Source organism: Mesoplodon bidens (assembly GCF_964165515.1).
Source record: "Mesoplodon bidens genome assembly, chromosome: 3".
NCBI lineage: Eukaryota > Metazoa > Chordata > Mammalia > Artiodactyla > Ziphiidae > Mesoplodon > Mesoplodon bidens.
The window spans coordinates 37,468,942-37,610,681 of record NC_138178.1 but is presented as its reverse complement, the minus strand read 5'-3'; the positions used below and the strand labels follow the sequence as shown (position 1 = coordinate 37,610,681).

General features: G+C 49.6%; 3 protein-coding genes and 1 long non-coding RNA gene across 6 annotated transcripts; 3 read left to right on the top strand and 1 right to left on the bottom strand.

Moving 5' to 3' along the window:
- Positions 1 to 6,889: 6,889 nt before the first annotated feature.
- On the top strand, positions 6,890 to 73,167 carry ZNF710 (zinc finger protein 710). The gene is made up of 5 exons (XM_081227026.1): positions 6,890 to 7,286; positions 61,372 to 62,860; positions 65,682 to 65,873; positions 66,363 to 66,537; positions 70,433 to 73,167. The coding sequence occupies exons 2-5, from the start codon at positions 61,400 to 61,402 to the stop codon at positions 70,600 to 70,602; spliced, it is 1,998 nt and encodes a 665-aa protein (XP_081083152.1). The 5' UTR covers positions 6,890 to 7,286; positions 61,372 to 61,399; the 3' UTR covers positions 70,603 to 73,167.
- Positions 73,168 to 74,473: 1,306 nt separating this feature from the next.
- Positions 74,474 to 91,586, bottom strand: IDH2 (isocitrate dehydrogenase (NADP(+)) 2). Of its 3 annotated transcripts, none has more exons than XM_081227028.1 (11): positions 91,530 to 91,586; positions 82,004 to 82,095; positions 80,860 to 81,025; positions 79,104 to 79,264; positions 78,876 to 79,019; positions 77,768 to 77,904; positions 77,429 to 77,580; positions 75,811 to 75,923; positions 75,540 to 75,637; positions 75,351 to 75,443; positions 74,474 to 74,873 (listed from the first exon to the last, which is right to left on the bottom strand). In XM_081227028.1, the coding sequence occupies exons 2-11, from the start codon at positions 82,052 to 82,054 to the stop codon at positions 74,786 to 74,788; spliced, it is 1,203 nt and encodes a 400-aa protein (XP_081083154.1). In that variant the 5' UTR covers positions 82,055 to 82,095; positions 91,530 to 91,586; the 3' UTR covers positions 74,474 to 74,785. The 3 variants fall into 3 exon arrangements, with proteins under 3 accessions (XP_081083154.1, XP_081083153.1, XP_081083155.1); XM_081227027.1 differs by lacking the exon at positions 91,530 to 91,586 and adding an exon at positions 91,382 to 91,514; XM_081227029.1 differs by lacking the exons at positions 80,860 to 81,025; positions 82,004 to 82,095; positions 91,530 to 91,586 and adding an exon at positions 80,095 to 80,193.
- Positions 91,587 to 91,670: 84 nt separating this feature from the next.
- On the top strand, positions 91,671 to 115,693 carry LOC308613473. Its single transcript, XR_014015257.1, has 4 exons — positions 91,671 to 91,794; positions 102,302 to 102,405; positions 103,769 to 103,891; positions 115,413 to 115,693. It is a non-coding gene; the product is annotated as an uncharacterized lncRNA (long non-coding RNA).
- On the top strand, positions 112,433 to 112,989 carry LOC308614335 (molybdopterin synthase sulfur carrier subunit-like; the record flags this gene model as incomplete). Its single annotated transcript, XM_081228651.1, is given in 4 exon segments — positions 112,433 to 112,450; positions 112,671 to 112,697; positions 112,700 to 112,895; positions 112,898 to 112,989. Coding segments are annotated over 4 exon segments (264 nt in total). The 3' UTR covers positions 112,921 to 112,989.
- Positions 115,694 to 141,740: the final 26,047 nt, after the last annotated feature.

Below are 141,740 nucleotides of genomic sequence, written 5' to 3'. Positions count from 1 at the left end.
CTATTTATTTATTTTATTTAGTTTTGGCTGCATTGGATCTTAGTTGAGGCGCATGGGCTCTCTAGCTGTGGCTTGTGGGTTTTCTCTTCTCTAGTTGTGGTGCACAGGCTCCAGGGCACGTTGGCTCTGTAGTTTGCGGCACAAGGGCTCTAGCTGAGGTGTGCAATTTCAGTAGTTGTGGCGTGCGGGTTAGGTTGCTCCACGGCATGTGGGATCTTAGTTCCCTGACCAGGGATGGAACCTGAGTCCCCTGCATTGTAAGGCAGATTCTTTACCACTGGACCCCCAGGGAAGTCCCTTAACTCAAATCTTTGTCCACACTGATGACTCTCCCTCCAATAGATTTCTAGAACTTAAGTTACTCATCAAAAGACATAAACTTTTTTTTTTTTTTTTATTGGCTGCGTTGGGTCTTCGTTGCTATGCACGGGCTTTCTTTAGTTGCAGCGAGCGGGGCTACTCTTCGTTGTGGTCAGCAGGCTTCTCATTGTGGTGGCTTCCCTTGTTGCGGAGCATGGGCTCTAGGAGTGTGGGCTTCAGTAGTTGTGTCATGCAGGCTTCAGTAGTTGTGGCTCGCAAGCTCTAGAGCGCAGGCTCAGTAGCTGTGGCTCCCAGGCTTAGTGGCTCCGCGGCATGTGGGATCTTCCTGGACCAGGGCTCGAACCTGTCTCCTGCATTGGCAGGCGGATTCTTAACCACTGTGCCACCAGGGAAGTCCCATCATTGTGGCTTTTATGTTTTTAATTTTTTTTTAACTGTTTAGTGAAGCTAGCAGTTTCCTGTTTATGGTAGGTGTCCCATGTTCTTTTAGCTTATTTTTATTCCTATATTTATGCAAATAAGGCCAGTTAACTTATTGGTCCAAACCATGATGGGAATAGAGCCATGCAACTATGCACCCTTGGTCATAAGGGGGATCAGAGGAGGTGTACCTTGTCATTATTCCTTGAAAAATAATGCACAAATGTCAGATGTTCACCCCATCTATCCACACAGACTTTTGCTTTCTTTGGGTTTTCCCTGCAATTTAGTCTTCCTAAATTGCTACTACACTTATGAGAATTCTGAGCTGCTGCCCAACACAACTTCTGTGGGACTCCGGTCATTGACTTAGTTCTCGGTGACTCTCCAGTTCTGGGTCCCCCTGCCACAAGCCCATCCTTTCAGAAGCCCTAGGTCCACCTCTGCTCTCTGCAGCCCCATTTAGTTCTGCCGTGGGGTCCTGCATCTTCCATTGGCTGGAATCCAGTGGGGAGGTTTGATACTCAAAATCAAATAATAGACATTGCAAAGTCACTGATGTATATTTTTAATGTTTGTTTGGTTCTGCCAATGAAAGAAACAGATTTTAATAATCATCTGCTAATCTCCCAGCAGTTACTCTGATGAACACGTCAACTGAAACACGGAAGAGCTGTGTTTCATCCCTTTACTCGGCTTACTCGATTCCTCAGATTTTCAGAGATGGATACAAACATTCTGGAAGGTCTGTGACATGAATGCATCCTCCCTCAGGGAAATCATGAGCATGAATAAACCTTAGATGAACAAATTTTCCCTCCCGTTCCAGCTGTGGGGCTGGGGTGGGGGTGGGGAGCAACTGTGGGGCTCCTGAAATGCTCGGGGGATGCCTCCTTTATTGCTTCTGCATCGGAACAGTTGATTTCTTTCTCTCTAGTGTGAATCTGGAGGCTTACTTCCTAGGTTTGAGGAGGTCAGGGGATTTGGCTAAAGGTGGTGGCATCTGACTGTGAGCTTAGGCCCTTGTTAGTACCTCCTAACATTCATTCGCACAGGCTTCACAATTTCCCAAATACAGTATCATGCATTACATGTCATTTATCACCTGCTTTCATTCCTCCCAACAACCCCAGGAGATGGACATTACTGAAGTTACTCAGGTGTCAGAGAAGGAAGTGGGTCACCTACCTAGACTGGTTCTCACAGGGAGGTGATCTGGGAGAGAAAACGGGGAGGTATGAGGAAGGGATACGCTAAAGAAAAGGAGAAAACAGATGCTGAAAGGAACTCCCAACTGGAAACTCTGGCTGCAAATTCTGGCTCAGTCACTCAATAGCTATGACCTTGGAAAACTTTTAAACTTTGCTGTGCCTCAGTCTCCTCAGCTGTAAAATGATGATCAGAATATGACATTGGGAATTCACTGGCAATCCAGTGGTTAAGATTCCGCCCTTCCACTGCAAGGGGCACGGGTTTGATCCCTGGTTGGGGAACTAAAACCCTGCACGCCACGCAGCACGGCCTGGGGGGAAGAATATGATATTTACCTGGCACAAAGGTGACTGTACAGTATGTCTATCATAGTGGGTCCATAAAAGTGAAAAACTGGAAATATCCCACAAGTCCAGCAATTTGTTTAAACAGGTAAGATAAATGCATACCATGGAATAATATCATTTGTTAGGAATGGTAATGTGGATGTTTACAGACAGGGAAAGCTATTTGTGACATATTATGGGGTAAAAGTGGTTGCCATTCAGTAGGAATAGCGTTACGTCATTTTTGTAAATTTTGTTAATATATTTACATGTATAGTCATTCATTTAACAATATTCACTTTGCATAGTTTTATTACTATGTGCATTTTACATGTAGATATGTGGATATAAAACGTCCAAGGACACATACAAAAATATAATGTCTCTACTGGAGTTCTCTTTGTTTTGCTTAGCTGGTTATCCTCACAATGAACTTGTGTCATAAAGAAATAATAGAAGCGTAAAAGGTTTACAACGCAGGAACTGGAACCCTGGTGTCTGTCTGGATCCAGGGGGCATTTAGTTGGTGCCAAGTTCATCTGCAGGTTGCTTGGAGAATGAGGAACCCAAGCAAAGGACTAAGAGGTTTTGAGAGATTTAACTCAGGCTCTGGAAGAGTCCAAAGTCTCTTTCTCCCCCTCCCCGGTGTGAACTTCTGTGTCTACTTCTCTCCACTGAGCAAACACAGCCAGGCGCCTGCTCCAAGGGGCCCTCCAGGATTTTACGAGGCCCACTCTCTTCTGATTCCTATTTATTCTTCAGGCAGGCTACCTCCACTGATCAGGCCAGGCCTTGGTAACCACAGTCTTCACATTCCAGTCCTGTTCCTGAGATGACACACTGGCCATCTTGGCCAGACGTAGGTATTCCCCAATCCCAGCCACTTGTGGGGACACAGGGTATCCTCTGAAGGAATGCTTCCTCCACAGTCCGCTCACTGCATTTCGAGCATGGTGACTCACTCTAGTTTCAACCCAGAACATAAATCTCGTTTCTGGGTTGTAAGGGCACCTCCCTGTCACTCCTTGATCTATAATAACAGTGAATAAAAGCTACCATGTATTGGAGCTTATGTGCCAGACACTGAGCTAGGCATGTCTTAAGCCTTTTAAGCCTTGCAGAAACCCTGTGAGTCAAGTGTTTTCACCCCATTTCACAGATGAGAAAACTTATATTCAGAGAGGTCAACTGGCCCAGGGTTATACAGCAAATAAGCCTGGGCGCTTAAACATAAGACACTGTCTCTGCAGCCCACCGGTCTTCTTACCCCCATCTTATAAGGAAGGAAACTATAATCACCCAAGTTCATGAAGTTAGCAAGTGGGAGAGGCTAAAATCTGAAGAGGCCCCTGATATCCGGCCCCCTCCCTTACTTATTGCCTGACCCACTCCCCACTCTCCCCTCCCCCGCCTTGTGCCCTGACACCAAAGTGTCCCCACTCCCCCACTGTACTCACCACTGCAGCAAATACTTGTGGAGGTTCCCAGAATCTGCAAGAATGTGCTCTCTTCCCTTGGGGCCTTTGGACAGGCTGTGCCTTCCTACGCGTTTACCTGGCACAGGCCTACGCATCTCGATGTAACCTCCTCCAGAAGCCATCCCTGATCACCCTAGTCCAAGCACCCTTTTTTTAGGTGCTTCCTTGGTTCATCCTTAACATGTAACATGTGGCATTGTGGTTGCCTGTCTTCTTGCTTCTTCCCCTGCCAGTCTGCAAAGCCTCAGTGAGAACCGCGTGTACCATTGGTTGTTAGGTCCTTAGCACCCAAGCATAGGAGCGGGCACAGAGTAGACACTCGGTAAGCATTTGTTACGTGAATGCTGGACTATGAGAGCTGTTTTGCTTTATTTGGAGGGTATAGCTTAGGTGCACTAAACAGGACCTAAGATGACAGAAATGTAGCTCCCTGTACACCGCGCTAAGAGGGCAAAGTCGGGGGGATGCTCTGGGGTCATCCAGGGCTCAGTGCACTGACATTAAAATCATGGTGTCCTCCTTGCTAAAGCAAGTACCAGGCTACTGTTTTCTCACTCCCAGTCAGAAACAAATCATGTTCTGAGTGACTGGAGTCATTGCTCACACCAGGAGCTGGTATAGGGTGGGGTGAGGGTCAGTGGCCTTGGGGCTCCAGTCTGTAAAGGCCCAGGCCTGCGGGCTGGGGGGAGGGGTGAAGAGTGGCAGGTCCTGTCCCCGGGAGGCTGCAGTCACTGAGGGGGAGAGACAATGAGGCTCAGCATCTGCTCCTAGCTGGGAGAAGGGACCCTCCAGTGAAAAGCCAGGGAGAGCAGGGAAGTGTGGGAGGAATTGATGAGGAGAAGGGGTGGAGCCAAGGAGACGCAGCCGGGAGGAAGGAAGAGAAGGGGAAGGAAGAGAGGAGGGAGGGGAGAGGATCCAGGCTTTCCTTCCTCTCGATGACCTGGTCCTGAGCTGCAGTCTCCTCTGGCATTGTTTCCTGTGGAAACTCTCAGGGCCCATGAAGACTCACGTTTCTCCCCAGCCCCTGGCAGTAGCCCCAGTCCAAGTGCCGGGCATCCAGCAGGTGCTCAATACTTCCTTGGGCAAAAGAGAAATGTGGCCAACTTTGCTCTGGGAACTTTCCCCCTGTTTTCTCCCCACCTCTCTGGAGAAGCAGAAGGCAGAGCAGGTCTTGGGAACACGCCCAGGCGCCCCATGAATAACTGACCCTTCGGGGAGGCTCTACCGCGCATCCTGTCCGAGGGCTCGGAGTGGAGAAGCGGCTGGAGGTTAGAGGCCGAGGGTCGGGTCGGAAGCCGGGGAGAGGCAAGGCTGTGCCAAGCCCCGAGGCCCTGCAGGAAGGCGCCAGGGGCTTGACCCCCGCGCTGCCAACGGCCACGCCTCGGCGCTCCCCAGCAGTGCGCCCGGGGGCGAAGGCCCGGGCCGTGGGATTGGCGAGCCCACGAGGGGCCGATCCCAGTGGCTCCTCGGAGCCCCTTCCCCATCCGGGCCCTGGCGCTCGCAGTCCGCACCGCTCCCTCGAGTCTGGACGTCCAGGGCTCTGCAAACAGCTGCTTAAAGGCTTCTAACAGTTTAGTGCTCCGCGGGGATGTTTGTTCCACGCCCATCTGCCTACTTTAAAAATACATAAGTGAAGAACACACCCAGCCTTCCACCTCTGCCTGGGGAGGGGTGGGCTCCGCGGCCCCCGCCCGCACTTCAGAAGGAACCCGCACCCAGAACCCGTGTCCCCCACCCCCAGCCCCGCCGACTCTCCTCTCGGGAGGACGCCCCAAGCTTCCCACGGTGGGGGAAGCTGGCCCCCTTTGTGGCGGGCAGGACCGGGCCCCCCATTTCCATGCGAGGTTCTGATGCTCCCCCTCTCTCCCGCTTCAGTTAATCTTTGTTCCCCTTTTCTGCTGAGGAGAAAAAAAGAGAGAGAAAGAAAAGGAGGAAAAAAGGCGTGACTTGATTTTCAAACGAAACTCCCACAGCAAACAAAACCCTTTTAGAGAAATAAGAAAGGAGGAAGAAGGAAGAAAAGAGGGAAGAAAAAAAAGAGAGAGAGAAAACCCTCCAGGCTTTCAATTTGAGTGGGAGAGTTGAACCGAAAGAAAGAGAAAGAAAGGAAGAAAAATCCTCTCTGCGGTAGAAAGAGAAAAGAAAACTTGGGCTGACAAGAGGGGGGTGTTGGGGGGTGGAAGGAAGTGAGAAAACAAAAGAGAGATAAAAGGGCTGCTTTTCTGTCTCTCTTCCTCCGCGAGCTGGGTTAGGAGGAGCTGTTTTGCATCCCTTCACGTCAGCCCTGCCTCATTCCCTTCTTCCAGGGAGGGAGAGAGAGCGAGCGAGCGAGCGAGCGAGCGAGAGAGGGGGGGAGAGAGAGGGAGAGAGAGAGAGAGAGAGAGAGAGAGAGAGAGAGAGAGAAAGAGAGGAGCCGGAGGGAGGGCGGCAGGAGCAGGCGGCGGGCGCGCGTGGAGGCGGGCGGCGGGCGCGCAGCAGCAGCCCGGGCGGTGGGCAGCCAGGAGCCCCCGGCCCCGGCCCGTCACGGGCCCCAGCGTAGGAGCCGCGCCCGGACCCAGGGTGAGTGTCCCGCGCGGGCCCGGGCCCCCGACCCCGCAGCCCCGGGCGGCGCGCCGGCGGGGGCGCGGGGGGCGCGGGGGTGGGTCACTGCGGCCGCGGCCGACCCGCCCCCCGCCTCTCCCCGGGGACGGCCGCGCGCAGGCCCGTGCCGCAAACATGTCGTCTTTTCCTTTCACTTCCACATTCCCTCATGCCGGAGAGCTGGAGGGAGACATGGAGAGCTGGGGAAAGAGGGAGAGATGGCGTCTGGCGGGGGGGGGGGGTGTGTGGAGGGGGAGGGGGAAGGGAAGGAGGGAGCGAGCGAGCGAAAGAGGGCGAGAGCGAGGAGAGCGCGCGAATGAGATAGAGAGAAAGGGAGGGGAGAGAGAGAGAGAAGCAAAAATGAAAGGAAAGCGCGGCGGCGGCGGCGGGGCGGGAGGCCCGGAGGCGGCGGCGGCGGCTCGCGGGCCCGCACGTGGGTGTCCCGGCGCCCAGTACGCTCCCCCCGCCGCCCGCCCGGGACTCAAAGTTTCACCCCCTCGCCGCGCCGCCCCGCCCAGCCGCTGCCCACAAACTTTATTCTCCCGGCGGGTGGGGTTGCTGCGCGTCCCCGCCGTCCTGGGTGGGGGAGGGCTGGGCGCGCCGCCGGGGTGTCGGGGGCGCCCCCGGGGCAGCAGGCCGCCGCACGCCCCGCTCCCCGGGGCGGGGACCTGTTGAAGGCGCTCGCCGGCCGGCTGGGTCTCCACGGCCTGTCCTTAGCCTCCTCAGTCTCAGTTCCCCTTCCTTGTCGCCCACTCTCTCCGTCTCCTCGCGGTCATTTTCCTAATTGGACAGAGCTGTGGGGTGTGATCGCCGGCGTCAGATTAGTGGCCCCGAGGCTGCCAGGTGGGCGCGGGGACTCGGGGACCAACGGGACAGCCCCCGCCAGCGTGCAGAGCCCACAGATCCGGCCCTCGTGCCACCGCCCCCCTAACCGCGGACTTGCTAACTAGTGCGTATCGGGTTTTTTTCCAACTTGCCTTTTAAGATGACTTTTATGGTGGCTGCAACTGCTTCCCTCCAGTCTTAGCAGTAGTTTGGGAAGATTTAAGAGGCCAGGGAGGTGCTTGCGTGGGTTTTAACTAACCCGAAACGATCATTAATGTATCTCTAAGCTCTGCGATGGTTTGGGCAAGGCGTAGCCGCAGCCCGGTGCGTCTTCACAGGGTCACTACGAGGTGCTGGTCCTTCCCGGTCTGAGCGGTCCAATGAGGGACTGTCCTCGTGGCCCACCCTAGAGCAGCGGACCGAGCGCCCTAACTGCTAAGGGCACCCAGAGCGCCTTTATTTCTGTGCAAAATGGAAACTCCCAGCCAGTGTAGACCTGGAGGGGACATGACCAGTTCCGGTGGGCGCCTGGGAAACTCACAAGATTCCTCCATAGGTGTGCGGAGAGGGACTTTGAACCTTGGGGCTCACCCAGGCAACTTTGAAGCTGCTCTTTCAGTCCTGCCTTTGTACACGTGTAAGTAAAAACAGTCAAAGTTCATTTCTGCCAAGTAGAGGGCCTGGAGCCTGCATCCCTGTTTTGCCCTCGCCAGGGGCCTTCAAAGGACCCGCCGGGCCAGGTGGGGGAGGGGAAGTAAACCACCCCTAATTGTCTTTAGACTTTAGAAAATGCATTCTTAGTGTTTGTGATCAAAGCCATGGGCCTGTCTGGTTTTGATTTTTGAGACTTAGTATGGCTGTCCCTTTCTCGTTTGTTTTAAAGCGAATGTTATTTTCTAGAGCTCTCATGGTGGTTTTGTCAGCTGGCCCTCGAACCTTGCGTCGCTCTGTGCCAGGCACCTGCCAGTCTGGGAACAGGACCTCTAATTGGTCACCTGTAGTTCTAGCCGCACTAGTGCTCCAGTAACCTGCAGGACCTGGCTTTCTTGCATGAGGGCAGTGGGGGTAGGGCTGCTTTCTTTAGGGTAGGGGGAGTTGGCCATTTGGGTCACATTTTTCTTTCCTCCAGGCTCACCTGGTTGCCTGTATGCCCATGGAGGCAGGTGCAGTGAGTTGCAGTGGGAGCAGAGGTTCACTCTTCTCCTCAGAGCGGATTCCCAGGTGAGTCCTTGTCCTGTGGTGTGTGGCCAGCGGGCCATTTGTTCTGCACTTGGGTCACTTCCGTTCCAACCAGGCGTTTTCTACCAGGGAGACTTATTTTAGGCTCCCTGTCTAGAGACAAGGAGATGGACAAGGTCTGGAATGGTTTTTTGAGTTGGAGGAAGGGAGACTAATGGGCCCACCGGAGATTTTGCATGCCTTCTATTTTAGGTTTGCCTTGTGGCCCAGGGATATTTCTATCAGAGTTGTGCTTGGAAAGCTCAAGTTTGAAGTTAGAAGGGAGTAAATAAGTAAAGGAGTAGTCGGGTGCATCTCAGGATGCTGTCCACAGGCTCTTCATCGGCTTGCTCACCCCCCGGATCTGAGGGCAGGGGCTCTTTTTTTGAATTAAGGAATCTGAATCTCCTGTGTCTCATGTTAATGGTGGTTGATCCCAGCCCTTAGACTGCAAAGCTGGAAGAGGACCTTAGAGGTTATCTGAAGAAAGTGAGGCATGAGAAAAGCTCCATGCCTGAAATCACACAGTAAGTGACAGAGCCAGCACTCAAACCTGGGCTTTCAGAGTCCATTTCCAGTGCTGTTAACACAAGGCTGCTGCCTGTATTCCTGCTGGGGAACCCAAATCAGGCTTCATCCAAAGAATGTGACTGTGAGAACATGAAAACATGAGCTTATCCTACCCTCATGAGATAAGTAAATGAAGGACCTTATTTTCTAGTTGTGTTACACATACTGTTCTGGAGGATTTGACGGCTGGTGTGACTACTTGGGGAAACCGGGTGTTTCTGGCTGTTATAATGCGTGCTTCTTCAATGTCAACCAGTTTAGCGGGGCAGCAGTTTAGTCATCAGGATGTGCCCAAGTCACACTGAGCATTTTTTGATCTGGAATGTTTTCTTCATGCTTTGTACTTGTGTGTGATTTATTTAGGCTTGGTCAGGGAAAAGAATGGGGACGTAAGGAAGGGCCGGAGACCCGAACTGATCTCTGTTCGTGGGTTAGATCTCTTACTACTTTCAGTTCACGAGGATAGAGGTCTTTCTTTGTTCATTGCTAAGCCCTTGTGCCTAGAACAGGGCCTGGCACATAGCGGGCCCTCGATAAATACTTGTTGAATAAAGGTACTGGACATGAGGAAAAAGATTTCCCTCCCAGCAGGGACCCGCAAATGACACACAGAGGCAGAGACAGGGAGGTGATTGATGGGAACTGCAGAGTTTTGCAGTGAGTCATTGCTTAGAACAAGCTCCAGACAGGTAAGGCAGGAGGGGCTGGGAAGAGTAAATTTTGAATGAGGTGGAGCCACTGGGTGGAGACTTGTGTGAAACAATAGAGAGATCTTGAATTGGACCGGATATGGGGAGGATAATAATAATCGTAGATCTTGGGCCAGGCTTGTGTAAGTGATTTATGTGTATCATCTCCCTTAGTCCTCACAGGTGCTAGTTACTGCATTGTTATTCCCATCTGGCAGATTGGGAAACTGGAGCACAGAGAAATTAGTTACATACAAGGGCACAGAACTAGTGGTGTCTGAACCCAGGCGGACTGACCTCAAACTTGGCCACCCTAGAATGATGATGAGTGCAGGTATCTCTGCCCACTCCAAGGAGCTGGGCATTCAGAGCTTTGGGGTTGCTAGAAAGGATGGCAGCAGAAAAATTGGAAAAGAAATTGTTGGTCTGCAACAGAATGAGGCTGGTCAGGGAGCAGACCCTCTGCTTCTTTTGCCAAGGCCCTCACAGTGTCTGAGGACTGTAAGGGAATATTCACTGGGGACCTAATTATTCCCCAGGCAGAGTGGCTAGTACCAGATTGGGACTGTTTTGCAGTTGATAAAGACTTTTTAAAAAATTTATCCCACTATTCAAATTTATTTATTTATTTATTTATTTATTTATTTATTTATTTATTTATTTTTTGCGGTACGCGGGCCTCTCACTGTAGTGGCCTCTCCCATTGCGGAGCACAGGCTCCGGACGCGCAGGCTCAGTGGCCATGGCCCATGGCTCACGGGCCCAGCCACTCCGCGGCATGTGGGATCTTCCCAGACCGGGGCACGAACCCGATATATCCCCTGCATCGGCAGGCGGACTCTCAACCACTGCGCCACCACGGAAGCCCTCAAATTTATTTTTATTTACCACATATATTTGTTCAGTACATCTTTGATAAAGGTTTAGGAGACTTTTTTTTTTGTAAGGTTGCTTTTCAAGTTACATTTTAGTTGGCATGTATTTGAAACTGGTGGGAACTTTAAAGGCAGAAGTGTCACCCTTGGCCATGAGGCCTCTAGAAGGTGTTTCCCACCAGTGCAAGCCTTCCCTTCCTCCTCCAAGGATGCTGGTCCAGGCTGCTCCAGCCCACAACAGCTGCCCTTTTATCGACAGTATGCTGGTCCGGTCCTTGTGGAGCTTGCAGTCTCCCTGGGAGACAGGCATTAAACTAATAATTAAACAAATACTCTTTAATTACAGTTGTTATAAATGCTTCAAAGGAAAAAGTACAGAGACCATGGGAGCTGATAATCAGGGAGGACGGGGGAAGGGAGGCTTTCCTGAAGAAAGGGCATTTAAACAGCCATGCAAAGGGTGGGTGAAGAGGCTTTAACTAGGTGGGATAGTCCATTAGCCTTGATAGTCCATTAGCCTTGCTACTCTGTATGTGGTCCATGCACCAGCAGCATCAGCATCACCTGAGAGCTTGTTAGAAATGCAGGATCTCGGGCCTACCCCAGACCTGCTGAATCTGCATCTTAACAAGATTCCCGTGCGTGGTAAAGTCTAAGAAATACTGATGGAATCAAAGTACCGAACTGGGAGGTTCACAGCTTTGCTGCGAATGAGTTGGGTGACTCAGGCAAGTCACCCAACTTGGAATGACTTGGAGGAGTAATAACGAGGGAATTAGATCATCCCACAAGTTCCTTCTGGCTTCTCAGATCTTTGGCTTTTGCTGGTGTGTGCTGTCTCCAAGCTTACTGAGGGAAAGGACCTGGGATTACACAGCATCCACCTCTACGGTGCCTTTGGTGGGGGCCAGCATATGCTACTAGTCCATGCTCTGGTCTGACTTCAGTAAGCACTAAAGGGGGGGCCAGACCATCCTTTGGGGAAAGATGAGAATAATTTGCAAAAAGCATGTGGAGCTTTGTGGCACAGAGAGATTGTCTTAAGGTGACCCAGAGATGAGTTGACCTGAAGCGAGAGAAAAATTGGTAAGGGTCAAAGGGCTTTGAGGAAGAAAGGTGTAACATTTCTGCCAAAAGTGGAGCCTAAACTGAGGGCAGGAGGAACCTGCTTGACAGTTCCATGCATATGAACATAATACTTCAGGAATTACCATGGTATTCTGCCCCTGAGATCCTCACATCACTGTAGAGAGAACCAGAGCGCTGGAACCAGGGCTCCTTGACCCTTGCCGCTGTGGATGGGCTTCAGCTACACCTGCAACTGTGCAGAGGGTTACATGTGTGTGCACTTTTCTAGGGAGAGGACCTGTAGCTTTCACCAGCCTCAAAGGGGTCTGTGGCCTCCCAGAACTAGGGGCAAAGGGCTTTCTTGACTAATCTCTCCCAGCTCTTTTATTATGCAGTGCTTACTGCTATGCCAGGCACTTTCCATATATTAGCTCATTTAGGTTGAATACTTTTCCGGAGTTCACACACCTAGTAAGTTTCAGAACCAGGATTGGCACCCAGGCATTCAGGCCCCAGAGTCCCTGTTAGCAAAGCCTACCTTAGTAACAGGGCAGGTGGGGCTAAGGGAGAGCTCTTTTTGGTAGAACAAAAATTGAGACTATAGAGGCCCCCACTTTACAAGTAAGCATCTCCCAATAGTTCGTGTGTAAAACTGAAAGGATTTTCCCAAGGGAAATGTGTTACAAATAGCACAGGGTTGCCAGGCTAGCCCGTGAGAGCCTGTGTTGCTGTTGGGCCCAACTCATGATTGTTTGCAAAAAAAAAAAAAAAAAAATTTAGAAAACAAGACTGCTGTAGTACTGCAAGGTAAATTAAGAATTCTAGAATCAGATAGAAGGTGCTTGAACACAGTCAAATAAGGGGGGGTGAGGTGGTCGCAGGAAATTGGGGTAGATTCTGAAAGGGGGGGATTAAAGGATGTTAGAGGCCAAAGCAGAGCCAAATGTATGTCGAATCAGCAGCTTCAAAAGGTAAGATAGGGCTTCCCTGGTGGCGCAGTGGTTGAGAGTCCGCCTGCCGATACAGGGGCCGTGGGTTCGTGCCCCGGTCCGGGAAGATCCCACATGCCGCGGAGCAGCTGGGCCCGTGAGCCATGGTCGCTGAGCCTGCGCGTCCGGAGCCTGTGCTCCGCAACGGGAGAGGCCACAACAGTGAAAGGCCCGTGTACCGCAAAAAAAAAAAAAGGTAAAATAACTGGCTTTTTTTACCTACTAATTAATGTATGTAGCTCACAGACCTGACCCTTCTGCCACCCCTAGTGCTTTACCCCAAGTACAGAGGCCTTTTGTCATCTCTCTTACTCATTTGAATATTTACCAGTATGTATTATCTTTATAATCTATATATCTGTAAATGGAGTAAAGGGACTATTAAAAGTGGGTTGATCTCTAGAGAGGTTTTGGTTCTGTCTTCTACAACCATCATCAGAAAGGAGTTTCTGATATTAAATACATATGCTCTATCATGTGTATATTTTGGGAATACCGAGAGAACTGTTGGAAATGTGAGGATTTTCAGTGCAGTTGGAAGTTGAGAATAAGGGATCACATTGTGGCCCAACTGCCTTCCTTTTCTTCCTTCCCTGCCCCCCAGGGTATAATAAACAGGGAATCAAAATCAGGTAAGAATGATCACTACAGAAAGCAGGAATGTCCACCCTGCAGATTTACATGGGAGACTAGAACTTCTGTGATGACTCTTGGTTATGTGTGGTTTGTCTTCTGGATCGGGAAGGTTGTCCTGCATGGTTTTGGTAAAAAAAAAAAATTGTACAAACTTTAATGGTTGCTTTATGCACCACGTCAGAATGTCCTCACAAGGACCACACCTGAGCGGGCCTCTCAGTAAGCATTAGGGACCCTTTGGAGGCTGGCGGTGCTGGTTGGTTAACCCCACCCTGTGATGTCCAATCCTGGGGTCCCTAGGCCCACAGTCTCAACCTCCCATCCATTTGCTAGCCACAGGACCACTGTGGACTTGCCATCACCTGGAAGCAGGTCACCTCTGAAATTCTGAATCCTTCCAGGCCCCCCACTGCACAGCCCTACTTGAAGCAACCCCGCCCACCCCTGCCCCAAGCTGGGATACCTCTGCCTGCTCACCTGGGCCTCATGCCCACCATCAACCCTCGTTCCCATGTCCTGCCCAGGCTGCCTCCCTACGACTGAGCACTGGGCATCCTCCTGTGCCCCAGTTCCCCGCTACAGCTACTGACACACCTGTCTCCCTCTCCTTTGGCCCTGCCTCTCCCCTGCACCCCTCCCATTTCACTTCTCTTCACCCTAGGACTTCACAAAGAAGAGGCCACAATTTCCATCCCTACTTCCTCTCTCCCCCTCTCCTCTCCAGCTCTGAAGCAGCAGGTTCACCCCCACCCCACTCCCAGAGGTCCCCAGCCACCTCCTGATCACATCTGGTGGCCTCTACTTACCTGGCTTCTCTGTAGCTGTACTGTCGTGATACTCTTGCCTGTCGTGGGTTCTGGCTCATCACTCTGGGTCCTGCTCCTGCCTCTCTATTCCTGCTTTTTCTGCCACTCCTTCCTCTCCTGGCTATGCTTTGGTGCCTCAGCCACGGTTCTTTGCTACTTGCTTCCCGTCCATGTCTATGGCTTCACCCTGCACAGTGAGGACTCTCTGGCCTGTATCCCTGCCCTCATGTCTCTTGTGAACAACCTAGTGCTGGGATTACATTAGTTATAGTTTTGGGTATATATGGATAGCTTCCTACCATCTTAGTTTGTGTTTTCTGTTTCTTCTTTTTCTGATTCTTTCCTCTCTGTTTTTTTTGTTTTGTTTTTTTTCTCTACTCTTTTTTTCTCTTTACTGCTTTGGAACTTACATACTCTATTTCTGTCCTTTTGGTGCATGCAGACTGCATAAGGTTTAAAGTTAGTTGGTATCCATATCTTTCTTCAAGTAATGCAGTGCAATGAAAGGTTGGTTAACTTTTGATTTTCCACATAGTTACCATTTTGTTTACCCATATTTATCCCTGCATCTCAGGCTTTCCCTCTGGAATCAGAACATCATGTGGTGGAGATGTTTTAATCATAAACTTTCAGTTCCTGTTTGGCTAAAATTTTATTTCATATTTATTGTTAAGAGATTGTTTTACTGGGTATAATACATCAGCTCGACAGTTATTGTCTCTTAGTATTGAAAGATGGTGTTCTCCTATCTTCCAGCTTTCCTTATTGATATTGAGAAGGTAGTAGCCCAGTTACTGGTCTCAGGTAATTTCTTCTCCCTGGTTGTTGTTTTGTTGTTGTGGTGGTGGTGGTGGTGTGTGTTCACGCACATGTGCACGTGTGTGTGTGTTTTGCAGTTTAATGCATTTAGGAGTGGATTTTATTTTATTTGTCTAAGGATTCATTGGACTTCCTGAAACCAAAGATTAGTGACTTTGATCAGTTTTAGAAAATTTTCATCCTTTATCTCTTTGACTTTTATCTCTCTATCATTCTCTCTCTGGTTTCTCCTTGGGAACTCCAATTAGATATATGTTAGATCTTATTCTATCCTTTACATCTCCTTGACATCTTAACTTCTTTTTTGTTTTTTAATTTTTATTGGAGTATAGTTGCTCTATAATGTTAGTTTCTGCTGTACAGCAAAGTGAATCAGTTATACATATACATATATCCACTCTTTTTTAGATTTCCCTCCCATTTAGGTCACCACAGAGCACTGAGTAGAGTTCCCTGTGCTATACAGTAGGTTCTCATTAGTTATCTATTTTATATATGGTAGTGTATATATGTCAGTCCCAATCTCCCAATTCATCCCACACCCCCCTCTCTTAACTTCTTTTTCATTTTCAATCTTTTGGGGTTTTTTTAGTGTTTTCTGGGTAATTTCTTATTTGTCTTCCAGCTCATTAATTCTCTCTTCAGTTACCTCTAATTTTCTGTTCAGCCCTTCCACTGAGGTATTTTTAATATCACTATTAACTCAGAGATTAAAAAAAGAATAATTTTATTTATTTATTTATTTGGCTGCACTGGGTCTTCATTGCTGCCTGCAGGCCTTCTCTAGTTGTGATGAGTAGGGGCTGCTCTTCATTGCCGTGTGCAGGCTTCTAGTTGCGGTGGCTTCTCTTGTTGCAGAGCACAGGCTCTGGGTGCACAGGCTTCAGTAGTTGTGGCACGCAGGCTCAGTAGTTGTGGCTCGTGGGCTCTAGAGCGCAGGCTCAGTAGTTGTGGTGCATGGGCTTAATTGCTCCGCGGCATGTGGGATCTTCCCGGACCAGCGATCAAACCCATGTCCCCTGCATTGGCAGGCAGATTCTTAAGCACTGTGCAACCAGGGAAGTCCAACTCAGAGATTTTAATATACTTTATATGTTTTGATCCATTGTAGTTATTTTCTTTGATGTTCATTCTTTAAGTTTTTAATCTGGATGAGCATCATGTTTCTATTTTATCATTTTTCAAATATGTGTGACTTTTTAAAAATAATCTCTTACTCTTTTAAAAAAAAATTATTTATTTATTTATTTAATTTTTGGCTGCATTGGGTCTTTGTTCCTGCGTGCAGGCTTTCTGTAGTTGCGGCGAGTGGGGACTACTCTTCGTTGCAGTGCGTGGGCTTCTCATTGTGATGGCTTCTCTTGCTGCAGAGCACGGGCTCTAGGCACGTGGGCTTCAGTAGTTGTGCCACGTGGGCTTAGTAGCTGTGGCTCACGGGCTCTAGAGTGCAGGCTCAGTAGTTGTGGCACACGGGCTTAGTTGCTGCATGGCATGTGGGATCTTCCCGGACCAGGGCTTGAACCCGTGTCCCCTGCCTTGGCAGGCGGATTCTTAACCACTGTGCCACCAGGGAAGCCCAGTAATTTCTTACTCTTTACCTGGGTTTTTAACCCCTCATTTCCTTAATCATATTAAACATGCTTTTTTTTTTTGTATCCAGTAATGCTAGTATCTGAAGTATTTACAGGTTTAGTTCTGTTGTTTGATGATTCTGCTCCATCCCACTCATGAGGGCTTATTTCTTTTAGTGATTTTCTATTGTGAGCTTATATTTGTTAGAATTCTATCTGTGAGAATTCTTTAAGGTGTGGGATGAGAGTACATTCTTCCAGGGAGAATATGTGTTGCCTTCTGCCAGACCCCTTAAGACCCTACAGATGGGTCATTTATTTATAATTCTTAGCTTGCAGTTTTGAGGACCAGAGCCCAAACCCACTTGAGGGCTGGCTAATGACCACAGATTCTCAGAGGAGCCTTTTCATTTAAAACTCTGCCCACAGCTAACACTAAGCCAGAGTACTTCCTTCCTGACGATATACCACCAGACCCCCCACTTTGTCCCATTGTTCCCTTATTGCCAAATGCCTTCTCTCCATATTTGGACAAAGTCCTAGTCATGTCAGGCCCAACTGAAAACTATGTATCTTCTGAGCCTTCTCCATGCCATCCCTTGCAAAATTAACCAGTCCTTCTACATTCATTGGCCATTGTCATCTTACCTATTAGTCTGTGGATGTGTGTGTTCAGACCCCACACTGGACTCAGAACTTCTTAAAAGGTCAGAGCTGTGTCATTTATTTCTGGAGCCCCAGTGCCTGTTCACTGTTGGGCAGAGTAGTTGCTTAATAGATATCTATTGATTGAATGGAATTTATGGCAAAATCAATATTTCTGTTCTTCTTGAATAGTAATAAAAAAAATCACAAGCACTAAGCTACCCTGTGATCTTGGACAGGTCCGGTTTACCTCTTTGGATCTGAGTGTCCTTAGCTATAAAATGAAGGGACACTTCTGAAATCTCTACTTGCTCTAAGATACTGAGATTCAACATAATTTTTATGACTGTCAGTCATGATAACATGGATCAACTCTTGGCTCACAAATGGAATGAAGGGATGGGAGGGCCTTGGAGAGAAAGAGCGTGATTCTGAGATAAAGGGGCATGATTTGGAAGAGAAGAAAGAAAAGGGACTCAAAGATAAATTAATATGAAAGGTGACATTTTAGAAAGGTGGCATTTTAAAATTTGTGACTTGAGACCACCTGATGGCTGTCTAAAAAAAGAACACTTTATAACAATAAATTTCAGATGGATTAAAAATGTTAAATATAAAAAATGACCTCAGGGAAAATACTTTTTAACTTTGACTTAAAACCCAGAATCCATAGAAGAAAAGATTAGTATATCTGACCCTACACAAGTAAAAAATTTCTGTGAGGCAAAATCATCATAAACAGTCAAAAGAGTCTCCTACTTCTCAAAACTGGGAAAACATTTTTGCAACATATATCAGAGATGGGGCTAATTTCCTTAATATCTAAAAAGAGAAAATCAATCAGAAAAAGACTATCAACCCAATTTTTAAAATGGGCTATGAACCAGTCACAGAAAAGGAAATACAACTGGTTCTTAACCATATAAGGTGTTCAGCCCCACTAGTAATAAGAGAAGTGTTAACTCTGCTATGGAGAAGTGACAGTGGGAATAGATGCTCTCGTAACTGTTGAAAGAGTGTAAGTTGGTACAACCTGTATAAAGAGAGTTTTGACAATATTTATTTATTTATTTAATCAATTTATTTATTTTATTTATTTATTTTTGGCTTCATTGGGTCTTTGTTGCTGTACACGGACTTTCTATAGTTGCGGTGAGCGGGGGGCTACTGTTCGTTGTGGTGCGCGGGCTTCTCATTGCGGTGGCTTCTCTTGTTGCAGAGCACGGGCTCTAGGCGTGCAGGCTTCAGTAGTTGCGGCACACAGGCTCCATAGTTGTGGCTCGCGGGCTCTAGAGCGCAGGCTCAGTAGTTGGGGCGCACGGGCTTAGTTGCTCCGCAGCATGTGGGATCTTCCCAGACCAGGGCTCAAACCCGTGTCCCCTGCATTGGCAGGTGGATTTTTAACCACTGCGCCACCAGAGAAGCCCGGCAATATTTATTAAAAGTGCACAAGCAACTCCACTTCTGGGAATTCCTCTCACAGATATGAGCATACATGTGAAATGATGCATTTTTCAAGATAGTTCATTGCGTCATTGCTTGTAAAAGCAAAAAAGGGGTGGGGGGAACAACCTTAATGTCCATCACTAGAGAACTGGTAAATAAATTATCCTATAACCATGCAGTGCAACTCTGTGCAGCTGTACGAAAGAATGTAAAAGCTCCCTATGTATCGATGTGGTTGCTGAGATATTTTCTTAAGCAAGAAAGTAAGAGACAGAATGCCTGGCTATGCAGCATTCTGCAAGGATACCTAGGAGACTGGTAATAGTGGTTTCCCGCAGCAGATGCTGACTTTTCACTGTGTTCCTTTTTCTACATTTTGAATTTTGTACTTTGTGCATATACTACCTTACTTATTTATTTATTTTTGGCCATACCGCGTGTCTTGCGGGATCTTAGTTCCCTGACCAGCGATAGAACCCATGCTCCCTGCAGTGGAAGCACAAAGTCCTAATCACTGGACTGCCAGGAAATTCCCTATATTACCTAATTTAAGAAAAAAATTTTTTTAAAGGAGGTTAGGGTGGAAAGAAGGGAGGGTGGGAAGGAGGGAGGAATGGAAGAGGGATCACACCTTTGTTCTGCATTTTCATATAGGGTATTTTAGTTACTCCCCTCAGCAGCCCCTAGGGAGGTTACCATTTTTATTGACCAAGAAACTGAAGCTCGGAAGTCTGCAATGACTTGCCCAAGTTCATGGAGAGAGCCTTGGAACCTGGCACTGAATCCAGTTCTCACTCCAGAATCATTGGGCTCATGTCTGTAGATCAGAATTTTCTTGTTTCCTTCCTTTATTTTTAACCGACTTCTCATAGGTCAAGGACCAATGGCTGTGCACCATGGCCTGGACAACCCCCCCACCCCACCCACTGTGGGAGTGAGTGCAAAGTTCCATCCCGCCTCCTCCAGCTGGCTGGCTGGCTCACAAGTCCTACTGGGCAAAGCTCAGGCAGTAGGTGGTGGAGCCAGCCCAGAACCCAGCCCTCCACATCAGACACAATGAGGAGGATTAGGGATGGGCTTTGCAGTCCTATCTTTGAAGTTCCCAGCTTTTATCAGAGTGTCTGAACCTTAACACTATTTCAAGGGAACTTTTATGACTGTCGTTATGAACTGGCCTCAGGTAGGTACCAGCTGCTGCCAGGTGCCAAGGGAGCACTTCCTGGTACCGTAAGCTGGTGCCTTCACTTTGTTTTACGGTGGGGACGTTTTCAGGGCTGAAAGTACTTAGTACATGGAAGATTCTGGAAGAACAACTTTTTCTATTTTTCTATACACAGGTGCAATCCCTTTAATTAAAGGGAGGAAGAGGTGGTTTTTTGATTTTTGTTTTGTTTTTTGTCTCACAGAAACACCTGTGCTGTTTTCAAAGTAGGGTATTGACTGCTTCCTCTTTGCTGAAGAGAAATTCTCCACGGAGAACAAAGCTAAAGGTGTTGGCCATATATAATGCGAGGCTGTAATTTATAGGATACAGCTTCACCTGGGGGAAGAATTTGATGTCTTTAAGAGACACAGAATCATCCAGCACCAGCTGTCCTCATGTGTGGTGTCATATTTATTTTCCAAGTTGGAGTCATCATTTCTTAAGAGAGAGTCAGGGTCCACTGGGGCTGAGGAATGCTCATGGGGGCGGGAAGTCTTCAGGATCCATGGGCCTGAGCTGGCATGTCCAGCACCCTGTCACTGTGCTACTTGGTATCTTTATGAGGGATGCATGCTAGTGACCCATGCTGTCCGTTTTTGTTAGGCCAGTGGAAGTGGAAGTGCTTTGAACATCACAGAGTGGCACCCACAGCAAGTTTGCACCTGGCTGTTTGCTGAATGCGTGCATGGATAGGAGGCACCCCATAAACGTTTCCCAAATGGATGAATTTTGATATCTGAGGTAGATTTTAAAGCTTTTGATCAGAAAGAGGACTGGATTAATTTAGACATCTCCCATTGCTCCTCAGGTTTTCCTGATGCTTGAATAATTAAGTCCACGTCCTGTGGGATTTTTCCTTCCTTGGGCTCTAGGTCATCTTACGCAAAGGCCACCTTCTGTTAATGCTACACCTGGTACTCTTAACGCCCTCCCAAGCGTTCCACTCCGTTATCTTCTTGTGTTCTAGCTCATTATCTGGAAAAATTTCTGTGTAACATCAGCTAAGTTCTTTTGCTTCAATTACAGAGCTTATCAGAATTTCTCTTCCACACCTCTGTTTGGGGGCTTCTATACCTTGGTTGTAAAAATTCATTCCCTGTTGCCAGGTAGATGAACAAATCTCACTCAGCTTGAATTCACTGTCTAAAGAGATAGCCATTGTCCTTTCCTTGATCAGGGACAAAAGTAACAATTGTTTTTTCACACCTTGGCCCCTCTGCCTGTTCTCATCCCCGCCCTCTACCCCAGCCCCTCCCCCACCACGGCAGTTACTCTAAGGACAGAAATGTTGGGTCCTGACTCTTCTGGGGATTTGGCTCCCTGGTCCTGACTCACCCGTCCTGCACTCACTCAGGCCTTCTGGAGGATTTTAATTTCCCTTCACTGGAAACCACCTCTTAGTCCTTGAAAATATTCTTAGGTGGTTTTAAGTGTCTCTGTCCAGTTTTGTTTTGTTTTGTTCAAATCCAGTTCAGATTTGAATGTCCAACGAATGCACAGTCTCTTGGATCTTGGATCTGTTCCTTTTGTTTTTTAGAAAATAGCTTTTATTGATTTTTTTTCTTGTTACAGAGAGATTTATGATTGTTGCAGAAAATTTAGGAAATAGAAACAAGCAAAAAGAAGAAAATTAAAACCACCTATAATTATTAATATTTCAGTATATGATATACCCTTCCACATATTTAAGCAATCCCCTAAATTTAGGTGTTTTCCTCTTCTCTCTTATAGAGAATGCTGTGGTGAACATCCGTGGGTATTTTTTGATTATATCCTTGGGATATATTTCTAGCAGGGAATCCACTAGGCCAAGGACACATTCTAAATGCTCTGGATATAGATGGTTAAATTGGCCTCCAGAAATGTCGTGTAGTATTTTTTATTCCTTTTAGGTGAATACTAAGTCTTATTCTTTTAAAAGCTGATTATGCGTTTTTAAGACACCGCTTTTCAACTGTTTCACGCATGTTGGTTAAGAGGCACCGGCCTGGGAAAGGCCTGAGAGACCCGGGGCACAGCTGACCTATGTAAGAGAACCTCCCATTCTTGTCCCTTTGTTTGCAGTGGGCCTCTAGCACTGAGGCTGGAGGCCTTTCTTGTCTCCTCTGCAGGCACCTGGGCAGGCCTGTGGCTCCCCAGGGAAACCTCACGGGGCCCATCCTTAGGGTGCCTGGGGCAGTGCTGACTTTGAGGATTCCAGACTCTCTCAAGGAGCTTAGGCTGGTCTTTCTTTGAAGAAGATGCTCATAAAACAAACATCCTGCCCTAACTCCATAGACTGAGGTTGGTTGGTGTTTGTCGGGGTGGCATGGAGATTTCCTGTGCAGGCTTCAGACCCTGTCCCGTGGGTCCTGCCCAGGGGAGTGTCTCTGTCCAGACCTTCAGCCCTTGCAGCCAGATTCCCCAGCCATCACTTTGCGGGGGTGGGGGGCTGGCGGGGGAGGGAGGTTTGACGGAATTACTGAGGAAGTAACATTTGCTTGGGCTAAATTGGGCCTTCCTTTCCAGCTCCTAGCTCCCTCTTCCTCCTTTTCTGCTCTCTTCCTCCTCCATACCAGCACATTCTTTTTTTTTTTATTATTAATGAATTTATTTATATTCTTTTGGCCGTGTTGGGTCTTTGTTGCTGCGCGTGGTCTTTCTCTAGTTGCGGCGAGCGGGGGCTACTATTTGTTGCGGTGTGCAGGCTTCTCATTGCGGTGGCTTCTCTTGCTGCGGAGCACCGGCTCTAGGCGCGCAGGCTTCAGTAGTCGTGGCTTGCGGGCTCTAGAGCGCAGCCTCAGTAGTTGTGGCGCATGGGCTTAGTTGCTCCGTGGCATGTGGGATCTTCCTGGACCAGGGCTCGAACCCGTGTCCCCTGCATTGGCAGGCGGGTACTTAACCACTGTGCCACCAGGGAAGTCCTCCAGCACATTCTTTACGCTGGTTGATGAGGCCTCTGAGGACCTTCCCTACTTCTTAGTTCCTTCTTTCCTCTTAGCTCCTGGTGACACCTAGGCTGCTGCCTACCATCTGGACCTTTCACTTCCTGCTCTTTCCCTGCACCCACTCTGCTCTGGTTCCCATCCCCCCATCGATCCCCTGTCCAGGTGGTGCTGTCCCACTGAAGCTGGTTCCAGCCTGCCCTCCTTTCTCAGGCCTGGTGGGAAGGCCACAGGGGCTCAGGGAGTCCCAAACTCCCTCCCCACCATCCCCCAGAGACAGAGTGTGCCAGCTGCTGCCCGTTGGATTACAGAAAAACAAAAACACAAAACCCAGCCCCTAGAGATGAGGAACATTTCGGTTTCTATGAACTTGATGACTAGTGTGCTGGAAATGGGAGGCATGGGTTGGGAGAGGGAGGCTGGAGTTTCCCCTGGGGTGGGCTTTGTTTAAAATTTAATATGCTCTTTCTTTCTCTCAACAGGCCAGCACGGCTTCTAGCTCCTTTGTCATTTTAGCCCTGTTATCTGTCTGGTGGATGAGATCTCTTATCTGCCGGGTCCTGCCTCTCTTCCCTGAATGGCCCATCCCCATTCCTCAGTCTCTACCCCCTTCCCCCATTTGAGACACAATGTTACAGACCTCATTCTGTAACCTTAGATTCCAATGAAAGTCGTCACCTTGCTTCTTAACTAATTGATTTGGAGAAAACCAGGGTCCACTTTTAATGATGTTGGACCCACCAAAGGCACAAGAAATGGGCAGCTTTGGTGTCCTATGAGAGATGGTGTGGCCCCCACCCTTAGCAGAGTGGGAGAGTTGGGTCCAAGGGTGAGGGTCTTGGCTCTGGGTGGCCTGAGACATAGTCGATTGTTTGCTCCCCTGTGTGCTATAACTTCTGACCTGGCCCTTTCTTGGCCTTAGGAGGCTCCGCAGGACGAAAACTACATTAATCACAGAAACACAGAGCTGCTTTTCTCCCCACAGGCAGGGATGGATCTAAAAGGTCGCCTGCCGTGGAAGTGGGCTCACAGGCAAGGGGAGGACCTTACTGCAAGCCGTGGGACTCAGGATCAGAGGAGCCATGGCCTTCCATCCTGGCTCACCACCTCCTAGCCCTGATGAGCCCCAGCCTCCCCAGACAAGCCTTGATTTCGTGACCTGCGAAATGGGTTCATGTGCCTACTTTTCATAGGTGTGCTCTGTGTTGTGTGATACGTGGTAATCATTGTTACCTGTGGACCACAGGCCTGTGAAGTCTGGGAGAACCCCGCACCATCCTGAAAACTCTTTTCTGTTACAAACCTCCCTCTGTCATTTCTTTATTTCTTCATTCAATCAGCAAACATTTCCCAAGCACCTACTAAACTCTGATATAAAGGGGAATGGCATGGTCTTTGTCCCCAGCAGGCCCTCAGCCAGAAGGGATATGGGATATGCAGACAAGAGCACAGGAAATTCGCTTTTCAGACGTGGTGAAGGTGCAGAGGAGTGCAGGGAAGACTGGTGGAAGTGGTGTTTCGCTGAGTCTCAGCAGACAAGGGAAGCAGGGGCATTCCATTGGGGGACTAGAATACACGAAGGCAGAAAGTACAGGCGCATTCAAAGAGTCAGTGGTGGTTTGGTGTGGATGCGAGGTAGGGTGTAGAGGTGGGATGGTAGAAGATGGAGCTGGAGGGGCCGATCTGGGAATGTGTCCAAAGACGTGAACTTCATCCAGAGGCCTGGGGGAGCCACCAGTGGGTTCTGAGCAAAGAAACAACGTGACAGATCACTCTGGCATAAGCCAGGGCACTCGGGGTTTTTGCTGTTACTCCATGTGGGGAAATCCCCTTGGAAAAATTGATCTGAGGGTTGAGAAATCCCTCAGAGGAATAAGTATAGCACTTTTGCTTGAATTCCTTCTCATTTCACCTAAAATTTCTGCTCTGTACCAGCTGTTTACAGATAATGTATAAAAGTACGTTTTCTGTGCTTGACCGTGTTTCTTAAAACTCACCAAGAAATAACCCCAAGTAAAAATTTTCCACTGAGGTGTATTCTTAACACATAGTTACTGAATTGAAAATGTAAGAAGGTCTTCTGAAATGTTGCATGAGTGCATGAGATCTTCAGGATGGTTTTCCTCAATCCCAGCAAGGGAAGGAGAAAGAGGACCAATGTTTGTTGACCACCTGCTCCGGGCCAGACACTGGGCCAGACTCTTCTAATTCAATGACTCTGTAAGAAACAGCATTCCTGACCCGTTTTAACATTTAAAAAAAAAATTCATTTTTGGCTGCGTTGGGTCTTCGTTGCTGCATGTGGGCTTTCTCTAGTTGCAGCGAGCGGGGGCTACTCTCTGTTGCGGTGCATGTGCTTCTTATTGCGGTGGCTTCTCTCGTTGCGGAGCATGGTCTCTAGGCACGTGGGCTTCAGTAGTTGTGACGCACGGGCTTAGTTGCTCCACGGCATGTGGGATCTTCCTGGACCAGAGATCGAACCCAGGTCCCCTGCTTTGCCAGGCAGATTCTTAACCACTGTGCCACCAGGAAGTCCCCCTGACCCATTTTAGAGGCAGAGAAACTGAGGTTCATGAAGGCAGCCACTTTCCCAAGGCCTTGCACCTATAAGGGATGGTAGCAGGATTTGAACCAGGTATGATTGAATCCAGAGTTCACACTCCATTCACTGAACCTCTCTGCCACCTAACTCCCAAGACACACCAGAAAAGTAAAGCAGGAGATGCAGAGGTGGGTCAGATGAGCCGCTGGAGAGCCTATTGATTTCTAGGCAAAAATTAGAGCTGAAACACTTGCCCACTCCCATTCTCCCCCAGCAAGTTCTGGGGGCTGATGCACTGGTAGCACCCCTCCGCTGAAGAGCATTCTTCCAAAGGGCAATGGCTACATTCTGATTTGGGCGATTCATTCCACTGTGTAGACACTGCATGGAGCAGAGGGCAGGAAGTTGGTACCTGTAAGTGGCAGCAGGATGAAACATAGACATCCTTGAAGGTCACTGCCCAGAACAGCCAGGGTGGTGGGCAGAGCTGCCTGGATATAGGAAGCCACAGGGGTGGGGGGCGAAAGTTTATCGAGAAAGAGACAAGAGATATTCCCAAGGGACAAGCCACTCCTGGGGCGCTCGGCACATGCCAGCATCTTTTTGCCTGTCGCTGCACTTCCTCTGGCCCTTGCCATCTTTGCTTGGCCATCTTAATACATTCCCTGTGGGTCAGGATTCTCTTCCGTGACTTTCTAAGAGTGTCCCCAGACTCCCCGGGGCTCAGTGGAAGCCAGCTGAGGCATCTGTCCTCTAGCAGAGGACTTGGGTGAGCGAGGATGGAGGACAGAGAAACAGAGCAGAAAGACCCCAGTGTGAGATGACTCCTAGTGAAGGTAATAAACGCAGGGCCAGGGCGCCTGTGTGGTACCTTTGCCAGTCGCATGCTTGTGAAATGCTTCTGAAAGGGTGGGTCTCCCAGCCTCTCCCTTAGCTTCCCTCCCTGTTTTCTCCTGCGTCCCAGAGCAGGCTTCTGGACGTCTCTGGAGTTTATGGTCCCACACACGGAGCGCGCAGCTCGTGGGAGCATGGCTGCCCCCTCTCCAGAGCTGCTGGTGTTGGGCTGAGTGTCAGGAGCTGGGGGCACAGCCACCTTGTCCATTTCCAGGGGCCAGAGCTCCTCTGGATTCACACGGGCTCTGCAGTTGACCTTGGGTTGAAAATGCCGTTTTGGAAGCGGGCCTCAGAGCGTGTTGAGGTAGAAAGGAAATAAAAGCCTGCACGCATCAGTTGCAGTAGTTGGATTTCACTCTTTCCCTCTGAGGGAAAACTCCTCCGTGATAGTAATGGGGGGATGGTCATTAGCATGAGGAGCATGGAGGGACGAGGGTGGTGCACCTGGGGGCCCCTGGGGAGTGAATCCCCTCCCGCAGGGGGGACCTCCACAGCCTGAGTGACTGTGGGCTCCTCTCAGGGCCACCGTCTTCAGGTGTGGACACTGTTTGGGGTCCAAATCCAGTTATTCCTCAAGTTCTGCCTGGTGACTTCTTAACTCTCTGGCCAGGGGGAACTTTGCAAAGACAAAGATCAGAGCAAGCATTTCTGTTACCAAACGTTTAAAGAAATCTTATTATGAAAATAGTAAATCTTATGCCTATATAGAAAAGTTGAGAATCCAGAAAATTGTAAAGAAAATAAAAATTGCCCATAATCTCACCCCTTAGAAATTACCAACCCTGTTTAGTACCTTTATATATATCTTCACAGTCTTCTTCCATGCACATAGGTAAATATATTGTATTTTAAACTGGTTACAAACACCCTGAACTTTATATCCTTTTTCATTTGACATAACATTATGGCAAGCAAAAACTTTTCAAAAGCACTTGGGCTTTGCAAGCGAGCATATGCTCTGCAAATATTTCTGTCAGCCACCAGTAACCAACTGTAAGAACTCACGGTCTACCCAAAACAGAAGTTGTGCCAGTCAGAGAGTCCTGTGATCACCATGCAGTAAACCTTGCCAAAATATTATAAATTTAAACATTCTAGAACTAAAGCCTAACCACTTGAAATAAATTAAAACTCTCCTAGATTGCTGTTGGGTCAAGGAAGAGATAAAGAACATAGTGACAAATATTTAGAAAGCATTGAACACCAGAGTGCCCCATAACCAAACCTATGGGAGACATCTGGCACTATTCTCATTGCCTTAAATGTTTTTATTATTAAAAGGGGAGAGAGAGAAAGAGAGTAAATAAACCAAGCATTCAGCCTGAGATCTTAGGGGGAAAAAAATAATAAAAAACAGCCCCTAAGGAAAATGGGAAAGATAAAAAGTAAAGATAAAGGCAGAAATAAATGAATTAGAAAATAGGAATACAGTGAAATTAGCAAGTATATCCAAGAGCTGATTCTGTTTTTAAACAAACAGTAAAGTGGCCTAACCTTTGGCAGATCTATTTGAAAAATAAAAGAGAGAAAAGAAAAAAATAGTAGGAATGAGAAAGGGGACATTGCAATAGGTAGAGAGGTTTTAAAAAATAAAAATATGTGCACACTAGGCTTAAATTTGAAAATCTCATTTAAACGAATGCTTTTCTGAAAATGTATATATGTTGTTAATTGAGAAAAAATTTGCAATCATCATCAACTACTGCCCCCTCTACCTAAGGAAGACACCAGTGCCAAGTGTTTTTGCTAGGTAATTGTTTTAGATTTGATAATACTGATAATGTTAAGCTATTCCATGGCTTAGCAAAAGATGGAGAGCTCTCCAGTTCATTCTTCAAAGCAAAATCAGCCTGATATTAAACATGGCAAAGAGACCATATTAAAGAATGAAAATGCTATGTCGGAAATAGAATTCAATAATATGTTAAACAAATCATCCACCATAACGCAGTGGGGCAAGTGGGGGGGAATTGTCAATATTAGGAAAGCTTAATATAGTAACTGCGTCATGCTAATGGGTTAAAGAAGTAAAATCAGATTGATTCCAACATATGCGGGGGATAATTGATTAAAATCAAACATCCATTTCTAACTAATCAATACACCAAAAAAGGAATAGAAGGCTGCATTCTCAGCTTAAGGATATCAATTTCAAACCAATAGCCAATGTTAATTAACTGAGAAACACTAGAAGCATTCCTGTTGAAACCAGTAACAAAATAAGGAGGGCTGCTATCACCATCACTGTTTAACATGGCTTTTAAAATGCTAGTCACCAGGATAATACTGAAACAGAAATATAAAGGAGTAAACATAACAGTATGTACAATTTACTCTATAACAAATTTTGGGCTGGAGGTTGATTTCCAAAGTTGAGAAATAAAAAAAGTCATCAAAAAATTCAACAGATTTGACTACCTTTAAAAAATTGTAACTGCTATGTAAATTCTACAAAACAATTGAGAGCTGTGGGGAAAAGAGCTTCTCATGAGACACTTGAAGGGTTAATATTTTAATTCTACCAAGAACCTATACATATTAGTTTTAAAAATCAAGATTTAAACTTGAAGACAAAGTGAACAAACTATATTAATAATTAGCAAATAAACACCCAACCCAAAGAAATGCCAGATGGTATGCTCCATGAGGTCAGGGACCAGGTCAACTCACTGCATGACAGATACTGTATTGAAGTAATATTTGTTGACTGTGTTGAATTATTATCTGTTGAACAAATAAATGGATGCAATGCAAATTTTTAAAGCATGATACCATTTTTTACCTTTTAAATTAGCAAGAGGTTTTTCCCCAAGGTTTTATTATGAAAAATTTCAAATATATAGAAAAGTTGAAAGAATAGTACAGTAAATACTCGTACACCCGACTAGATATAACAGAAGTGAACATTTGCCATATTTGCTTCATCTGTACATGTGTATGTTTTTGTCCTGAACCATTTTTAAGTAAATTGCAGAGCACATATCACTTCTCCCCTGAATACTTCAGCTTGCAAATGCTAAGTCTCCCAGAATTTAGCAATCTGTATGGAGGGTTTGGGGAGCTGGCACACCATGCTCTGAGGGTGTCTCTGCAGATTGCCCTAGTCCTTGAGAAGGCACTCAGGAGTCATAGTCATGACCTTGTGATATATGAGAGAAAAGAAGTCACACATCTATTGAGTATCAGGCCCCTTGCTCGGTGTTTTACTGATGGTCTCCTGTTAAATCCTCTCCACAACTGTATGATGGAGGTGTTATGCCCATTTGGGAGGAAATTGAAGTTCAAAGAGGTTAAGTAACGTACTCAAGTTCATGCAGTGGCATTATTCAACCAGGCCCATCTGACACCTTCAAATTACACAGCATTTGCCTCTTCCCTCTATCTTTCTGCATGAATGCATGAAGGCATTTTGTGGGCAGTGTGGACAAATTGGAAGCAACCTGAATGTCCTTCACTGCAAGAATGGGCAGGCGAACGGTGATCTGTGCACTCTTCCGAATGTTCTGTGTTTATGAACATGGATTATTGATTATGAACATGCAACATGGAAACTTGCCAGTGTCATCCAGGGAAAATAAGCAGGACACCAGATTGTACACACCATGATCAAAACCATGTGAAAAGGGCTTCCCTGGTGGCTCAGTGGTCAAGAATCTGCCTGCCAATGCAGGGGACGCGCGTTCGAGCCCTGGTCCGGGAAGATCCCACATGCCGCAGAGTAACAAAGCCTGTGCGCCACAACTACTGAAGCCAGCGCGCCTAGAGCCCATGCTCCACAACAAGAGAAGCCACTGCAATCAGAAGCCTGCGCACCGCAACAGAGGGTAACCCCTGCTTGCCGCGACTAGAGAAAGCCCGCATGCAGCAACAAAGACCCAACGCAGCCAAAAATAAATTAAAAAAAACAAAACAAAACAAAAAAACGCGAAAACCATACGCTTGAAGAGGATGAGGAAGAAATACACAAGAAGCGGTTGAGTTAGGATGAGAAGGAGTATTAATTTTTTTTCACTTCTGTCTTTGTCAAACTCTTTGCAGTGGGTGGTTTTATTAACTTTATAATAGAAATTTTAATCAAAAACAATTTATACCCGCTTTATAGTTTTGTAAGCTCATGGCAAGGGAAGGCTCTGCTCTCTTTATTGCTGTTCTTTTGTGCAGTGCCCAGCGCCATGCCCTGCATATTATGGACATAATAAATGTTCTGGATGAGTGCCCACTGCGAAACCTCTCAGAGGGGCTCAGCCCAGGGACATGTTTGCAGAGAACTTCCGCCAGCCAGCTGGTCTCCCCAAGAACAAGCGCAGGCCAGGTGTGTGTCATGGGGTGGGATATTTGAAGGGTGGTTAGCTCTCCCGGCCCATAACAAAAGTCTCCACCAAGGCTCAGAGACTATTCTGGCTATTCAGCATGTCCAGGGCATTTAGTGCTAATAAGAACCATCTGGAGTAAACAAATTCCAGCTCACATGGAAACAGATTTTATGTCATCTCGGACTTTCAAAATTGATAATGATTATCTGAACAGTTATTATTTATTAAGTGCTTACTAGAGACCAGGCTAAATATGCTTACAAAGCCATTCCCTCATTTAATTTTCACAACAGCCATGAGAATAAGCAGGTATTATCTCCATTTTATGGATGAGGAAGCTGAGGCACAGAGGACAGAGGCATGAGTCCCAGGGCAAGTCTTGGTTTCACCAAGAACTTGACTTTCAGCAAAATCACAAGCCTTCTGGGCTTTAATAACCTGGTCTGTGAACAACAGCTGACACTAGTTGAGAGTGTGCTATGTGCCAGGCCCAGCTAAGTGGAGAATATGAGACCACCTTCAACAAACAAACAAACTGAATTTATTCCGTGGGTCTCTCTATGCCAGGGCTTGATGTAGCACTTGCCTCAGTGGAATAAACCCAGTTGGTTTTGTTTGGGCTTGTTTTACTTTCCCAAGACCAAATCTTTTGGGCCATTGGTCACACCCCTTCACTCCTGGTTCTTACGCAGGAGGGCACCTTCAGTGGCCACACCGTCTGTTATTCCCTGCTGGGGAGCTGGTTAAAATGCAGTTCCCTGTGTCCAGCCCCAAGTCCCCAGGATCTGGGCGGGACCCAAGCATCTGCATGTCGTAATGCCTTCAGGTGGTTCCCAGCTGCCAGTCTTGTTACGGCCAACATGGACCAACTATGAACTGTTGAAGCGGCCTTTATCTTTTGAGATTTAACCTATAAATGCTTCAGCTGGTATAAACCAAAGCCCGTTTTCATCTGTAGGAACCCATTGGAGCTATGACCATAGTTAAGGACTGCAAATTTTGTGCTCTGTTCTGAGCATTTGTGAATTTCTCATTGAGAGAACATTTTCTTCACACCTCAGCTTCATGGAACTCAGCAGGTCACATGTCGTTGAATGTAAATTCCAAGAACACTTAAGGAACTTAAGTGTATTATTTTCCGTTTTTAAGAGAGAGGAGAGGGGCTTCCCTGGTGGCGCAGTGGTTGGGAGTCCGCCTGCCGATGCAGGGGACACGGGTTCGTGCCCCGGTCTGGGAGGATCCCACGTGCCGCGGAGCGGCTGGGCCCGTGAGCCATGGCTGCTGAGCCTGCGCGTCCGGAGCCTGTGCTCTGCAAGGGGAGAGGCCACAGCAGTGAGAGGCCCGCCTACCGCAAAAAAAAAAAAAAAAAAAAAAGAGAGAGGAGAGGCAGGAGAGATGATGGTGGAAAATCAAACACCCCAAAACAGTGGAGATTAAGAACGCATGTTTGAAATATTAAGAAAGGGCAAATTTGAGGCTCTCTTACCCGTGGGTAGAATTTTCATCTAAGAGGAAAGATACACCTCTGAATTAAAAATTTTTGAATTTGGGCTTCCCTGGTGGCGCAGTGGTTGAGAGTCCTCCTGCCGATGCAGGGGACAGGGGTTCGTGCCCTGGTCCGGGAAGATCCCACATGCCGCGGAGCGGCTAGGCCCGTGAGCCATGGCCGCTGAGCCTGCACGTCCGGAGCCTGTGCTCCGCAACAGGAGAGGCCACAACAGTGAGAGGCCCGCGTACCGCAAAAAAAAAATAATAATAATAATAATTTTTTTTTGAATTTATAAACAGTCATAAGTTCTTAGGCTAGCGCCACACAGAAGGATGGGCCATGGACCGATGCTAGCCAGCCATAGTTTAACGTTGCCATGACGACATCCAGGTGGGTGATCAGCAGCTCCATCTTGATCAGGGTGTGGACCAGGCTGGGCATCACTGACTTCACGTGACAGGTCGAGGGACCAGGAGCTGCCTGTTAGTCCTTCCAGGGATTCAAATAAAACCGATCTTCCAAGGCTTCCCTGGTGGCGCAGTGGTTAAGAATCCGCCTGCCAATGCAGGGGACACGGGTTTGATCCCTGGTCCGGGAGGATCCCACATGCCGCGGAACAACTAAGCCCGTGCGCCACAACTACTGAACCTGTGCTCTAGAGCCCACAAGCCATAACTACTGAGCCTATGCGCCACATCTACTGAAGCCCCCTCACTCTAGAGCCCGCGCTCCGCAACAAGAGAAGCCACCACAATGCGAAGCCTGTGCACCGCAACGAAGAGTAGCCCCCGCTCGCTGCAACTAGAGAAAGCCCGCGTGCAGCAACAAAGACTCAGCGCAGCCCAAAATAATAAATAAAAAAATAAGTAAATAAAATAAAACAGATCTTCCAATGCAGAGAGTTTGAGAAGCACTGGCTATGTTAAAAGATGTGCTCTTAAGTTGAAGAAATGGAAAGCAGAAGAAGAGTTGGGGGAGAGGCGGAAGACTTCTCACCCCCACCCTCCAAAGCCCAAGAGGCCAGTTCATGCAGAAGGGAGTCCACTGCCACACCAGCTGACTCCTCTATTTTGAGCCGTTCCTCTCGTGCCATAGGATTCCTGTAAACCCTGGTCATGGAGCCTGGGGGAGAGATTGGTTGGTCCAGGGTGGAGCAAGGTGATTTAAGGGATGGTTGTCGGAGTCCTGCCAAGCCTGGCCTTGGAAACTCGGGCACCACTAGCTGTGACCTTGGTCCTCTCCCTTTGCTCTGCACCTCAGAGTTCAGAAAACGGGGAATGGCATTCCCTCCTGGAAAGGTTTTCGTGCAAGATAGAAATGAGATAACACACACGAGGGGCTCCGCACACCGTCTGCACTTGGGAAAGGGAGGGTGCTCTGTGTTGTTTTGTCTAGGGTATTTGAAAAAGTGGCTGCATTGTGGGTCTCCAGGAAGTTGCCAGCTGCCCTCCCTGTTTCTGAATTCCTGTGTGTGTGTTTTCTGTGCTCGTGGTGGTGGTGGTGGTGGTGGTGGTGGTGGAGTTGTCAGGAAATAACTATCAGTTTCCTGCTGATTAATTCGGTTCCTGGCGGGCCCTCCCTCTCAGGCCTGGCCTCCTGCTTCCTCGGCTTACTCTCCTGGCCCCTTCTGAGAGGCCTGCCTGCCCTTGGCCCGGACACTCTGCAGGCCTGCTGAGCCTGGCTTTGTCCTGGCCGTGGGCGGGGTGCCAGGGTCCAGCTGCCTCTGGTTTTGCCTGCAGGTGTGTTTCCTTTGCACACCTGGCACCTGCGGGGACTTAAGCCCCTTCCAAGTTACCCTCCAGATTGGGCTTGAGAGGTTTTGATGATGTGAACTACAAGCCCTTGGAAATGACGCTGCTATAGGGTCCTCTGCCGCTTCAGGAGAGGAGGCCTGATGGCAGGGGCCTCGGGAAGAACCCCAGGCTGGGGCAGCAGACCCCAAGGTTTCCCTGCTGGTGCGAGGGGAGCCTGCAGGGACTCTGCCTTTGGTCTTCAGAAAGGAGGTGCTGGCAGGGAGAGAGGCCAGTATAGTGTTGGGATTTGGGGGTGCCTGGCCTGCATCTTGGCCCTTGAGTGAAGGAGCAGCAGAGAAGGGGAGCACTAGTAGGGGAGGGACCTGGGCTTGGCCGTGGTGTTGAGCTGGGTCTGCCTCAGCACTTCACTTGGAGACCTGGTGGCCCACTGGTGACAGTGGTCTTTCGAATAATGTGGGAGCCACAGCACAAGGCATAGTCGTAGTCCCAAACACTGCAGCTGGCATCCCCCATGGTGGAGGATCCGGAGGCGAGGAGGTCCTGATGCCTCCTCAGCCGCCAGCCAACTGGAAGGCGGGTCTCCCGGGACTGGGCGGGTTTTTTCAGGCTGGCTCTCAGCCTCAGCAGGGCCATGCTTTCTGCACGCAGCGCCGAGATCAGGACCCCTTGGTGCCTGGTGTGTGGCAGACCCTCACAATCTCTTTTTTTAAAAAAATATTTATTTATTTATTTGGCTGTGCCGGGTCTTAGTGGTGGCACGCGGGATCTTCGTTGCAGCACGCATGCAGGATCTAGTTCCCTGACCAGGGATCGAACCCGGGCTCCCTGCATTGGGAGCGTGGAGTCTTAACTGCTGGACCACCAGGGAAGTCCCCCTCTCAGCCTCTTGAACGCTTACACTTAAAGCACACGCACAGGCACAGCTCCGCGCACATTTCATTGGAGTCAGGCTCTTCAGCTGGGGTGGGGAGCCCTGTGCTTACTATTACCTGGTGGCTGAGTCAACAACGCCGGGTGAGTATTTGGTTAGCAAACAGGGAGAGCAGCCAGAGCCGGCCCCCGGCCTTCCTGCTTCTGCCTTTGTAGCAAAACGTCCTTTGGAAAGGTCAGCCAGGACTGGCTACATAATTTGCGCGGGGCCTGTTGCAAAATGGAAATGAGGGCCCCTTGTTTGAGAATTAGTACGAATCCCTGGACGGCCACAGCAGAGCATGAGGCCTGGGGCCCCATGGGACGGCACCCCGAGGTCAGCGTTGCCCAGCCTTGTGAACTTCTGTGTGAGGCTTCTCTTGGGTAGAGGAGGGACTTTACATCCAAACCAGCTGCGAGTTCTGAGACACGCTGTCCCCACTCTGCCCCATGGGCAGCTCTTCTCAAGGGTTGGAGTGACTCCCACTTCAACTTCTCTTTTCTGTTCCTCCTGCCCCTGCTTCCCCCTTTCTCTGTAACCTGAGAAAGCTCTGAGACCCTCCCTCCTTCTTCTTTCTCGCCTCCCCTCCATCCTTGCTGCCCTCCCCCCTCCCTCCACCTCTATTTCTCTCTTCCTCCTTCCATTGCTTTTATCTGGGGGAAAACCCTTCCCGTGTTTGCTGTATAACATTTTCCACCCATTCATTTGGTGCCGTTTGAGTTCAGTGTCCCTTTGAAGGGCAAAGGGAGGGTGCTCCTTGGATTTCCGAAGCCTCTCTCTGGAGTGGTCCAAGCAAGCACCTTCCCCCACCGAGGGACGAGGGACGTCCCTTCAGTGGCCTCTGGTTCTGTCCAGATGGTCTTTGCCCACTGGGAGCCTGGGATGAATTCTCACTGTTAGCATGTGTCACTCACTGCCTCCACTCCACAGTCAGCTGTCAGCACTACTGGCCACAGTGGAAAGAAAGCCTGCTCCATTCTTCCCTGTGACACGCGTGAGCCCTGGGGACAGACCTGGCATGGCTCCCAAGGCAGCAGCTTCCATGCTTCCATGCAGGCCTGGAGCCTGGGGGGCAGGGTGCTACAAGGGGTTAAGTAGATAAGCCCAGTGGGACACTGTCCTGGCCTTCCCTCACCCTCTCCACACAGTAACCAGAAGGATTTTCAAAACAGCCATCGGATCATGATATATCCTCTCCTAAAAGCCCCTCTGGTTCCCCCATGCCTGTGAAAGGCACCAGATCCTATGTGTGGCCTTCACGGCCTTGCCCTCTGGAGAGGCAGGCAGCCTGGGGTTCTAAAGGGACACTTGAGCCACAAGTGTCTTGAAGAATGCAAGAGGTCTTGGAAGGTGGGGAGAAGGAGAGGGACGGCAGGCTTCCAAAGGTGGGCATCAGGAACAGCTGGGGGTGGGGAGGGGCAGCGGGACTGAATTAAAAGTCTGGCTCAGTTCTGAGGACCTGGTCCCCTGGGAGATGGACTCCACCCTGGTCACATTTAGATCATCAGAGGGGCTTTTAAAAATTACCAAAGTCTCTGGAGGTGGACCATCCTGGGTGTTTGCATTTGCTCCCCCAGGGCCACAAGTCCAGGAATCCCTTATGAACACTTTGGGAAGGTGGCAGGAGGCAGTTGCCAGACTTGCCCAGCACGGGAATGCTCTAGGGTTTTTCTCCGTTGATGGGAAGGCTGTCTTGCTCACCCAGCTCTGAGCCCTGATCAGGATGAACTAAGGGAGCACTAAGCAGAGGACCCCTAGAGAGTCAGCTGGAAGGGACCTTCTTCAGAAGGGGAAACTGAGGCCTGATCACCAGTGAGTACCGCCCCTGGGCAGCAGAGCCAGGAGTTTCAGGCCACCACCTGGCTAGGTGAGGGCTAACTAGAACGTTACAGTCAGAATGATCTCCAACAGGTGTGCTGTGGTTCTAACTGATAGAGCATCTTTGGCATTCATAATCCCCACAGTCTGCATCCTTGTCTTCTGCCCGCAAAGAACTCGGGATCTGGGGAGTGATGGGCCCAGGCATAAAGTACTACAATCTGGATGTTGTGTTTCCAGACCTGTAGGGAGATAGGTTTGAGGGAGAAGGTCCCCCCCTTCCTCCAGGGGAAGACTCGATGAGGAAGCAGAGAAGCAAGTGAGGACCTGACAGTGTCTACCCTCCTTGACCCACAGGCCTGGCTTGCCTGCCAACATGCTGAGCTGAGTGCTGGAGCCACTAAGCCGTGCCCAGGTATTGATTTCCCCTCAGCCCTCAGGCACCTGGGCGGGGCAGGGCTGTGTACCCCAGTGTACAGTCCCAGTATATTTATTTCCCCATTATATTTTCCTGCATGAACTGTGCAGATTGGGAAGCACTGCAGTGGCTCATCTCTTCATCATTAGCACATCACTTTCTGCATCGGGCAGGTTGGGTAACAAACCAAGATGGGCCCAACAAATGCAGAGAACAGTCACAATTCGCCTGCATGGTCTGTTTCCTCATCACTTTTTATTTTAAAATGTCAAGCCTAACAGAAAAGCTAAGAACCTTCATCTAGGGTCACAATTGTTACCATTTTGCCACGTTTGTTTTATCTTTTATCTCACTCTCTTTCAAATGGTTTTGCTGAATCATATGAAAGTGAGTTATAGGTAGCATGATGGTTCACCCCTGAAAAGATACTTCAGCAGGTATCTTTTAGGAGCGAAAGAAAAATTACCCTTATTCAATAATATCGCCTAGGGCTTCCCTGGTGGCGCAGTGGTTAAGAATCCACCTGCCAATGCAGGGGACACGGGTTCAAGCTCTGGTCTGGAAAGATCCCGTGTGCCGTGGAGCAACCAAGCCCCTGTGCCACAACTACTGAGCCTGTGCTCTAGAGCCCGCGAGCCACAACTACTGAAGCCCACGTGCCCAGAGCCCATGCTCCACAACAAGAGAAGCCACCACAATGAGAAACCCGCGCAACACAAGAGTAGCCCCCGCTCACCACAACTAGAGAAAAGCCCGCATGCAGCTACGAAGACCCAATGCAGCCAAAAATAAATAAATAAAATAAATTAATTAAAAAAATAATAATATCAGGGCATCCCTGGTGGCGCAGTGGTTGAGAGTCCGCCTGCCGATGCAGGGGACACGGGTTCGTGCCCTGGTCCGGGAAGATCCCACATGCCGCGGAGCGGCTGGGCCCGTGAGCCATGGCCGCTGAGCCTGCACGTCCGGAGTCTGTGCTCCGCAGCGGGAGAGGCCACAACAGTGAGAGGCCCGCGTACTGCAAAAAAAAAAATAAAATAAAAATAATAATAATAATAATAATATCACCTAATAAACAGTCCTATGCAAATTTTCCCAGTTGTCCTCCAAAAATGTCTTTTTTAGGTTCTTTTCCTGGTCCAAGAAGGCTCACGTGTTGCATTTGGTTATGCTTTCTTAGCTTCTTTTAATCTAGAACAGTCCCCCTGTTTTGTGTGTGCGTGTGTGACATTGGCTTTGAAGAGTCCAGGCAGGCCTTGTAGAACGGATTCTGGCTTTGTCTGATTGAGTACATTCAAGTATAAGTCTGCATGGTTTTGAAACTCGCCTGATAATTGCTTCGTTGTGTCTAAAAAAAGTCCTAAGGCAGAAGGTACAGTGGAGGGTAACTCCTTTGTCCCCTACCCCTGTGTGAGTCTGGGATGTCCTGTCCAGATACCCAGAAAAAGAGGGGGCTTTAGTAACTTGACATTATATTCATAAAATGCTTCAGTTGACTATAAAGAGCATTTCACTTGATCCACAGCAAGCCTAGCTTGATTGGGCAAAAGGCGTTCTCTTCATTTAGTAGATGGGATTCTGAGAGGTTGAGTTTGTGCCCAGGTGCATGGCTTTGGCAGAACTGGACCAGAGCCCAGCCCTGCTGACCCACCACTGCAGTGGCATCTGGGAGATTGGGCAGAGTTGATGGCTTTGTTGTGTTTGCCCCAGGACTGGGTAAGTTACAAGGTGGTGTCACCGAACCTCAGCCCTGGACCCAACACGTGCATCCCGGAGTGCTAGACTGATACTATTGAATATGCTCAATACCTGTCACCTGTCCTGATGACTCTGAGTCATGGATGTGAGTCTAGTTACTGAACTGTGTTCTGAGGTGTTGCTAACCCCGCCCCAAATGGTCCCTGGCTGCGTTTGGTGAATTTTTTATCCTGCACCCTCGCTGTCAGTTCTTACACCCTGCAGCAGTGGCATGCCTCCCACTGCCCTACTGCTTCTAATTTGCAACTTGCATCTGCTGTGGTCTGGGAAGCCAGATAAACAGGCTTGTGAGAACCGAGTCCAAAGGCTGTGAGTGAGGGGCTCTGTCCCATGGAGGGAAGAGTGACTGTGACACCAAAGGCCCCTCTTGGAGGCATTCGCTTCAGATTTACTTGTAGGCTTTCTGTGCTTTTGGGGATAATACCCTGCATTCTCTATTCTTGGGGGAATTTTAGGTTGAGAGAGAGGAGACCCCTGGACAAGTGGGGTGTTGGCTGTTACATGTTTCAAGTTTAAAAGGTTTGGAAAAGATTATAACATACAGCAGGAGTGGCTGGTGAGAACAAGGAGCACACGTGTGCGAGTGCCAGAGCACGAGGGCCCTTCCGGTGCAGCGGCCACGACGCTGAGTGTAAGCTCGGGCTGGGGTGGGGTGAAGTGAAGGGCCCCCGGGCTCAGGCTGGCGCGCTCGACCACCACCCTCCCTGTATGTAGACCATGCTGCCTTCACCCAACTCGGCTGCATGAATACACCCCCTGAGGATCTGGGCCCTTGCAAGAGAGCACTAGGTAGCCGCACCCTGGTCTCTGGATCTCCTGGTTCCCCAGGGAAGGGTTCCTCGTGCTATGGGTCTCCTTGTTAAAACCACATGCCTGTATTCTGCAGGTTCTTTCCTCAAGATTTTTTCCCTCCATCCTGTTCCCCCTAATTGTGTTATCTTGGGCAGGAGCCCACTGAATTCTGTTCTTTCTCAAAGCAGTTTCTATTCTCATAAGCGTATAAGCACGGTGCCCTTTCTGTTTCTTGGCTGAGTCCTCCAAGGAGTTCAGAGTGATCCCAATTTGACTTAACAGTGACTCCTTTGCCAAGCCTCTTTTGCTTGTTTGCTTGCATTTAATTTTGTCTTTTATCAAAGTAATGCATATGCATCTTTTTTTATGTCAAACAGTACTGAAGGGCTTACACAGATAAAGCAGCAGGCCCCCTGCCCACCTCACTCCCCGCACTCCAGCCCTCCAGACCGGTTCACTGTTCTCAATTCCTTTTAGTTTCTCCTTTCTGTTATTCACCTCTATACTCTGAACAAATGTTTATTCTACTGCTTCTCAATTTACCAATTTTGGATGTTACCGATTGTCTCCATATTACTGCCTTTCCTGCTAATATAATTCTATCATGATTTGGGGGTAAATTCACAATATAAATATTGTTCACTGCTGAGCCTAGCACTGAGCTATTACTTTTTTTTTTTTAATTTATTTTTGGTTGCATTGGGTCTTCATTGCTGTGCGTGGGCTTTCTCTAGCTGTGGTGAACGGGGGCTACTCTGTTGCAGTGCGCAGGCTTCTCATTGCGGTGGCTTCTCTGTTGTGGAGCACGGGCTCTAGGCATGCAGGCTTCAGTAGTTGTGGCACGTGGGCTCAGTAGCTGTGGCACACAGGCTTAGTTGCTCTGTGGCATGTGGGATCTTCCCGGACCAGGGCTCGAACCCATGCCCCCTGCATTGGCAGGCGGACTCCTAACCACTGCGCCACCAGGGAAGTCCCTGAGCTATTACTTTTTTAAAAAGAATTCATTATTGTCCTCACCTGCTTGGTTTTCTCTATCTGATTCTTTCCAGTACACCAAAAGATCGAGAAAACATCTGTCAGATATTTTACCTATTAGTTCATTCATCGGTTCTTTTTTGTTTTCTGGACACTGAGGTACCTCACCAGTGAAATTCTTTCAAGCTTCTTCAAAACAAAGGAAAATTTAGTTCATTTTGATATATTAAAAAGACTCCATGCCGCTTCCTCTGAAAAGGCTTCCCTGACACACCCACCCCCTCCGCTGCCCTGCCTGCCACCTCCCCTAGGCTGCTCCTCCTCTGGGCCCCCATAGCCCCCTGCTGTCACCGTCACACAGACCTTAGTGCACTAAATACAATTGCCCGTTTTCTTGCCTGCCCCCACCACCACCGCTGGGTCCTGTTCACTGCTGTCTTCCTAGGAATGCTGAGGAGCTGGTGGGCACATAGCAGGTGCTCAGTAAATATTTGTGGAATTCGCATTTGTTGGATTGAAGTGCAAGCGTGATGATATGCTCCTGGTGGTTCAGTGACTTTTCTGGCCCTGAGTTCCCTTGCATTTTCTGTGTGCCCCCTTCTCCTGGCTTCCTTTCTTGGGTTTGGAGGCCCTTCTGGGCCTGTTCCAACTTAACAACAGCCTTTCCCAGGTGAAGCTAGCAAAGGCAGGGTTTTCATTCCCGGATCTGTGCTGCACCCCACCCCCATCACCCACTAGGTTGGCCTCAAGCATCTCAGGGCCTCGGATTGGTCCTCGTCAGCTTTATAATCGCAGCCCACGCCGCAGAGCTCCGCACAGACTGATTGCTCAATAGATGAGTGAGGTTGAGGCTCGCTCAATCAATCAATAAGCCAATCAGTCTTCCTCCACTCAGCCTCTCTGCTCCCAGGCATTTCTCATTATCCAGCGTCTGGATGATCAGAAGGAAAAAGAAACCTCTGCATAAAGGTGACCCCATTTCAGGTTTCGTCATGACTCACTGAGTATTGAGAGACAGGAAGAGCAAGAGAAGGGAAGACAAAGAGAGGGGCCAGGGACGCTCACCTGCGATCTCAGAGGGACATTTGGGGAGACATTTGGTCACTAGACTGAGGGTCGTAGGCGGGCAGGGACCATCCTGTGCACTGCTCACCCCAGAGCATAGCACAAGCCCCACACATGGTAGACACCCCGTCATAACCGATGTCTGCCTGCAGAAAAGAGGGAAGGACAGAGTCCAGATCCAGGCCTGTTTCGAAAGAGGGACTTGAGATAGTTCGGTGCACCTACGTGTGTTTTAGTCTTTGGGTCTTGGCCAACTCAGGAGAGCGCTGATCTGTGATGTGACCACAGTGCCCACAGAGGCCCCTCCCTTGTAAGGACACTGATCCAACAGTTGGCAGCCAGTGAAACGGATGAACACACCACCCTCTCACTCTCCTGGAACCACGGCCTGGCCTGAGCAGGCACTGGGCTTCCTTGAAGCAGTCCCAGGAGGGGACACCCCGTCCCAGGGCCGATTCAAAATGTCATTCCCTCCACTGGTATCCAGTGCCTCCTGAGTGGACACGGCCCAGGCTGGCCTCCAGCCAGAACAGCTGCCTTGCTCAGACCCTCCTCCTTTGCCCTCCTACCTGGGCTCTCAAACTCTCAGGCTAGAGCAGGAGAACCAAGAGGGCCAAGCTGCCCACGGAGGCCAGGCTTCACCCACAGTGTCGCGGCCTGGGGCTCTCCCGGCCTTGGCTCACCCGGGACCCAGTGGAAGGAGCCACAGCTGGGCAGCCAGGCCAGTGCAGGGGCGGCTGACCCTGAAATAAAGCTGATGGCTGCCGGCCTGTGCCCCCCACTCCCTGAGAGGGAGCACTTCTCTTGTGGGTGTAGTGAGTTTCGGGGGAAGCCTTTAAAGCAGCCCTTTGATGCTTCTCCAGGGGAACTGCATTTATTTTCTGTACTTTTAGGAATTAACTTGCAGTTCCCAGCCTCTCCCTCCCTCCCTCTCTCCCCAGAAAGGAGAGAAGGAGAAAAGAAAAAAGGGTCTGCATTGTCCCGGTGATTGGCACCTTCTGTGAATGAGGGGTCACTGCGTCTGGCTGCTCCTTTTCAAGCGCTCCCTTCTCCCCTGCATGCTGTATTCACGCTGGAACATTCTTTCTTTCAAAGCTTCTGTCTTTCTCTCCCCCTTTGTATCTCTGCTTTCCTTCCCTTCACTTTTCTGCCTTTCATTCTCAGCGCTCACCAGCTCCCTCGGGGACCGCTCTCTTCTCCTTCTCTTTTTTTGTCTCTTTTCTTCTTCTTCTATTCAGTTGCTTTTGTTTTTTCTTTTTGCCTCTTTTTTTCTCTCTTTTTTTTTTTTTAATTCTTTTTTCCTTTTTCTTTTTGAATGGTGCTTCTGTTTCCAAGGGACGGGATGAGTAGAGAAGTCGGTTTATTTGAGGAAGGGAGAATGTGGATGTTTTCATTTTCCCCCACGCTCTAAATGTGTAAAAAAGAACCACCATGCAGGACACTGGCTTACTCTGGGCTCCTCCTTTGAGAGGGAAGGCTGTTCGGGAAGGGTCTCCATCAGACCAGAGGAAGCTGTTCATCACAGGTCAGGCAGTTCCTGAATCGGTCACCAGGACAGTTGGCTACAGACCTGGTGGCACCGCCTGCAGGATGCAGACACAGCCCTGGGGATGGGCTCCCTTTCTGCCTGGCCCCAGGGCGGGCCTTGATATGATGGTGAGGACCAGAGGTGGATGAAGAGGCCCCCAGACCTCCCTCTTCTGTGGGAGCCTGGCCTTCTGGCCGGGGGAGGGCTCAGGGAGACCGTGGGAACCTGGGGCAGGGCTGAGCACGGGGAGGAAGGCCAGGTTCACACGCGGCATCATGGTTGTCTGGCATGGCCCCGGCCGTGGAGACAGCGGGCCTGCCTTGGCTAGCCCTGGAGTCCTGGAGAGGAGGCTGGAAAACTGGGACAGCAGAAAGGAGAGAGCTGGCAGCAGTGGCTGGCTCCAAGGAGCCGAGTGATCCTTGGGGTTTAGACAGGTGCTGACTGATTGAAGGTCTGACGTCTAGGGAACGTTGCAGGGCCCGGGTAGAGGCGTGGGTCTGGTGGCATCAGCACAGAGGTGAGAGTTGAAACACAGGGGAGAGGCTTTCTCCGAGGGAACCCCTGTAGGACGAGAAAGCAGAGGCCAAGGCCTGAGCCTGGCACCACTGGGATGAAGGAGGCAAAGGAGAGGCAGAGATAGAGGGCAGCGCGACCGGCCGGAGCCGAGGTGGGGAGGCAGCTGTTGCCTGGTCGGGGAGAAGACCCAAATCAGAGCCTCTGTTTGCAGGGCTCACCTGTTACCTTCCAGAGGACAGTTTAGCTTCGGTAGAGGAGACAGAGAGCAGGGGTGGAGGAGGTGATGGAGGACGGAGACCCGTCCCCCGTTCAGGAGGTGGAGAGAAGGCAAGAGATTGGGGAGTGTCAGGGGCTGCACCTAGACATGGAAAGCCACGTGAGAGGAGCAGGGCTGCCTGAGAGGCCGGGGCAGACCTGGAGGAGAGAGGGGCGAGGTCTGGGGGCCTATTTCTTCCCTGTGGAGGGAGGACCTCAGCCTGCAGGTCTGGAAGTCCCTTTGCACCCTTTCAGAACACAAGATAGAGGGCCAAGTCTGCAGCTCTGGGTCTCCGGGACATAGGGACCTCAGTCCAGCTCACAATTGCCCAGGGACCCCAGGACGGGGCCAGGGCACCTGGAGAGACACAGGGATCTCTGGCAAGGAGCCCTGGGGTGTGTGGCCTGGGTGAGGTGGAGCTTGGGCTCCAGGCCCGAGTGTCCTGGCACAAGCTGCCAGGCCTTGAGGTCTGGGTTGAAGGGAACCTCCCAAAGGTAAGCCCTGTATCTCCATCCCACCCGAACAGCTGGCCCATAGTAGGCGCTTCATAAATGTTTGTTTTATGTTTTCTTTTTTTTTTTTTGGCCGCACCACGCGGCATGTGAGATCTTAGTTCCCCGACCAGGGATCAAACTCATGCCCCCTGCATTGGAAGCGCGGAGTCTTAACCACTGGACTGCCAGGGAAGTCCCTCATAAATGTTTGTTGAAGTGTCAATTGAACTTGTCCTTAGCAGTTGTGAAATGGATACAGCACAGTGCACAGCCAAGTGCTGTGTAATTGGAGAGCCCCAAACAAAGGAGGGCCCCATCCCCTACCCGCTCAGGGCACAGGACCCTCCCCAAGCAAAACTGGGGCAGGGTCCCAGCCACATCCATGGAGGAAGGTAGAAGGACAAGTCAGCACCAGGCACAGAGGGTGGCATGAGCAGGGAGGGACAGCAGGACAGGTGGGGACAATGAGCAGGCTCATTGGAGGAAGAACGTCAGGGAGGTGGATCTGAACCCCCCGAAGGGTGGTTTATTCAGGAGACACGGGTGGAGCACCTACTGTGTGCAAGTTCAGTGGATGACATACCCCTCGGGGGAGAACAGCCTGGGGCTCCAAAGGGCTGGGAAGAGGCTGTGTCCTCCCTCTGAGTCTGGGTGACCGAGACAGGTGAGCTGTGGGTGGAGGTAGCAAATCCTGCCTCCACGGATGGTAGGGATTTGTACTCCAGAGAAGGGATGGAGATACCCAGCAAGCAGACACCATCCCTTGCAGCATCTCCCTGGGGGCTACCACTGTCCCCCTGGCCCTGCCAGCCTCTTAAGACACCTTGCTGCCAAACCCAAGCCTGCCAGGGCAGGCCTGGCTGCTCATCAGGTTTTTCCAGTTTGGGCAAGAACATCTCCTTACACCCCATTAAGGCAACCACAGCACCCTGGCCTGGAGATGAAAGGGGAGCCTGGGAAGGCAGCTCTCTCCTGGCAGGAGCAAGAGGGTCTGTATTTGTGAACAGGCTTCGGAGACAGACATGTTTCCTGGGTCCCCCGATTCCAGGGTGGCAGAGGGCCTGATGGTCAATCCCCCCTTTAAGACCTGGCTGCAAGGAGCTGGCTCCTCTAGTAAGTCTCTTTGTGGCCCCAGGCAAGTTACCGAATGCTAATAATAGTAGCAAATAGGCTGTCAGGTTCTGCTATAAGCTCTTTGAATATTTTCATTCGTGAGGCAGGTGCTGGCAGCACCACTCCCCCCTTAGTCAGGAGGAATAGTCACAATGATGGGGGGTAGCAGAGGTGGGATTCAAACTCAGGCCTTCAGATTCCAGAGTCTGGACACTAAACCAGTACTTCTCAACCTGGTTTTAAACTATTATTATTATTTCTTTTTTTTTTTTTTTTTTTTTTGCGGTACGCGGGCCTCTCACTCCTGTGGCCTCTCCCATTGCGGAGCACAGGCTCCGGACGCGCAGGCCCAGCGGCCATGGCCCACGGGCCCAGCTGCTCCACGGCACGTGGGATCTTCCTGGACCGGGGCACGAACCCGTGTCCCCTGCATCGGCAGGCGGACTCTCAACCACTGTGCCACCAGGGAAGCCCTATTATTATTATTTCTAATCCTTGCAGACTCATAACTTATCAACCTTGCCTAGATATCATAGCAACGTCAAGTTGCTGTAAAAGTTTCTGAATGCTGCCGCTTATCCCTGTGGAAGCGGCCACAAGGAGCACACTGCTCTAAAGGCGTTCCTAACCTTTCCGTGTATCAGTTTCCTTATACGTAGAATGAGGGGGGTGGTACCAGTACCAACCACACAGACTATGGTCGCTATTAGATAATGCGCTAAGAGTGCGCACAGGCTGGCACTGTAGCTCGCAGGACTGTCAGCCAGTCCACTAACATCAGGATTTTGCCACCTGTCGAATGGGAATAAGAACACTGCCCACACAGGTGCTGCCCATACGGCTGGCTGCTCAGACCGGGTGGGGAGGACCCAGTGGCATCATGCCTGGAAAGGACTTTGTAAGCCGTTGAGGGCTCTGCCCGTGGAAGTGGGTGTGCTTGTTCCCCTGCGCAGCCTGTGTTTCTGGGTCCCAGAAGAACTTGTTTCATTGTGCACTTTTACACTCAGATCTAGGGGTGTTCAGAGGAGGGAATCCACTGAGCCTCTCGGAGGAGGTCCTGAGTGTTCCTGACCTCCTGGCCGGCGCACATATAAGTGTGCATGGTCTTCACACAAGAAGCTTCCTGGGCATTTTAGTTTCAAGGAATTGAGGCTAGCACAGGAGTCTTATTCTCAGAATCTCCCCTTCACCCTGTGACCTATCGGGGCTCTGTTTGCTAAGGGTGGGTCATCCCAGCTATTAGTGGTGAGACTGAGAAGGTGCCCAGTGATCCCAGAAAGAGACTACATTCTGGTGAGGAGAGTTGGGTTTTGTAATTCTCTTAGAAATTTGGTTTTTTGAGCTACCCCGTTGAGTTGCAAAATTTCACGAAAGAGAAAACATCTGGCATCTGTGATGAAGGCTTCTCCACGTGTCCCAGGAAAGGTCTTCCCACCTCTCCACAGCTCCACTCTGGGTCCTGGGGCCTAAGGGACCCTCACAGCCCCCTCAGGCAACCCAGGGGTTCTTGTGTGGTCCAAAAACTTGAGCTAGAACCTTCCTTCGAGACGGGGTTCAATTCCAGCATCTCTCCCCTTGCACCTGATTTGGTTACTTTTTCTCCCTCAAAATAGCTGCTTTTTCCAAATGTTCATGCACTTATCACTCCTTTGTGGGATTTATGACAGATATTTTTAGTGACAGTAAGAAAATATCAAATATTTCGGGGCCGTAGGTGATTCACATTGTGTGTTTACATATGTTGCAATGGTAAAAGCGAAAAATTACCATTTATCAAATGGCAGCACCTGTGCCAGGTCCTTTCACTCACATCATCTTGGCCATCCTGTGGGAAAGGCAGCTGTCATTCCCATTTTATAGTTGAGGAATCTGAGGCTCTGAGAGATGAAGCAGCTTGCTTAAGGACTTACAGCCAGGAAGTGGCCTAGCTCACTCCAGACCTTCCTGCTGCCCTCAGCCAAGGGGCCCCACCCTGCATTCCACAGCCTGCCCTGAGGACCCTCAACCCCACAGGCTGTCCCCACCACAGGGAGAGTGGTGAGGAAACCTTCCAAGTCCACCGCAAACATCTCTAGCGATGGCCAGACAATTTGCTTATTTTATAATGGTCACCTCCATTTAAATCATTTTGGCCTTTGGGTCACATACCACATGCATTTGAATTTTAGTGGCTGGGGACACATGGCCCAGAGCTCAGCCTTCTGCAGGTGATTTCTTCTCTCTCTCTCTCTCTCTCTCTCCATATATATATTTGGCTTCAGTGTGCCGGGTCTTAGTTGCAGCGTGCAGGCTCTTAGTTGCAGCATGGATCCCTGACCAGGGATCGAACCCCAGACCCCTGCATTGGGAGCGTGGAGTCTTAACCGCTGGACCACCAGGGAAGTCCCAAGGTGAGGTCTTCTAATGGACCTCAGTGTCATCCTTTATGATCCAGATCAAAGAGGAAACCAGTTCCCACTCTGGGCTGAGCTGGCCACCCTGAGCACCTTCTCCTCTGATGTCTGTGGACCCACCCTCCTCCAGGGACCTGCCCTCAAGGCCCTCCCGGGCCCCACTGCCCTCCGGTTCTCCTCCCACCTCTCATCCAGCCTGCGGATGAGATTCCCCCTCCCTGTTAGCTCCTGGTAGTGTACAGACGCCAGCAGGGCCTGTCTGCGGTGCCCCCGTCCTCTTCCCCCTGCCTTCTCTCCGCAGTCTCCCCTGAACCTTTTATCTCATGTCTGCATCATGGGCTGCCCCATGCCCCCACATGCATCCTCCTGGCTGGACTGCAAAGTACTCAAGACCACGGGCATCCACCCATCATGTGGGTCCTGACCCACATCTCACTGTGTGAAAGTGTGGTTCATTAGGTGACTAAGGAAAGAATGGGCTGCACGGTGTTTCTGCTTGCCGCTGATGATAGCTTGCATGGACAGCTGTATGCGTCAGATGTCTGCGTGTGTACACTCAGCCTAAATGTTTCCCCAGCTGTCCCTCCCCTCAGGAGATACATGGAGGCATTACGTGAATGAGAGAGACATTCTTTACTCCTCTCCTGGCATAAATCCGTACTCGACTTGGGTGTGTGGGTGACTGCAAAATAAATGTTGATTACAGCATCAGCTTCAGGAGGCAGACGCTGCCAGGGACGCTGCTGGGATGGAGGCCGGGGATGAATCACGCTGGCTGCTGTGAGAGAGGAGAGGCCAGGCCACACTTCTCAGCTGTTCTCAGCCCACTGCTCTTCTGCATTTTTACCTTCCCTTCATCTCTGTCTGCATCAGATGGGGGAGGGGGCTTCCCAGCCAGGTTCTCCCGTCTCTAGGCTTCCCCATCCCCTCCGCACAACCTTTGTGTACTGCATACCACAGAACGTGCTCGTTGGGCTAACGGGCTCAGCTCTGGGAAGTGGGACCATCATCCCGTGTTACAGATGAGGGGATCGAGGCTCACCCAAACCAGTGTGTAAGGGGGTGGGGCTGGACCCCCGCCGCCCATGCTCTGAGTCTCTGTTGACTCCCAAAGTGCTGGTTTACGTGCAAGAATGTCCCTGACCCCTTAAATTAAAAAAAAAAAAAAAAAAAAAGCAGTTACTCTGTCCTTTTGAGGTACCCCATGCATTTTGTGCTTATTTCTTCTCTGATATCTTGCTGTCCTGTTTCGTGGTTCTTAGTCTTGTCTCTCTAACCAACATGTGAGGTCCCTGAGAGCAGGGATCTTTGTGTCCCGCCAGCAGCCAGCACCAGCCTGGCCCGGGGAGTGGATGATGAATGGAATGATAACAATAGCAACAGCTCCCAGTAATTAAGTCCTTACTATGCACCAGCCTTGTTATCAAACTCGTCGCAGTCGGGCTGACTGTACTATACCAGTTTATATAAGGGACTTGAACATTTGCAGATTTTGGTATCCACCGGGGTCCTGGAACCTATTCCCCATGGATACCTGTATTTCCCTTATTTCCTTTACCTTAAAGAGCACTTAAGTTGACCCAAGAATGAAACCCGAACTCCGCTTACTCCTCTCGTGTATCTGGTGACCTTGGATGAGTCACTCAACTCCTCTATGCCTTGGTTTCCTCCTCTGTAAAGTGGGTTTGTTATCAAGATGTCATGCTTCCTGTACATGATTTCATCAGGCACAAGCCTGGCCAAGAAGGAAGGGCTCAGTATGTGATGGATTCTTTTCATATCACTGTCCCCATCTTACAGCAAGGAAATCAAGTCCCAGGGAGGTTGAGGAACTTGCCCAAGGCTGCCCAGCTCATATGTGGCAGAGATGGGGAGGCCAGCCAGGCCTGCCAGACCGAGAGCCAGGTTCCTTTCCGCTCTGTTTGTTTGTGGAGTGAGGGGCTGTCCTTCCCTGTTCCCCTTCCCCCTCTGTTGCTTCCCATCTCTTCCTCCTCGGACCCTGCTCCCAGAGTTCCTGAGGCGCTAAGCCAGCCTTTTAGGGGAGAAGTAGAGCTGTCGTGTCATTGACACCTCCCTGGGCTCGGCAGGCTTGGGTTCCTGGGCTTTGCTGCGTCCTGGGGCCGGGCCTTGCCAGCCGCCCCTGACGGGGCTGGCCGGGGCTACTCCAGGGGCGCCTTTGGGTCCCAGGACTTAGCGGCCACTGATACTTCCCCCCTGGTCAACAACACATCACAGCTCCAACAGACACTCACACTGCCTGTGGGGCTCCTGAAGGTCCAGGGCCCCTTTCTTCTCCATGTGGTTTTGGTTTCCCAGGGGACTTGATACCATTTTCCACAAGCCCCTGTGTTCTCTCTGTTGCTTTGAGACACTGGGGCCCCAGCCACGATCGGCTTGCTTTGTTTTCTGTGGTAAATCTGTTTCTCTTGTCACTTCTGATCACTCCAGATTAAACACAGAAATGTAGAAGGCAGGGGCTGGGGAGGCTGGGCTCTGGAGTGGCGTGACCCTCCCCTCCGGGGAACACAGGAGGAAGGAAAGAAAAAGGGGAAGAGCATGATTTTAACCTGCTCAGATCCCACCTTTACCTCCTATTGGCTCTGTGACTTGGACAAGTAACAGCTTTTCCAAGCCCCAGTTTGCTCATCTGTAAAATGAAAATTAAAATGCTCATCTCCCTGGGATGGCCTGGATCGTGTGCCTGTTTGGTAGTATAAGTTCAGTTAACGATGGCTAAAAAGAAGTTAGAAAAAACTGACAGCCCTTCCTCCTGCCTTAAACAGTGGAGACAGAGACATGGGTCGGACAGCCCACAAGTGGGTGCTTCCTTTTCTCAGAGGCCGTTTAGGATCACAGCGAAAGAGTGAATTTTGAAGAATGGGTGTGAATCTCACTATCCTGTTTGGAGTGAGGGGAGCTGGGTACCTTGACCATTGCTGTGTGCCTCAGCCTTGGGCCAGGCCCTGTGTCCCATTCATGCATTCACACAAGGCAGGGTGGAGCCTGGAGGAGGTATGGGGCATGGGGCAGTGTACGCATGGACTTTCCCTGAACTGCAGGAATTCCTGCAGAGGGATGCTGGGCCCCCACTTAGCCCTGGATCTAGGTACGGCCTTGTTCTCTCCTGAGGGGGCCTCTGGCACCTCCCCTAGCCTGGCCTCAGAGAAGCAGGGCCAAACCCCTTAGGGTGCCTTCCCCCAGTGAGCCCTCGCCCCCTGGACACCTCCCATCTGTGTTTCCTTCCTCCCTGCAGTAAGTGAGGTCAGTAGGGGGCCTGCATGGTGGCAAGGCAGGGGGTCCATTCTGGGATCTGTCTGAGTCTAGCCCTTGGAGAGAACCCAAGAGAAAGAAGGCTGGGGCTGATGAAATGGGGTTTCTTTTTTTCTCCTTTCTTTCTTTCTTTTTTTTTTTAAGCAAAGAGATAAATAAATGTCGCCCTGAGATGACAAGAGAACATTGAAAGAGATAAAAGGCGAGTAAAAGGGACTAGAGACCAGAAGCAAAGGACAGGGAGGGATTTGGACTATACACTGCGATGAGGGGAGAGATGAAAGAGGAAAGAAAGAGATGGGAATGCAGGACCGAGTGGCAGAGCGGAGGATGGGGTTGCCACGGAAACGGAAGGAGGGAGAGGAAGACAGGATGGAGAGGGCTGAGAGCTCAGTGCCGGCGGGGCCTGAGACAAGGCTCGGGGAGGAGGAAGGGAAGCCATGAGGGGCTCCCAGGTCTGAATCAGGCCCCGGTGTGGAGAAACTGAGATTGGCAAGGGAATAAGACCCAACCCAGAAAACTCATCCTCGCCCAAAGGTGGTAGGGTGGAGAGAGCTGGGCCTGGGCCCCCGGGGCTGACCCAGCTGGGGTCTTCTCTACCCTACCTCTCAGGGACTGCCACTCTTTAAGCCTCAGTTTCCACAACCGTAAAATGGAAATGGTACTCCCAACCCCAGAGGGCTGCCTAGAAGCCTAGAAATTGCACGTGGGCCTGACACAAGTTCAAGCCCAATAAATGCTCCCGTTGTTCCTTCATTTGTGGTTCTTATCTTTGTCCGTGAACTTGTGAGCCCAAGTTTTATTTGTTTTTCCCTGTTACATTAAGCTGGTGATCTTTGGGTCCAGCAGAGTGTACTTGTTTGGAGGATAGATGTGCTTTTTGCTTCTGGAATTGGAGGAAAGACACAGAGCCTTCCAGAAACATGAGACCTGCTGTCCCTACCCCTGGGAACAGGGACTAGTCCTGAAGTTCAGGGAAAGGAAGTACAGACTTGGGGGTTTCCAGCTGGGGCTCGGCAAGGGGCCTCTTTTTTCTTTGCACTTGAATATGGATATTCTCAAAAGGGCAACAATCCATTCTGTACGTTCACTCTGCTAGGAATGCACTGTGAGCACACGGACGAGTTCTCTGCCCTCTTGTAGAGTCTGTGATCTAATGGGGACACCAGACATTGAGCGAGTACTTACACAATCAAATCTGTCATTAAAAATTGTGATAAAGCCCAGGAAGGAAAAGTATTAACCTTATAACTGCTTAGAACTTGGGGGACCAGACTGGTTGGGGAGAGGGGCGTCAGGGAAGGTTCCTGAGCAAGTGATGCCTGATTGAAAGCTGAAGGATGAGGGACAAGGAACAGCATGTGAAAAGGCCTCACGCAGGAAAGTCTGTTATAGAAAATGAGGGAAGCCCATGTGGCTGGAGGGTGATGAGTAAGGGGACAAGCAAAGTGCTGTGAAGTTGCCACATAAGCAAGGGCCAATCAAGCAAGTTCTTACAGGTCTTTGGTAACGTGTCTGGACTTGATGCAGGCCAACAGCCTGGTAGGAGAGCCCAAGTGTGTGGGGTGGCTGCCATGTTTGATGTGGATGGATGGATGCATGGAAATGCACCGGGAATCAAGAGCTCTCAGTTTGGTCCCCATTGTGGGGTGGGAGCCTTGGGGGCCTCAGTTTCCACATCTGTGAAATGACAGCATTGGACAGGAGGGTCCCCAAAGTTCCTTCCAACACTGCTGACGAAGATTCTAAGACCAGCCTCGAGGGTACACAGCCAAAGTGGCCTGGGCAAAGGACCTTCAGTGAGGCCACTGTCCTGCTGTGGGAGAGCCCAGCTTTCCTCCTTTGTGGCAAGTGAGGGGTCAGGCAGAAGGACCCAGGGCCCACGGCTTCTGGGTACCTGGTGACTTCAAATCAGAGGCATCACATCACTCCTTTACCCGCATCCACGGGAAGCGGACATGTGCTCCGTGTGCGGCTCTGCGGGCAGCTCAGCGTTTGCCCCCAGCAGTTAGTGTGGCAGATGCCCTGCTACTTTGGGCTCATTTCTGCAAGGGTCAGGGACCCACTCAGTTTTCCTCAGGACACAGGGGTCAGCGAGGGTTCCCTAGGCCGGCAGCAGGGGCTGGCCCCATCCAGGGACCAGGGCTCTCCAGGAGCCCACAGGCTTGCTTCTCTGGATGCACTTACTCCCTCCTCCTCGGCCCGGCTTGCTTAAGGTCTCTGCCCCCTGGTCCCGACTCCACCTCACGGCATGCCTTCACGTAGTCTTTGGTTGAGAGTGTAAGGCTTGGTGCGTAGCCGCATTTCCAAGAGAGGAACCTGCTTGGCCTACATCCGTCTGGGGCGTGAGGAGGAGCAGGCCAGCGGTCTGGCTGTTGGTCTCAGCTCCTGTATGAACCGCCTGTGGTTGGTGGGGGGGTGTGTAGGGGGTGGGAGTGGGTCTGCTGCATGGGGGCCCTGGGCTGGGCCTGGGACCCCTATGGGGAGAGGGAGGAGAGGGCCCTTCAGGTGTAGGTGTCACAACTTCAGGGGGAGGGCACTCTTCCTTCTCCTTCAAGGCTAGGTCACGTGAGAGTGCTTGTCAGCTCTTACCAATTAATTTCGAGAATCAGAATAAATTGGGGAGTTTGGGGGAAATACGATGTCCAGGCTCCAGACCCAGAGATTCTGGTTTAACTGGCCTGGGGTGAGGCCCAGGCACTGGTGCTCTCATCAAACAATGCCAGTCGGACCCTGTGGAGCCAGTGTCTCTGCCCTTGGAGGAGTTTGAATTGAGAGGTCTCATGAATACAGTGGGCCCAAGATTGTGCCTCTCGCCATGGGGACTCCATCCCTCCTTTCCTAGGGTTTAGGGGTCCCTGTGACCTCCCTGGAGGAGGGGCCCTCACACAGTGGCCACTCTGTGGCAGCCAGGACTGCCTCAGCCCAGCTCACCTCAGCTTGTAGAGACAGAGGTGTGGCTCCCAGGATGGGTCTCGGTGCCCGGGGCCTGAGAGAGCAGGAGGGGAAGCGCTTTCAGAACAGTCCTCGCCGTCATAGGGCTGGAGGGACCTCAGTGCTCCTGGGCCTTCTCTGTGCAGCCTGGAGGCCACCCCAGGGAGGAGGCGGGACTGTCCTGGAGGTGAGATGGGTCAGGGCGTGGGGAAGAGCTCAGCATTTGTAGAACTCTTCCGCAAGGAGGCAGGGATTTCCCCTCAGTCTCATTCATTCATTCATTCGCTCGTTCTGGGTCCTCGACGACTAGGCTTCCTCCCTTCCCCTTTCCCTGCCCTGGCATCTTTCTCTTTGGACACTCCCCTGCTGGGCCCTCTCTGCCCACCCCCCTGCAGTCACCATCCTCTGGGGTGGATGTCTGGTGGGGGAGATGGCCCATAAACAGATACAACTATGAATCAACATGATTTTATCTGCGTTCTCTAGAGAAACAGAACCAGCAGGATATATACACACACAGAGAGATTTATTTTAAGGAATTGGCTCACATGATTGTGGAGGCTGGCAAGTCCAAAATCTGCAGGGCAGGCTGGCAGGCTGGAGACCCAGGCAGGATTTCTGTGATAACAGTCTCAAAGCAGAATTCCTTCTTCTCTGGGAAACTTCCGTTTTTCTCTGAAAATTTCAACTGATTAGATAAGACCTGCCCACATTAAGGAGGGTAATCTGCTAAAGTCAACAGATTGTAGATGTGTTGCTGTGTGGCTCACAGCAACATCTATCAAGAGATTAGCGTTTGGCCAAACAACTGGGCACCCAGCCTAGCCACATGTAAAATTAACCTGATGTTCTCAGGCTGTGGAAGAGGCCCTCGCCCTGCCCCTGGCTAAGGAATATCTCCCGGGAGGCAGTGCCTGCACTGACTCCAAAAAGATGAAGGGATATTCACCCAGTGCAAGGGAAGGGCAAGTCCTGGCAGGGGAGTCAGGCTGTGCAAAGGCCCTGAGGTAGGAAACAGCTCCATGTATGTCTGTGTTTGTGTGTGTGTGTGTGTGATGCAGAGGGACAGGAAGGCTTAAAGGAGGGTCAGGTAGAGCTTGGCTGGGGACAGCCTTGGGCAGTCAGCTAAGGCACGGGAACTTCATCCTATAGGCCATGTGGCTGAGGGTGGGCTTCCGGGCCAGAGACCTGCTTCACGAGCATTTCACTGTACGACCTTGGACCAGTCCCTTTCCCTCCCTTAGCCTCTGTTTCCTTATCTGGAAAAGGAAGTAGCCATACATGGTGAATGTCAGGTCCTCCTGTGGTTTGTGGGTTGGTGGCCCAGCCACTCTGGCCTCTGGAGGCAGGGCTTAGCAAATCTGTCCACAGAGAAAAGGGGAAGCTGAGGCAGAGAGAGGCCCCTATAAGGAGGAGACTCATACACTTCCCCCTTGGCCACCCCACCCCCAGCCCAGCTGCCTTGTCAGCCCTAGGCCCGGAGCTGCTGAGTGGAGTGCGGCCTTGTGGGCTGGACAGAAGTGAGACTGTGCAAGGAGCTCTGAGGTTTGCACAAACCTCCAGCTTTTGCTTTCGCTTCCTCTTCCTTTCATGGGATGTGAGCAGAGTTTACCCTTAAGTCTACCATCAGGGGGACATGAGAGGAAACAAAGAGGGTGGTTTTGCTGTAAGTTGAAGTCCCGTGAGTGGTTTTTTTGTTTGTTTTTTGGGGTTTTTTTGTTTTGTTTCGTTTTGTGTATTTTTTTACAGCTGTGTGCATACCTGGACCTCCTTCTCCCCTCCCCGGGCCCAGCTACCTGTTCTGCCCCATTCCGGGTTCAGTTTTTCAGGACCCAGGGGCTGCTCCACTGGGCCCTGTCCCCACCCGACCCTGGCGCTGCACTTCCTACCTCCCAAAGGTCCTGGCGCTTCAGGTTTTAGACTGAGCTCGCTCAGAGCAGCTCCCTGAGGATGGGAGCTTATCGTGCTTCCTACTGTATCCCCACGACCAAGAATGGCACCCAGCACCTGGCAGGTGTGTTGAGTCAGTGATTCAGTGGCAGGACTGGAGACCACAGCCTCAGAGTTGCCTGGTGATTCAAAGCCAAGGGGCGAACCTTTCCCCCCAGCAGAAGCCCGGGGCACTGTGGGGCCTGTGTCAGGGAGCAGGCCCTGGCACTTGCTAGGCCCTCAAAAATAGTCATCAGGGTGCTTGGTGACATACCAAGTCTGGGCTCACAGAAGCCCCAGAGCATTCCTATGTCTTAAGTTTGAGATGTCCTGGTGGTGAGCATGGGGCAAAGAAGAGCCAGCTGGTCACCAGGTCCTACTGGTTCTTCCTTCCAAATGGCTCCTGTCCTGCCAGCCCCAGGCCAGCCAGGCCTCAAGTGCTCCGCCCCACTCTCTGTGTTCCAGAGCTCCTCTGAGCTCCCCGACCCTCCCCTGGTGCTTGAAGGGGGGGTCTCGGTGAGTGGAAAGGATCTTTTAAAGCAGTGTGGATGAGAAAAGGTCTCGTCTTGGGGAGGGATCCCTGGAAGACAGGCAGGTAAGCCAATGGATTAACCTGCCCTCAAGGTTCCAAGAAGCCTCTTGTGCCCATCTTACAGATGAAGAAACCGAGACCCTGAAGGGTCAGGTGACTTGTCCAGGGTCACACAGCAAGTCACTCGTTAATTCATTTGACAAGCTTGTGTCAGTGTTTACAGGAACCATAGTACAGCAATAGATGAAGCAACAGTGAGAGGTCTGGAGGACCTGGGTCCCTGCCTGGGTTGGGGAGACCTCCTGCTGGGCCTCAGGGAATGAGCCTTGGGTTACTCCCCAGGGCTGGCCTGGCGCTCAGGCCTGGGAGGGGGTGATGCTAAGCCCTGGGAAATAGGGTGGCCCTGGGCTTCTGGTGTCACCGACACAGTTCCCTCCTCTCTCTCCACTCTACTCCTTCCGCTCCCCCCCCCTTTGGTTTCTTGGCCTCCACAGCCCTTCTCTCTCCTTCTCTCTCTCTCTCTCTCTCTGTCTCTCTCTCTCTTTCTGCTATGGCCTCCCTTCCCCCTATTCCCAGTGCAAGTCTTTAAACTACAATCAGGCAGTGATTCCATTTCCTCTATTTCGCTGCCTTTGCCATTTCCTTTCTCTCCACCCTGGGGACTGAGGGTGTCCTGGTAGGAGGCCGAGCTGCATCAGCTCTGATGGCCCCTCATCTCATAGTCCAGGCTGTGCAGAGCCCGGGGTGGTCTGAGCTCCCCTTTCTCTTGGACATCGTAGAGAGCTTTTGTTCTGAACCCGCGGCACAAGAGGTGGGAGAGAGGCCTTGCCCTGAGAAAGGAGGTGCCACGGGGGGCCCAGGCAGATGACAAAAGCGTCCTTGAGGTGTGGGGCCCGCCCTGGCACACAGGTGGGGCACACCTGGTGGGCTCTCGTCCTGCCCTGGGCAGCCTGTGACAGGACATAAAACTGGAGAGTTGTGGCCTCTGAGAATGGGGGGACCAAAAAGATGGCCCAGGAGGAGGGGGAATAATGGCACCAGGGTTGCAGAGCCACCAGTTTCCCACTCCCCGGCCCTGTGTGTGATAGGCGGACTGACACATATGCAAAACGCAGGTGAATTAGATTCCCTCTGTTTTCGTTCTTCCTTCTGTCGCAACAAACAGAGCCCCTCCTACACACATGAGCACACACACACACAGCCTGCCTGGCTGCCCCAGTGAACACTGAGCCCCATAAGCCCCTTAAACATGTATTTACAGGGTGATATGTGTCTGGTCAGGCAAGTATCCATCCAGTAAAAGAAAGCAGGGGCCTGCCGGGCCAGATAGGCAGATGGGTTGATGGAGGCTCCCAGGAAAAAGTGCTTTCTGAGTGGAGACCCAAGGAAAGGCTGTGGCTGCCCTCGAGGGGGACCCCAGTTCCCCAGTCCGGCCGGAGCCTTGGACCAGCCAGGCAGGGACAGGTCTGAGGCTTCACGCTGCGGTTTGCCCAGGGCCTGCCCGTGCTTTGCTGCTGGCTCCTGGGAGCCTGAGGGGGGCAGGGCAGCACCCGGTTGCTGAGGAGGCTGGGCTCAGAGCCATGACGTGACCTCCCAGGTTGCACAGACGATGCAGCGGAGCCTGGATGGGGCTGGGCGGCGGGGCCCGCGTGCTGACCCAGCTCTGCCCTCACTGCCAGGGCACTCTTGAGCTTGCTGTTGATACTTATGCCCCAGATTCCTGGGCTGTGGAGTGTGGTGCTGACTACCTCCACCCCCACGCCGCCCCCATGGGGTTGTTCTTAGGATGAAATGGCTTTCCTGGGACCTGGTGAGCACTGTCACCACCTTTGTGGTTAGTTGTTGGCACCTCTGCGTCCCCACACGTGGGCTCGAACCCCTTGAGAGCAAGGACTGTGGGCAGGTCCCCGTTTACACCCAGGCACAGGCTCCAGTCCTCAGCCCCAAAGTGAAACCTGCCACCTGTCCCTGCAGGAGGGGGACACGTGGTGGCCAAGGGCAGGTTCGGCTTGCACCTGGGATCCTGGTGTGAGCCTTAGCAGCGGCCCCTTTCACTCTTAGAAGGCCCCTCCTAACAGGGATGGAATGTTACCTGATCACCCTCCGTGTAGGGGACCACAGCAGACCTGTGCTCCAGCTCCCACAGGCTGACACTGGCTGACTTTTTCGCCGACTCATCTGCCAGTAGAGTGATGTTATGGGTTTCTTTGCTCCCGTTCCCTTCAGCTGCCAGAAGAGGGGCGGTGCCAGGGACTGGGGCCAGAAGAAAAGCACAGGTGAGGGAACTAACATTTCCACTGGCATCCTCATCTCATCTCCTCAGCACCCCAGGACTCAGGCACCATATCCCCCTCCGCAGAGATGAGGAAACTGAGGCTCAGGATGTGACAGGATATACCTAAGCTAGAAAAGGATATTGTCCAGATTTGAACTTAGAATCCAGGGCCAAGTCCTAGCACAGGCTCCGCTGTTGAGGGTCAGTCCCTCCCCTCTGCTGGCCCTGCCTTTGAGGAAGTCTAGACAAAGTGCTGAGCCGCCTGTTTTCTCAAACCCCCAGCAGACACGAGGGCTGCTGCTGGGTGCTGCTGGGCGCTGTGTCAGATGGGCCACTGCCATCCAAGGCAGTGATGCTCCCCCACAGGGTCTGCGGTGGGCACAGCGGTCATCTCTGGACACCACAGGGGTGTCCTCATCTCGCTTACATCTCCAAGCACAGGGCCTGACCCATAGCAGGGATTTAGCAAATATTTGCTGCACTAATCAATGAATGAGTTCTTAGTCTCTAGAGGCTGTCGCAGAATCACCCAAACCTTTGCTCGAATTTCGGGCCCCAGAATGGAAAAGTCTCTTAGCTCTGTGGTTTTCATCAGAAAAGGCTGCTTCCAGAGATCTGGGCAGATAAATAATAGTGACTCTTTACATTTGGTGAGGGCTTTATAATTAACTAACCCCCTTCATTTATGTTCTGACCTCTGGGCTCTCACAACCCTCCCATGGGTAGGTGTTTCCATCCCCATTTTTGGACGGGGAAACTGAGACGCAGAAGTGACTTTGAAGTGACTTTGCTTAGTCACTTGTACGCGACAGAGCTGGGACTTGAGGCCAAGCTCAAGTGGGTGCTCTTTCCAGCAGGGAGGTGGGAGGTGGGCTAGCCCCCCAGCCTGTTCCAGGTGGACCCAGAGGTTTCCTTCCATCTGACCCCTTTCCACAAGAGCCCTGGTTTAAGCTTAATAGTTTAATCTTTAGTGTCTGTTTCAAGGAGGCTAAATTCCTCCCTGGGGTATTTTATTTTTAGCCGCTTCAGGAAGGGGAAGCTCCTCTGGCCTGTGGGGGGAGGGAGACACCAGGCCGGGAGCTGGTTTCCTGAGGAAGGGCCGCTGCCGGCCATGCACCTGACCCTGGCCCTGGGAGAAGAGCCGGCAAGGCAGGCAGGAGCCACCCCTGTCCTGTCTTCCTTTCCCCTTCCTTATGGGGTGCCTCTGATGTGCTGTGCCGGGCACTGAGCCGGAGGCGGGGTACAATCTGATGAGTATCCCAGGCCAGGGAGGAGGCCTTTCCACATCCGGGCTGGTGGGGAGGGCTGGGAAGCCCCAGGAACAGGGGGAATTTGAGGGAAGCCTGGGGCGCGGGTGAGCGGAGCCGGCAGCTCACCGGGGTTGGGGAAAGGGCACCCGGGTGGGAGAATCCCTGTGCAAAGGCCGGGCTACACAGAGGGCACTGGTGCTCCTGGAGCCTCTAGGAAGGCAGGAAGCTGATGCACCGGGGGTTGGACCCTGATAGGTGGACTCATTGGCTTTTTTAGAAACACCTGTTGGATCAGAGAGCATAGCTGTGAACCTGGGAGCCAGTTTCAGCATTCATTTCAGCCAGTTTTCTCAAACTTGGTAGCCATCATGGAGCCCTTCTTTCAAATCAGATCTCACATGGAATTCCAGTGTACAAATCAGACACAAGCTATACATGGTTTTTTTTTAGCCCACTAATATCTTTTTTTTTTTTTGGCTGCGTTGGGTCTTCGTTGCTGCGCGCAGGCTTTCTCTAGTTGCGGTGAGCGGGGGCTACTCTTCGTTGTGGTGCGCGGGCTTCTCATTGTGGTGGCTTTTCTTGTTGCGGAGCACGGGCTCCAGGTGCGCGGGCTTCAGTAGTTGTGGCGCGCGGGCTCTAGAGCACAGGCTCAGTAGTTGTGGCGCACAGGTTTAGTTGCTCCATGGCATGTGGGATCTTCCCGGACCAGGGCTCAAACCCGTATTCCCTGCATTGGTAGGCGGATTCTTAACCACTGCGCCACCAGGGAAGTCCCCACAAGCTATATCTTACTTGGTATAAATTTAGGTATTTAAATGTCTAACATTTAGCTAATCAAGAACAGTGACCTGTTGTGATGGGCACAGTCATTTAGCATCAGGGCGGACAGGAGGTAGCTGCTGTCTGAGATTGGCCTCGGCACCTAATTGATTTTTGTGTGTTGCCTTGTTTTTGCCCAATATATTTTTTAAAAAACCAAAAGACCACATTCACATGGCCAAGCCGCTACAAATGGTGACAGTTGTTTAACACCTCACTGTACAGTCTCAAAGTCTGTGCAAAATTAATTATACCTTGGCAACAAAGCCAGTGGGCCTACTGAATGTGTAAGAGTGAGGTATATATTACATTTGAGTAGATGGGTTTTTAAAATAGCAGAATCTTTATTTTTTGCAATTTTGGATCTGATTTTTTTTTTTTTTTGAACTCCTGAAAGACATGCAGAACATAGTTTGAGAACCACTGGGAAATCCAACCACCCTGTTTCACAGATGGGAAGACTGAGGTCAGCAAGGGGGCAGGGCTTACCCAGGATCCCACTGGGAGATGGAGGACATGGAGGTGATCAGATACACAGAGGGTTATCACTGCTCCCCGTAATTACAAGTGTGCCCTGTTCCCAAGGCAGGAATAGAAAGGCGTCAGGGACAGATACGCCCAAAACTGGCTGAGCCCTTGCTGAGTGTGTCTGTCCGTTGTCTGTCTGCGCAACGTTGAGCGGCAGTGCTAATGTTCTCTTCTCCTCCTGCAGCGATGCCCTCCTAGCCAGCCGCCACGGGATGGAGGGCTTCATGGACTCAGGGACACAGACGGATGCCGTGGTGGTGCTGTCCTTGGCTCAGGCCGCCGTGCTGGGCCTGGTCTCAGAAAATGAGCTCTTTGGAGCCACCATAAGCGCCGAAGCCTTCTACCCGGACCTGGGGCCGGAGCTGTCCGGAGCGGCCATGGGGGAGCCCCGGGCCCCGGGCCCCGATGTCTACCAGCTGGCCTGCAATGGGCGGGCCCTGGAGGAGCCGGCAGAGGAGGAGGTGCTGGAGGTAGAGGCAGCCTTCGAGAAGCACACCCGGCGGAAGACGCGGCCGCCCGTGCGGCTGGTGCCCAAGGTCAAGTTTGAGAAGGTGGAGGAGGAAGAGGATCAGGAGGTCTACGAGGTGTCCGTGCCCGGCGACAACAAGGATGCGGGCCCAGCAGAGGCCCCCACCGAGGTGGCCAGTGGCGGCTGCGAGGCCCTGGTGCAGAGCAGCGCCGTCAAGATGATCGACCTCAGCGTCTTCAGCCGCAAGCCCCGGACACTGCGGCACCTGCCCCGAACCCCGCGGCCAGAGCTGGACGTAGTCCCCTTCGACCCCCACTTCCCCGACCCGGCCCGGGACGGCTTCCCCGAGCCCAGCATGGCGCTGCCCGGGCCGGAGGCCCTGCCCACGGAGTGTGGCTTCGAGCCGCCGCACCTGGCCCCCCTGAGCGACCCTGAGGCCCCCACCATGGAGTCCCCGGAGCCCGTGAAGCCGGAACAGGGCTTCGTGTGGCAGGAGGCAGGCGAGTTTGAGGCCGACGCAGCCGGCTCGACGGTGGAACGCCACAAGAAGGCCCAGCTGGACCGGCTGGACATCAACGTGCAGATCGACGACTCGTACCTGGTGGAGGCGGGCGACCGTCAGAAGCGCTGGCAGTGCCGCATGTGCGAGAAGTCCTACACATCCAAGTACAACCTGGTGACGCACATCCTGGGCCACAACGGCATCAAGCCACACTCGTGCCCGCACTGCAGCAAGCTCTTCAAGCAGCCCAGCCACTTGCAGACACACCTGCTGACGCACCAGGGCACCCGGCCGCACAAGTGCCAGGTGTGCCAGAAGGCCTTCACGCAGACCAGCCACCTCAAGCGCCACATGCTGCTGCACTCGGAGGTCAAGCCCTATAGCTGCCACTTCTGCGGCCGCGGCTTCGCCTACCCCAGCGAGCTCAAGGCCCACGAGGTGAAGCACGAGAGCGGCCGCTGCCACGTCTGCGTCGAGTGCGGCCTGGACTTCTCCACCCTGACCCAGCTCAAGCGCCACCTGGCCTCGCATCAGGGCCCCACCCTCTACCAGTGCCTCGAGTGTGACAAGTCCTTCCACTACCGCAGCCAGCTGCAGAACCACATGCTCAAGCACCAGAACGTGCGGCCCTTCGTGTGCACCGAGTGCGGCATGGAGTTCAGCCAGATCCACCACCTCAAGCAACACTCGCTCACCCACAAGGTAAGGACGCCACAGGCCTCCCCCAGCAAGGCCCCGGCCCCTGGGGTCTCCCCCCGCCTCCCCCGGGGGGCTTGGCCCCAGGCCTGAGGCTCTGCCCTCTCCTCTTGCCATGCTTTCATCCAGTGCTTCCCGAAGCGCTGCCTGAGATCTTTTAGGTGGTGGACATCTCTCATTTTTATAGTTATATATTTTTGATGAGTGTTAGAAAAGAATGTAATTGAAATTAGTTTTTTAAATAGTAAAACTTGACTCGTTTTAAAACTTTTTAATTGAAATGTTTGAGGATATCCCTGCAGGACCCAAGGAGCACAGTTGGAGAATCGCTGATTCTCTATCTCATGGCTGGGAGGACCGAGGCCGGAGAGAGGCCAGGGTGCCACAGGGAGGTGGATGAGATAGATGGTCAGAAGCTCAGAGGGCTTCCTTTGCTCCTTGTAATTACACGAGTCTTATCAAAAGCTGTGTGCCTTCCCTTTAGGAAAATGCTAAATATATTTCATTTTAAAAGGGAATAGATATAAGGAAAAATATTTGCCATGGAAAAGTACAATTGGTTCTAGAATATGACAAAACGAAGCAAAGTGGCTTGTGGGGACAGAAGGTGGAGCAACACTGTCCTTTTCCACTGTGTCCCTAGACATAAACTTGACCAGTTCTCCCCTACCTTCCTCTTCCTTCAGGCCACTGGCCACCCTGCCTTTCAGCCAACGTCACCTCCTTTGAGAGGCTCTTACGTCCAGACGGGGAATGAGGCCTCTCAGGTCCCACAGTCCCACCCTGGCACTTGTCCTGACCCATGGTTTCCACCCCAAATCCAACCAACTTCACTCTTTGAAGCTGAACATGCCTAGAGCTGCCACTCTCCATAATTGTGGCCTTAGAGACACTACTGGCCGAACTCATGTCCTTATCTCTCACAGTGGACACTACAGTGAGTAGGGAAGAAACAGCCTGCCAGGCTGAGAATCCAGCCTTTCCCAGCCCTGGGAACTCTTTCTGCTGGAGCAGAGGTGATTCTTAGGTTTCAGTGCAGGTGCTCCTCATTCAATTGGTGTAGCTACCTAGAGTGTAATGCTAAGAAGGATTCTGAAGCTGAATCTGGGCTCAGCTGTAAAACCAGATGATTGATTCTTTCTGCCTGCGGGGAGTTGGGGGTTGCAGGGGGGTGAGGGTGGGGAGAGTGCAAAGTGATAAGTACACGTGCTATATATTTGCCATCTTTCTCCTCTACTAGGAGACTTAAAAATCCCCACAATTCCACAAAGTGTTAAAAGAGAAATAATACTGTGAAGAAAAGGCGAAAGCAAAAATCAAAGGCTGATAAAATTGAAAACATTCCCATTATCAGCCTCAGTTTACACATGCGCACACCATCCCAAAGGGCAGGGCCCCCTCGTGGTCATACACATCATCTTCACTCCGTCAAGCAAGCATACAAGACAGGAGACACAGCCTGTCTGCTGAGAGAAATAGACACGGGAACTGTTAAATTATAACATGAAACTTTGTACCAAACAAGCAGTTGGGACAGCAGCTGTGACCACAGAAATGTGTCTGTGCCACTGGAGTTCTACTAAATTACTGGGGTTCTAGGAACTTTTGTCCTCACTTTCCTCCCCAGACAATACATTGTGCTTCCTGTGCACACAGCACCCTGTCCTGCTCTGGGGGTCACCTCCAGACCATGGAAAACATGTTGACCATCCAAACCAGAGGGTTTTCCCTTGGAATCTTTGTCTCCTGGGGCTGTGTCCCAAAGTCCATCAGTGATAAGAATCACCTGCTGAACCTGTTGGGATTAAACATTCGTGGGGGGCTCCCCTGGTGGCGCAGTGGTTGAGAGTCCGCCTGCCGATGCAGGGGACACGGGTTCGTGCCCCGGTCCGGGAAGATCCCACATGCTGCGGGGCAGCTGGACCCGTGAGCCATGGCCGCTGAGCCTGCGCGTCAGGAGCCTGTGCTCCGCAGCGGGAGGGGCCACAACAGTGAGGGGCCCGCGTACCTCAAAAAAAAAAAATTCGTGGGAATTTGAATCTCCAGGGAGGGTCCCCAACAGTGAGGGGCCCGCGTATCGCAAAAAAAAAAAAAAAAAAAAAAAATTCGTGGGAGTTTGAGTCTCCAGGGAGGGGCCTGAGAGGCTTTATGTTCCACAAGAGCTACAGGTTGTTCTTATCACAAGAGAAGCTTAGAATACACTCTCAGGGGTTGTGGACGGGCTCCGAGGTTTGAGAACTCTTTAAATTCTACACAGACCTGAGTGTTTTGTCATTTTTCCTGGGGTGCTCATACCTTTAATCATACTCTCAAAGGGGTCTGTGAACCAAAAAGACCGCTGAGAGACAGCACTGAGGTGAAAAATATATACATAAATCTTGATCTCAGGAAGCCATCCAGGCCCCCAGGCTAAGGCTGTGTCTTCTTGGCCACAGGCCCCTGGTGCCTGATGTGATGCTGACTTATAGCAGGTGCCTGGTAAATGGTTGATGAATGAATGAATGAATTAACATGCAAACGAACACGCTTGCCTCAGTGCCCTGGTACAGACCTCCAAATCCACCTGCCCTCTTGGGCAGGAGACAGCAGGTGTATGGGTCAGAACAATAAGACTCAGCCAATCTCTCCCTATCACTGGAATGCTTTCCAGAGTAAATGGTTCTTCCCCAACATCCTCCCGGGCATTTCAAACAGGTGGCCCCTGTTTGGAACATCCCCAGGAAGTCATTTCCCAGAAACTATGACCCTGTGGTACACACACACACGCACGCACTTCCAGAGCCTGTGTCCGTTGTGTGACCCTGACCATCGCTCCCACCCCCCACAGGGTGTGAAGGAGTTCAAGTGCGAGGTGTGTGGCCGGGAGTTCACCCTGCAGGCAAACATGAAGCGGCACATGCTGATCCATACCAGCGTTCGGCCCTACCAGTGCCACATCTGCTTCAAGACCTTTGTGCAGAAGCAGACCCTCAAGACCCACATGATTGTACACTCGCCCGTGAAGCCATTCAAATGCAAGGTACCAGGCCTTCGGGCCCCGAGGTGGGACTTCCCCACGAGCAGCCTCAGCATGACGGCAGCAGCCGGGACCCGGTGTGGGCAAGGGAGCCATGGTTGGGTGAAACTGCCTGGGCTCTGGGGGTTGGGGTGGGCGGTGAGGGTTCAGGTCCTACAAGCTACTGAGGTTGTTTTTTGAGAATTGGAGGAGGGGGTGAAGATCACGGTACAGCCGCAGGGAAAGAGCCCCGGCCCGAGACTCAGTGCACCCGGAGATCCGAGCCCTGGGTTTCTGACAGCTTCAGCTCAGGGACTGTGGGGCAGACACACAGGAACGGTGACCAGCAGGGAGTGGCTCAGTCCTCGGCCTCTGAGGTCACATAGGAAAGGACGAAGCGAGTGCTGTCCACAGCCGATGGGATTCCGGCCCAGCCGTGGAGGTAGGAGTGGCTGGGGGTCCGGAGAGCGCGGGTTCCCAGGCTGATGAGGCCGGGTGGGGGGTGTGTTCCAGGTGTGTGGGAAGTCCTTCAACCGCATGTACAACCTGCTGGGCCACATGCACCTGCACGCGGGCAGCAAGCCCTTCAAGTGCCCCTACTGCTCCAGCAAGTTTAACCTCAAGGGCAACCTGAGCCGGCACATGAAGGTCAAGCACGGCGTCATGGACATCGGCCTGGACAGCCAAGGTGGGTGGGCCACACGCAGTGGACAGAGCAGGAGCGGTACTGTCATGGCACACTCAGGAGGCTCCTGTCCAGTGAGGGGAGTGGGGAGGCTGGCCAGGCCTGAGACCTCATTGGGGTGGGCTCAGGTCTGGAGAGGGAGCACCCTGGAGGGCCACCATGGTGATAATGATGGGATATTTGTGTATTCTTCAGAGGACTTACGAGGGCTCACATAAACAATAATAAAAATAATTTGTTGAGTGCTGTGTGCCAGGCCTTTATTAACTCATGTAACCCTCACAGTGAGGTTGGCCCTGTTATTATCGCCATTTTACAGACGCAGACACTGAAGGACAGAGCAGTTAGGTAACTCATGCAAAATCATTACTGAGAGATGACATTTTACAAAAAATGAATGGGAAAGAAAGTAACAAAAGGAAAATTGGCAACTGTAAAGATAAGGGAGAGCCAGGTGAGGTCACAACCCCAAGTACACCATGGGAGGTCCTATGGGCATGCAGAGGGGAGCCCTGAGCTTCCTAGTCACCAATGCAAAAAGGGATATACAATCAGTCACATTCTTCATAGTGCCTGCCAAAAAGAATGCAGCCCACATACTCAGGAGAAGTGTCCTTACCTCTGCAGTTGGTGGAGGTTTCATTGGCTGTTGGTTATAACATCCCTACATGTTAGTGATAGCCTCTCCCCTCAACACTGGTCAGTAGTGGAAGAACTGTAGTCGCTCTGGCCTCTCATGGGGAGGAGGCAGTTTAGAGATCCTACAGGAAGGAGGAGCCAACCACACTTCAGGAAGGTTCCTTGTATAGTCTGGAGCTATTTGACTTTCTGGTGCTCCTTCTGAGACAAATTAGCTGGGAATGTGCCCCAACAATCACCGGGTGAGTTGACTTGCCATGTGAGATTACTCTCTAGGAGTCAGTCAGATGCTGGGGGATGGTGCAATAACCCTGATTTAGTTTTGGAGCAGTGAATGGCCGGGGGGTGGGGTGGGGGCGGTGTTCTGGCAGAAACAGGTGTCATCAGTTTTCCATTCTGGGTGAGGATGAAACGCTGTTGGCTGCATATAGATGCTCTGTAGCCCCTTCTTACCCAAAATGTGGTTCTAGGACCAGCAGTATTGGCATCACCTGGGATCTTGCTAGAACTGCAGGCTCCACCCCACCCCAGACCTGCTGAATCAGGCTCTGCAGTTCCAAAAGATCCCCAGGTGATTTGTTTGCACCGGAAAGTTTGAGAAGCATTGAATAAAGTGATGGTTTTCAAACTTGAGCAAGGGAGCATGAGAATCACTCCAGGCTTGTTAAAACAAATTGCTGGGTCCCACCTTCAGAGCTTCTGATTCTGTAGGTCTGGGGTAGGGTCGGATCATTTGCGTTTCCAACAAGTTCCCCAGGTCAAACCGAAGCTGCTGGTCAGGAACCTCACTTCGAGAACCTCTGACCTAGACTCCAGAGAACTGTTCTAAAACTTGGCTGCACATTGGAATCACTTTGAGAATTTTTTAAATGCTGATGCCTGAGTCTCAACCACAGAGATTCGAATGTAACTGATCTGGCGTGTGGCCCAGGATCCGGACTTTTTTTTTAAGCACCCTAGTTCATTCTATGTGCAGTAGAGTTTGAGAGCCAATACTCTAGTGGACATGCCAGGTAGCTAATCCACCAGGAGGGACCAGAGCAGGACTGGTCCTTTTGGAAGTAGTTGTCCCTGCACACCTTGCTCCCAGGGGGTGGTTAAGGCCTAAGCTGTTTCCACCTGAGGTCAGTGACCAGGGATGCCTAGGGTTGCTTTGTTCCTGATTGTACCAGATGACAGAAAGTAAAGCAGGGATTGGCACAGGAATGGCTGGGGCCCAAGTCCACCCACCACTCACGTATAACCTTGGTCTGAGAAGCTCAGGCTTGACACTTGTGCAGGAGGGAGGCAGCATACAGTCTAGATGGAACCACCCAATAAACTATAGGACTGTAATTCAGGAAGTAGATCAACGTCTTTGTAAAAAAATGGTACAGAGTATTCCCTGGGGCCAACTGGACAGGCAAATAGAGTTAATAAAGGAAGGTTGGGAGGATAACAGAGACCCAGAGGTAGAAATTTTCCCAGGGTCTTTATTTAGCTTGTTTTTAATCAACTATATGGTATGAAGGTGTGGCACTAGGATTTGAGGAAGAAAGTGCCCAGGGGCTATAAGATTTGGTACAGCTGAGGGAACTCCCTGGAGGTCAAGTGGTTAGGACTCAGTGCTCTCAGTGCCCAGGGCCGGGGTTTGATCCCTGGTCGGGAACTAAGGTCCCGCAAGCCGTGTGGTGCAGTGTGGTGCGTGCAGCCACAAAAAAAAAAAAAAAAAAAAAAGATTTGGTACAGCTGGCCTCATTTTATAAAGTCAGATGCTATGGGCACAAGTAAGAGACACCCCATTCAGACTGGTTTAAACAATAAGGAAATAAATTAAGAAACGACTTGCAGTCCAGGCTATCTTCAAAGTTGGCTGATTCAGCCCCTCAACAATGACAGGGTGAGGCTCCCTCCCTCTCTCTGTCCACATTATTAGCTGTGCTTTTCCTCATGGTCGCAAAATAGCTGCCAGTGGCCTTTAGGGCAGTATGCTTCCTTGTTCACCTCCATTGGAAGAGTAAGAGCCTGCTCTCCTTTGTTCTGTGAAACTAATAAGAACATTCTAAGAACTCACTAGCAGGCCTTTCCTCATGATTCACTGGCCAGAATTGGGTCCCATCCCTAATCCTGAGCCACTCATTGGCAATGAGTGGGATTACCCTTCAACCAGTGGTTCTCAACTGGGGGTGAGTTTGCCCCCCAGGGACATTTGGCCATGTCTAGAGACATTTGGTTGTCACAGCGGGGGCAATGCTACTGGCATCTTGCTGCTAGAGGCCAGGGATGCTGGGAAGCATCCTACAATGCACAGGACAGTCCCCCACAACAAAGAATTATGGCCCAAGATGTTAGTAATGCCAAGGTTGGAAAACCCTGCCTTAGACTCATCAGGGCTACCCCTGGGCTGGGGTCCATTTCTCCCCAAACACATCACATATCCCAGGTGGACAGGGGCAGAATGCACACTGGGGCTCAGCCACAGTCCCTGCCAGCAAGACTCCCAGGTCCCCAGGTCACACCCTGGGCCTCCCTCCCTCCATAACTCATTGGAAGGCAGCCCCACCCAAGCTCCTTTGTGGAGTTTTCTATCTGGCTTTTGTTCCAGCAGTAAGAGCTTTATAAAAGATTTCAATGTGATAAAATTACAAGAGGCCTCTTAGAGTTTTTATCTCATCGTCTTTGTTAGCCTACCTTGAGTGCTTGGCCTTGGAGAGCTAGGCCTGAGGATACCACTGGGTAGAACTGGCACCAGGTCAGAGGAGAAACAGCTCCCTCCAGCCAAGTGAGGTAGAGTTGCACAGTGGATCAAAACAACAGCACTTGCTGGGTGCCCTTTGGCAAGTTGATTAACCTCTCTGAACTTCCTTTTGATCTCCTAAACAGGGTTGCTGTGAGCATTCATGAGATGATATATGTGAAGTGCCTGGCATACAGTAGGTGCCAAACAAGTGGTGTTGCAGACATGATATAGTACAGGAGGCTTTCATATGGCAAAGGGGACTAATGAGTAATGTTGCAAAGAATAAATAAGGGCTTAGTGACTTAGGAGGTGCAAGAGAGGCATGACCCCAAGAGTTCAAGTCCAGGCCTGTACCCACTCGGCACACATTTGAGAAGCCATGGGAGTCGGGGGCCTCCCAGAGCAGGAGGGCAGAGGAGGCAGCTGAGAGTCTTTTGGAAGCAGTGACTGGTAATGACTTCTTTAGTTCTGCTTCCCATGTGGGAGTGACTGGCTCTTCCCGCAGGCAGCATCCAGGCCTAACTGTGCCCTCTCTTGCAGACCCCATGATGGAGCTGACGGGCACCGACCCCTCCGAGCTTGACAGCCAGCAGGAGATCGAGGACTTCGAGGAGAACGCCTACGCCTACGCCGGTGTGGACAGCAGCGCCGAGGCCAGCGTCCTCACCGAACAGGCCATGAAAGAGATGGCCTACTACAACGTGCTATAGCACAGGCCGGGCCACCCAGGACGGGGCAAGGAGGGCGTGGGGCGTGGGGGGAGACCCATGTGCTGCAGGCTGCACCTCCTGCAGCTGAAAAACAAGCTACTGCCCCACTGTCCTGAGCCCTCCCTCCCACTCAGTCGTTTGCACCACTAGGGACTTGTAGACCAAATGGAGACTGTACTACTGGCCTCAGCTGTGAACCAGGCACAGGCCCCAGGCATCCTAGGGAAAGAAGGGTAACACGGGAGGCCCAGGTCTGGGTCTCCTTGGCCTGCTGCTGTGGGAGAAATGCAGATGGGGGCCGTCTGGGGACAGGTCACAAGGGCATAGGTTCTCAAGTCTCTCCAGGCCCAGCAGAGCTGGGGCGGCCCGTATGGGCAGGGCCATCCTGATGGCTCCTTGGGGGTCCTGTCACTGGAGGGAGATCTCTTGAGCCATGTCTTGTTTCTCCTCTGGACCCTCTCCTGCCTCTAGGGATGTTTGAGCTCCTGTCCTGGTCAGCCTTGCCCCCCACCCTTACCCCCCACCGGCCCCTGGGCTGTGAAAAGCTCAGGCCCAGAGCCCATTCCCCCACCCTGTCCATGGACAGCCAGGCAGGGCCCTCTGCCTTCTACCTCCTGGTGACTCCCGCTCTCTCCTCCAGCCAGGTGTGCATGCGGCCTGGTCCTGGCCTTAGGAAAGCGGGGTGTAGCCCAACCCCCAGCTACCGTCCTCTCCAGCCTACCCCCAGAAGGCTCCCATCTTACAGCCCTGTTTGGAAGTGGGCGTCCCTAAAGTGGATTTCAGCAAACTGTTATCCAGTTCTGTCTCGAAGTGGGGCACCACCCCAGGGTCCCCCGACAAAGCCAGGACATGCCTTGCATCAGACACACACTAACAAAGACAGATGGAGGCCCCTTGAGCGAGGGGGCCGGTGACGAGGTCGTTGGGGACCAAGAGGGGCTGTCCTCAAGGAGGCCAAGGAGGGCCTATGTAGGGGTGGGGGCCTGGAGTTTTCCTCTTATTTAAGGTCTAATAAGTATCCATTTTGAGGATGCGGACAGCCAAGAGTCAGCAGGGTCCCAGGAAGAGCAACGTATTTAAAAAGGAAAATGAAGACCATAGAGGGAAAAAAAAAATGGTTTTTTGAGCAAAGGGGGGTATTTTGAAGGTAATTTATTTTTCTCCTTTCCAACTGTGTCACCTGTTATCTTTTCTGATGGAGATCATTTTCTTTTTGCCAGCGGAAGCTTTCTTGTGTGCTGTGCGTGCTTTGTGCCTCCCCAACCAAGAGCAGCGTGGCCTGCCCTGGCGGGACTCGGGCTCGGAGGGCACTGTCGGTCTGGCCCTGGGGCTTCAGCTGCTGGCAGGAAGCCTCTGGAGGCCAAGGCGAGAGGCAGGAGGCGGCAGAGCCCGGCAGGCCGTCCACCCTCTCCCAGCCCCTCCGGCTAGTGACTTGCTCTGCACCACCGAGAGCAGCGGCCCGGGCTGCCGCCCCTGCTCAGCTCACGGTTCGCTCCCTCGCCAGCCCGCTCTCATCTCCTCGGTCCCCGCGCCAGCTCCTGCCCCGGAACTGAAGACTGCAGGCCCAGGGCTGTGAAAGAGCACATTCAGGAATGCTGGGGCACCCAGACGCCCACCCACTCGCCCCCCGCGGCCTCCGTGGAGGGGAGCAGGCAAGGCCATTCCCAGAGGCACAGGAGGTGAAGCCACCAGCTTCAGCCCAGAAACCAGGAAGCGGGGAGCGGCTGGGGAGGGAGGTGCCCCCAAGGCTGTATCCTTAGTGAAGGACCAAGCCAGGCCTCAGGGTGGCTGAGATCAGGACGGAGGGGAGGACGAGGTAGCCTCGGGATCAGGCAGCCAGGTGCCCCTTCCTTCTCTGCTAGAGTTCATGCTAAGCAGCAAATAAGAGGGCTGGGGCTCACGGGAGCCTCGCCCCGACTGTGGCTCTCCAGACCCCGAGGCCCCCCAGCCTCCCAGGTGCCCGCCATGATGACCCTCAGGTGGCAGTGACCCCGTCACTGTAGAAGACATTTTCTCCTGCTGAGCAGAAGCATCATCCCCCGCAAACTACCTCTTCCCACAACTTCTTTCTCCCCTGGTACCAAAAAGAACCCTGTACCTCCTCTTCCTCCTCTTCCCTGCCAGTGCAGTGGCCTTGGTCTTGGAAACCCATGAGAGAAGGTCTGGCCCCCAGGGTGGGGCTCTCCTCTCTGCCCGCAGCCCCGCCATCAGCACCTGCCCTCTGCGAGGTTCGATACTTGAACGCCCCCCCTGCCCTGTGCCTTGGACCTGGGCAAGGCTGAGAGAAGGAAGCAGCACAACTCACAATTGGAGCTGGGTGGGCGGTGGTCTTGGCAAGGCTCCGGTCCTCACCCCCCACCCCACCCCAACCTTTTCAAAAGAGGCGTGCAGCCTCGCGGGTGACTTGGAAACTCCTGGACAAATTCCATTCTAACTTATTTTGACGTGTATACAAACCAACTGTTTAGAAATTCCACTTGTGCAAAGCCCTACTGTGTTTTTATGTTCCTGTTTAAAAGAGAAGTTTACTTAGCAATAATTATAAATAAATGAATATTCTTTAGTGAGGTGACTGCGAGTGCTTCTTTCCATGGTTCTTGGGGACCTGGTCCTCACCCCTCCCTCAGAAGGAGCTCCCTACAAGGCTTCCCTCTCTGGGGGCCCAGAGGAGCCCCAGCCCATCCTTTGCACTAGAATGGCCACCTGCAGAGCTCCAAGCCCGTGAGAAAGGGGCGCAGGTCAAGGCCCCAGAATTCCCACCACTCGAAGAGAAAAAGCCCGCTTCCCAACAGCAACAGGCCACCAGGACAGAAGCCAGCTCCCGATGCCAGACTGGGGGCTTCAGAGGCTGTGCCTTCTGGGGAGCTGCCAGCCCTTCGTTACTGATGGGGAAGAAGGGGCCGGAAACCTTGAGCTTCCCCCCAGGAGTTGGGCCAGCCAGAGTCAGCACGCCAGCTTTTCCTCCTAGAGCGCCGGGAGTCCAGTGATTACTGAGGAAGAGTGGTCTTAGCACAGAAGGCGGCTGTCAGTGGAGGTGGGCAACTGCAGCCCATCTCAGAGCTACCAAGGCTCCCAGCTATTGGGTTTCAGAATACGTGAGAGCCCACCCAAATTTGGGAAATGGACTTTGGGTTGCCAGATATTTATTTTCTCAAGTCAAGATGACACAAGTCGGGAATTCCCTGGCGGTCCAATGGTTAGGACTCCGCGCTTTCAGTGCAGATCCTGGTCAGGCAACTAAGACCTGGCAAGCCATGCGGCCCCAAAAAAAAAAGACACAACTCTTCCCTAGGACATTGTAACACCAAAAGTAGAGCATAATCCCTGAATAAAGGATAGCCCTTTAAGTTGGATCTGTTTAGCTTTATAGCAACTTTATAAACTTACTTTTCCATTCTTTTGCCACAGAATGGTGAAGAAGATCCCAAGTCTGGGACTCACTAGCCTGGACCACATGGGGGCTCCACTCACAGGCCCAGGCCCGAGTCCCAGGCAGCCGTGGGGAAGACAACTGAGGCGGCCACTGTGTGGGACCTGTTTGAGGACTGAGAAACAGGCAAATAAAGAGGTCTGGGCACGTTTAGAAAGTTAAAACTATCAAAGACAAATAAAAATATAACCGTACTCTATCGGAAGTGACAATCTCAAAATGGAAAAGAGGATACAGAAGCCAGATCGTGCTAGGAAATTCCAGGGAACCCACAGGCCTTCTGCCCGGTCCCCTCCCCCCAGCAGCCCCCTGACTGCACAGAGGCCTGCTGTGGCCCGAGGCACCCCGGTCAGCCCCTGGGGGAATCCGCCAGCCCTTTGAGGGCTTCTGCCTCTAGGCCCCAGCTGCCTCCTCCCCCTCAGGGACAAACACAGCAGACTGTTTTGTGAAGAGCTTTTTAGTAGCTAAATATGGCACCATGTGTTCCGAGGGCAATATAAATTACAGTATGCAAAACATACCACTGGCTGAGGTAAAACACACTGTTCCTGCCTCATGTCACCATGAGGGGAAACACACAGATACTTTTAAAAACACCTTGCTTATAAAAAAGAGTGTCCCCTAGAAAGGCCTCCAAAGAGGGGTTGTGAGGCTCACCCTCCGCTGCGGGGCGTGTCGGGGTTGAGGGGGACCTGTGGCCACCCGCTCGGCCCCAGCCCGGCCGCCACGGCAGCCAGCAGCGCTCCCACCCCGCTACTGCTGGCCCAGAGCTTTGTCCAGGTTGCTCTTGATGGTGTCCAGGAAGTCCGAGGTGTTCAGGAAGTGCTCGTTCAGCTTCACACTGCCAAGAGAGCACCTGCACGTGAGGGCCGCTCCGGCCGGGCCCTCCCAGGGCAGAGTCTGAGCTCAGGCATCCCGACGGCAGCCCCCTCGTGCAGTCATGGGGAGGTCTACAGGCCAGAGGCACCTGGAGCCAATGGTCAAAAGGCCACAGGAAACTCGGCAGGAACCCAGTAAGGCCTGTCTTTGCTTTTCCAGGTGAGTGGGCAACTAGGTACAAGCTCTCTGGGGAGAAGCTGGGAGACGGGTGCAGCAGGGGATGGAAACATTCTGAGCAACTAGCCTCAGGGATGGGGACCCACTCGCTATGCCTGGTGTGCGGAGGCTGGCCCGAGCCATCCCCCAGGCCATGGACCTGTCCTGCCCCCAGCAGCCAAGTTAACTCAGGAGGAGGCCTCTAAGAAGGACCCTGGGCTTCTTTCCACCTGACCCCGAGGTCCCAGAAGGCCAGCCCTGCCCTCTACCCCAGGCCACCCACTTGCTGAGGCCATGGATACAGCCCGCCAGGTCCTTGGTCATGGCTCCACTCTCCACTGTCTCGACGCACACCTTCTCCAGGGTCTGGGCAAACCTGCAGGGAACAGGGCGGAGCGAGACCCCAGCTGTGTGGAGCCAGGGCCCAGATCCAGCTGCCCAGATCCAGCTCAGGCCCTCCCTCTGCACTCACCTGATCAGGTCCTGGTTTCCGTCCAACTTCCCCCGGTGCTCCAGGCCACGCGTCCAGGCAAAGATGCTAGCGATAGGGTTGGTGCTGGTAGGCCGGCCCTGGGGGAAGAGGTCGCAGGGGGATGAAGAGCCAACCAGCCAACAAGAGGGCCACCTGGACACAGCTGCCCACCTCTAGACTGACAGGACCAGGCCCGTGCTCCCAGCCCTCAGGGCCAGTGGGCTCGGGCCCCAGGGGCAGATGGACACGCGGCCACGGTCCTCGCGCTCACCTTCTGGTGCTCCCGATAGTGGCGGGTGACCGTCCCATGAGCAGCCTCAGCCTCAACGGTCTTCCCATCCGGGCAGATCAGCACGGACGTCATCAGGCCAAGGGAGCCAAAGCCTGCAGAGTAGGAAGACGTCTCGGTGCCGGCACCTTTCCTCGGGCCACTGGGGTTGAGCCCACCTGCCCTCCTGCTGTTGTAGCTGCTTCCTTGCTATGTCTCCACCCACCCCCACCTATAACTGGGAGAACAGAGACTGTTTCAGGCTTGTCTACCCTTGTCCTAGGTCTCCAGGGCCCAGTACAGGGCAGAGGGGCACTCAGAGGTGGCTGTCATCAGCCTGTTAGCATAATTCTGCATCCCCTACCTCCAGGTGCCCCAGAGTCTATGGCCCCCCCAGGGCATAAGATCCCCCCAAATTCTGCCCACCCACCCTGGCTGGTGACCAGGAGGCTCATTCAAGCAGAAAGAATAAAGCCTGCAGCCAGCTGTTTCACAGTGATCACTTTATCTGCTCTTTCAGGCCACTTTAAAGCTTTGTGATTTATTTCCAAGTTTTCCCAAATTCCAGATGTCAACCTTTTCTGTGGCCAAGGTCTCCTAGTTTTCAAAAGCACCCCACAGCACCAAAATAAGAATTCTGAATGCCCAAGAAAGAAAAAGTGGGCAACTTCTAGAGGAAAATTATTTGTGTAAGACTTTTTGCTGCTGGGGCAGAGGAAGGGGGAATCCCTTCTCCATTTGCACCTGGGACCTTCACACTCACCAATCTTCATACACTTAAGGGTAACTTTCATGCCTTTCTCTTGTCTGCTAGGGCTTTTCATGCTCCCATCCTAGATGGGAATTGTTCTAGTGAGAGGATCACACCAAACTTTTCAAAATAAAGTCAAAAGTTTTTATAAAGCACTGAGACCCTCTGCCTTTTCATCACAACCTGGCGTGGGCTTCACGTTTCTCCTTATCAGGAGCTAGACCTCGCCCCCCCTCACAGAGCCTGGTTTCTCTTCCACTCGCTATGGATACATGTTGCCTCCTCCCACTATCCTTCCTGCTCTCATTCCCAATACAACTGGGCTATTTCTTTCTGTTCTTCTCTAACGGCTTCACGCAGGCTTTCTGCTGCACCCCAACTTGTGTTTCAGGATGCTCTGGGGCCTGGGGGTTTGCCATCATCCCCAGTATTCTCCTACATCCAAAAGGTTTACTGTGCAAAACAAATTCTCTGTAATTTAAAGAGCATCCGGTTGTGCTTACTCCCCTTTTTCTACTAGAGCCAAACCTAGTCCAAACCTGGAGCCAAGCAGAGTCACTTGGCCCTTTCATGGACAGGAACCACCTCGGGGCTGACACATCTAGCCCTTTAGGACCTGAATTCCTACGTCCTCCTTCCTCTGGAATGGCAGCCTTAGTAATACCCTGGTCCAAAGCTAACTTAGGATCCTTCCTCACTCAAACTCCAGGGAGCCCCTGGTCCCTGCTGTCCACGGGAGACCCTGGAATGAGCAGGCGAGCCCCAGTCCTGCTGCTCCGCTAGAGAAGTGTTCTCCCCGAAGGAGAAAATCCCCCCAGCTGGGGAAAAACAACAGTCCATCCCCGCACGGAGCAGGTGCTGCCAGCGTACCTTGGGCCAGGATGTCTGACTGCACGTCTCCGTCGTAGTTCTTGCAGGCCCACACAAAGCCGCCCGAAGACTTGAGGACCTGAGCCACCATGTCGTCAATGAGGCGGTGCTCGTACCAGATCTTATTCTTGTCGAACTCGGTCTTGTAGTGCCTGGGAGCAAAAGGGCCTGTTGTGGGGAGAGGGCAGGAGGCTGACAGGTTGGAGATCCCTCCCTGAGCCTCAGAGCTGAGACAGGTGCACTGGGACAGCCATCTCCCTGGGTGGGTAAGGGCGGCTGAGGGGACAGGGAAGAAGGGCCATGGCGTCCCTGAGAAGTATTAAAGGGGAAGGCCATTACTTCTCAAAGATCTCCTGGAAGATGTCCTTGAAGCGCCCGTCATAGGCTTTCAGAATGGTGTTCTTGGTGCTCATGTAGAGTGGCCACTTCTTCTGGATGGCATACTGGAAGCAGCTGTGCGCAAATCCCGAGATGGACTGCAGGGAGAGAGAGGTCAGAGAGAGGTCCCTGGTGTGGTCCCCCAGGGCAGGCCCAGGCCCTGGGAACAGCATCCCTTCCCTCCACAAGACCCTCGCAGGCAGCTGGGGTTAACCCAGCATCCCTGGAGTGAGCATCTGTTGTTTCTACTGGCCCAGCATCCCCCTCCCAATTTCTGGGAGTAGCCCCACCAACTGCTTTGGAAAGCTACCACCCGTCCCACTTCTTAGACCATATGGCTGGGGTGGGGCTAATGCCCTCAGCCCACCTGCCCATCTCTAGACTTGATAGTGTGTCCTGGGCTTATCCAATCAGAGCCCTTCCTCCCCTGGGCCTCCATGATTGTCTCAGCGATGGCCATGTGACCCAGGCCTGTACTTTTGCTGGAATCATGAGCAAAAAGGCACTTTTCCGGGACTTCCCTGGTGGTCCAGTGGTTAAGACTCCACACTTCCACTGCAGGGGGCACGGGTTCGATCCCTGGTCCGGGAACTAAGATCCTGAATGCCACAGCACAGCCAAAAAAAAAAAAAAAAAAAAGCAGGGCTCTTTTCTGATAGGGTAGCCAGGCTGGCAGCGATAAGCCTGGAGCTACTGGTGGCCATTTCTTCACAGTCTGAGAATGAGCCCAACCACAGAGGAAAGGAAAGCCAAGAGATGGGGGTAGGGAGGGGAAGAAGTGCTTACCCAGTTCGCTGTAAGCCCAGAGTTGACAACCAATATGCCCCCAAGGACGCACCCGAGAGGGAGTGCAGGAATGGTGGGGAGCATGAGCGCCTGGCTGGGCAGGAGTGGGACAGCCCTCCACACCGGGCCCACTGCAGGGGCCTCGGAACACACCTAAGATGCATTTGCTCTCAGGCCTCAGACCTTCAGGCCACCAACGCAGGACTAGTCAGAACCACCAACCAGATGTGGCTGGAGACAGAGAGACAGGTGTGGGGGAGGGAGCCGGGGAGCCGCTGCTCACCTCATCCGTGTTGTACATGCCCATGCCCACGCCACCGGCGGGGAAGCTGTACACCTCCCACTCCTTAGCTCCACTGCCGTCCTTTGGGGTGAAGACGATCTTGAATGTGCCGGCCCGGTCAGCCACAAAGTCTGTGGCCTTGTACTGCAGAGGTGAGAGGATGGCTCAGACCAAGTGCTCCAGATGCAGGACCCAGGCCCTTGGAGCCCCACTCCCACTGTGGCCGACCTGGTCGCCGTGGGCGTGCCTGCCAATGGTGATGGGCTTGGTCCAGCCAGGGACAAGGCGTGGGATGTTTTTGCAGATGATGGGCTCCCGGAAGACAGTCCCCCCGAGGATGTTCCGGATGGTTCCATTGGGACTCTTCCACATCTTCTTCAGCTTGAACTCTATGAGGACAAAGATGAAGTGGCCCCACTGCAGCCCCCACCTTCCAACCAGAATTTGAACCCCAAGAAAGAACACATCCAGATGGGGGTCCTAAAAATCATCTGGGGGGAAGCAGCAGCAGAGTCTAGAGTGTGCACATGGGCTCCCAAATCAGATTTCCTCGCTTCAAGGTCCAGCTGTGGCACTACCTCTGACTGTCAGCCTTAGGCAAGTGGCTGAACTTAAGCCATAAAATGAAACTGTTGATAAAACACCTGGCCTTTTGGGTTGTTGTGAGGATTAAATGCATGCATGTGTAAAGTACCTAAAACAGTGGCTGGCACATGGTAAGGCCTCTGTCAGTTATTTTATATATATTTATATATATATATATATATACTTTTTTTTTCTTTGGTTGCACCGGGTCTTAGTTGTGGCACGTGGGATCTTCATTGCCACATGCAGGATCTTCAGTTGCAGCATGCAGGATCTTTAGTTGTGGCATGCATGTGGGATCTAGTTCCCTGACCAGGGATTGAACCTGGGCCCCCTGCATTGGGAGCATGGAGTCTTAGCCACTGGACCACCAGGGAAGTCCCCTCTGTCAGTTATTATTATTCCGACATCACACTTGGACGTAGCTGTCTGATGAACCTGGCAGTGTATGGCCTCACTCCAGATGCTCTAGTTCTAGCCCCAGCGCTGCCACTCACCGCCGGGTTCAGCCTAAATTACTAAGACTGTGACCCTCTACTTCCTTGTTCATAAAGTGGGGATGTATGAATCCCAGGGTTCAGGAGAAATAAAAGAAAACCAGCTGAAAGAGCTTAGCACTAAAATGATTCCATACCCTAAAGTCGGGAACAACCTGCATGACAGGAGGAGGCCTGCAGAGTCTGGAGATGTGTCTTGAAGGTTTCCTTCAGGCCCCTCATACTGCAGGAAATGGGGAGACAGAACTCTGCAAGTTCTGAAACCACCCTTTCTTGAATTTCCCAAACCCGGATCCTTTACCCACACACTGGTGCCACTTCATGGAACCCTCGAGAACAACCCCCAGAACCGAGGACCAGCAGCCAGTCCAAGCCTGATGGGGCACTTCTCTGAGACCGCTCCACGGCCACAGAGGCAGAGGGCAGACCTGCAGTGCCAAGACGGTGGCGGGACACGAGGGACGTTCCGAGGCTCTGAAGGACACAGGCCTGACACCCAGCACTACCCTGGACAGAGGTGGCCCCAGGGTCTCTCTGTAAACCTGCCTGCAAAGCAGTCCAGGAGGCCAGAGGGGGCAGGCAGGCTGCCCAAAGAGGCTGTCCTCACTGTGACAGTGTCAGCATCAGCTTCCTCCTTCTCCTCTCTGTGACCGGTGACACCCACACTGGCCAGAGCCACACGGCACAGCAGAAACACCGCCAGCCTGGGAGCAGGGGACACATACCCTGGCCCCAGCTTTGCCACCCCCAACTGTGGAACCTAGGCCAGCCCTCAACCTCCCCTCCCCAGCCTCCTCCACAGGGACCTTGGAGGCTCCGCTGTGTGCTGGGCATTCGCAGGGAGACCAGGGTCATGTCCCAGCCCCCACTGTCCCAGCCGCCCGCCCCCGTGCCCCTCGCACCTTCCACACGGGCCTCGTCAGGGGTGATGGTGGCACACTTGACAGCCACACTGTACTTCTGGGTGGCCAGCGCGGAGTCGATGGTGACCTGATCATTGGTCTGGTCACGGTTTGGGAGCCCCAGGTCAAAATACTTGAGCTGGACGTCCACATGGGGCAGGATGAGCTAGAGACAGACGGCCGGGGCCTGGCATCAGCCCAGATGACTGTGACTCAGGGGCATGTGGGGACGGTGGCAGGGGACACCCCATCAGGGCGTGGAAGAGGAAAGGCCAGCGGTGGGCTGGCCAAAGCTGGCAAGAGGCCGGGCTCTGGAGAGAGGCCGGCAGACCAGGCTGCAGCCTCTCGGAGGGCTCATCCCCTAGCGTGGACCACACCCGCCCTGCAGTAGCCCATCAATTCAGCCAAACCCCAACTCCAAGTGCATCTAGGGCTCTCTATACAGCGGGTTCCCTCTTCTTCCCCACTCAGAAGTGGTGATTCTCAACCTTCTTCTTGAGGACAGGCACATGGACAATGTGCTCTCCCAGGCAGACCCAGCCCACAGCAACTCGGAGAAGCCAAGCAGCCACCCTGGGAACCGTCTGCCATGGTGGCTCAAACATATCACTGTCCTCCAACAGACCCCACGCCATGACTCGCGATGACATCCTTGAACCGCTAAGGAAAGGTTAATGATGTGGTCCCCCCACATTCCGGCCCTGTTCTTCTCTCACTCCCTCAAGGAAGCACATAGGAATGTAGGAGATCAAGATGACACATTCAACTATACTCCAATAAAAAATAAATTGAAAAAAAGAAAAGAAGAAACTCCCGAAGGATAGTCAACTCATGCTGAAACACGAGTTTGTTTGAAAAAACAAAAAAACGACATGATACAGGGTCAGGCTTGAATCTGCACAAATTTTTAAAAACATGCTGGCTTTGGCACAAGCACGTGACACAGATGGCTGAGGACAGTCCCCTGCCTGACGTCATAAGAGCCATGAGTGGCTTGGACATGACAGCAGGGTGAACGGAAGGGGAAAAACAGGACTGCTCCTGCCCACCAGGGTGACGGGTGAACCCTGGGGACCTGAAGTGGGGACCGAACACTGAGCCCGGCCGGCCATTTGAAAGGCGGCCCGCTTCGGGAGGGAACTACCTTCTCCTTGATGAACTGCCAGATAATACGGGTCATCTCATCGCCGTCCATCTCCACCACTGGCTTCGCCACCTTGATCCTCTTGTCGGCATCTAGGACCAGACACACATAGCACATCACACCCCTGGGGAGGCTGGTGGGGGAGCCCCTCTCCTCTCCGGCCAGACCCACCCTTCACCATGGAGGGAGGAGTGTCAGCCAGGGCCCAGCTGCCCAGCATTCACTCCCTCTCCTGCAGGAGCAGCTCCGAGACCACCCAGGGGAGCTGGATCCCCCACTGAGTCTGGCCAGCTGGGACTAGCCAGATGCCAGCCTGGCCAGTCAGATCCTTTCCCCTGGAACCTGACAGCAGAGGAGACCAACACAGAGAATGAGAGCCAGCTGGGGTCACCTTGTCAAGCAGCAAGCCGGGCAGAGGTTGCCTTCGGCTGCTGCCACCCAGTTCCCCAGGGCAGCCCGGAATTCCCTCTTGTCCAATCCCTGCAATGCTATGAGCTACCCCGTGTCCTTCCAAAAACTTCCCTCTAACTGTTGCTTGCAACCTGAGAGCCTGACTAACATGAAGCGAGCAGGGAAACTGTATAGATCACCTCCCATGGGCCTGAGGGTGTACAATACCCTTCACATTTAATCCTCTGAACCACTCCCAAGGGGAGTACAGTAAGTCCCCTACATACGAACCTTCAAGTTGTGAACTTACAAAGATGCGAACGTGCATTTGCATGTCCAATCACGTAAGTTAGCTCATGTGTCTGGTGTACATTGTCACATGCTCACACCCTCTACAAGTGGGTGTGCTTTTGTGTACTTTACTGTACAGTACTGTATAGAGTGCAGTAGTGCAGTATCTTTATTTCAAGCCCAGGATGTGAATGAGTGAAACTGCAGCTCGCCCTCCGTCTCCTGTTGCTGATGATCCTTCAGCTCTACCATCTCCCACCTCCTCTCCCTCCTCCAGTCAGTAACTTCTTGCCTGTTCACTCGATGCCAGCCCCTGGACGTCAGCTGTTGTACTGTACTACCGTACTTTTCAAGGTACTGTACTGCAAGATTAAAAATGTTTTCTTTATTTTTTGTGTGTTTGTTTTTTATGTATTATTTGTGTGAAAAGTATTATAAACCTGTTACAGTACAGAACTAGAGAGCCGATTTTGTTAGTTGGGTACCTAGGCTAACTTTGTTGGACTTATGAAAAATCGGACTTAGGAACGCGCTCTCTGAACGGAACTCATTCATATGTAAGGGACTTACTGTATCATTATCTCCACTTTAAATGTGAGGAAATTAAGGCTCAGAGAGGTTGTCAGCTCACTGCCAAAGCTCACACAGCTTGAAAACAGCAGATCCAGGAAGATCCACACCTTCCTTGATGGACACCTGGGAATGGAATGCAGAAGCCCTGATCCATGCAGGCTCAGGTCCGCCAATCCTTCCAGAGATGCATCAAAGGACTGGACGAGTGACTGATTCAGGCCCAGGGAGATGGTGGAGGAGGAAACAGGAGCTGGTGGAGGCTCTTCAAGGAAAGTCTGACTCATGAGAAAAACCAACAGTCTGGGAAGTGAATTCCAAACAAAACTCAAGAAAATCGTCCACGGGACTTCCCTGGAGGTCCAGTGGTTATGACTCCGTGCTTCCAATGCAGGAGGTGCGTGCTCGACCCCCGGTCAGGGAACTAAGATCCCACATGCTGTGGGGCACAGCCCCCCAAAAAAGAAAGAAAATGGCCCGTCCTTGGGCTTCCCTGGTGGCACAGTGGTTGAGAGTCTGCCTGCCGATGCAGGGGATGCGGGTTCGTGCCCCGGTCTGGGAGGATCCCACATGCCGCGGAGCGGCTGGGCCCGTGAGCCATGGCCGCTGAGCCTGCGCGTCCGGAGCCTGTGCTCCGCAACGGGAGAGGCCACAACAGTGAGAGGCCCGCGTACCGCAAAGAAAAAAAAAAAAAATGGCCCGTCCAATTTATCAGTGCAGGCTGCAGTGGGTGAGGCTTATTGACCCTTAACCTGCAGCAGGGGTACCCAAGCACCAGCATGTGCCTCTGGCCACAGCCTTGGAAGAAACAGCAGCTGCAGAGCACGGCAACAAGATCTATGTGAAACCTACAACCCTGCCTCAGTCACCCCAGGAAGTGTCACCGTCTGCTGAACCCCAGATAAAAGCAGGACCCTGTCCCCAAAGGGGCCCTCCTCAGCCCTTACTTAGGGCCCATTTAGTCTTATGTTACACACAATCCTTACAGATGTAGCTATGGGTCTTTCACCTCACCGAAGATTAGACACAGCAAATCAGAAGAGGGGACAGGATGAAAACCCCAAGTGACATCTGCTAGGCTGACAGCAAGGGACAGAAGCCTGTGAAAAGCAGGCCTAGAAAAATGAAGAAGCATGGCTACCTAGGCTCATGAAAACAAAAGGGACCAAAGCCCAAAAGACCCCAAACACATCACTGTCCTATGAAACACACCACTGCCATGACTCATGATGACATCCCGACCCGCTAAGAAAAAAGTGAATTATGTGCAGCAGAATGACTCACTTTCCAAAGATGTGCAAACAGATTTTTTTTTTCTTAATCTAAAAGGGAAGAAAAATGAGACCCAGGAGGCATGGAGTGTGTCAGGGTCAGGATAGGCCTCACCTGTGTCCCAGGGCCCTGGCTCAAGTGCAGCCTCTGGACGCCCTTGTGGGCCATATGTAGAGAAGCAGAAAGCAAACACAGACTCAAAATATTTCATCCCCCAGAAAACATGGTGGACACGGCTGACACTGCTTCAGCTCCTCCCAAGATGCAGTGGGGACTTTGGACCCAAGCTACTAAATTCCTTCAGCATTTCTGGTCTAAAGCTTGAGTGGAAAGAGCTTTAGGACCTGCAGAAAGTCTGTTGGGCTGTTGCGAGCTAGCTTAGTTTTTAGGAGCATCTTCTATGAGTTAATGTGATGAGAGCCCATCAATTTTTTTTTTTAAGGTACCAAGACTGCAGTAATCAAGTTCCCTAAGTAGAGATCCATTTGGGGCCAGTCCTAAAGGGTTCAGCCTCAGCCTGGGCTCTGCTCAAGCTTTGGGTTTCAGGCACAGCAGCTGGTGTCTTTGGACACCACACTCCTCGATGGGGGAGCTCAATATCAAGATCATAGCAGGCAGCCTTCCCAGCTGTGTATGCAGGTGTCAAACCCTCAGAGACCACAGGACCCACTTATTTACAACCAGGTGCTAAGGGTAAGCACCCCTTCCTGAAACACCTAAACACAACAATGCCTGTCCTCAAAGAGTGAGTATGGAAGGGAAAACCTATCAGTAATGGAGAGAGCAAGCAGCGCTGTTATCAAAGTCAGGTGTGCAGCTTCCCTCAAAGCAACTTCCCAGAGGAGCTGGGGACTGGGGGCAGTGATGTGAGTCATAGCAGCAGAGGCTCATTTTGTTTGGCCCAGGTCGTAGGGTTTTTTTTTAATGTTGATTGGCGACCAAGGCTTAAAAATCAGGCAATTTCAATAACAACAAAAAAACAAATAACCTGATTAATAAATGGGCAAAGGACTTGAATAGATATTTCTTCAAAAATGGTCAATATGCTCATAAAAAGATGTTCAACGTCACTAATCATTAGGGAAATGCAAATCAAAACCACAAGGAGATACCACTTCACACCCATTAGGATAGCTACTATCAAAAAAACCCAAAGGGCTTCCCTGGTTGTGCAGTGGTTGAGGGTCCGCCTGCCGATGCAGGGGACGCGGGTTCGTGCCCCAGTCCGGGAAGATCCCACATGCCGCGGAGCGGCTGGGCCCGTGAGCCATGGCCGCTGAGCCTGCGCGTCCGGAGCTCCGCAACGGGAGAGGCCACAACAGTGAGAGGCCCGCGTACCACACACACACACAAAAAACAAAACCCAAAAAACAAAAGCCCAAAAAACATAAAGTAACAAATGTTGGTGAGGATGTAAAGAAACTGGAACCCTTGTGTATTGCTGGTGAGAATGTAAAATGGTGCAGCCACTATGGAAAACAGTATGATGGTTCCTCAAAAAAATTAAGAAATAATTAAAAGCAGGGTCTCAAAAATATATTTGTATACCCATGTTCATAACAATTATTCACAATAGCCAAGAGGTGGAAGCAACCCAAGTGTCCACCAACAGATGAATGGATAAACAAAATGTGATATGAACCTTCAAGAGGAGAATAGGACTCTGGGAACCAACCCAGGAAGTTTAAGAAAAACTTTCCTCCAAAAAGTTAAACTATATTCATGATTCCAAGTTTTTTTTCCAAAACTGGGCTGCCCATCACTTCAACATGGATGTACTTGCTTTGAAACTAAAAAAGGAAGTGCTTCCATGTTTAAGTGATGGATCTGGACCTACCTCAATAGCTTTTGCCGCTTGTTCTTTTGTTTCAAACTCCACAAAGACAAATTCCCTTTGGATCATCAGTAGACTTATAATGTGGTATACTTATATAAACAACATCACCACCTTTCCCAAATACTTTGTTTGTTTGTTTTTTGGAGCAGAAGACCTTTTAATTAAAAAAGCTTCTCTGTTATTTTTAATTACATGCATTATTACTTTTGGTAATTACAATGCAGTTAAACAGCAACAGAGACTTATTTAACCCATTCAGTCAAACTGTGGACCTCATAAGCTGTAACACCTAAAACAATTCTCTATCAGCATATGATAAAACCTTAGGGTGCTTGCTCCTATGGACACTTTATGTATTACCCAAATACTTTTTCAATCCAGCTGTGATTAACATTTTTGGGAAATAACTCATGATAAATTAGAAACAGTATTAAATATGTAAGGATTTAATAACTATATCACCTAAGCTTTTCACAATTCCTATACCTTACTCAGAAGGTCAATAGATTTCAACTTGAATTTTTTTTTTTAATGTGCTATATACAGACAATGGGATCTTATTCAGCCTTAAAAAGGAAGGAATGCTGACACACTCTACAACATGGAAGAACCGTGAGGGCATTCTGCTAAGTGAAACAAGCCAGTCACAAAAAAACAAATACTGTCTGATTCCACTTATATGAGGTACCTAGAATGGTCAAAATTATAGAAACAGAAAGAAGAATGGTGGTTTCCAGGGGCTGGGGGGGAGAGGAGGAAGGGTAGCTGTTTAATGGGTACAGAGTTTCAGTTCCTCAAGATGTAAAAGCTGCGGAGATCGTTGAACAACAGTGTGAATGTATTTTATACTGCTGAACTGCACACATAAAAATGATTAAGATGGAAATTTTTGCTATGCATTTTTTACCACAATAAAAAATAAGAAATTTTAAAATTCTTTAATGTTTAATTTAAACCAGTTCCCCCACCAAAAGAAAAAAAAAAAAAACCAGAGAAGATTTTACATAAAAATCCAGTCCCTCTTGAAGAATGAATCGCTTCGTCCCACTGAGCCCATGCTCACTCCTAGCAAGGATGAAGGACGGGCTGGTATGAGGGCAGCCCCTCGCTCCATTCCAGGCCTGCCACGTGCCCTCCAGAGTGCCCCAAGGCATCGGAGTTTGAGACCTTGTCTGTTGTTTAGCCACTATGGTGGAGACATCCACACCGTCTGCCCCTCTCTGGGAGACAAGAGGTGACAGGTAACCTGAAATTCAAAGAACAGTGGCTGGGCCTCCCTGAAGGCCTCCTAGGGACAGCCACCATGATCTCTTCAGATGACAGGCTGCACAAACACTGTCCTCTTGGCCAGGGTGTGGGATGAAATTACATCAGTCACAAGAGGTCCATTAGGCCAACTCCTAGTACCAAACACCAAGTAAGGATTTCAAAACCCATCCCCAGGGACTTCCCTGGTGATGCAGTGGATAAGACTCCACGCTCCCAATGCAGGGGACCCAGGTTTGATCCCTGGTCAGGGAACTAGATCCCACATGCATGCTGTGACTAAGAGTTTGCATGCCACAACTAAGGAGCCTACATGCCGCAACTAAGGAGCCCTGGAACCGGAACTAAGGAGCCCGCCTGCCGCAACTAAGACCCGGCACCACCAAATATATAAACATTAAAAAACAAAAACAAAACCATCCCGGTTTCACTATCTACTTGCTCCTCAAGTAAGTAGACCTAGCCTCCAGGCTAGAGGTCCCTCCCAAGACAGCCACCCCTCCACCCGCTGTCTACTTAACTGAACTGCTTTCATCACATTCCTACCCATGCTGCTGTCAGCAGAAGAGAGGCTGCTCAGCCAGCATGGCCCAGAAGAATGTGGGGGGAAGCCCCCAATTCCAAAGGGCTCAAGAAGGCAGGGCAGCAGTTCTGGAAGAGGCTCTAGTATTTTCTTTGGTGTCATCCTTCACTCCTGCCTTTCTCTTACACCCACATCAAAACCATCAAAAAAACTCTACTGGCTCTTCCGTCAAAATTCATCCAGAATCCACCCACGCCAGTACCGCCACCAAGGTCAAAGCCACCATACTCTCTTGCCAGATTCTGACTACGGCCTCCTACCAGGTCCCTGAAGCCAGGATCCTCCTGTTAAAATGTAAATCAGGTCACAAAACTCCTCTCAAAACCCTGCAAAGCCGCCTCTTTCACTCAGAGAAGGCCAAAATCCTCAAAAATGGCCTACAAGCCCCCCATGACCTCCACTGCCTGACCTCATGTCCCATCACTCGCCTTCGTGCACTCTGAGCCAGCCTTACTTTCTGCTTCTCCAACAAGCAAAGGTGCCCTCTTGCATCATGACCTTGGCACCCGCAGTCCTCTCTTCCCCTGAACACTAAATGGCCTGCTTCCTTCACTCCCTCAGTACTTCATTCAGTAGGGTTTTTTCTGGCAGCCCTACCCAAACTTTCACCCACACCTTCCTTGCTTATTTGTTCTCCTTAGCTCTTGTCTACTGTCCATCCCCACATTAGAATTTAAGTTCCATAGGGCAGAAATCTTTGTCTCTTATTCCCAGCTCTGTCCCCAGTGTCCCTGGCACAGTGCCTGGCACAGAGTAGAAGCACAATATTTGTTGAATCCATGAATGAATGTCAAGTTATGGTCAATTCAATCTGTGGTAAGGACTGCTCTGCCATAACCTCCTCTTTGGATGAAAAGTACTCCCTCCCCTCCCCCATCCTGGGATGCATTACCACACAGAGGCCAGTGAGTCCTCACCACAAAACTGCACCAGACCATCACAAATGTACATGGGTGGCATCTCTGCCAGTCAATGGGCTCCCTGTCCTGGAGTAGCTCACAGTTTATCATGTGTTAATATTTGCAATCCGCTGGCATTTTAAACATGGTTTACAGAAGTGTAAACTCCAGGGCGCCGGCCACAGAGGCTGGCTTCCAGTAATCAGACAGCAGTGTCCAGCACCCCATCCTGGAATCAGTGAAAGAGGCCTCAGCCTCACATAAAGGATCTGGAGGCAGGCCCCAAGCCTTTCTAGAGGCTTTTCCTCAAAACCTACTGGGCCTAAACACGACCACCCCAAAATAGCTCTGATGGGATAGCTGTGGTCTTATCTGATGTGGATGAAACAAGGCTCAGTGGAGAACACACAACTCTACTGGTGGGTCTGCAAAACTGAACAATCACTAAATAATTTCCTCTGGAATCTAAGAGTGCAGGCAAATCACCAAGATGTGAAAAGTTAAGGGACAGGGTGAGGAAATGAAGAAGTTCCCAGACTAGGAGTTGAGCCAAGGAAGGATAGATAATTCTCCCACGGAGCTGTCTCCCTCACTGCCCCAAACTAACTTAATCAGAACCACCACCAGCAGTCGCTGGAGGCCTATGAGTTGCAAAAAGGAGACACATGTGGGAATTACCTGGCAGCAAAAACACAAGAGTTATTTTAGCCAAAGCATATTCTTTCCTTGTCATCAAGGGGAATGCCAAGTATTCTGTCTCCAGCAGTGTTGCCAAGTAACAAGTTAGCAGAGGTCACAATTGTACAGTCTCATGTCCAGCTCAAACACCAGGCCTTCTCCTCGTTAATAACCAACCCCACTTGGGGGCTTCTGGAAGGACCTGAAACTGATTGCTCTTTTCATGTGTTATCAAAATTCAGGCCTCAAAGGGGCTTTTCTTGTTTGTGTGGGTTTTTTTGTTTCTTTTTTTACCGTCAGTGCAGAAAAAAAAAAAAAAAAAGGAGAATTGGAGAATGTATCTAACTTCCACCATATTTTGCTGAAGGTGGTACCATATGGGAAACTTTTTTGGGGCCTGGGGACACTTAGAACCTCGAGTTGCAGGGCCGACTCCTTAGAGATAAATCCCATGTGAAAAACAGAAATGCCCCTTTCTCCTTGAAAGGGGAGGTGGGGTGCTGGGGCTCTTCTCAGCTCTGGTCAGCTGCTTCCACACTAGGTTAAAGATTACCTACTCTAGCAGTAAGACCAGCTTGCCTGGGCCCCACCCCCTCCTCCTCACTCCAGGGAGCTGCTGGCCAGGTCAGGATAGGGGTTTCCGTGGCAACAGGCATTCGACAGAGTCAAGGGACATACACTGTTCCCTGTCTCTTGTAGCTGGCGATGGAGAGCCAGGGGGCCGACCAATGCCAGACCTGGCAGCCTGACTTGGTAATGGAAGTTCAGGCTACCTCTTGCTTATTATGCCCTGCTTATTAAGACTATTGTCTTCTCTCCTAAGCAGGAAACTAAGGGTATCACAGAAGCTGTGACGAACGATTTGGGAAAGTGACATTTTGGCGCGGCTGCCGGGTCTCCCCTGTCGGGTGAGCGGGGCAGGGCCAAGGAGCAGCTCAGGAGCGGGCTGGCGAGAAGAGGCAGGTCAAGCCAAGGAGAGGCCCCAGGATGGAGCTTCAAATGCGTCGACAAGGAGAATGGGGGCGTCCAAAGCGAAAATAAAAAGGAGACTCCTCCATCTGTCGCTAAAAGGCTCCAAAAATAGCTGACGAGGGCCTGACAGCGAGGAGGGATCACTGCGCGCCCGGGTGAGAAGGCAGGGGAAGTGGATACCTCCTCCTTCCCCTCCTTTGTCTGAGCAGGAACCGCGCCGGGACCCTCCCTCACTCGCGTGGACCGGGCCAGGCGCTCCAGCACCCACTCGGTTGCTTTGTCTCCCTCCAGGGTCGCAGGGCGGGCAGAATACCCTCCGAGCCCGGGATACCCCCCGCACCCCCTGCAGGAAAATCTGGGGGCGCGGGGCAGCAGGACCGGCATCGCCCGGGCCACCAGTTGCCACCTTCCTTCAAGTCCTTCCCCCGCCCCCCGCGACTGGCACGGCCTGGAAGGTGGGTCAGGGGAGCACGTTCCCGTCCGCCGGCTCTTTGTGTGCCCTAACCCGCCGTCCCCGGCTCGCGAGCGTCCCGGGTCGCGCTCGCTAGTCCCCGCCCGGAAGGACGCCACGTCGCGGTGCCAGGCGCGCACCCCGCCCGGACCCTCCTCGTGGCACTCACAGTGGCGCCGCGGCTGCTCTTGCAAGTTGGGGGCTGTCACGGCTGCCGGCGCCCAGGCCGGCCCGGAACCGGAGGCTCTACAGAGCAAGCGTACAACCCGCAGGTAACCAGCCATTCCGAGCGGGTGGGGGCGAGCGAGCGAACGAACCGGGGTAGGCGAGATCCTAGCGCCGGCCACTGCTCCCGGCTGCCTGGCGGCGGGCTACGAGGCCTGCCAAGCGCGGGCTGAGCGGGCAGGGCCGGGGCGGGACTGCCGGGGCCCGCCACCCTATTGGGCCTCGCCGGGAGGAGGCGGGGCCGGGAGGGGCCGGACTCCTCCTTGGGCCCTGCACCAGCCCGGACCCCGCCCCCGCGCCCGGTGCGCGCTTCTCTGGGCACCGCGGAAAGATCAGCGCTACTGAAGCGAGAGAGGGGTGAGACCCACCGGGACCCGGGAGCTGGGGGTGGGAACTGGAGGATTAGGGAGCCGTTAGCGAGGAAAAACCCTCTCTCTAGGATGCCCTATTTAAACCAGAGTGTCAATTGGTGACACATCAGCTCAAGCCCCAAAAGGCAAATCTGAACAAACTCCTGCGTCCTTCGCGTTGGCTGGGCTGAAACTCCAAGGCGCATTAACCAGTGCTCGTTCCGCGTTCTTGAACTAAGACCGTGGTCACCTCGGGTCTCCTCACATTCGCTCTCATATAGGAGTATCCCCTCCACGCGTTAGGTAGGCTGACCCGAGTCAAGAGTTGAAATTCCGGGCTTCCCTGGTGGCGCAGTGGTTGAGAGTCCGCCTGCCGATGCAGGGCACACGGGTTCGTGCCCCGGTCCGGGAAGATCCCACATACCGCGGAGCGGCTAGGCCCGTGAGCCATGGCCGCTGAGCCTGCGCGTCCGGAGCCTGTGCTCTGCAACGGGAGAGGCCCCAACAGTGAGAGGCCCGCGTACCGCAAAAAAAAAAAGAGTTGAATCCCTCTGCTTCTCACCAGAAGGTCAAGCTGCTAGTCCCCGAAGTCATTAAGCGTAGCCAGAGTCTGTTTCCTCCTTTCCGAGATGGGAACTAGTTAACAGCAACAGGGCTGCCAGGAGACTTGGGTGAAATAACGTATGTTAAAGACTTGGGACACACCCTGTGCTCAACGACAACCAACGATGCTTGTCAGACAGTACTCAGGCAAATGGTTCCATTTTTTGCCTGCTTTCATACAAAAGACAATACCGACTGGTTCTGCCATAAACAACCAAAGTCTCTCTCTCTCTCTTCACTCATCTTCTTGAAATGAGACACCAGTTGGGGCTGGGTTTTATTTAGAAAAATCTGACCCCAGCCCCCCACTTTCCCAGCTACACCAACCCACTCGAACACTAGCCACTTCTTTCTGCCCTGTATTCCCAGCTCTCCCCTTCATTGCCTCAGAGTCAACATTGCAGATGGAGCTGGGCCAGGAAAGTGACCTTGAATTACTGACTTCAAAGCTTCCTTCTCCCTGTCTCAGCCAGGCAAAGCTACTACTTTGGCCCAGAGATCTAGTAGACTGGGCCCAAGGGGAGGCTGTTCTGGGGCCACCCCCAAAGTCTGAGGCTTCATTCAAAGGCCTAACCTTGAGCCAGCATGTCCTAGAATGACCCATTATCCCTTTCATTCTGTTCCAATTCTCTTGCTCAAAACACAAGCAGAGGGACTTCCCTGGTGGCGCAGTGGTTAAGAATCCACCTGCCAATGCAGGGGACGCAGGTTTGATCCCTGGTCTGGGAAGATCCCACATGCTGCGGAGCAACTAAGCCCATGTGTCACAACTACTAAGCCTGTGCTCTAGAGCCTTCAAGCCACAACTACTGAGCCCACACGCCACAACTACTGAAGCTCGTGCGCCTAGAGCCCAAGCTCCACAACAAGAGAAGCCACCACAATGAGAAGCCCACACACCACAAAGAAGAGTAGTCCCCGCTTGCTGCAACTAGAGAAAGTCTGCACGCAGCAACGAAGACCTAACACAGCCAAAAAACAAAACATTAAAAAAAACAAAACACAAGCAGAGACCATGGAAGCCTCTGGTATTTGGCTTTCATGCCATCCTAGTGTTATCAGGTACCAGGGCCTCAGTGTCTATACCTATAAACTGGGAGGATGACTGCTCCCCCAGGCTCCTTTTGGCCCAAACAATCAGATTCTGTTATGTATGACAACTACCTATACTGCCACTTCTGAAATGGTCATAAAGAAATTGCTCTCCACCCCCAGGGGCTCATTTGTTTCTCTGTATGGTGGACCAAGGTGTCAGAGGCCTGGCAAGAGGCAATACTAGAGCCTCAGTGTGTTCCAGATTCTGGCCTTCACCTGCAGAGGGATCAGGGTGAGAGCACATGGGTCTTTTGCAAGCACAACAGCAGCCCAGGACAGTCAAGGCAAAATCTTCCAATTAAACTGCTCTCACTGCCCACCTCCCAGGGCTCCAGCTCCATGCCAGCCTTCCTCATGCAGTATCTATTTGGTGAGGCAGCTGGTGTCAGCTCCATTGGCTCAGAGAGGTTAGGACACTTGCTCAAAGTCACACAGCTAGGAAGTAGCAGAACTCTAGTTCATACTCATATACCTGGCTAATAGTCCATCATTCTTTTAAGGAGAAAGAATAGGACCCAGAGCCCCTGTTTATTGTACTTTTTGGAATTTTTTGTGATGATAACTGCTGGCCCTGTAAGCCACCTCAGAGAAAGGTGATATTTAAAGGAAAGGTGCTTATATCCTCCTTTGGGGTCAGCAGATTTGGAAACTCTCACCCTTACAGATTTTAGTTATTTATTTATTTATAATTTTTGGCCACGCACAGAATGTGGGATCTTAGTTCCCTGACCAGGGATTGAACCCACGCCCCCTGCATTGGAAGCATGGAGTCTTAACCACTGGCCTGCCAGGGAAGTCCCCTTACATATTTTAAATCAAACCTCAATTAGTTATTGAGTCTAGGTCATGTGCAAGTTCCCCATGGAGGCACAGAAATGCATATCACTCAGTTTCTACCCTCTGGGAACCACAAATCACCACAAACCAGGCACAAGGGAAAAGTGTCCCAGGAGGAGTTTAGATGACACATTAGGCATCTGGCAAAGAGAAAATCACCTCTGATGGGGGAGACCCTGATAAGCTCAGGGCAGGAACATCCATCAAGTGTGTTCTCACGGATCTTTAAGATGTGGAAGGAGGCTGACCATGTAGACACGAGTAGAGTGAGGGCCTTGCACTTCACCCAGGTGGACACACTAGGACATTAGTTTCATGCTATGTTTGTAGGCAGGGAGTAACATCTGGTAACATCTGGCACAACAGTGAGGGGATGTCAGACAGTAGAGAATCAGGCCTGGGGAAGGGAGACCAGGGTTCTTGAACCAGAGAGACTTGACACAGGGTCCTGGCAGGACCCTCAAGAAGGTGCAAGAGTGCAGAGGCGGTGCAGAGATGGCATCTGCAGGAACTGCAGCTAGCTGGACGGAGGAGGAGTCACAGTGACTCAGACTTCCATCCCTGGGGCTGGGAGAATGGTGATGCCATTATTAGAAATTAGAAGATGGGAGGGAGGAAGGTTGAGGGGGAGGCGTTGATAGCAGAGCTATTTATGGTCATCTCTAAACTGATTTCCCTGCCAATAGTCAGTCTATGCTCCCTCCCCCTCCCATCAGCCCTCCCCGACACTTCCAGCGCTGTCACCCTGAAGCACAGCCCTGAGCAGTCACTCCACAGCTCAGATAGTGAAGAATCTCTCCACTGCCTGATACAATAAAATCTGAATAGCTTATAACATTTCATGGCCTTCACCTACCCCCCACAGTTACTATTCCCTCTCCACAAGAACCTTAAATTTAGCCATTCCCCTGAGTAGTCCTTGACTCTGAGCAGTTGCACTGTCCCTTCCTTCCATCAAGTGGGTTCTTTCCACTCCGCATTGCCAGACCCAGCTCATCCTTGAAGGCCAAGTACAAGTTCACCTTCTCAAGCCTGCAGTGGGGGTGGGGATAAAGGGGGGGTATAGCATTCATTTACACTTGAATCATCATGAAAGGTAAACAGACCCCCCCCAATAAAAGAACACAAACTACTACTCTGATTTTTTTTAATAAATTTATTTATTTTATTTATTTATTTTTGGCTGCGTTGGGTCTTCGTTGCTGTGCGCTGGCTTTCTCTAGTTGTGGCGAGCGGGGACTACTCATCTTTGCGGTGCGCAGGCCTCTCATCGCGGTGGCTTCTCTTGTTGCGGAGCACGGGCTCTAGGCGCGTGGGCTTCAGTAGTTGTGGCACGTGGGCTCAGTAGTTGTGGCTCTAGAGAGCAGCCTTAGAGTTGTGGTGCATGGATTTAGTTGCTCTGCAGCATGTGGGTTTTTCATGGACCAGGGCTCGAATCCGTGTCCCCTGCATTGGCAGGCAGATTCTTAACCACTGCGCCACCAGGGAAGCCCTACTACTCTGATTTTAACTTTGTTAAAATAAATCTGTGGACAGTAACAGGTGGGGTCCAGAAACAAATTTGGAAGATTTTAAAACACTATTTAGAGAATTCCCTGGTGGTCCAGTGGTTAGGACTCCGCACTTCCACTGCAGGGGGCACGGGTTCGATCCTTGGTCAGGGAACCAAGATCCTACATGCATGGCCAAATAAATAAATAAAACTTTATTAAATTTTGTGAAATTTTCTCTTAGGTTGCATAAGTTAATTAATCCTCAAGATTCCTAATAAAACTAGAGATCCAAAGTTGAAGGAAGGGGAAATGATTGAAAGGGATTAAGAAGAACTAGAGGCAACATTACCATCTTGGTAACAGATTCCCAGAGTATAAAGCTTTCTACCTGTTTGTGGAAGTCTTTTTTTTAAGTTTTTTGGCCGCACGGCATGAGGGATCTTAGTTCCCGGACCAGGGATGGAACCCGCACCCCCTACAGTGGAAGGGCGGAGTCTTAACCTCTGGGCCGCCAGGAAAGTCGTGTGGAAGTCTTTTGTCATGATTGTCTCATGCCTGGGCAAGTCACTTAACTTCTCTGAGCCTCAGTTTCTTCAACTGCAAATGGAGATAATAAAAAACCCTACTCCTATCAGTTATTAGGATTAAATAAATTCATGCAGATAAGTTGCTTTGAATGGTGCCTGGCACACATAGGAGAAGCCTACCCATAGTGTTAATATTATCTGTTCATTCACATCCACTCCACACCAGTTTACTGAGCTCCTATGACATGACAGGTGTGACCCACAGATGGACAAGAGGGCACATTCTATTCGTGAGAGGACCAGAGTCCAGTGAGGGTATCCGGAAGATAGAGATATGAACAGATCATTTCAAAATATCGTTGCTGTGGCTGGATGGAGTGTTGGTTAGTACAATCTCTTTGGAGGGCAGTTTAGTAGCATCCATCCTACTATAAAGTGCACATAACTCTTCATCCGGAAATTCCACTCTGGGAGACTGACAGCATAGAAATACTTACCAAATTGTACAGACACATAAGTGCAAGGTGTTCACTGCAGCACTGTTTGTAATAGGGAAAAATTGGGAATGACCTAAATGTCCACTGTCATTAAGAATGAGGTAAATCTTTGCTGATATAGAAAAATGCATTGGGGGACTTCCCTGGCAGTCCAGTGGTTAAGACTCTGCATGGTTAAGACTCAAATAAAAAAGAAAAAGAAAAATGCATTGTGATATATTAAGTGAAAATAGAAAGTTGCAGAGAAATATCTTAACATACATACATACATATATATGAAAAATTAAAGGCACAGAAACCTAAGAGGGTATGGAAGTGGGGTATAGTGGGAGACTCTCAATTTCTACTTTATGCAGTTCTGTGGGGGGTTGAACATTATATAACAAAAGCATCTATTACTTTTGTAACCAGAAAAAGAACAATCAATATATAGATAAATTTTTTTTTTTAAACAAACTGTCACAGTCGTTTCTATGCTGTGCAGAGTGTCCCCTGTCCCAGGACCATTCACTCTGGTGGCTTCTTTTATTTTTATTTTTTTTGCGGTATGTGGGCCCCTCACCGCTGCGGCTCTTCCCGCTTCGGAGAACAGGCTCCGTACGCCCAGGCCCAGCAGCCCTGGCTCACGAACCCAGCTGTTCCGCGGCATGTGGGATCCCCCCAAGAGCGAGACACGAACCCAGGTCCGCTGCAACGGCAAGCGGACTCTCAACCACTGCGCCACCAGGGAAGCCCTGGTGGCTGCTTTTATTTTATTTTTTTTTTTTTTGCGGCATGCGGGCCTCTCACTGTTGTGGCCTCTCCCGTTGCGGAGCACAGGCTCCGGACGCGCAGGCTCAACAGCCATGGCTCACGGGCCCAGCCGCTCCGCGGCACGTGGGATCCTCCCAGACCGGGGCACGAACCCGTGTCCCCTGCATCGGCAGGCGGACTCTCAACCACTGCGCCACCAGGGAAGCCCTGGTGGCTGCTTTTAAATTGAGGCTTTTCCTCTCGCGTTCTTTCCGTCCTTGGGGAAAACGAAGGGTTAAAGGGGCTGGGGGAGGGGAAGAGGAAGTGAGGTAAGGGAAAGAGGGGTGAGGGCCCCTCGGGTACCAGCTGCGGTGCTGCGCTCGCCACGCCCCGCAGCTCTGGCTCCGGCTGGAAGCAGCCGCCCCAGGTGCTCGAGAGGAGGCCGCTGGCCTGGTTCTGCGGACTCAGAAGGACGAAAGATCAGAACTTAATGAATGTAAAGTTAGGTGGAGGTTAGGACAAGATGCTGCGACCTAGAGCAACTGACGGTTATCAAAGTTGGTCCGCGGACCCTGGGGGAGGAGGGGCACCACGAGATCTAAATAATTTTCGTAATACTAAGTCACTGTGTTAACATTTGCCCAAATGGTGCAAAAGCAATGGTGGGGAAAACCGCTTATACCTTACCCTGAATCATGGCAGAGGCACCAAACTATACTAGTAGTGATTTTATTGCTCACCATCATGCACTCTTTTTTTTTTTAAGTCTATTAATACGATGTACTAAATAAAGCAGTAAAAATTAATAATTTGATTAAATCGTAACTCTTGGGTATACATCTTTCTAATATCCTATATTATAAAAATGGAAGTACATACAAAGCACTTGTGCTGACCCTGGTAAGATGGTTGTCTCCTGGAAAAGCACTGAGAAAGAACGGGAGTGCTTTATTTGAGCTGTGGGTTGAAGCAGCTGCTTTCTTCACAGAACAACATTTCAACTGAGAAAGAACGGGAGTGCTTTATTTGAGCTGTGGGTTGAAGCAGCTGCTTTCTTCACAGAACAACATTTCAACTGAAAAGAACAACCGATACAGAAGCCATTCGGACTCAAATATTTGGCAGATATTTTCTCAAAAATGAATGAAATGAGCCAGTCACTTCAAGGAAATAGCTTATAGTATCTGTTACCAATGATTTTTTATATTGGAGCTTTCAAGGGAAAACTAAAATTTTGGAAACCTTGTATATACCCTGAGTTTGAGAGCTTCTTAATTCTTTTTTTTTTTTTAATATTTATTTATGTATTTATTTGGCTGTGCTGGGTTGTGGCACCACGGGATTTTCATTGGCGTATGCGGCATCTTTAGTTGCGGCATGAATGTGGGATCTAGTTCCCTGACCTGAGATCAAACCCCGGCCCCCTGCATTGGGAGCATGGAGTCTTAACCACTGGACCACCAGGGAAGTCCCAGCTTCCCAGTTCTTCATGATGTTTCTAATGAGATTAATGGTCTACCAAATGTGATTTTTTTTCATATTGTGTAATGAAATGTGTCAACTTTTGGAAGATCTGCATAACTCAGCCAGTATTTTCTAAATGACCAATGCATGGTGTTAAAAAGTTATGCATGGGTAAGAGACCTATTCCAGAATGGATTTGAATGTGAGGGGTTTGAATGTAACAGAGTAGGAAAGGCATATTGGTGTTGTTTCAGATTCCACATTGCAATTAACCTTTGAGAAAGTATCACTTGTACATTTTGTTATCGTAAGTGAATACCGTGAGTCAGGCCTCGCCCAGTCTCAGTGACCGGGAAACGGGGGTTGGACAGTGGCCCAAGCTGGGATGCCCCCCTAGAAAAAGGCCACTGGGGCCTCGACCAGCTCAGCCCATGCAGATCAGGGAGCCCCGGGTGATGCACCACACCGCCCCCATCCCAGGCCCAGACCGTGATGCAGGTCTGGTACATGGAGGAGTCCCAAGATGACCTGAGGTGGCCCCCTGGCCTGGAGCCCAGCTGCCCATTCCTCCTGGAGCAGCTGCACCAGCTTGGAGTCCTTTACTGGAAGCTGACAAGTATGAGAATGATCCAGAATTAGACTACTCTTGGATGGGCATAATAAACATATGCAAAAATAAGTTTCCAAATTATGAAGAAAAGGTTAAGATGCTTTGCTGGGACCATTCGTACTAGGATGTAAAATTTGCTACATCTTGGATGGCAGTGGATACTTTGATGAAAGAGATAAAGAGGACTTCAGATTTTCATGGAGAAAGGAAACATGATAACTCATTCTGCAGGAGTTTATCACTGCTTCACACTGGATGAAAAGAACGATGTAACAGCTGTGTGGATGCTTGTGGGAGAAACAGTGTGGACTGCATACAACCAGCCGGCTGACCATTTCCACGCTGAAGGACAGGATGTGAAATTTTGGGCATGAACAGCAAGGGGTGCTCCCTGGGGCCTAGCACACTCCTTGTAAAGATCCTAAACGTGATAACTGAGCAGAAAATCATTTACTCTTTGCTTTTATATTATAAGCTTGAAGCTTAAAGGCTTGAAGTTTATCTTCTTTGCAAGATTATTTGATCAGAATATTTTTTAATGGTGGACTTCCCTGGTGGCGCAGTGGTTAAGAATCCGCCTGCCAATGCAGGGGACACGGGTTCGAGCCCTGCTCTGGGAAGATCCCACATGCCATGGAGCAACGAAGCCCCTGCACCACAACTACTGAGCCTGCGCTCTAGATCCTGTGAGCCACAACTACTGAGGCCACATGCCACAACTACTGAAGCTGTGCACTTAGAGCCCATGCTCTGCAGCAAAAGAAGCCACCGCAAGGAGAAGCCCTCACACGGCAATGAAGAGTAGCCCCCGCTCGCCACTAGAGAAAGCCCGCACGCAGCAATGAAGACCCAGTGCAGCCAAAAATATAAATAAATAAAATAAAAATTTTAAAAAAGAAAAGCCTTATGATAAAATAAGTCATAGCTATTTTAGAAAAGAATATTTTTTAATAAAAGTCGCTATAAAACTGATTTTTACGTGGAAACAACTGGGGAAATGTGGACAAATCACAGTCATTTGCTCTAACTCAGTCAAGATCAGTGGTTCAGACACGTGTTCAATTTTAACCGGAATGAGAGTCTTATCGGCTGTGTGCTTTACCTGGACACGATTTTTAGACTTTAAACCAGATATCAGTCAATGCCATGCCTGCCTTAGAAGAAAGTTGTGGCAGAGAAGTATATTTTGGTCTTTGTCCCCAGTTTCTGGCATAGAGCTCCTAAAACCCTTGGAATCTCCTGAGCGATAGGAGTGTCCTTCTGCTATTCATAGGTAATCCTCTGTGAGCATCTCAGTTCCACTGGGACAGAGCGCCTGTGCTCAGGACCCTTCTGGACCTCACTCTATGTACCTCCTTATCTGGCTGTTTATCTGTGGTCTTTATGTATCTTTTATAATAAATTGGTAAATGTAAACCAACACTTCCTGAGTTTTGTGAGCTGTTCTAGCAAATTATGGGACCCGAGAAAGGGGTCATGTAAATCCCCAATTTTTAGCCGCTGAGTCAGAAGTACAATTGTCCCAGATTTGTGATAGGCATCAGTGTTGTGGGACTAAGCCCTTAATCTGTGAGATCTAACACTATCTCCAGGTAGATAGTATCAGAATTGAGTTAAACTGTAGGATATTCAGTCCTGCTGAATCGGTTGGTGTAGGAAAACAGACTAGAGGTGTAATTGTAGATAACATAACTAACTAGATACAGGATGCTTTTTCCTCCCAAAATTATACGTTGGACTAAGGAGTGCAGGGAGGGGAGAGCTGTCTATTAGGGGCACATTCTCGGTTGCTTATGCCACTTGCCACTTTCCGTTCAAACTAAAGTAAATGCCTTGGGAATTTCCTGGCGGTCCAGTGGTTAGGACTCCATGCTCTTACTGCCGAGGGCCTGAGTTTGATCCCTGGTCGGGGAACTAAGATCCCACATGCTGCGGCGCAGCCAAATAATAATAATAATAATAATAAACACCTTAATTTAAAAAGAAAAAGCCACTCTGGTCCCCTTCCTGTTGCAGTGAAATCTCAAGTTCCACAGACTCCTGCTGGCTCATCTAACCCTGTACTTGTTTTTCTCATTTCTTATTCTTTTTTTTTTTAATGAAATGATCTACTTATTATTATTATTATTATTTTGGCTGCATTGGGTCTTCGTTGCTGCATGCAGACTTTCTCTAGTTGCAGCGAGAGGGAGCTACTCTGTTGCGGTGCGAGGGTTTAATGCGGTGGCTTCTCTTGTTGCGGCGCGCGGGCTCTAGGCGCATGGTCTTCAGTAGTTGTGGCTCATGGGCTCTAGAGCGCAGGCTCAACAGTTGTGGTTCATGGGCTTCGTTGCTCTGCAGTATGTGAGCTCTTCTCAGACCTGGGCTCGAACCCGTGTTACCTGTGTTGGCAGGCGGATTCTCAACCATTGCGCCACCAGGGAAGTCCTCATCTCTTATTCTTTTAAAATTCATGCTTAAGTCCTGTGGGAGAGAATAGCTGTAAACAGCTTTAATTAAATTGTACTTATAAAAAACTACTTTCTTCTACTCCACTTTATGCTTTTGGTATTGTTGATCTTTAAAAATTAAATGGTCTTTGATAATGGGGGGGAAAAGAGAATAGTTCTAACATCTAAAAGAGCTATTAAAATATTCCTCATTTTTCTTTTTCCAGCTACACATCAATTTGAGGCTGGATTTTCTTTGTATTCCTCAACCAAAACAATATACAACAGCAGACTAAATGCTGAAGTGGATGTGAGAATCCAGCTACTTCTGGTAAGTCAGATATGAAGAGAGTTGCAAACATGTAAACAAAGCAACTCTTCTCATTAACTCTTTTATTTTGGAAAATGTAGTTATTTTTAAATTAATATATAAACATGTTTCAAATTTTCTGTCTTAACTTTTAATTCAGTAAATAGGGTTTTGTATAACCTATATAAACAAGAGCTCTTTGGAGTCCTCAACAACTTCTCAGAGTGTAGAGTGGTCCTAAAGCCAAAAAGTTGGAGAATTATCCTAGAGGAAAGTACTAGGAGCTCAACAAAAATGGGGGCCACATTATCCCACACAAGAAATCTAACATTTATACAATAATGCTATATAATGTATAGTCTGTATTAAATTGTCCCAAGATGTCCCAATAATTCCTTTAAATTTGGGAAGGGGGGATTTCCATGGTGGCGCAGTGGTTAAGAATCCACCTGCCAATGCAGGGGACATGGATTCGAACCCTGGTCCGGGAAAATATCACATGCTGTGGGGCAACTAAGCCCGTGCGGCACAACTACTGAGCCTGCGCTCTAGAGCCCGCGAGCCACAACTACTGAGCCCATGTACCACAACTACTGAAGCCCGCGTGCCCTAGAGCCCATGCTTCACAACAAGAATCCACCGCAATGAGAAGCCCGGGCTTTCTCTAGTTGTGGGGGGCTCGCTGCAAGTAGAGGAGGCCCGCGCACAGCAACGAAGACTCAACGCAGCCAAAAATGAATAAAATTAAAAAAAAAAAAAAAGAAAGCCAGGAATTAAAAAAAAAAAATTAAGGGAAGGGGGTCCGGGATCTAGAATCAAGGCTCAGGCATAGCATTTGGTTGCCAGGTCTCATTAGCTTGCCTTTTTTAAAAAAATATTTATTTATTTATTTATTATTTGGCTGCATTGGGTCTTGGTTGCAGCATGCAGGATCTTCGTAGCGGCATGTGGAATCTTTCATTGAGGCGCGCAGGCTCAGTAGGTGCCACACAGGCTTGGTTGCCCTGCTCCATGTGGGATCTTAGTTCCCCGATCAGGGATCAAACCTGTGTCCCCTGCATTGGAAGGCAGATTCTTAACCACTGGACCACCAGGGAAGTCCCCCCTTTTTTAGTTTTCTACTGGATCAATGCAGACTTCTTTATTCTCCCTTACGCCCTTCACTGGTTTAGAAATTATACATTCTACTTCTGCTCGTTTAGAAATTAAATTCTTCACTTGACTATACAGAGTTTAAAATTCATCATTGTCTTTATCTTTCTTAGAAATATGAGAAATTTAGATGACTTCTGTCCAATTTCTCCTCTCCTATCTTCCATGTTATTATTCCATCATACTTTAGTTCTACTGGGTCTTCTGAGCCCCCTCATTTTTTTTCAAATAGGTTTATCAACATGTTTTCCTGTTTCCTAGCTGAGCAACGTGTCTTACTTTCCACTCCTATGTGCTGAATTCAATTTCGTGATAAGTGAAGGGCATCATTGAATAGGTCTTTCAACAAAGATCTGTGAGTAATTAACTTTCTCTATCTCGAATTGTTCAATTTTATCCTCATTTTGTAAGCTTTTTACTGAAGTATAATATATACATACGTGTAATACAGAAAGTACATAAGTTATTAGTGTACAACTTATTTTTATATAAATTTATTTATTATTTATTTATTTTTGGCTGTGTTGGGTCTTCGTTGCTGCGTGTGGGCTTTCTCTTAACTGTGGCGAGCGGGGGCTGCTCTTCATTGGCAGTGCGTGGGCTTCTCACTGCAGTGGTGTCTCTTGTTGCAGAGCACGGGCTCTAGGCAGGCGGGCTTCAGTAGCTGTGGCTCGCAGGCTCTAGAGCACAGGCTCAGTAGTTGTGGCACACAGGTTTAGTTGCCCTGCGGCATGTGGGATCTTCCTGGACCAGGGCTTGAACCCGTGTACCCTGCATTGGCGGGCGGATTCTTAACCACTGCACCACCAGGGAAGTCCCTACTGTACGACTTACGAGTGTTGACGAAATCACTACCCAGATCAGGAAATGTAACATCACCAGGACCCCCAGAACCTCCTTAAACCACCTCCTAGACACTATGTTTCCCAACTTCCCTTTGCTATCTTAACTTCTACTAAAATAGACTGGTTTTGCCTATTTTTGTTTTCCTGTAAATGGAATCATATAGTATGTACTCTGTCGTGTCTTACTTCTTCTCAACATTGCATTTCTAAAATTCACCCAGGGACTTCCCTGGTGGTGCAGTGGCTAAGAATCCGCCTGCCAATGCAGGGGACATGGGTTCGAGCCCTGGTCCAGGAAGATCCCACATGCCGCAGAGCAGCTAAGCCCGTGCACCACAAATACTGAGCCTGTGAGCCACAATTACTGAAGCCTGTGTGCCTAGAGCCCGTGCTTCCCAGCAATGAGAAGCCCATGCACCACAATGGAGAGTAGCCCCCACTCACTGCAGCTAGAGGAAGGCCATGTGCAGCAACGAAGACCCAATGCAGCCAAAAATAAATAAAATAAATATATATATTTTTAAAAAATAAAATAAAGTTTTCAAAAATAAAAATAAAAATAATCCAGGGACTTCCCTGGTGGTCCAGTGGTTAAGAATCCTCCTTCCAATGGAGGGGACGCGGGTTTGATCACTGGTCAGGGAACTAAGATCTCACATGCTGCGGGGTAACTAAGCCCGCGCACTCTAGAGCCCGCACGCCACAACTAGAGAGAAGCCCGTGCGCTGCAAAAAAGATCCCGTGTGCTGCAACTAAGACCCGATGCAGCCAAATAAGTAAATTAGTTAATGAAAAATAAACATATATTTTTAATTTAAAAAATCTATGTTTTTGCATGTAGCTGTAATTTATTAATTCTTCTGTCATATAAAACTCTATGTTATGAATATGCCACAATTTATGTATCCATTCTACTATTGATGGCCATTTGGGTTGTTTCCAGTTTGGGGTTATTAACGGTGCTTCTCTGAAGGTTCTGACACTTGTCTTTTGCTGCACATATGTATGAAATTCTGTTGGATGATACTTAGGAGTGAATTACTGGGTCATAGGCTACATACTTAAGCATTCGGCTTTAACAGACACTGGCAAACAATTTTCTGAGTGTATTCTTCCAGCAATGTATGAGAGCTTCAGTTTCTCTACATCTTTGCTAACAGTTGGCATTGTCATTCTTTTCAGTTTTAGTCATTCTTGTGGGTGTATAGTGGTTCTCATGGTGGTTTTAAATTGCCTTTCCCGTGGTCTCTGGGGCGCAATTGGTCAGTGCATTAAACTGATAAATAGCATTTCCCTGGAGACTAAAGAAATTGAGCTCCTTTTCATATACTTATTGCCCATTTTAATATTCTCTTTTCTGAAGTGCCTGCTTCAAGTTTTTTGCTTATTTTTTCCATTGGATTGTCTGCCAGTTTGTGATTTGTAGGAGTTCAATATACATTCTGATATGAGTCCCCTTTTTGGATATATGTATCGCAAAAGTTTTTTTTTTCCCATTCAGTGGCTTGCCTTCTCATTCATTTAAACTGTATTTTTTTTTTTTTTTTTTTTTTTTTTGCGTTACGCGGGCCTCTCACTGTTGTGGCCTTTCCCCTTGCGGAGCGCAGGCTCCGGACGCACAGGCTCAGCGGCCATGGCTCACGGGCCTAGCCGCTCCGCGGCATGTGGGATCCTCCCGGACCGGGGCACGAACCCGTGTCCCCTGCATCTGCAGGCGGACTCTCAACGACTGCGCCACCAGGGAAGCCCTAAACTGTATTTTGATGCACAGAAATTCTTAATTTTAATTTAGTCCAACTTATTGACCTTTTATGTTTATGTCTTATTTCCTGTTTGATAAATCTTTTCTTAACCCTATAGTATCTTCTGGAAGTTTTATTGTTTTATCTTTCACTTTTTAAAAAAGATTTATTTGTTTATTTACTTATTTGGTTGTGCTGGGTCTTAGTTGCAGCAGATGGGCTCCTTAGTTGTGGCATTTGAACTCATAGTTGTGGCATGCATGTGGGATCTAGTTCCCTGACCAGGGATTGAACCAGGCCCCCTGCGTTGGGAGCGCAGAGTTTTAACCACTATGTCACCAGGGAAGTCCCTACCTTTCACTTTGATACCTATAATTCTCCTGAAATTGATTAAAAAAATTTTTTTTTACTTTTGGCTGTGTTGGGTCTTCATTGCTGCGTGTGGGCTTTCTCTAGTTGTGGTGAGAGGGGGCTACTCTTTGTTGCGGTGTGCAGGCTTCTCATTGTGGTGGTTTCTCTTGTTGCAGAGCACAGGCTCTAGGGCTCATGGCTTCAGTAGTTGTGGCGTGCGGGCTCAGTAGTTGTGGCACACAGGCTTAGTTGCTCCATGGCCTGTGGATCTTCCCAGACCAGGGATCAAACCCGTGTCCCCTGCATTGGCAGGTGGATTCCCAACCACTGCACCACCAGGGAAGTCCTGCAATTGATTTTTGATGCACCCTATTTCAGATATGTTAAAATGTGGAAAACAGTATATATCCAAGAATTGATAAAATTCAGTTACTTTTTAACCATTTTAAATTTAATACGTAACAGGCATTTTTCTCTACCATTAAATGTTCTTCTACAAGACTTTCTTTAATAGCTGCCTAATAGTTGTCTAAAAAGAGACAGCAGGAACTTCCCTGGTGGTCCGGTGGGTAAGACTCCGAGCTCCCAATGCAGGGGGCCGGGGTTCGATCTCTGGTCGGGGAATTAGATCCCGCATGCATGCTGCAACTAAGAGTTCCCATGCTGCAACTAAGAAGCCCGCGTGCCACAACTAAGACCCAGCGCAGCCAAAATAAATGAAGGAAAAAAAAAAGGAGACAACATGCCCCAAATGGATTTGAAACCGTGCAACTCAGACTGGGACTTAAACCCACCGTCTTTTTTTTTTTTTTTTTTTTTTGCGGTACGCGGGCCTCTCACTGTTGTGGCCTTTCCCGTTGCGGAGCACAGACTCCGGACGCGCAGGCTCAGCGGCCATGGCTCACGGGCCCAGCCGCTCCGCGGCACGTGGGATCCTCCTGGACCGGGGCACGAACCCGCGTCCCCCGCATCAGCAGGCGAACTCTCAGCCACTGTGTCACCAGGGAAGCCCCCCCACCGTCTTTTAATTGAGATCACACACCTGGTCTCAGAACTTAATGAAGCTCAGTTTCTTGATGTCTTATGGCAGAAAGAATTCAGTGAGAGACAAAGTGATACATAAGAAGTGGATTTATTTAGGGAGAAACACTCCACAGACAGAGTGTGGGCCATCTCAGAAGGTGAAAGTCCCCAAAATATGGCGTGGGTAATTTCATAGGCTAATGAGTGGGAGGATTATTCCAACCATTTCCGGGGGCTGGGGGAAAGGGCGGGGATTTTCAGGAATTGGGCCACTGCCCACTTTTTGGCCTTTTATGGTTAGCTCTGACCTGTCATGGTGCTGGTGGGTGTGTTATTTAGCTAATGTATTACAATGAGCGTATAATGAGGCTCAAGGTCTACCGGAAGTCAAATCTTCTACCGTCTTGGATCTAGTTAGTTCTAACCAGTTTTCGTCATGTCTTATGGCTATGTCATTCTTTTAAAGGTGCCCTGTCCCCTTCTGTTTCAGATTCACTTGTGCTAAACCCCACATCAGCAAATCAAGACTTAATACCTAACCTATAACACAACATTGTAAATCAACTGTACTTTAAATAAATAAACAAATTAATATTGGCAGTTTCAGCCTCTCCCAGGAATGTGACCTTTAGTCAGCCAATGTGGAGTTACCTGGTCAGCACTAGTAAGGTAATCTGCCTGAAGGACCTGAAACAGGAGGGAAGGAGGCAGGGCAAAAGGTTTGAAAGAATGACATAGCCTGAGGACATGACATAAACTGATTAGAACCAAGTGGATCCAAGATGGCGGATAAGTTGACTTTTTCCACTAGACCTTTTTTTTTTTAATTAATTAATTAATTAATTTTTGGCTGTGTTGGGTCTTCGTTGATGCACGAGGGCTTTCTCTAGTTGAGGTGGGCAGGGGCTACTCTTTGTTGTGGTGCACAGGCTTCTCACTGTGGTGGCTTCTCTTATTGCGGAACACAGGCTCTAGGTATGCGGGCTTCAGTAGTTGTGGCACATGGACTCAGTAGTTGTGGCTCACGGGCTCTGGAGCGCAGCCTCAGTAGCTGTGGTGCACAGGCTTAGTTGCTCTGCAGCATGTGGGATCTTCCCATACCAGGGCTCAAACCCATGTCCCCTGCTTTGGCAGGTGGACTCTTAACCACTGTACCACCAGGGAAGCCCCTCCACTAGAACTTGAGCCTCAGTATCAGTAAGCTCACATCAGCAAGCTAAATGACACACCTACAGGCGCCATGACAGTTCCGAGACCGACCATAAGGATCAAAAAGTGGGCAGTGGCCCAATTCCTGGAAATCCTGGTCCTTTCCTAAAACAGCTGGTATACTCCTCCCACTCATTAGCTTATGAAATTACCCACTCCAATAAAAATTGACAACCCCATACCCTGGTGCCTTTCTCACCTTCTGAGATGGCTGGCCCACACTGTCTGTGGAGTGTGTTTCTCTCTAAATAAATCCACTTCTTACCTATCACTTTGTCTCTCACTGAATTCTCTCTGTGATGAGACATCAAGAACCTGAGCTTCATTAAGTCCTAAAACCAGGTGTGTGATCTCAGTTGGAAGACTGTGGGTTTTGGCTGCATTTGAGTCCCAGCCGTTTGGGTTCAAGTCTCAATCAGGGTTTTGGACGGGTTCAAGTCCCGGCCACGTGGGTTCAAGTCCCAGCCTGAGGTGCATGGTTTCAGCCCCAGTCTTCCCCAAAAGGAAGGTGGCCTTGACTGAAACAATCCACTCTTAGCTAGAATAACTTCCTTGACCCGCCTCCTTCTGCCTGTAAAAGTCTTCCCTTTGTACAGCTCCTCAGAGCTCCTTTGTTTGCCAAATGGGAGGCTGCCCAAGTCATGAATCATTGAATAAAGACAAATCTTCAAATTTATTCAGTTGAATTTTGCTTTTTAACATACTCATCATATGCCTCTCCCTGGAGCAGAGGCTCTGGAATCAGACAGGCCTGGTTAATATCTTGTCTTCATCTCTTACAAGCTGTGTAACTTTTAACAAGTTATTTAAAGACTCTGGGCTTTAGCTTTCATGGGAGGTGCCCAGGTCTTGAACTGAGTTGGTTTCATAGTTGAATCTCAATTCCTAATTAATAATTGATTTAGAAGCACTACATCAACTGAAACAGTGGATCAGTTAACTCTAGAACAGTCTTATTTATTCATTAAAGTCTCCTAAAGACCTGGGATAGGCCACATCCTGTGAGCCCACAGTTTTATTGGATGTGACTAAGAAAAATAAAATGACATCAAAATGGATGCCCTTCGGTAGTTGAAAACTAAAGTCAGGGTTGGTGCCATGAAAAAGTGGCAAATGAACCACTTAATCACATTTCTTTATCAGATTATCAGATTATTCTTTATTTGTAGTGGTTATGAGAGGATTCCACCTTGTTTTTCCTGGTTGCCTTGGGAGAGAATTGCTTACTTTCTCTGTGGCTCACTTTATCATCTGTAATTGGTAGAGTAAAAGTTTAATACCAGCCTCATGGTGATGTTGTGAGGGTGAGCTGAGGGAGGATGAGACAAGTATTAAGTGATCAGTAATGGCCACCGTTATTCACACCCTTGGTGGGGTATAGACCAGTGAGATTTGGGAGCTCACTCCAAAACTAGAGTGGGGAAACTCAAAAGGCTAGAGTGGGACTCGGGCCCTGTTTATGTGGAGCAGATGTAGACTGCCAAAACTCATAAGAAGTGGCTAGGGACTTCCCTGGTGGCGCAGTGGTTGAGAATCTGCCTGCCAATGCAGGGGACATGGGTTTGATCCCTGGTTCCCAAGGATCCCACAGGCCGCGGAGCAGCTGAGCCCGTGCACCACAACTACTGAGCCCACGTGCCGCAACTACTGAAGCCCACACGCTGCAACTACTGAAGCCCATGAGCTCTAGGGCCCGCATGCCAGGACTACTGAGCCCGCGTGCCTAGAGCCGGTGCTCCGCAACAAGAGAAGCCACCGCAATGAGAAGCCCGCGCACCACAACAGAGAGTAGCCCCCACTCTCCGCAACTAGGGAGAAGACCAAATGCAGCCAAAAAAAAAAAAAAAAAGAAGTGGCTAAAGACAAAATTTCAATGGGAGTTCCCTGGTGGCCTAGTGGTTAGGATTCCAAGCTTTCACTGCCATGGCCTGGGTTCAATCCCTGGTCTGGGAACTGGGATCCCACAAGCCACGTGGCCAAAAAATTTTTAAAAATTCAGACATCAGTTTATGCAGGGAGGTGCTGGTAAATGTTTTTAACAAGCAGGGTGTGTGTGTGTGTGTGTGTGTGTATGTGTGTTGATTTATAGCATTTCTGTGGTGTAGATACTTCCACCATGGCCAATGTCTAACTACCAACATAATATCACTGAACACAGAATTGCATAGTATTTCCATTTTATAGTATTTCTACCAGATAGATACAATAACTGTAAATATCCTCAAGAGAAGAAATACTACAGTAAAAAGGAAGTGATGAGTTTTGAGTCTTTTAATATGTTTTATTTAATTGTAAGTTTACATAACTTAATTTTTAATAGTGGCTATGTTTAATGACTGGCTGACAAAATTCCTGAAAGTCTAACGATTGGTTCTCATGAGCCTGTATAAGCTGGCTGCAGCCACCACTGAATTAGCCCACGGGTCCTCGTTTGGATCCTGTATCTTGGACAAATAGCATTCGTGTTTAAGTTCAGGACCTGGCAACTGGACAAGTGCTAAGGGCAGGTTCAATGTACTTCTTAAGGACCAGTACTCGTTCCCCTGATAACAGTGTCCCTTCCCCCAGGACACGGCCCAAAAGGTGACCTTTTACTTCCCTGGCTCTAAACTGTTTATCATTCTGACCCACCAGCACCTCCCCCAACTTCAGGGCAGACTGTCTCAGGAATGCCTGGGACATGCACGTAGGGCATCGTGGCCGGCCACCTGCTGAACCCACGTCAGGTGCTTACAAGGTCAGCCAGGTGGCCAGAAGGAGAGCAGAAGGCCTGAGAAGGAGCTGCCGGCTCCTGGGCTCTCAGCCCTATGGCATCTGCGTTGTTGAGGTAGGAATGCCCTTGGCAAATATACCCCATCAGTCCACTGCCCTCCTATGTTTCAAAACCTGGGTCCAAGCTACTATTTCTCAGTTTAACCTCACTTCTCCCCATTGCTTCTCTACCCCTGCAAATAACAGAGCCATAATGTTGACAAGTACAGGCACTGGGTGCTTGTCCTAGAATTATCCCACTTAAGCCTCGTAACAACCCTATGAAGTAGGTACTATTCTTATCCCAATTCTGTGAATGAGAAATCCAAGACTTGGGGTGGTGTGCTCATTTGCCCACAGTCATAGGGGAAGGACCTGGTGTTTTTCCTTTCTCCCTCAACTGTCTTCCTTCACGTGGTAGCCTCAGTTCATACATGCTTATTTTGCATTCTTCAACATGTTGCTTCCTCCTAAGTGTTCTCAGCCTAGAGACGGTGGTGGAAGCCATGGGTCTGAAAAGATTGCTCAAGGAGAGAGTGTGCTGTGAGGATGGAGAAGAGGAGGGGAGGAGGAAGCGGTGATGAGACCCTGACGGGCACCTACACCTGAGGACCCCTGAGGAAGAGGAGACCCAGAAGGGCTGTCACAGAAAATGTGAGATAGCCAGGGGATGGACCGCAGTGCGGAAGTTACAGAGTGGATGAGGAAAGGAGCACCGAGACGTGTCCCCTGGATTTTGCCGTCCAGAGACATCCGTGACCTTGGCAGGGGCTGTTCCTCCATTGCTCTGCTGGATGGTGAGGAGGCTGCAGCAGGGAAAGCAGGAACTCAGCAGGTGGGTTGAGGAAAGGCTGGGAGCTAGTAAAGTGGGTCAGCCAGTGTAGACCTCTCATTCAAATGAAGCAGCCTGCACGCTGCATCGACCTGGCACCTCGGCTTCCGCGCCGGGATACCGGGCTAGGGTTCCCTGACAGGATGGTGCCGCGGTGCCAGGTGACGGCCTGGAAGACGAGCTGGTTTCTAAAGGCACCCGCGATCTTTGCCCTTGCTTCTCAGATTGTTCGTTTCTAAGAAGACAAGTTTTCAATTTAAAAAGAAATGCACTTAACTAAGAATTCTTTGATGAAATGTGCTCCGTCTGTGCATTTGCGAACCCTTGATTATTTTCAGACCTCTGATTATTTCGTAGAGAATGATTTGCTCAGAGTCACAGGTGGAAGTGTTGTATTTTGCAAAAAAATTCCTGAAATAACAGGAATTCGCTCGGACACCATTTCTGTGCCACAAGAAATAAAAGCATTGCAGCGGTGGAATGTGACAGAAACGCGCCATCCTGGATTGGCTGACGTCAGAAATCAGGTGATATCTGCTGTTCGTCAAGAATATGTCGAGCTTGGAGATCAGCTCCTCCTGCTTCAATCAGGAGGCGAAATTGTCATTATCCCCCTATTAGTGGAGGATAGTGCTTTTGAGCCACCTGGAAAAGGTATAAATGAAGTTGAAGAGAATCTAAAGATATAATAAAATTCACATCTGAGAAACTTTCAGTAGATGAAGTCTCACAGCTGGTGATTTCTCCACTCTGTGGTGCAATATCCCTATTTGTAGGAACTACAGGGAATAACTTCGAAGGGAAGAAAGTCATTAGCTTAGAGTATGAAGCATATCTACCAATGGCAGAAAATGAAGTCAGAAAAATTTGTAGTGTCATTAGGCAGAAATGGCCAAACACGTAGCAGTGTTCCATCGACTTGGCTTAGTTCCAGTGTCAGAAGCAAGCATTATCATTGCTGTGTCCTCAGCCCATAGGGCTGCATCCCTCGAAGCTGTGATACTTTAAAAGCCAAGGTGCCCATATGGAAAAAGGAGATGTATGAAGAGTCATCATCATCTTGGAAAAGAAACAAAGAATGCTTTTGGGCAACCGATGATAAAACCACTTAGATTTTTAGAGTCCTAAAATTTAAACTTGGTAAATTCTTATCTTTGATCATGTTTTGATTTTTCTTCTCCAGAAGATAGTTTACTGAACATAATCTCTTATGTTACACCAGTGGAACAAAAGAGAGGAAAAAAAAGCAAAATAAATGAGTGTTTAGGATGAGGGCTTATACAGGAACTAGAGATAGAGGAAAGAAAGGCTTTAGGGAGAAAAATGGAAGAATAATTTAAATGTAAGGAAAGATGCCTGTGGTAAACATATTATTCCATGACTAAGTTCTAACCATAACCTGACTCGCACTGAGGTGTGGCCCCTCCTCAGTGACTGTCTCAGAGGCTGCCCCCAACCCCCTACCCCTATGCCCAGTGATATTGTTTTCAGGGATGTGTTTTGGGAATGTAGGCAGAACTGGAAGGTAAAAAAAGTCCTTATCGGATACTCTTGGTATGATATATTTTTAGAATTTATATATTTTTAAAATAAGCTAAATAAACATGATTTTTAAAGTTTAAAAGCAATATTTTCCTGTTTTTAAAAATTCAGTGATAATACCTAAGATATTTCATCATATGAAGCTTTCTAGTATTTCAGAATCAGTAATCTCGCCATAATACTTATTATATTTTATTAGTTATTAGTATTGTATCAATATATAAATTAGCATAAAATTGTTGTAAAACAAGGCAAACTAGCAACAAGGGTGCTTTGTGTTATAATGTTATAAAATTTTATAACATGTTAAACACAACCAATTAAAAAGGAAAATTGTATGATTATTTGGTAAAATATTTTCAGATAGTTTTCTTTTTAGCTTAAGCAACATTATCATTAATAAAGTTATGTTTTCTGCAAAAAAAAGAAGGAAGCAGAAAAAAAGAATAAAAAATACCCAAAAAAAGGAAAAAATTTTTAAAGTTTTTTAAAAGATTTTTTTTTTAATGAAAAGAAAAGAAAAAGGAAGCAGAAGGGAGAGCCGAGGTGGAAGGAGGGCTTTGAGAATTTGGGTTTTAGATTGGTTGTTTGGTCAGTTGGTAAGCTGGGACTACCTTTGGCAAATGTATTTATTTATTTATTTGGCTGCGCTGCGAGGCTTGCAGGATTTAAGTTCCCTGACTAGGGATTGAAACCAAGCCCCTCAGCAGTGAGAATGAGGAGTCCTAACCACTGGACCGCTAGGGAATTCCCAATCTTTGACAAAAAAAAAATTTTTTTTTGGTCCACGTAGCATGCAGGATCTTAGTTCCCCAACCAGGGATTGAACCTGTGGTCTCTGCGTTGGAAGCGTGGAGTCTTAACCACTGGACCACCAGAGAAGTCCCTTTGGCAAATTTCAATGCTGAGGAAAAGGAGCTGGCTGAGGTGAGGCTGAATATGCCAGTGAGAGAGGAGGGTAAAGGCGAGAGGTGGCAGAGACCACAGACCCTGAGGGGTCCAAGCCCCAGACGGCAGACAGGAGAACCTCCGTCTTCTTTCCTGGGGAGAAGGGAGCCGTGATAGTTGCTGCCTGGTGACCTCTTTTTCCTCTGACGAATGGGAGGCAGAGAGTGAGGGGGATGAATAGTCGGGAGCACTAAGGAGGGTGGTGGAGTTTATGACAACCAGTCTGGGAGAATTGTAGAAGGAGGCTGGCAAGAGATGAGCTGAACGGGGCTTCCCTGGTGGCTCAGTGGTTGAGAGTCTACCTGCTGATGCAGGGGACATGGGTTCGTGCCCCGGTCCGGGAAGATCCCACATGCCGTGGAGCGGCTGGGCCCGTGAGCCATGGCCGCAGAGCCTGCGTGTCTGGAGCCTGTGCTCCGCAACGGGAGAGGCCACAACAGTGAGAGGCCCGCGTACCGCAAAAAAAAAAAGAGATGAGCTGAAGTAGGAAGTAACACGTGTGCAGGGGACAGTTCCCACAGGAGTCCTTGCCCAGCACCACAGGGAGGCTTCTTTGTGAATGCTGGTGTGTCTGTAGCCCTTAAGCTCATTAAGTTCACTCACCATCAACTTTCTTACTCCTTTTGCCACCAGGAGGGGACAGTCTCTCCCGATACTAAGGACAGCTCACTGTGACTCCCAGTAAGAACTTCATGAGCGTGTTTCTGGATTTCTTTCCACCACATAAGTTTACAAGGAGAAGCCAGTTGTCTGTAACCTGGAAAAGGGCTCTCACCAAACATGGAATCAGCCAGCGTCTTGTTCTTGGACTCCCAGCCTCCAGAACTGTAAGAAGTAAACGTTATCTGTTTCAGCCGCTAGTCTGGGGTAATTTGTTACAGCAGCCTGAGCTGACTGGGACAACATGCATAGTAACCCCATGCGCAGAATGAAGAAGTGAGTCGTTTTGCCCAGAATAGAGCAGGACTTCCAGCTCCAGATCAGTGAATTTTCCACTGTGTCATGGGAGGTACTGCAAGGTGCCATGTTCTCCCAAAGTCTCCCCTCACTTAATTAAATAGAAAATATGTCCTTGGAACTGGCCTCCCTGGACTTAGCATAGATATGGGAATACATCAGAAGCATTAGCCCTTTTCCTTTGAACCAGATTTACCTCTTCAGTCATTTAAACCTGAGTTTCATTAGGAGGTAATTAGGTTTCCTCTCTGATCAATTGGTGGTGGTTACACAGAAGGCCCACCTGGAAAAGTTCTGTGATCAATTAGCCATGTCTGCCGGGGGCAAGGCAGCGGGAGAGTTAAGACCTGTGCACTAAATATATGCCCAAGCTGGTAAGAAGTGGAATCAGTGATAGACATTAGGATTACCTTTGCAAAAAGCTCAGAAAGGAAAGAGATGAAAGATTCTACAGAAGTCCTGGTTTTTCAGTCTCCTGGGTGAATAGTTGAGGGTGGTATGCTTGCCGATTGAGAAAATTTGTCTATTTGGGGGAGTCAAGGCAGGGGTGTCCAGAAGGGAGAAGCACAAACAGTAGCTCTTGGAGTTTGGACACCCCCATCCCCTCCCCCATACCACTCCCACTCCGCCCCCCACCCCAACCTTGAATTCAGGGTACAGTGAGCGGGGCAGTTACCCAGATTCCTGGGCAAAGTTTCCTCTTGGCACCCAGACCTGAAGAGATCAGGGAGGCCAAGGGTGTGTTGAAATAGCCTGGCAGGACGAATGCTGAGTTTGTCTTCCTGCCAGCGGCAGGCACAGGATGAACCAAATACAGCCTGGTCTAGATACAAATGAATCTAGATTTTGTGGGGCCTGAAGCTTACACAGTTGGGTTGGCTGGGCAGGGGATTCTTTTTAAGAAAATAATACAAAATTAGGTAGACGCTTGGAAGGGGCCTATGTGAGTGAGGGATCCTGAAGCTTAAGCTTCAGAAAGGGGTATGTGTGGAGAAGAAAATAAAATAGTATGAGGAGATAAAGCATAAGGAAGGGGAGGCTACTCTGGACTGGAGTAGTCAGGAGAGGTTGACTTCTGAGCCGCAAACCAAATGACAAGGATCTGTGCAAAGAGCATTCTGATCAGAAGGAACAACAAGTGCAAAGGCCCTGAGGCTGAAACGGTCTTGGAATGCTGGGACCGGGAGAAGGTCAATGTGCCTGGCATATGGTGAGCTAGGGGAGAGGGTTGGGTGGTGAGTTCAGAGGAACAAGCAGGTACTGGTTCACATTGGGCCTTAAAGGCGTGGTAAGGACACCATTATTCCAGGATTGGTGGGAGGCTATTGAAAGCTTTTGTTTTTTCTTCAATATTTATTTATTTGGCTGTGCCGGGTCTTAGTTGTGGCATGTAGGATCTTCGTCGCAGCATGCGGAATCTAGTTCCCTGACCAGGGATTGAACCCAGGCCCCCTGCATTGGGAGCACAGAGTCTTAACCACTGGACCACCAGGGAAGTCCCTATTGAAAGCTTTTAAGTGAGGCTAAATATAAAAAGAGCATTATGGTGGTGTGTGGATAATGGCTTGCAAAAAATTCTAAAAGAGGGTAGCCAGTGGAAGGCGGAGGTGTGTCAGCAGGACCTGGTCCTTCCAGGTCTGACAGTCAGGGGGACAGCCACTGGGACAGAGGGGTGTTTCCTCCCATTTCCTCTGAGGCTCCCTCTGATGAGCCTCTCCCAATTACTGTCACTCACATTCACCCCACAGAGCATTTTGGGAACAAAAGGGCTGCTCTGTATCTGCACTGCTGGACTTCATGGTCTGGACAGCTTCTGAAGCCCTGGGTCGAACCCATGGGATAAAGACAACCTCAAGGTACCCTTAGCAACCTCCAGGGACCTCAGGAGTGAGCACCCTTGTTTCCAGAACATCTGACAGCCACGTTTGGGGTGGAAGGGAAGGACACCCTCTGAGCACCCTGCTGCGGTCTGGCTGGGACAGCGGTAGCCATATGCTCTCTCCTCCGCCTCCAGAAGGCTGATCTCTGTGGGAACCTCTGAGGTGCTCCAACCGTAGAAACATGCCACACAGGGGAGGAGGAAGAAGGAATTGTATTGCTGCAGGTGGCTAATGAATAGGTCTGCCCTGGGGCCAGGAGGGAAGGAAATGTGGAGTGGGAAGAGAATCTTCAACCAGGGAAGGAGGGATGCCATGGGGGCCTGCAGAGCTGAGCATCAGTGAATATGACATGTGCCTAGGAAGCCTTGGCCTCTCACAGGTTCCTCCCCTCCCCCACTGAATCTGCAGGGACTAAGGGCCTCCCTGGACAAGGCCAGGACAACATCTTTGCATGCCCTGGAATCTAAGACAAGAAACTGGGGACTTCCCTGGCGGTCCAGTGGTTAAGACTCCGCACTTCCACTGCAGGGGGGCACGGGTTCGATCCCTGGTCAGGGAACTAGGATCACGGATGCCCAGCGGCACAGCCAAAAATAAATAAATAAAATAAAATATTTTAAAAATATATTATCTTAAAAAAAAAAAAGACAAGGAAACAATCAATATGGTAGCCCAACTGTTTGGGACTTGGGAATGGGAAGACCCAGGAGGTGAAGAGCTGGTCTCCTGGTGGAGTCTGCTGCTGAAGTGGATTTGGGTTTGAGCACCGAGTTTGAGATATCCAAACAAAGGGCTTGGGGCCAGGTCAGAGTGATTCTTAGGGGACCAAGAGGAAAGTGTTTGCCCACAGTTCAAGTAATGAGAGGAGAGACAGAGAGAGGGAGAGAGGGAGTTAAACTGTAAAAGAAGAGGTAGAAAAACACCTTGATAAACTTGAGAAAATGGTTAATTGGTTATGGAATCCCAGCGGGCCTCTCTAAAACGGAACAATAGTTGGGGTGTTGCTGGGGATTCCCAGAAAAAGCCAACCAACCAACCACCAAACAAAGAAAAATGGAAATAAAGACAGACGTAAAGAATGGACTTGAGGACATGGAGAGGGGGAAGGGTAGGTAAGTTGGGACAAAGTGAGAGAGTGGCATGGACTTATATGCACTACCAAATGTAAAATAGATAGCTAGTGGGAAGCAGCCGCATAGCACAGGGAGATCAGCTCAGTGCTTTGTGACCACCTAGAGGGGTGGGGTGTGGAGGGTAGGAGGGAGAGGCAAGAGGGAGGAGATATGGGGATATATGTATACGTATAGCTGATTCACTTTGTTATAAAGCAGAAACTAACACACCATCATAAAGCAATTATACTCCAATAAAGATGTTAAAAAAAAAAAAGAAACAATGGAGAGAGACTGGAAACAGTGGTTGTGACCTGGATCCTTTACCCCAGTGATGGTGGCAGTCCACAGTGAGACCCTGCCCCCAATCAACAGAAAATTAAGGCAGAAAAAGCTGTCTTTGGGACTTCCCTGGTGGCACAGTGGTTAAGAACCCGCCGGCCAATGCAGGGGACACGGGTTTGAGCCCTGGTCCGGGAAGATCCCACATGCCACAGAGCAACTAAGCCCGTGCGCCACAACTACTGAGCCTGTGCTCTAGAGCCCACAAGCCACAACTGCTGAAGCCCATGCACCTAGAACCCATGCTCCACAACAAGAGAAGCCACCACAATGAGAAGCCCATGCACCTCAACGAAGAGTAGCCCCTGCTCGCTGCAGCTAAAGAAAGCCCACAAGCAGCAACAGAGACCTGATGCAGCCCAAAATAATTAATTAATTAATTAATTAATTAAAGCTATCTTTGGAGAAGTATAGCAGTGACAGTTGTGTTAAGCAGTCAGTGGACGAGACCAAAAGATTGAAAAGACTCTAATGCAGGCAATCTAGGTGGGGCCCCAGGAAGATAGGACTGTAAACAGGTAGGGGAAACCTCATTCCAACTCCTTTTCTTGGTCAGGACAAAGCTCTTCTTGGGATGGGGTGGGGCAGTTAGTGGACGAAGAGCCAGAAAGTGGCAGAGTCTACCCAGGGAGGGGCGGTGGGCAGGGCCCCTGGCTGAGGAGGTGTCCCTCATCCAACCATAGCCAGAGTCACCCAGGTGTGCAGCCCCTTATGGCCCCTTGCCCTGATCCAAGCCTGCCAGGCCTTCCTCCCAGACCTGGTCCCTGATTTGGTCTGCCCATGAGGTAAGGACAGGCAGGGACAAAGTGCCCAGTCAGTGACCTGTGTGCCAGCTGGGGTAGTCCTGGCCTTTGAGATCTAAATAGAATCTCCTCCACTCCCATCCCACAGGAAGTGGGGCCCCTAGCATCCCCCTCACTGTTTCCAGGGTTCAAGAAGGCTTGTTTTGCAGTCCCCTGACCAGAGTCCTGCACCACTGACCTCTCAAGCTCCTTCCTCTCACTTTCCCACCCTTTCTCTTCCCTATGCTATGCACCCATCCTAGACTCAGAGTCAGTCTCTTATCTATCATTTCTCCTCACACAAGACTTAGGTTGGGGAGAATAAAGGAGTATACCTGGCAGGAAAACAAACTATTTAAAATGGAATATTACAGATCCTGGACCTAAAAGTTCTTTGGTATCAAAATCCCAATGATGTTTCTTGCAGAAATGGGAAAATCCATCCTAAAATTCATATGAAATCTCAAGAGGCCCCAAATAGCCAAAACAATCTTGAAAAAGAACAAAGTTGGAGGCCTCACACTTTCTGATATCAAAACTTACTGTAAAGCTACAGTAATCAAAACAGCATGCTACTAGCATAATGAGAAACATACAGGCCAAAGAAATAGAAGAAAGAACTCAGAAATAAACCCTCTTGTTTACAGTAAAATGATCTTCAACAAGTGTGCCAAGACCAATCAATAGGGAAAGGACTGTGTTTTCAACAGTTGGGGCTGGGAAAACTAGATGTCCACATGCAAATGAAAGGTTGGACCCTTACCTACCACCATATACAAAAACTAACTGAAAATGGATCAAAGACCTAAACATAAGAGCAAAAACTACAAAACTCTTAGAATGAAATGGGGTAAGCTCCATGACATTGGATTTGGTAATGATTTCTTGGATATGACAGGCAACAAAATTAAAAATAGACAAGTTGGATGACATCAAAATTAAGGACTTCTGTGCATTAAAGACTACAATCAACAGAATGAAAAGGCAACCCACAGAATGGAAGAAAATATTTAGAAATCGTAGATCTGATATGGGGTTAATAACCAAAGAATATAAATAACTCCTACAGGGGGCTTCCCTGGTGGTGCAGTGGTTGAGAGTCCACCTGACGATGCAGGGGACACGGGTTCATGCCCCGGTCCGGGAAGATCCCACATGCCACGGAGCGGCTAGGCCCGTGAGCCATGGCTGCTGAGCCTGTGCGTCTGGAGCCTGTGCTCCGCAACGGGAGAGGCCACAACAGTGAGAGGCCCGCGTACCACACACACACAAAAAACCTCCTAAAACTCAACAACAGAAAAACACACATCTGATGAAAAAATGGGCAAAGGTGGGACTTCCCTGGTGGCACAGTGGTTAAGAATCCACCTCCCAATGTAGGGGACATGGGTTTGATCCCTGGTCCAGGAAGATCCCACGTGCCACGGAGCAGCTAAGCCCATGCACCACAACTACTGAGCCTGTGCTCTAGAGCCCGCAAGCCACAACTACTGAGCCCACATGCCAAAACTACTGAAGCCTACACACCACAACTACTGAAGCCCTCGTGCCCAGGGCCCGTGCTCCACAACAAGAGAAGCCACCACAATGAGAAGCCCAAGCACCGCAACGAAGAGTATCCCCGTGCTCACCACAACTAAAGAAAGCCCACGAGCAGCAACAAAGACCCAACGTAGCCAAAAATAATTAAATTAATTATTTTTTTTTAAAAAAGGATTCAACCACAAAAAAAAGGGGGGTGGGCACAAATGACTTGAATAGACATTTCTCCAAAGATAGTATGTAAAAGCCCAGTAAGCACATTAAAAAGTTGATCAACATCTCTAATCACTCGGAAAATGCAAATTAATACCACTTAACACACATTAGGATGGCTACTATTAAAAAAAGAAGAGGGGCCTCCCTGGTGGCGCAGTGGTTGAGAGTCCGCCTGCCGATGCAGGGGATGCGGGTTCGTGCCCCGGTCTGGGAGGATCCCATGTGCCGCGGAGCGGCTGGGCCCGTGAGCCATGGCCGCTGGGCCTGCGCGTCCGGAGCCTGTGCTCCGCAACGGGAGAGGCCACAGCAGTGAGAGGCCCGCATACCGCAAAAAGAAAAAAAAAAAAAAAAAAAAAAAAAAGAAGAAAAAAATGTGGGTGAGGATGTAGAGAAATTGGAACTCTTTTTTTTCTTCTTTTGGGTGCACCGCATGGCTTGCAGGATCTTAGCTCCCGACCAGGGATGAACCTGGGCCACAGCAGTGAAAGCGCCAAGCCCTAACCACTGGACTGCAAGGGAATTCCCAGAACTCTTTTTTGTTTATTGAGGTATTAGTTGATGTACAGTATTATATAAGTTTCAGGTGTACAACAGTGATTCAAAATTTTTAAAGGTTATATTCCATTTATAGTTATTTCAAAATATTGGCCATAGTCTTGTAGCTTATTTATTTTATACATAGTAGTTTGTGCCTCTTAATTCTCTACCCCTATCTTGCCCCCAACTTCCCACTGGTAAGCACTAGATTATTCTCTATATCTGTGAGTCTGTTTCTTTTTGTTATATTCACTAGTTTGTTTTATTTTTTAGATTACACATATAAATGATATCATATAGTATTTGTCTTTGTCTGACTTATTTCACTTAGCGTAATATCCTATAGGTCCACCCATGTTGTTGCAAATGGCAAATTCATTCTTCTTTATGGCTGAGTAATATTCCATCGTGTATATATATACTACATCTTCTTTATCCATTCATCTGTTGATGGACACCTGGGTTGCTTCCATATCTTGGCAATTGTAAATAGTGCCGCCATGAGCATTGGGGTGCATGTACTTTTTCAAATTAGTGTTTTCATTTTTTAGGATATATACCTAGGAATGGAATTGCTGGGTCATACGGTAGTTCTGTTTTTAGTTTTTCGAGAAACCTTCATACTGTTTTCCACAGTGACTACCAATTTACATTCCCACCAACAGCATATGAGGATTCTCTTTTCTCCACATCCTGATATGGAGATAGCCACTCTAACAGGTGTGAGGTGATATCTCATTGTGGTTTTAATTTGCATTTCTCTGATGATTAACGATGCTGAACATCTTTTCATGTGCCTGTTGGTCATCTGTATGTCTTCTTTGGAAAAATGTCTGTTCAGGTCTTCCACCCATTTTTCAATCGGGTTGTTATTTTTTTTATGTTGAGTTGTATGAGCTGTTTATATATATATATATATTTGTGTGTGTGTGTGTGTGTGGTACGCGGGCCTCTCACTGTTGTGGCCTCTCCCGTTGCGGAGCACAGGCTCCAGACGCGCAGGCTCAGCGGCCATGGCTCACGGGCCCAGCCGCTCCGCGGCATGTGGGATCTTCCTGGACTGGGGCATGAACCCGTGTCCCCTGCATCGGCAGGCGGACTCTCAACCACTGCGCCACCAGGGAAGCCCTGTTTATATATTTTTGATATTAACCCTTATCAGTCATATCATTTGCAAATATTTTCTCCCATTCTATAGGTTGTCTTTTCAGAAATTGGAACTTTTATGCACTGTTGGTGAGAATGTAAAATGGTACAGGCACTGTAGAAAATAGCATGGCAGTTCCTCAAAAACTAAAAATAGAATTACCATATGACCCAGCAATTCTGCTTCTAGATGGATACCTAAAAAAATTGAAAGCAGGGTTTGAAAGGGATATTTATATACCCATGTTCATGGCAGCATTAATCACAACAGCCAAAAGATGGGAGCAACCCAAATGTCTACTAATGGGTGAATGGATAAACAAAATGTGGTTATACATACAATGGAATGTTATTCAGCCTTAAAAAGAAAGAAAATTCTGACACATGCTACAACATGGATTAACCTTGAGGACATTATGCTAAGTGAAATAAGCCAAACATAATACAGTATGTTTCCACTTATATGGGGTACCTAGAGTAGTCAAATTCATAGACAGGAAATAGAATGGTAGTTGCGGGGGGCTGGGGGAATGGAAAGTTATTGTTTAATGGGTACAGAGTTTCAGTTTGGGAAGATGAAAAGAATTCTGGAGATGGATGGTGGTGCTGGTTACAAAACAAGGAGGATGTACACCTAGAAATGGTTAAGATGGTAAATTTTATGCTATGTGTATTTTACCACAATTTTTTAAAAAAGTCCCTTCCCACTGCCACTCTGTCCCTGCCACTGGGAATTTCTCACTAGACACATACCTCCCAGGCTGAGGCTCCTGCTATTTTGTTCTGGTCCCTTTTCATTTTTCTGACCTTCTCCCCTGTCTTCTCCTGTCTTTTGGGGGTCCCTTTCCCCAAGTTCTTGTTAACGACCCCTGTAAAGCTGTTTAGTTCCTCATGTGTTTAACCATGCCCTGGCACCTCCCCTTCCTCAACCAAGTGGCTGATCCAGATATTTTCCAAAACAAAAACTGTTCTCACCGTGCTAAATGCATTGAAAACGTGGCATCTGGTGTGTACAGTGGCCTCCTGAGAAACTGAGTCGTCCAAGTCCACAGCTGAGACTCCACCTTCTCTCCACCAGCTGCCAGGACGTGGGTAGACCTGGGGGCCCCAGGAGTGAATTTGTCAGAGTAAAAGCTGTTCTGGGCAGCCTCTTGGCAGCCTGCTAACAGCCCCTGCTGGCAACGTTCCATCTGTCTGAGCATCACAGATCAAGCCTCAGAAGTGCAGGGCCTGAGGAGAAAGCAGAGAATGATGATGGCAAAGAGGGATCCCCAAACCCAGGCCAGGTGAACTCAGTGCAGGATGCAGAGGTGCTTGGGGACCACAGTTGCAGGGATGACAGGAGGTGATGGAGGAATGGACATCGAGAAAGTCTACACCTGCGTGTGTGTGTGTGTATGTGTGTGTGTGTGTGTGCCCATGTGTGTAGACATCCCTGGAGAGGTCTTGGGGGTGGCGAAGATTAAAGGAAAGACCGGGAGCTCTCCCAATGGGTGAATATGACAAAATCCTGCAGGGAAACAGAAAATGCATTTCCAGGCATAAATCTCCAAAACAGAGGCAGGAGAGGGCCCCTGAGAAGTCTTCAGAACAAAAACCGCCACTTGATAAGTGCTTACCAAGTGCCAGGTGCTAAACACTGATAGTAGTTTCAGTTACTCCTGCTACATGCCAGGCAGGCCCTGTTGTAAGCCATCTGTCTAATAAACATACAGTGCCAGCCACATATATAATTTAAAATATTCTAGTAGCTGCATTTTATTTTATTTACTGTTTAAGAAGTACAAACAGGGGACTTCCCTGGTGGCGCTGGATAAGACTCCATGCTCTCAATGCAAGGGGGACCGGGTTCGATCCCTGGTCAGGGAACTAGATCCCACATGCATGCTGCAACTAAGAGTTCACGTGCTGCAACTAAGGAGCAAACGAGCCACAACTAAGGAGCCTGCCTGCCGCAACTAAGACCTGATGCAACCAAAAATAAATAAATAAATAAATAAATAAATAAGAAATACAAACAGAAGTTAGTAACATGTATACCTAATGTACACATGGGCGATACCCAGGGGGAAAATTAGTAACTGCTCTGTATTTTAAAAAGTTTTCTTAAAAGTGAAATTAACTGTAAAATATATTCTATTTAATCTAAAAGATGCAAAATATTAATTATCAGTGAGATGTTTCACACTCTCTTTTCTTATTAAGTCTTCAAAATCCAACGTGAATTTACACTTACGGCATATCGCAGTTTGAAGGAGCCACATTTCAAGTGCTCAACGGGTGCAGGTGGCTGATGGCTACTCTACTAGACAGAGTAGTTTAGATATATTAATTCTCAATATATGTACTTTAGATACATTAGTGCACTTAGTCCCCATCATCATGCTTTTGTAATCCTCATTTTACAGAGGGCAGAAGCACTTTGCCCAAGGCCACCCAGGAGGAAGGTGGCTGAACCAGGACCTGAACCACCAAGCTCAGCAAGTGGGGGCTGGGGATCTGGTCTCCTAACTGCTGTGCTGTGCTATCACCATTACGTGTCTCATCTCCCTTAGGACTTAAAGAAAAAGGCTGCCTGCTCTTATTCTTTCTGCTTTACAGTGGGAACTGAGGATAAGAGAGCCTAAACGGTCTTGCCCTGTAGGTGGTCCCAGTGGGATCTGAGCCTACCTGGAGCGAAAACTTGGGAGACATCATCTCACACTGCAGTGCATTCCAGGGAAGGAAAGGGCGTGGCTACCTGCATCCCACACTGAAGGTTAAATCTGCTTTGAAAAGTTCAAAGGAGGGACTTTCCTGGAAGTCCAGTGGTTAAGACTCTACGCTTCTACTGCAGGGGGCACGGGTTTGATCCCTAGTCGAGGAAATACGATCCCACGTGCTGTGCAGCACAGCCAAAAAAAAAAAAAGTAATTCCTGAACCTGTGCGTTTCTCATGACCAGCGATAACCTTCAGTGTGAAATTCTGAAAAGCCAAGAGCTTGTTTTATTGCCTTTTCTCTCTTTATAATTACACAGTGTATTCATTTGCTAGTGTTGCCATAACAAAGTACCAGAGACTGGGTGGCTTAAACAACAGAAATTTATTTTCTTACGGTTCTGGAGGCTAGAAGTTCAAGATCAAGGTGTTGGCAGGGTTGGCTCCTCCTAAGTAAGGCTTCTGGGTTTGCAGATGGCCATTTTCTCCCTGGGCTCTCTTCTATGAGCATCTGCGTCCTAATCTCCTCTTCTTATAAGGACACCAGTCATATTGGATTAGGGCTCACCTAATGACTTCATTTTCACTTAATTACCTCTTTAAAAGCCCTGTCTCCAAATACAGACACATTCTGAGGTACGGGGTGGGGGGTTAGGACTTCAACATACAGATTTGAGGGACACAATTCAGCCCATAACACATGTGTTATATTTCTGTGATTACCAAAGCAACATATGTTCACCATAGAACATTTCCAGAGATGAAGACACTAAGGTAATAATCTCTGCAAAAATCATTCTTTTTCGTAGTTTTTTGTAAAGTATATAAAGTGAAAGTGAAAGCCTACCCCTTTGTCTCCACTTCTACCCCCTCCTCCCCAAAGAGCACGACTGTAATAATGAGGGGCACATCTCACACCTTTTCTGGGCTTGTACAAGCTGCTGCCAGGAATGGCCTTATCCGAGCATCCCTACCTGGTCATGCCATGTTCTACATGGTCACCTGTTCCTGGAGAAAACATCCCTTGTGCTGGGGGGTGCTGTGGATTAAATCTTTGTTCACATTCACAATGATTCTAGAATTGTATTATAGGAGGGCATACAAACTGTTCATCATTAGAGCTTAGATTTAAAAGGAGATTGTAAAAAGAAAGCATATAAGGATAAGGGAGACCTGTCGGAATAGCTTCCGTAAGGCACTGAAATGTTTTGTTTTTAAGGGTGTGACTGGGATTTTTTTTTAAATTTTTATTGGAGTATAGTTGATTTACAATGTTGTGTTAGTTTCTGGCACTGAAATGTTGACTGTGCTTGACCTTAGGTAAAGGGGGCAGTACGTTATTTTTCCTTACTCCTTCTTCCTACTTAGCTGGATTTTCTACATTTTCTTTCTTATTTTTTTTTTTTTTTTTTGTGGTATGCGGGCCTCTCACTGCCGTGGCCTCTCCCATTGTGGAGCACAGGCTCCGGACGCGCAGGCCCAGCGGCCATGACTCACGGGCGCAGCCGCTCCGCGGCATGTGGGATCTTCCCGGACCAGGGCACGAACCCGTGTCCCCTGCATCGGCAGGCGGACTCTCAACCACTGTGCCACCAGGGAAGCCCCTCTACATTTTCTTAAATGAGTTTATATTACTTTTTATAATGGAGGAAATAAACAACTGTAATAGAATACTGCCGGGGAGAACAATGAATAGGAGCTTTTAGTTCTCTTCAGAGCAAGGAGATGAAAGAAAGAGCAGGCCTGCTGCTAGATGCTGGGGGTGGAATGCTGGAAGGTGAGAACTCATCAGGCGATGGGGCCTTTGCCTTTCAGACCTGGAGGAGAAGTGTGTGTGTGAGTGAGTATCGTCGGGGAGGAACTAGCTCTTAGCTAGCCCAAGGTGGGTTAGAGAGTTTGTAAATGAGCTCCTGGCTCCTTGAAATAATGTTCTTTGGCCTGGACTCATTATATCCCCGCCACTGGGAAATGGGACTCTGAGTCACTGCCTGTGGTTTTTGAGATATTACAACAGAAAATGAACTGGAAGGTTGGAGAGGGTCAAAAGTCCATTCCCGATATTAAAAGGAAAGAAAGTGGAGACTTCAAACATTGAGTCAGAGGGCTGAGCAGGAATAAAGGGGTGATTTGGGAAGCCCCAGAAAAGGAAGCAATGATTCCTGGGAGCCAGAATGGGTTCACCAGCCTCAGCTCCACAGCACCCTTGGCTTGAAATGCTAGATGCACATATCCTTGGGTTCAGCAGGTCTCCAAATAGACTTCTGGTTGTAGTCTTGTAGTGGAGAGGGAGAAGTACAGAGTAGATACCAGTATAAATCAGTCGGATGGTAGCAGATTGAATTATCAGAGCCCCCAAATCAGTGGACTGATTGATGTCAAGGTCTATGTTGAAAAGCTCTGGGGACTTCCCTGGGGGTCAAGTGGTTAAGACTCCGAGCTTCCACTGCAGGGGGTGCATGCTGCGAGGTGCGGCCAAAAAAAAGCCTCTGTCCTGTTCAACATTTTTAATCAATTGCTAGGGATTGGGGTACAGCAGAAATCAAGAAAGACACACCCCTGCCCTCATGGAGTTTATAAACTGGTATAATCTATTCATTTATTAAGGAAAATTTGTTTTTGTTTTAAGGAAATACAACCACTTCTTTGACCTCATTGAGAGAGGTGTATGTAGCTCATGTAGCTATGCATTCGTAGTTTACAGGACTCTGCTGCCCAACAGGTGAGACAGGTCGCAAATCTCTGCACTCAGGTAGAGCCTGGCAATGCCCTAGAGCAGTGTGACTGGGCAGCGGGTCCATGCAGGTGAGACACAAGTCACTCCCCCAGGCGCAGCCCCGAGCTGAGGCCACTCTTTCACTCACTGCAGGAGACCCCACTGCCTGTCCACCCAGCAGCCATTTCTCACCCCTTCCTTTCTAAAAATGCCACCATCCTCCTGCCTCTGGTTTCCACCTCTCTTCCCTGTATCCATATGCCTCAGCGAACGTTGCCCCCACCCCAGGAGTGACCCCCATTGGCCTAAGGGGAATCCTATGCCCCTTGAGGTGATTGGTTCAGGAAAGGACATGTGACCCAATCCGACCAATGTCCTGAGGGGAAGTCCAGAAAAAGGGGAAGGGTGACTTCTGGGAAGTTTTCTCCCTCCTAAGAGAAAGCCACAGTGTACCAGTTAGGAATGTGTCCATCAGCAAGTAAGAGAACGCACCGCCCTCCGCCCACACCCTGATAAATAATAGTTTAAGAGTGAAGATATTTAATGAGCTGTGTACAAAGTCTGGAGGTGGGTGGTTCCTGCTGTTGGTTTGGTGGCTCCAATAATATTAAGATCAACATCTCTGTGACTGTCTTTGTCTTTCATTTATGGTGTCAAGAAGGCTGCCACTCCAGCCATTCTGTCCATGTTAAGGCAGGAAGAAAGGGGCTATGCCAGTGACACCTGTGCTTTTTCTAACCAAATCTTTCCCAGAAATTCCCTCGTACTCTCCCACTTTCGTCTCATTGGGCAGGACTGTGTCCCATGGCTGCTCCTTGCTGCAAAGCAAACTGGGAAAGTCAGTTTTTAGCTCTTCTTGTCCAAAGAAGAAACAGGATGGGAATTCCCTGGCGGTGCAGTGGTTAGGACTCTTCCACTTCAGGGGGCCCAGGTTCGATCCCTGGTCAGGGAGCTAAGATCCCGCAAGCTGCACGGCGAGACCAAAAAAACAAACAAACAAAAACAAAGAAGAAACAGGAAAGGGAGAAGGGGGTTGGGAAGTGGAACTGGGTTAGCTACAAACGGAAAGTGACAAACCTAATTTCTGAACATCTCAATGTCTAGAACTGCTGCTGCCATCTTGGTTCCAGCCTGAGCAGGAAGCAAGCACTAAAAAGGCCAGAGCAGAGAGATGGAAAAAACCCTGCGTCCAAGGTCAACAACGCAAATGGAAAGTGAGCAAAGTACGTGAAGGCAAAGTTCACAGAAAAGGAAAAATAAGTAAGTAGCCCTTAAGCATAGGAAAAAATGCTCAACTTTACTCATAATAAGAGCGATTAAAATTGAAATAACACCGTTATACCACTTTTCACCTATCAGATTGGCAAAAATCCAAATGTTTGACAATACATTCTGTTGATAGGGCTGTGAGGAAGCAGGGACTCTCATGCATGAAGGGCAGAGTGGCACAATCTCCTATGTCAGGGAAAGAGTGAACAAAGGAACACATGAACTGGGGTCTTTATGTCCTCACTGAGATGCTGTATCAGCTTACCTGGAAACCACCCTCTCGTGGGACTTCCTATTAAATGACACAACAAATGTCCTCACTGATTAAACCAGCTTGAGTAGGGTTTCTGTTACCTAGAGCCAAAAATATCCCAAATGATGCCCTGCCCACCACCCTGAGCCCAGGAGCAAAGTTGTTCTGTCCAGAAGCCAGATCACAGAGTCTAATTGGGTTATTCAGGGACTAGCCAAATCCAAACAGGTACAGGTCCAAATGCTGAGGTCATCAATGACAGCAAAATCCCTCCCAGAGAAAGGGCCACAAGCTGTTCCAAAAGCGGTGGGTGGGCAACTGCCTAGGATAATATACAGTCCTTACGGTCATGAGAGGGGGCTGCATCCTGAGTGGTTAAAAGGCCTGGTGGAATCCAATGTAGAGATGATCCTAAAAAGTTGGAACTTGGGGAGATAAGATGACTGCCTTGGGCTTTCTTGACCTGATGTCTTCAGCTATTTGGTTCATCTGATTGTCTTTATTTGAATTTCTTATTCACTGAGCAATTTTCTAGTTCCTGAGGATTTCCAAACTGTGTGGCAATTCTATACCCTACTAAAATGAATCAATTAACGTTCTCTTTGTCTTTTGAAAGATTACTAGTGAAGAATGGACAGACCCAGTGGAATCTCTCAATCCTCGCACCCAACATTCCTCACTAATGACCTTCCTGGTCTGAGATGTGGTTAAAATAGTTGACTCCTGCCCTCAAGCTATACCACTTCATGTATTGCATTTCATAACCCCTGACCTCTATACTGAACCCAATGACTGGAACAAACTTCCAGGCTATTCACAGTCAGAGTGCATGGCTACCACCTGTCGTACTACAGCCCCATCCATGTACAGGCCTGCATCAGTCCTGCCCAAGTGTTCGCTGCCATGACAGTGAGAATACCTGGCTTCTGGGATTGGGAGACTTCATGACTCTGGGGATCCAAAGAACTTGTTGACTCCCTTCTAAGACGGAAGCAGGACAAAGGCATAATCAGTAGAACCTCACTGAGGTTGTACTGGCAAGGGGTACTCTGATGCCCCCAGGAATAGCCTTGGGTCGGCTAGAGGCAGTAAGAGGTGTACATGTGGGCCAGGTATCCCTGGCAGTGGTTCATGTTTGACCATGTGGCAACCCAATGATAGGAGCAGGAGGGTGGGAAGGAGTGTGGGGTCTTTGGCAAGGGTGGAACAGTGAGAGGAGGTGCCAGGTAGGCCACCATGCCTTGGAGGCATAATGGTTGTATCTCCAAAGTTGTGTAGATGCTGGCCTCCTTCTTGACAAATATTCAGCCCCAGAAGGCCTCAGTCTTCGGGCCTGACATTCTTCCAGACTCCTCTCAGACCATATTTCCAACAAGTGTCCTGCCATCAGCCTTCCACCCACTCTGATTACTGCTCTCAGCACATGTATGTTTAGTTTATACCCTGCTGTTAATTTGTGATTGTTTGCAAGTTGTGTCATGTGTGTATATCCTGTCTAATGTGGATACAGCCCCTGAGATCAGGATCTGTCTTGTATTTTATTTTTTTCAATCTCTATCCTCCTCCTCCACAAACACTACCACCAGCAAAACAATGAGCACCTAATACAGGGCATTACGTATTGTAGACAAAAATGCTTGTAAATAAGTTAATATCACCAGTGCTCAGAGGTTTGCCCCCATTGCAGACAAACACTATGCAGGTGAAAAGCTGAGTTTTCAAAGCTGAGAAATGTGTAGAGAGGAGCTCTTTACTCTCACAGCTTATTTTGTGAATGAGGTATCCACTTGCCCTGACAGGGCTGTGAGAATCACAAAAGAAGAGGGAGGCATGTTCCATAACCTCACGGAACATATTAACCTGGGAAGACTCTTCACAGAACTGGAAAATACCTAAAACAACAATTTTCAGACATCCCATCCTCCTGCTTTAGCAGATAAACGTAAAAGAAATTAGAGTCAGAAAAATTTGCTTTGGCGGTGGAAAATCTGAAATAGCTTTTTCTAGAAGTCTTACTATGAGTTTCCTTGAGATATCAACCTAACTCATGTGATTTGTGTGCTCAGCTTTTCAGAAATGTATTTCCTTTTTTAAAACTTCCCTAAAGTAAGGTAAAAGTGTAAATACGTCGTAGTCCGGGAAGACCAAGGTGCTGGCTGTCTCCTGGCCACAAGGGGGCATGGTCTCCCTAGTTCTGAGCTCAGGAGCCGACTGTGGTGACCCCAGCTATGCCCAGGCTCAGCCTAGCTGGGACTTCAAGCCCCTCCCTGTAGCCCAGGTCAGGGGCTCAATGGACACCAGACCTCTTCTCCTTCTTGGGCAGCTCCTGCAGCGGGTGCGTCTGGGGTGCAGAAGGCGACGAGCAGTCAGGCTGGGAGGAGGTCATGTTTAAATTACAGACTGGGCAGGAGTGATGTGCTGGCAGCTTCACCCAGGAGCCAGAAGGGCGGTGGTGTCTGAGGCATGACCTTGGGTAGCTGGGGTGCTGGTTAGGGTGTTGGGCAGAGCCTGGCTGTCGAGGCTGAGAGAGCATGGGTGTGGCAACCACAACAGAGGTGGGGGCCACACGGGGCCTGTGAGATCCACTGTCCTGCCCGGCCAGCTCCTACAAGCCCTGCCAGAACTGGGACTGTGTGGTGTGGCCCAGGCCAAGTCCTCACTTTCCAGCAAGGTCCTCTGCAGTCTGTCTTCAATCTGCCTTCCTCAACATTGCCTTCTCCAAAAGTAGCTCTTCTCCTGCCAAGCTGAATGACCTGCTCTTCCCCGAAATGACTTGCACTTTACTTCACTCACGTATTCATTCACTTATGCGTACCATGCAATAAACATGTATTGAGGAACTTCCCTGGTGGTCCAGCAGTTAAGACTCCGCACTCCCAATGCAGGGGACCCGGGTTCCATCCCTGGTCAGGGAACTAGATCCCGCGTGCCGCAGCTCAAAAAAAAAAAAAAAAGATCCCATGTGCCGCAACTAAGACCTGGCACAGCCAAATAAATAAATAAATATTAAAAACAAAAACAGGGACTTCCCTCGTGGTCCAGTGGTAAAGAATCTGCCTTCCAATGCAGGGCGCGCGGGTTTGATCCGTGGTCGGGGAACTAAGATCCCACATGCCATGGGGCAACTAAGCCTGCACAACACAACTACAGAGCCCACGCGCTCTGGAGCCCGTGCGCCACAACTAGAGAGAGAAAGCCTGCACGCCACGACTAGAGAGAATCCCGAAAAGATCCTGCATGCCTCAATGAAGACCCCGCGTGCCACAACTAAGACCCGACGCAGCCAAAAGCATAAAGAAAATAAATAAATAAAATAATTTTTAAAAAAAGATAGGATCTTTACGTGTAGTACCTCATTTATTCCTATTAAAAAAAACAAAACAAAACAGGACTTCCCTGGTGGCTCAGTGGTTAAGAATCTGCCTGCCAACGCAGGGGACATGGATTTGAGCCCTGGTCTGGGAAGATCCCACATGCCGCTGAGCAACTAAGCCCGTGAGCCACAACTACTGAGCCCGTGTGCCACAACTACTGAAACCTGCATGCCTAGAGCCCGTGCTCCACAACAAGAGAAGCTACCACATTGAGAAGCCCGTGCACTGCAATGAAGAGTGGCCCCCATTCGCACCTAGAGAAACCCCACGTGCAGCAACAAAGACCCAACGCAGCCAAAAATAAATAAATTTATTAAAACAAACAAAAAACGAAATGTACTGAGTGCCCGCTGTAGCCAGGCACCATGGAGATACAAGACAATGCGCCTTCACGGACAAGAGTCTTATGCCTCCATATCTTTATTCATGATTTTCTCCCCCTCACTCTCTGCCTGGCCAGATTTTACCATCCCTCAGTGACTTCCTCCAACCTCCCCAGCTCCAGGAAGTCCCTTCTGATTACTCCAAAGTGAGGAAAAGTACTTAGTCTGTCCCATTCACTGTTATATCCTGAATGCCTAATACTGTCCCTGGCATAAGTAGGGGCTCAGTAAATGTTTGCTGATTTGAATGAATCAGGTAATCTTGTTTGTCTCTGCCTTCACAGCCCAGATTGCCTAAAACTTTCACTTGGCAAGTCATCAAGTCCTGCCTGTGACCTCTCTCCTACTGAACTGCTGTGTTTATTACCACACAATGCTTGGTGGCTGGGTTAGGCAGGGCTCTTAACTCACAAGGTATGGGAAGGAACTTACTGGCTCATTGAAACACACCACCAGCAGATGGGCAGGAAGGGTTGAGCCTGCCTTAGGGACGACAGGAATCTGAGATTATCAGATTCTCTTTGAGGTTATCAGATTCTCTCTTTGAGGTCTTCATCCCCTGTTTTTTGCCAACAGGCTCTCTGCATCCAGATAATCGCTGTCATTTGTCCGGATTTATATCCTTCAAGCTCACCAGTCCAAGAGGAACAGGATTTTCCTCTCCAGCTCCAATTTTGAAAGCTCTGATAGCCTTGTTTTTCTGGATCACGTACCCTTCTCCTGGACCAATCACTGTGACCAGGGGCAGTGATGTAGACTGATTGGCAGCCCTTACATGAATGGCTGAGTTGGACCAGAGAAAGAGCAGTTTATCCCCCAAAAGATGATTGAGAGAAACAGGCATGGCCCTTGGGAAGAGCTGGGACCACCACCCTGATGTGTATCTACAACAGTGGTGGTACCTATGTTTTCATGTGTATTCCCTGTTATTGGGGGTAAGAAGCATTTACTGATAACAAGAACTTGAAAAATATTGGCTGATTTATAGGAAAAGGAGTTTAGTGTTTTGTCTTGTTTTTGGCTGAAATCCCTGGTGGATCTTCCCTGGTACTTTGCATGAGCCTACAACTGTCTGTCTTACTGCTGCTGCTGTGGGTGGTGTCGTCTGTCCCAGGGTGTGGAACTAGAGAGAATCCTGGTAGCCATGTTATGACTTGAGCCGTCACTTCTGTTTTTCCTTCTGAGAAAACCTTCTAAGCCCAGCAGTGTGCGTAATACTGGCTTTTTGTCTCAAATGGGGAATGGCTCTAAGACTGGTTTTTCTATTTGTGTTTCTTTGTTTATTTTGATAGAAAGCAAAGATGGCAGTTTTGTAAAATGGCACCTTCCTTGAATGGTCTCAGGAATGGGGCCTTTTCAAAAGATGAGGCATGCCTCTCAGGAGAGCATCAGGATTTCAACAGCCCTATTGCATAATGTCATTGTACCTATTTCTTTGATGAGGAAACTGAGGCTCAGTGGTGGTAACATGCCAAGGTCACAGAGCTATGGGAAGTGGGGAGGAGGACAGAAAGACTTGGCTGGATGGAGAGCCATGCGCCAGAGGCTTTGTATATCTCAAATCATTTAAGCAGCACTGCAGTCCTCTGAGATCAGAATAAGATGACAGGCTTGGAAGTTTTTAAATGCCTTGCAGAAGGTCATAGAGGCAAATAGGGCTGGGATTCATTGATTCCAAAGCCCATACTGTTTTCACTTCCTTATACTGTGCGACCTTGCACAGGTCACTTTATCTCCATGTGCCTCCATTTCATAATCTGTAGTATGTAGATGATAATAGTACATGCCTCCTGGGTTTGTTGTGAGGGTTAAATGAAATGTCTCTTGCACATAGTAAGTGAACCTATTGTTGTTATTATATCATGAGACCTCCCTCCAGGTCACAAGTCAGGCCACTCCCTGTTGCAGAAGAACCAGATCCCGTGGGAGCCCCTTCCTGGCCCTGGTGCTCCTGAGGCCCAGCTGCAGGTGCCTGAGAAAGTCTGCAACGGGAATAAAGGGAACAAAGCCTCCAGGTGCTTGTTGATGCTTTCTCTGGCTGCAGGCCCATTTCCTGCTCAATCAGGTTGCTCTTGGCTGGCTGAGCTCCTGGAGTTGACCACCGCCCCCCTCCACTGCCAGCTGAGGGCTGAGCACTGGGCCTGGGGATGCAGGACGAGGCCCAGCTGGGCTATGCCCTTCCTTTCTGGAGCCCAGCCCTGGGATCTCACTGGCTGAAGCTGGAAGCCTTGGGGCGCTGGGCCCATCTTCCAGCTCTGTGGCCTCAGTGAACCCCCTCCCATCCTCCATTGGTGGGGTGGCCCTGGGGGGCGAGGCTGGGCCTCAGGGATCAGGATCAGAGACCTGGGCTTGAATGCCAGCCCCAGGAAGGAAGCAGTGGGGCCCCCTAGGCAAGTGGCCTTTCCCTCTGCCTCTCAGTTTTCCTAGTATGTAGGTTTAGGAGGTTTGCTGGTTCCTGGATGAAGCCCTTGAAGGCCCTAAAAATTTCTTGGGGCCCCCAACATGGCATGTAAGAGATGGAACTTCCAACCCAATGGAGGCTGATCTTAGTTCAACACAAACTAGATCATGTCTCACTAGCCTCTCCTGAAAACTCACTGCAAGCCCTGGCTTGCTGCCCCACCTGCCTTCTCCCCCTGCAGCTCCAAACCACCAGCTTCTCGAAGTTCCTTGAACAGGAATTATTCCTGCCTTGGGGCTTTTGCACTGGCTGTCCTTTTGCACTGGAACACTTCGTGCTCCAGGTCTTCTCGTGGCTGTCCTTGTCACTCACGTCCTAGTTCTCAGGTGCCACCTCCTCTGGGAAGCCTTCTTTGGTCACCCCCTCATTTAGCCCCATCTCTCCTTAACAGCCTCATCCTGTTTCATTTCACTCAGAGCACTCATCTCTCTCTGAAACTACCTTGTTTTTATTTGTCTCCCTTCCTATTGTCTGGCTCTCCGCGGGATTCTAAGCTCCATGAGGAAAGGGCCTTGCCTGCCTTTCCTTCTGCTGCCTCCCCAGCTCCAGAGCGATCCCTGGTGCTCAGGGGCTCTCTCTAGATGGCCCCTTCTGTAAGACCCACTTTAAAATTTTTTTTTTTTTAATTTTTGGCCACGCTGCGCGGCATGCGGGATCTTAGTTCCCCAACCAGGGATCGAACCCTAAGCCCCTGCAGTGGAAGCACAGAGTCTTAGCCACTGGACGGCCAGGGAGGTCCCTGTAAGACCCACTTTTGAACGAGGGTCTTGGTGGCCATTCCCTTCACACCTCTCCATTCTGGGCAGTGGACCGGAGCTATAGTGAGGCAGCTTTGCAGGTGTGAAGTCACTTTAGACTTCCAAAACACTTTCACACGCGGTGCCTTATTTAAACCTCATGTCACACCTACCTGTAAGACAGGTAGGGCAAGATCAGAAACCCCGTTTTATAGATGAGAAAATCGAGGCTTGCAGAGGCTTAAGGAACTTGCCTAAGGTCATATGCATCATAGGTGCTGATCCAGGACTAGACACTTAGGAAGCTCTTTCCAGGACTCCAAGCCAGACATGAGAATGCCTTAAGAGAGAAAAACCCACATTCCAAACCCTTTTTTCCATTAGGTCATGTTACAGATGCGCAGATATTCAGAATTATTGTGTGAGGGGGTAGTACTCTGATCTCCGAGGTTCTTTTCTGCTTGGTTGTTTTTTTTTTTCTCATTTTATTTTATTAAAAAACTTTTTTTTATTGAAGTATAGTTGATTCTAAGTTTTTCTAGAACTCTATGATATATGTGTTACCCTTAAGTCATATCCAGGGAAACTCTAAAATTTGCCCTCTTTCTTGGCTGAGAAACCCCAGTTTCTTCCCTGCTCTTTCATAGTGCCTCTAAATAGTACCTAGTACCTAGTGCTTAGTGCATAAGTACATAGTACTTTGTACTCTGCATAGTCGTATGTCACATCCAGTTTCACATATATTCAACTGCAGGTGAGGCTCAGAGAGACAAAGGGACTTGCCCACCAGGAAAGTGGCAAAGGCAGGTCTAGAACTCAGCTGTAGAACCAGCTGGCCTGACTCCCAGGAGGGTGTCCTGCCCACCATGCTCATCTGCAAGTGAATTCACTTCCAGCTGCACGGAAGATGGAGTTCTTCAAGGCATAAATGATTCAAATTCTAAGGCCATCTTTAGATGCCTTTATTAGCTCATTAAGAGTTTATTAAAGTCTTGCCATGGCCTTCTGCTAGATTTTGCAGCAAGAGAGGGAGGAGATGAGAGGCTTCCAGCTGCACCCATACGATGGAATACACAGCAGCTCCTCCAAAGGAGGGCTATACTGATTGGTAACTTGATTTGTATGTGCCTATGTGGCCGTGCAGGCGTACATAGAGTCAGTTTGGAAAGATGTACTTCAAAATGTCAATAGTGCGACTTCCCTGGTGGTCCAGTGGTTAAGAATCTGCCTTCCAATGCAAGGGACGTGGGTTCAATCCCTGGTCGGGGAACTAAGATCCCACATTCCATATGGGACAACTAAGCCCACGCGCCACAAATAGAGAGAAGCCTGTGCATCGCAACGAAGGATCCCGAGTGCTGCAACTAAGACCCGATGCAGTCAAAAATAAATAAATTAATAAAAATAAACATTAAAAGAAATAAAGAAAAGAAACCAAAATGTCAATAGTGGCCTCTCTGGGGATGGCCTGCTGGGTGATTTCCACTCTCGTTTTATGCTTTTTGGTATTGTCTGAGCAAGCGTTTCCTTTACAATCAGAAACAATAATAATAAAGATGTTTTCATCTAAAAAAGGAATTGAGAAAAGCCATTGAAGAGAAAGGAATGGGAAGAGCTCTTGATAGGCACGTGACCAATGTTTTCGGTCAAATCACTCTGGGAATGGAATGCAGGAAAACCTGTGTCAGCCACTATAGGACCCTCTACTTGGGGGCCATTCAAAATACGAATGTAATAAGGAGTAATTAGACATCTTCCTATGAATGAGGCCAGCACTTATAATCCTCTTGGCACTCTCTTTGAACAGCTCTCATCTTTCTCAGACTCCAAACGATTAATGTCACAGCCCTTCCCAAAGATTGTGTAGTGGCGCTCAGAAGAAAACTGAGAAGTGAGAGGACTTGTTTATGGATAATTGTCTGAGTGAGTCAGAACTCAGTCAGAGAGCTCTGGAGTTTCCAGGCCGTTAACTTATCTGCCTGAACTTATGAGTCAGGATCAGTCCAGCCCAAGTTGCATGTGTACGTGCTTCCCTGCCCTGCTCTCCCAGGCCAGCTCCCAGCCTTCACACATGCACACGCACAGGCTGTCACCAGCCTCCACATCCGTACATCCTGAGAAGGGTGCAGGCACACTTGGCTTATTCATCTCTCTCTAAGAGGTGCCCACAGCCCTCTTGAGTGCTGAGCTCAGGCTGTAAACTAACAGCAAGATATGAACCAAAAAGGGAAAGTAAATAGTAGTCCTTCCTTTCCCAGAAATGTTGCAACAGCCTAGCCGTAGCTTAGAGCATGTATTTTGTGAATAACCAAAAACAACCTATATGTCTGTCAATAGTGGTCAGTTGTAAAACATTATGGTATATTCAGAGAATAGAATACTATGCAGCTGTTAAAAAGAATGAAGTAGGGACTTCCCTGGTGGTCCAGTGGCTAAGACTGTGTGCTTCCACTGCAAGGGTCCCCAGTTTGATCCCTGGTTGGGGAACTAAGATCCTGCATGTTGCTGCGTGGCCAAAAAAAAAAAGAAATGAAGTAGACCTAGGTAAAGTGACATAGGAAATGGTTAGTTTTAAGAATAAGAGGGAAGTTGCATAGCAGGGTGTATATTATGTTCCCAATTGTGTGAATGTGTATTATGACTCTTTTTTAAAAATATTTATTTATTTATTTGGCTGCACCAGTCTTAGTTGTGGCGTGTGAGATTTTTTTTTTTTAACATCTTTATTGGAGTATTGCTTTACAATGTTGTGTTAGTTTCTGTTGTATAACAAAGTGAATCAGCTATACGCATGCATATATCCGCATATCCCCTGTGTCTCCCTCCCACCCTCCCTATCCCACCCCTCTAGGCGGTCACAAAGCACCGAGCTGTGCTATGTGGCTGCTTCCCACTAGCAATCTATTTTACATTTGGTCGTGCATATATGTCAGTGCTACTCTCTCACTTCATCCCAGCTTACCCTTCCCCCTCCCCGTGTCCTCAAGTCCATTCTCTACATCTGCATCTTTATTCCTGTCCTAGCCCTAAGTTCTTCAGAACCTTTGTTTTTTTTTTTTCCACAGTACGCGGGCCTCTCACTGTCGTGGCCTCTCCTGTTGCAGAGCACAGGCTCCAGACGCGCAGGCTCCGTGGCCATGGCTCATGGGCCCAGCCGCTCCACGGCATGTGGGATCTTCCTGGATCGGGGCACGAACCTGTATCCCCTGCATCGGCAGGCGGACTCTCAACCACTGCACCACCAGGGAAGCCCCGGTATTTGTTTTTCTCTTTCTGACTTGGTTCACTCTCTGTGACAGACTCTAGGTCCATCCACCTCACTACAAATAACTCAGTTTCATTTCTTTTTATGGCTGAGTAATATTCCATTGTATATATGTGCCACATCTTCTTTATCCATTCATCTGTTGATGGACACTTAAGTTGCTTCCATGTCCTGGCTATTGTAAATAGGGCTCATGCGAGATCTTTAGTTATGGCATGTAGGATCTTTTAGTTGCGGCATGCAAACTCTTAGTTGTGGCATGTGGGATCTAGTTCCCTGACCAGGGATGGAACCCGGGCCCCCTGCATTGGGAGCATGGAGTCTTAGCCACTGGATCACCAGGGAAGTCCCATGACTCTTATTTTTTAAATTATAAATGGATATGTTCTCAAAGGATAAAAACTACAGAAAAATTTGGACTAAGACATGAAACTCCCCATCGCCACTTGCAGAAGTCAGGATAGGCTAGGTTATGATGTGTTAACAAACACCTCTAGACATCTCTGGCTTAAAACAACCAAGATTTCTTTCTTGCCCATGCTTAAATTCCCAACGTGGCTTGCATAGGCTCAGCACTTTGTAGTCAGCACCTTAGTCATCATTAAACTCTTATGATGCCACCATCCCAACATGAGGCTTCAGGGCTCACCACTGCAAGGGAAGAATGCATGAGAACTGCACACTGGTTCTTGAATGCCTCCCCCAGAAGGGACACATGTCACTTTTCCTCACATTTCACTGGCCAGAGCAAGTCACGTGGCTACACCTAACTTCCAGACAGTATGGAAATATAGTCCTCCTATGTATCCAGAAAAAGAAGGGAGCTGGAAATATTGGTGAGCCCTGGTAATGTCTACCACCCACCCCAAACCAGCTGCATCCTTCCAAGCCTTCGTGTTTAATTGATATACACAGTAGTTCTACAGTAATTTAAAAATAAAACACAGGTTTGTTAGTCAGACAGACCTAGCTTTGAATCCCAAGTAGGTTATTCACCTGCTGAGTTCCCTTAGACAAGATGCTTGATCTGCCCAAGACTCAGTTTTCTCGCCTGTACCTGCTTCCTGGGCCAATGCAGGCATGAAATGTAGTAGTATAAATGAAACCTTTAATAAACAGTAGCTTGCAAAAGTAGTGATGTCTAACTAGGAAATAAAGAGTACTTGAGGGTGATTGTTTAGAGGGCTGGAGGTGGGGTGTACAAAGAAATATGGGAAAAGAAAGCCCCTTTCCATCTATCAGAGTTTCTTTGGGGGGGCCACACCCTGTGGCATGCAGGATCTTTGTTCCCCGA

Bases quoted from the DNA above. Each gene is read 5' to 3' on its own strand.
- IDH2 (XM_081227027.1), bottom strand. From the start codon at position 91,496: ATGGCTGGTTACCTGCGGGTTGTACGCTTGCTCTGTAGAGCCTCCGGT. The intron at 75,638-75,810 runs GTGAGCGCGAGG...CTCTTCCCCCAG, and splicing joins ACTATCGGGAGCACCAGAAG to GGCCGGCCTACCAGCACCAA. The intron at 75,444-75,539 runs GTGAGTGCAGAG...TGTTCCCTGCAG, and splicing joins GGAAACCAGGACCTGATCAG to GTTTGCCCAGACCCTGGAGA.
- ZNF710 (XM_081227026.1), top strand. From the start codon at position 61,400: ATGGAGGGCTTCATGGACTCAGGGACACAGACGGATGCCGTGGTGGTG. The intron at 65,874-66,362 runs GTACCAGGCCTT...GGTGTGTTCCAG, and splicing joins TGAAGCCATTCAAATGCAAG to GTGTGTGGGAAGTCCTTCAA. The intron at 66,538-70,432 runs GTGGGTGGGCCA...CCTCTCTTGCAG, and splicing joins CATCGGCCTGGACAGCCAAG to ACCCCATGATGGAGCTGACG.